Source organism: Onychomys torridus, chromosome 4, assembly GCF_903995425.1.
Source record: "Onychomys torridus chromosome 4, mOncTor1.1, whole genome shotgun sequence".
Taxonomy (NCBI): domain Eukaryota; kingdom Metazoa; phylum Chordata; class Mammalia; order Rodentia; family Cricetidae; genus Onychomys; species Onychomys torridus.
Window position 1 is genome coordinate 93,026,734 of NC_050446.1, and position 130,862 is coordinate 93,157,595.

A 130,862-nucleotide genomic window follows, 5' to 3' on the forward strand; every position below is an offset into this window, starting at 1 on the left:
ACCACCCGTTCACCATGAGCTGAGGATCAAAAAACAGAGACAAAACAGTGGGTCATTCGTCTCAGTAGAATGCTGTTTATTGAAGGAGGGAAGCCAACAGGGTCCCCCCTTGTTACTAAAAAATGAGCTTCTGACTTAGGTTGCATGGGACGTCAGCAGGTCACCTTACCCATCATAGGGAGTACCTGTCCAGGCCCTACAGGTCCCCTGCCTTAGGTTGGTGCATGCCCCCCCCAGGCATTACCTGTCACTAAATACTCACTATCATACAGGCTCAACCATGTGTGAGCTGCAGAGTTAACTGCTGCCAAAGATCTCAAAGTGGTGCTGGGCATGCAATCTGTGTGTTTGACACAGAAAAGACCAACAGAAGTCCTAACCCACCCATAGCTGGTAGGCTAAAGGCAACTGGGCCATTCTCTTCCTCAACGAGCCTTACTGCAAATTGGAGTCCTTGGAAGATGGTATCCCAAAAGCAAGTGGAACCTGAGTTTATAAATTTTATAACTTCAAAACCAATTGAAATGTATATAACTGCTGAATGAAATTTGTCATGCCCAATAGAATGAAAGATTAATTAACTTGTAGTAGGTACTTTTGCTGCCAGGGTCTCCACTGTGCTAGCTGTAGTACCATTTATGAAATGGCAATCCCAGAAACAGTAGTAGCAGTGGTCACCGCTGTTATAACAGCAACAATGGCAGCAGCGATGTCAAATTCTCTTCTAGAGCATGTGAGCACCATCTGTGTCTTACTGCCATGGTCCACTGGCATGGACACAACTCCAGGAATATGAACCACTGAGGCCCATTTTTCTTGATGCTAGAACAACTTAAGCTGGCAGCTCTGCAAACGAACAACTAAGAACCACAAAGAAAAACAGACAGGTCACAAGGAGCAGAACTAATGGTCTCATAATGGCTACATTCAGGCTCTCAAATTATAAGGTATCTTCAAAAGGGAGTTAGATGAATTTCAGGAGGCCATAAATGTTGCACAGGGCCACTACTGAAAAGGTAGGTATTACAGCAGCTTGAAGAGGATTGTGAAAATGAAAAGGCTTAGCTGGCATGGTGGTGTTAACAAATAAAGGTCAGTGACCTTCAGGGTTATCCTTAATCTCCAAGGTGCCTGGGTGACAAGTTCTCAAACATACTTGAAAAAGCAGTTACCATACATTACCTTCTGAAGAACCCAACCGCATGGCTACAGTTCCTAGGCTTATGTTAATGCTTGCTAAGGCTGGCCGTATTGGGCTCTCAATCCCCATTGGCATCAGAAGGGGAGAGTTTTCATGAAGGCCCAATAGGTCTCTGCCATGTTGGGATTTGGCAGCAGCTATAGGGTACACACAGCACTCAGGAACCCAAAGAGGAACCCCATTGTCCTATGGAAAGACACAAACAGAACCCTGAGCCCACACCAACACCAGATCGGGTCCCCTCCAAGTGCCAGTAGAAAGATCTTTCCCTTGCACCAGAGGATGATTTGCAACAGGAGCCCTCCACTGCTTATCTGCAGCGGAATCCACCGATAAAAATTTAAAATATATAAAACAAGGGAAAGAATAGAATGTGGAGAGGAAAGATGAGCCCTTAGCTCCCCCCTTTTTACTTTAGCAAAATATATTTTTAAGGTATGATGGCAGTGTTCTACTATAGCCTGTCCTTGAGGATTATAAGGAATACCAGTCTTATTAACAATAGAAAAATCTTGGCAGAATTTTGAAAATTCCATACTGCTGTAGGCGGGACCATTATCAGTCTTTATGCATTTTGGCACTCCCATATATGCAGAAGCATAAGGCACATGTGTGATGTCCATTTGCCACACATGATTAGGTTAAATTCCTCTGGGATAAACTCCCAAATGAGGAACAGTTGAAAATTCAACACAAATCACCGCTCAGCCCCTGGAGGGCTCAGGCCTGTGAGCCCCTGCCCCGGCTTGGGCTGAGGCTGCGGCCCCATCCTCCTTTGCTGCCTTGCGGCTCTGTCTCCTGCCAACGTACCTGCCACTCTGGCCATCTCTCGCCAAAGCATCAGGCATGCACCGGTGCATGCGCACGCCCACTCCTGCCATGCACTCCCACAATGCATCCAAGCACCACAAAGAGAAAGTAGCCAAGGGTATGGAATCAGGCAAGCATACCAGAAGTTGGACCCATTTAAACTTCCTCTTTCTCCCAGGAAGGGACCACTAATAATGAGTTATTCCCACCATAATGGAAAAACAGAAAACATTTCCCACAAAGGGATCGTAAATATTGAATTATTCCCACTCTGAGGGAAAAATAAAAAAAATTTAAACCAAAATTAAGCAAACAGACAACAAAACTTTAAGCTCTGGGCTTGTTTGCTTGTTCAGCCAGCAGCAGTGAGGCCCACCTGCTGACTCTGTATTTCAGATGCTGCTGCCCTACACAGGCAGCCAGTGTTGGTTAAAGGGAGCTGCTCCTGGCTGGTTGGCAGCCGCCCACGGTGGGCATGCCGATGGAGGAGAGTCACGAACCACAGTTACCTTTTAGAGCTGTATTGGGAGAGAGAGGGAGAGAGGGAGAAAGGGAGAGAGGGAAAGAGAGAAAGAAAGGGGGAGGGAGAGAGAGGACCAGAGAAACAGAGAGACCTCGTGGAGGGAAGAGAGCGGAAAGAAAAGGGAGACACACAGAAGGCCCACCCGCTTTTTGAGACAGAACCCTTACATCCCAGACTTTCACTTATTATAATAAAAGCAAGAAGATGGGAATAGGGGCATCATTCCTCTCAAAAACTGCTTCCAGCTGATTTTTGGGCGTCAGTTGGCTCTTGGGGGAATGGAGAAGGGGAGTCTTCCGAGGTAGACAGGCTTTGTGGGATGCTGTCTGTCATCCGTTTGTTCTGAAGACATGTATCCCTCTTGGCTGTGGCTGGGAACCTTCTGTCTGACAAGATGCTGGTAACATAGAAAAAAGCTTAGAGAGAAAAGAATCGTTATTATTTTATGTTGGTAGATCCTGCCTATCCAGATGGATTTTGAAACATGTTAAGCTTTATCAGAGACAGATTATTTTAAGGCACCTGTTTTCTTTACTAGTTAGGCATCCAGAAGACAGGTGATCAATTGTTAAAAGCATCTCATAGTAATAGATGTTTACATTAAAGTTTTTTGTAGCACCCAGACACTTTTGGGTCTGGGGGTGTAAATACCTTTTAGCTGTTACAGTTCCTTACTTGATGATCTCTGGACTCCGGTTCTGTGGTGGTCCTGTATCATTGGCTGAACAGTGAGTTAGAACAGGGAACTGGGAAGAGAAAAGCTTGTGGTACATGAGAATTTATTTTTTGGAATTAGGGCAAAGATCATGGCCCTGTCTGTATGCACATGAGAAACACAGGCAGTAACTTTGAAGTGAGACAATGAGCTCTTATCTTAGTTGTATTTTTTTTTTTTTATTAAGTAGCTCTGAAAGTGCAATTAAATCTGGTGAGGTAAGTAAGGCTGTCCTCTGTACCCGACAATAGAAAGAAAAAGTGACATCCTAAAACTCCCAGGACTGAGTCAGTGGCTCTGGTGTCCAGAAGGAAAGAAACAGATCACTTCCCTGCTGTATTCTGGGTTCCCTGCTGTGTCGGTAGCCAAGCCTAGGTTTGCTGGAGGTCTTAGCTTGATGTACCCATGCGTCTTGGTGCCTGGAGGGCAGTCAGCTGACTGGTTGTTTTTCTAGGTGGCACTTTTAACAAGGCTGTTGATGGCCTGTGGCCTTTTTCTCACTTAAAACAGGGACCCAATAGCTTTCAGGAGTCAGCGAGTGCCAGCACTTAGCAATTTTGTTTTAGGGCTTTTATCTCTTCCCTGGCACACCTTAAATGCCACTGATGACTCTTTTGCCCATGGGGTCAGGAGCCTTGCTCTCCAGATGCTTAAGTTTTAGTCGGAGAGGTCTGGGGAATAAGAGATGGATTTTACTCCATGTCCTGGATTTTTTTTTTCCCTGATGATTGGTGGCTTAAGGACAGCTTTTGGAAGATCTGCCAGTAGGCAGACTATAAACCGATCCTTTTGGAAGACTTGTCTAAGGCTATAAGCTGATTTTTTGGATTAGGAGCCATCCTAACTACTGTAAACTTATTTGTATGGATCTTAGCCTCTTTCAGACATGTCTGTGTTTTTTAAGGCAGTTGAAAATGAGTGGGTGGAGTTAAGGTGAGTTAGAGCAAGAGTCTTAGAAGCCGCCCAAGCCCGCTCATTTGAGCCCGCCCACTGCCAGGTGGAAGTCAGACAGAAAAGGTTGCACGTGGCAGGCACAGAAGTGGGGAATGAGAAGGGTTTAGAGCTGTAGCAGAAAGCTTGGGGATAAATAACTCTTATTTGCCCGTTTGCTGGCAGAAGTTCCCACGAACTGTTATGCAGCCAGGTTCACACCGTTATGTGGCCATGTTTACTGGTGCCTGCCCTTATCCGCCAATGTAGGTGGTAAGTGTATCCGCCCCTTTGTCCCATGGCTGTAGCCAAGAGAAAAATAAAAAATTAAAATAACAAACAGGGATCAGACTTCAATCTTGGGCATCCCCAAGAGAGGAGAGAGATCTAAGAATCAGCTCAAGTTCGCCAACCTCTTTGTCAAGGGATGGGAAGGGCTTTGGATGCACTGCAGCTGGTCTACCCAGTAGACCCAAGATGACATTTTTCTCCTCATCAGGAGCAAAAATGTGCCTGCTGTTGCCAGCACAGCCCGAGGACAACCCCCAGGGTGTCTGTCGCAAAGAACATAGCTCAGACTACAGCTTTGAGAACGGCAGACTCACTGTGAAGAATCATGGCGGTAGCAGTAGTGGCAGCTGTATAGGGGTCCAGCGGAGGCGAGGGACATGCATGTGCTCGAGGTCTTGCTGGACGTGGGAGGAGGCGGCAAGCGGCAGCAGTCAGCAGGTCCTCGGTTGGTGTATCTGAGTCTGAACGGCACCAAATGTTGGTTAAATTTGCTTGTGGCCGGCCGCAGCAGGCGGTGGCCATGCCGACAGAAGAGAGTGCTAGAAGAAGTCACGAGCCATAGTTACCTTTTTAAAGCTTTAATGGGAGGGAAATGGAGAGACAGAGAGACTGTGCAGTGGGAAGAGAGCAGAAAGAGAAAAGGGACGCACAGAGGGCCCGCCCGCTTTTTAAGCTGGGACACTGTCACAGGCTGATGATGCAATTAAGGACAGAACCCTTACAGGCAGAAAGAGCCCAGCCAGACTGAAATTTTTATATTGGAACAAGCCTTTTCTTCCCCTATTACTACTGGGAAGAGGCTTTTTTCTTTCCTTTATTTTTCTTTTACAGGGCCTTAAAATCTTTAGGCCTAGTATCAACATTTTCCCCCTTTTTACCAGGAAAATCCTCTTTTCTTGATTAAAATTTTCTCCCTTTTCTAACGGGAAATTTCCTTTCCTTCCCTCTTCTCTATTGGGAAGATTTCCTTTTTTTTTTTTTTTTTGTTTTGTTTTGTTTTGTTTTTTTGTTTTTTGCTTGTTTGTTTTTTTTGAGACAGGGTTTCTCTGTGTAGCTTTGGAGCCTGTCCTGGACTAGCTCTGTAGACCAACCTGGCCTGGAACTCACAGAGATCCACCTGCCTCTGCGTCCCGAGTGCTAGGATTACAGGCGTGCACCACTACCGCCTGGCAAGATTTCCTTTTTTATTTTCTTTCTTTCCCTTTAATCTGGTATATTAAATCTCCCAAAGACCAGGGACTAACATTTTGGAGGATCTGAATGAAATCTTTAGCTGTCCTGCTCTTAACTGCTGCTTCAGCAGTCCAATTAACTGTTCTTCCAGGAGCAACTGCAAACTAGCTGCACTCATGACAATTCATAACAATTCACCCGACCTTATCTGTTCTTTTTTTAATGCTGGCCAGCCTTACTTCTGGGTGTCCATCAGTGGTGTTCCTTCTTTCTCAGATCTCGGTGGAACCTCCACTTGTAGCAGTAACGCCTGCGCTACCACCACCGGTTCACCATGTCCAAGAGAGGGGCTGAGGATCAAAAAACACAGACAAGACAGCCAGTGCTTCATCTCAGTAGAATGTGGTTTGTTGAAGGAGGGAGGAAGCCTTAAATACAGGCTTACAGCACAGTGGGAGAACCCTGGAGGGCAGAAGTTTGCTACAAATGTTTTACATTCTTGCATTCTAGCTGTTTACACCAAATGCAGGATACACAAACAAAGAACCTCCCTGAGCGGTCAAGAGGAAGGAAACCAGCAGGGAATTAGCATCTGGAGGACATCTGGTCAAGGTCAGCAAGCAGGACAACAGCTACCCAAAAAAAAAATGGAGGGCCAGGGCCCAATTCTCTCCTCCTCCTCCCCTCCTCCTCCTCCTCCCCCTCCTCCTCCTCCTCCCCCCCTCCTCCTCCTGCCCTCCTCCTCCCCTCCTCCTCCTCCTCCTCCCCCTCCTCCTCCTCCCTCCTCCCCCTCCTCCTCCTCCCCCTCCTCCTCCTCCTCCCCCCCTCCTCCTCCTGCCCTCCTCCTCCCCCTCCTCCTCCTCTCCCTCCTCCCCTCCTCCTCCTTCCCATCCCCTTCCCATGCCTCCTGAAGTGTTTTTCTTTCCTTCTCATTAAGCCAGTTATGACAATGCTGTGGTCTGAGGAAGTGAGGCAGTGTTCCAAATCTTCAGAGGTTAGTCGTGAGGCAGACAGGGCAGGCCTCACTTGTGAAGCTGAAGGACATGATACACTGTGTCCTCCATGGTTTCCGGCTTGCAGCTAAATCAGGCCATGGCCGGATGTGGTCAATGAGTTGGCAATCAGCTTGGCAGTCTCAGAGTCCTCCTCAGCAGAGATTTCATGTAGCCCTGGCTGACTCCAAGCTCACTACAGAGTGATGCTCTTGAACTTCTGGTCCTCCTGCCTCTGCCTCCCAACTGCTGGGATTATAGGTCCCTGCCACCACATCCGGTTCTGTGATGCTGGGGATCATACACAGGACTTCAGGAATATACTCTACCTGCCGAGCTGTGGCCTCGGCTAACCCATCAGCCTTCAATACCTTCTTGAAATGACCTATTCTCTGCCTCAGCTTCCACAATACCACAGAGCTGTAGCTTTCTTCCTACCCACAGTCTGTGGTGGTGTTTCAGACAGAGGTCTCACTGTACAGTACAGGCTGGCCTCAAACTTTTTTCTTCCTGTTTCAACCTCCCAAGTGCTGAGATCACAGGTGTGCCTCACCTGTGTGGTTGAGCCATTTTTTTTTTTAACCTGGCCACTAAATGCTGTGCTCATCAATTATAGGCCTGCACTATAATGCTAGGTTTTCATTCACACTTATTAGTAATGCTTTGGGGAAAAGAAGAGTGGCAATGTTTGTGAGAACACAAAAATGGTATAATTCTGAGACCAGATGGAAATGGAATTCAGTCCTCCGAGCAGAACAAGTATCACCATCGTCATTAGAGCAGTTGTGACCATTAGCGCAATTGTGACCAGTTGCAAGATTCCCTTGAGACGGGGGCTGTTGATGTTCCCTCAATTTTTTATTTTATTTTATTGGTTTTTGTTTGTTTGTTTGTTTGTTTGTTTGTTTGTTTGTTTTTTGAGTCAAGGTTTCTCTGTGTAGCTTTGGAGCCTGTCCTGGAACTCACATTGTAGACCAGGCTGGCCTCGAACTCACAGAGATCCACCTGCCTCTGCCTCCCGAGTGCTGGGATTAAAGGTGTGAGCCACCACTGCCTGGCTTTTTTTTTTTTTTAATTTTTAATTTCTTTATTTATTACGTATGCAGTGTTCCACCTGATTATGCCTGCACTCCAGAAGAGCGCACCAGAACACATTATAGATGGTTGTGAACTGTAGTTGGAGAGCTTCTCTCCAGGTGCCACCAAGTCCCCACAGTCCCATAACCTACATATAAAATAATCATATGGACATATATTATTTAAACTGCTTGGCCATTAGCTCAGGCCTACCATTGTCTAGCTCTTACTCTTATATTTAGCCCATTTCTATTCATCTATACTTTGCCACGTGGCTCGTGGCTTACCTGTACCTTACATCTTGTCATGGCTGCGGCTGGCAGTCTCTCCCCTCAGCCTTCCTGTTCCCAGCCTTCTCCTCTTCTTTGTCCCGCCTACCTTATCCTTCCTGCCTGGCTACTGGCCAATCAGCACTTTATTTATTTTAACCAATCAGAGCAACACATTTGACATACAGAACATCCCACAGCACTTCCCCTTTTCTTTCTTTTTAAAAAGAAAGGTTTTAACTTTTATATAGTAAAATTTTAGATAATAAAACAACTATCAAGCAAGAATTACAGTTACAATATTAAAGAAGATATCCTATTTATCTTATATTTGTGAGTCTAAGGTTTTATATCTAACTTATCTTTTATCATAACTGAGGAAATTATAACTATCTAGTCTTCAACCACATCAAAGACCTCAGAAGGATATAATATTACCTGAGAACCGGGAGAAGGATGTAAACATTTTTCAGGAGTCTTGCAGGGTAGACAGAGATAGCTGGCAGCCTGGACAGTCACCTAATGTTCCTTTGTAAAGTTGGGGCATTTGTCTTTAGCCCACAGGGCTAGAGTCTCTCAGTCACTTCTCTCACTGTCCTGTAGAATGTCTGGCAGTTTCCTCTGCGAAGCAGGAACCTGAAGGACCATTTTGTCAAGCACAGTTTAGTGGTCACCTTTCTATGGGTCCTGCACATACAGTCGATCAAGCAGTCCAGGCAAGAACAGTTTCTTGCCCAAATGGCTATTTTTGTCAAGGTGAAGATAAACTCCATATGAAGTGTCTTTAATGCCCATCCTCCTCTCTGAAGTAAATTGGTGCTGCCAGGAGCAGACATGTCTCACTGTCCAGAAAGTCTAAATTTTAAAAATAGTTTAAATGCCATTTTCTGTAGACCTTTGAAGTGTTTGAAGATTACCTATCTATCTGAAATATCTCTGTGTATACCTAGAAGACTTAACTAACATGACTATGAGTATGATTATCATAGATGACCAGTTATTAATCTATTTTTAATTATCCATTACAATTTTAAATGAGCTGTACAAACATAATATCTTAAACAAGAGTAGAAATATACATACAGTATAACAAAATTAACTTTAAGTTTGTATCAATAGACTAAAATCTATACCAATGTAAAACATTTTAAATGAGTTGTTGCTCTTTAGAAGTAAGTTTATTAATCTACCCTTTCATCCTATCATATCTATATCATATCCCCTTTTTATCTTTAGAAAGAGATTGTATTTATAATCAACCTGTTTTAAATAAAATAGTGGTTTTTCTCTGTCCCACACCAGAGGACTCTTCTGATTTGGGACATAAGAAGCTCTTAACCTTTTCTTTTAACAATGTGCTTGGGTTTAGAGAAGGAGTGAGCCAGTTCCATCTCCAAAGCCAGCTTGATAATTTTGGGAATTTGGGCATAGTTTTTCTTACTACTTCCTGCTGGAGGGGGGCGCAGTATCTTATGGGGACACAAAGAAAATTTTAGGATTATGAAGTAGTCCGTGAGGGTAAACCTCTGAGCCAGCTGCCTTGAAACCATTCTGGACGTTGGATCATCTGGGCCATGGTGTCATTGGAGACCTTTCAGGTGGTCTTGGCTGATCAAACCTGATGTATCTTAATCTGGAACAAATCCACAGCCTCTGGCTTTCTGTGGAAACAAAAGCAGAGACTCTTTTCCAAAGCAACATATCATTATATTCAAATTTTGAAGTCAAGGTACCTTTTAAAATTTACATCTTTGTTTAACTCAACAGCTTTTACGATCAAATCTTTTTTTTGTAGTTAAAAATCCCAAAGACAACACAAACCAGATTTTCTGTGTAATATCCATCTTTATAAGACTGAAACGCCACTGTGGCTGCTGGCTCCGCCCACCTTAGCTTCCCAACATGGCAGTGGTACAGTTTATCACCAGCTCTGGGTCTGGAGCCATGTGTACCATCAACTATCAGAAGCAGTTCTATCAAAGCAGCACATAGCCCAGGAAACCCCCCCTCCCTTTTTTTTTTTTTTTTTTTTTTTAACTCGAAAAGGCTAAATCCACCAGGCAGCAGAGTAAAGTGCCGCTTGTAGACTCCTCATTCCTCATTCCCACCACACTGCAGGTCAGAGGCACACGCCAGGAACCCGCCATAGTAGCTCAAACGGGCAGGCTGTCGCTAACTTGAGAGAGACAACTAGGAAGCTGTTTTTAGCTCTGTTTTAGAATCTTTTTTGTCAGGTTTTAGGTAGAAACTCTTGCCAACATGTTGGGCACCATTTGTAGTTGGAGTTTTTCTGCCTGGCCCACAGTCAGGACAAATGCTGGGATTGAACCCAGGTCCTCTGGAAGAACAGCCAGTGCTCTTAACCTCTAAGCCATCTCTCCAGCCCTGAGATGGTCCCTATTACAAAAGGAAAAGGGTCAATGGACCCTCAGCTGAGGTTTCAGCCCCTCCCTTCTGTGCCTCCCTGACAAACTATGTGTAATTCTTCCCTGTGTGCACACAGTCTCGTGGTCCAGAAGTTGTTATAATATATAGGGTGTGGAAGGCTAGGGGGAAAATCATATCTATGTGTGGCTATGGGGTCATTTTCATCCATGCTGGAGTGAGACTTAAGTGATGGGCTGCTTTGGGGTCCCCCACACTCCTGTAAGTAACCCTCACCCACACTCTGCAAGCAAGCTTTGTAAACTCACTGGTTTGCCAGGCCGGGCTTTAGTACATTGTACTTTGGTGTGGTGTCGGTACGCTACCTGGGCAGAATAGATTTTGTTCACATCTCCCCAAGAAAGGTTTACACAACCCTTAGCCTAAAATAGGGACACGACAGAGCCAAGGACGAGTCTGGGAGGTACTGAGTATTGTTTCTGATGAGGATGTTGAAACATGCTTCTGAACAGGGAGAATCCCAAAGTGGGCATCTCTCCATGTGGCATGGAATGGCATGCTTCCTTGCTGTAGTAGCGTTGGCATCACCCCTGTTGTGGGTGTTAAGACATATGACGGTGGCTGAGTTGTCCACTCAGAGGAAGAATCAGGGCCAGAAGCTAGAGGGCAAAGTCCCAGTGGGGCTGTCTTCTTCTGTATCTAGTAATGAATGCCCCCTTGTTGAATGTGGTACACCAAGAGTATGGAGCCATCCAGAGAATGGATATTGGACCATGTTCAAGTCTCTGACATAATACATAGGGAGTAAGACTAAGGGAGCTGTGGCAGAAGCTGCATTATCTGTTGTGGTGAATAAGACATGCAACTGAGTCTGGGCTGTCTACCTGTTGCTGCCTCATGAAGCTGGGTCCTAGAAACCTGACAGGGAGCCATGGAGATTAAGAAAGACAGACAAGGCAATGTAAAGCTGGGACTGGTTTGACAGTGCACTCGGATGGAGATGTACCAACAGCCACAACACTCATCCTAGTTGCATGAATTAGGAGGCAGGTTCACGGATCTCACTAGGAGGTCTCTCTAGGGAAGCAGACTCAGGGGCTAGGATCATGTAGTCATCTAGGAGGATGGAGTTGCAATATATAGATTAATTTCTAAATGGTCTTATTAAATTAAAAAAAAAAAAACATGGAGCCAGATATAGAGGTGAAAACCTGAGAGACAGGGAAATAAGGAAAGCCACAGCTAACCTCACCTCACTAACTCTGAAGCTTCTAAAAGCAAGCTTCTTCCTGTCTACCCATGCCTATATGCCTTGCTGTTCTGTCATCTGATTTGCTCTCTCTGTACAGTTACATCTTCCTCTTCCTGCCCAGCTCTGTCACTTTCTGTCTGTCTGTACAGACCTCCATGGTTAACTAATGTTGGAATTTAAGGTGTGTGCCACCACACCTGGCTGTTTCCAGTGTGGCCTTGAACTCACAAAGATCCAGACAGATCCCAACCTGCCAAGTGATAGTATTAAAGGCATATGCTACCATTTCCTGACTTCTATATCTAATATAGTAGCTAGCTTTTTCCTTTGATCTCCAGACAAGCTTTATTTATTAGAGTACAAATAAAATATCAACACAGCAATAGGTACTTTTTGCTCATACTGTTTTTAGCAAAAGGTAAACCATTCCTCAACATCTGTACTCAGACCAAGGGAAGGCCTTGCCATTCCCATGAGTCTGAAGCATTGGTATCCTTGACTTGGCCATGTTCATGTCAACAATGGTCACTAATACAGGGGTACATTCACTCTTGTAGGCAGAGTTTTCTGTCCCACTAGTCAGTTCCCAAATAACCACACAGAGACTTAATATTAATTGTAAATGCTCAGCTGATAGCTCAGCTTGTTTACTAACTCACTCTTGCATTTTAAATTAACCCATATTTCTTATCTACCCTCTGCCATGTGTTGGTACCTTCTTTCAGCATGGCATGTTAATCTTCCTTGTTTCCTCACACCCCTTGACCCTCAGACTCCTCCCTTCTTATTCCCAGCACCCTCTTGGCCCAAAAATCCTGCCTAGCCCTTGAAAAATCAGCTTCTATTAGCCCAGTCACAGTGACTATATTCACACAGTGTAAAGGAATATTCCACACGTTTCCCACATCTGCCCAAAAAGAACTCACAAAAGGGAGACGAAATTACAATAAGAAAGACATGCAAGGGCTGGCCTCTGAATTAGTAGGGAGGGAAAAAGTGCTGAGTTGGAGATGTTGGCCTGTCATTTAAGGTTTAGGGGATGTAGAGAAGAGAATACAAATTAGATCTGTATTAAATAGCCACTCTGGAGTCCAAAACTTGAGGCCCATAAAAATGAGGAGGGAGAAAATGAGACAGAAATCAAGTGAAGGCACTGAGTGTGAAAGGTGTGTGTGGCACCCAGTTCACTGGGCAAGATGGGACTGTGCACAGAGAGAGAGTTAGCTGAGGAGGCTGGAGAGATGGCTTAATGGCTAAGAGCACTGCCTGCTCTCCTGGAGGACCCAGGTTCCACATACAGCACCCATATGGTGGCTCACAACAATCCAGTTCCAGAGGATCAATCACCTTCTTCCTGCCTCCTCAGACACCAGACACCCACATTCCTGCTGGATGACAACTGTCCAGCCACAGAGGCACCTTCTCCCCACTTCCCAAGCATGTTCTACCAGTCTCCAAGCAAGTGGGACAGCTGGTGATCACTGCTGAGTCATGGCTGCACTTGGAGGCCTCAGCATGGAACATCTCATCATGAACACAACCAGGAGCCAGTGAGATGCTGCACAAGGCAGGGGACCACTCTACCCTCAGGCAGAGCCACAATCCAAGACAGGCTGAGATCTACAACCCTCTGGGATCAGAGTCTCTCCAACCCAGGCAGACAACAGCAAGATAGGACATAGCTGATTTTTCTTTTTTTCTTTTTCTTTCTTTCTTTTTTTTTTTTTTTCTTTTTTTTTTTGTGTATGTGTGTGTGTGTGTGTGTGTGTGTGTGTGTTGTTGTTGTTGTTGTTTTGGTTTTTGGTTTTTTTGAGACAGGGTTTCTCTGTAGCTTTTTGGAGTCTGTCTTGGACTAGCTCTGTAGGCCAGGCTGGCCTCGAACTCACAGAGATCTGCCTGCCTCTGCCTCCCAAGTGCTGGGATTACAGGAGTGCACCCACCCGGCTGACATAGCTGATTTTTAAAAAAAGGTATATTTTGCCGGGCGGTGGTGGCACATGCCTTTAATCCGAGCACTCGAGAGGCAGAGACAGGCAGATCTCTGTGAGTTCGAGGCCAGCCTGGCCTACAGAGCTAGTCCAGGACAGACTCCAAAAAGCTACAGAGAAACCCTGTCTCGAAAAACCAAAAAACCAAAAAAAAAAAAAAAAAAAAAAAGGTATATTTTGCATGATCAGACACCTGTTCTATTTGTTCACTGTGTGCATGGAATATCTATTCTAGCTCGTCAACATTTTTGTACCCTCAGCTGAAATGTTCTACATTCAGCATCTGCTTGGGTTGTTTCAGATATAATCCCATTTGCCAGTTTTTGTGTTTTGATTAGGGTTGTCAATTTGTCTATAGTCAAAGAAATTATTGAAAGCTAGGTGTAGTGAAGCACTCAGGAAGCAGAGGCAGGTGGATCTCTGTGAGTTCAAGGCCAGCCTGGGCTACATATCAAGTTCTAGGCCAGCCAGAGTCACATGGCTAAATCTTGGCTCAAAACAAAAGTAATTGAAAAGGAAGAACAATTTTACATTTATTTATGGGTGTGCGTGCATGTGTGTCGTGGTGTGCATGTGGAGGTCAGAGGACGACTTGGAGGAGTCGGTCCTCTCCAGCCACGTGAGTTCCAGGGATCCCACTGAGATTGCCAGAGCTGGCAGCAAGTGCTCTTCCTTGGCAAGCTAGCCCGCTGGCCCACCATCACAACTTAAATTGTAGTTATATTCTTGTTTTTGAGACAGGTCTCTCTACCCAGTCCTGGCTGGAATGGAACTCACTCTGTAGACCAGGCTGGCCTCGAATTCAAAGATCTACCTGCCTCTGTCTCCTGAGTGTTGGGATTAAAGGTGTCGGCCATCATGCCTCACACAATTTAAAATTATTTTCTGGGGGGCTGGAAAGACAGCTCAGTGGTTAAGGACACTGGCTGCTCTTCCAGGGGACCTGGGTTCAGTTCCCAACAACCACATGGTGGCTCACAACCATCTATAGTGGGATCTGATGTTCTCTTCTGGCATAAGGTTGTACATGCAGATAGAGCATTCCTACACATAAAATAAATAAGTAAATCTTAATAAATAAATAAATAAATAATAAATTTATTTTCTGGTCAGGTGGTGGTGGCCCAGGCTTTTAATCCCAGCAGAAGTAGGCGGATCTCTGAATTCACAGCCAGCCTGGTCTACAGAGCGAGTTCCAGGACAGCCAGGACCACACAAAGAAACCCTTTAAAATATTTTTTTTCTGTATTTACTTTTTTTTTAACATTTTATTATTTTTATGTGTATGGGTGTTTTGTCTGCATGTGTGTCTGTGCACCGTGTGTGCAAGGCCCATAGAGGCCAAAATAGGGTGTTAGATCCCCTCTGGGAATGGAGATATGGACAGTTGTGAGCTGCCATGTGGATGCTGGGACCCAAGCCTAGGTCCTCCAGAAGAGCAGCCAGCTGCTCTTAAATGCTGAGCCATCTCTCCAGACTAACTTTTTTTTAAAGTCAGGGTCTCATGTAGCCCAGCTGGCCTTATATATGCCACACTGCTGGGGGCGACTTTGAACTCCTGATCTTCCTACTATGCCAGTGCTGGGGTTACAGCCATGTGTCATCAGTCGTTGATAATAATATATATGACTAAGCACATGTTCTTACCTAAAACATTAGAGTGATGACAGTGAGCACATTTAGGCTGTCTGTTTCCAAGTTCTTGGCTTCTTATTCAAGGGATTAAAATAAGGGGCCGCACAGATTGCAAAGTAATGAGGAAATGTTATTTAAAGCAAAGCAATACAAAAGAGAAGATATTCAAGGGCCTGTATTGTTCTTTGGAGCATCCTTTTATGGGGCTTAAAGGGTTCAGTAACTAAGGGACATAGTGAGTCTCTGTTTTGATTGACGCATTAGGTTATATAATCATTTCTTAGTCTGGGTTTGTATTGCTGTGAAGATGGCAACTCTTATAAAGAAAACATCTAATTGAGGTGGCTCACTTGCAGTTTCAGAGGTTCAGTTCATTATCATCATGATGGGGAGCATGGTGGTGTGCAGGCAGATGTGGTGCTGGACCTGAGAGAGCTACATTTTGCAGGCAACGGGAAATCAACTGTGACACTCTGGGTGGTATCCTGAGCATAAGAAATCTAAAAGCCTACCCCCACAGTGACACACTTCCTCCAACAAGCCCATGCTTACTCCAACAAAGTTACATTTCCTAATAGTGCCATTCCCTATGAGATTATGGGAGCCAATTACATTCAAACTACCATACCACTACACATGTGCCTTCCCATAATGCACCTAATTTTAGTCATATGGACATCAAATTACGCATAGGCATAAGGTAATAAGTAGGGGATTCTCCCTAACACAGTTTTAACTTACTGTGAAAATACCAAAAACCAGTCTAGTGCAGATATGACTTTCCATTCTTTAGTACTAGATTATTAGGGATGTATTTAATAAAAGCTGTCTTCAGTTTGATGATTGGCGAGGGAAGGAAAAAACACCCTAATGTTCATAGAGGGGTGCACTGTAGCCTGATGCCAATTGGGGTCCAAGGCTGCATCTCCAAGGTCCAAGGAGAAATTGTTTGCAATAGTGTGGAGGTGAAGGCGGAGAGTGGCCAAGTACACCATTAGAAGAAGGATGTGTGTGTATCCAAGCCAAAGTCTGTCCAGTTCCCACCTCCTGTTCTCATCAGGAGGGAATACACTCCATAATGTTGTCCTCTGACTTCCATGTGCACAGTATCACACGCCACCCAGGAGCTGCACTCACACATACGATGATGATGATGATGATGATGATGGTGATGATGATGATGATGATGATGATAACTTAAAGAAAACAATAAAGGGATTACTTGCAGAGAGAGAAAGAACAGGACAGAAATGGAATGTTAAAGAAACTTCTATATTTATTTATTGTTTATTTTAAAGATTTATTTATTATGTATAAAATGTTCTGTCTGCATGTGTGTCTGCAGGCCAGAAGAGGGCACCAGATCTCACTACAGATGATTGTGAGCCACCATGTGGTTGCTGGGAATTGAACTCAGAACCTCTGGAAGAGCAGTCAGTGCTCTTAACCTCGGAGCCATCTCTCCAGCCCCCCCTGTTTTTTCTCCCAAGACAGGGTTTCTCTGTGTAGCTTTGTGCCTTTCCTGGATCTCACTTTGTAGACCAGGCTGGCCTCTGCCTCCTGAGTGCTGGGATTACAGGCATGCACCACCACCGCCCGGCTCTTAATTTTTGAGCATGTGAGTGTAGTGTTGTTTTCAAATAAATTTTTCAACAGACGCATGGAAGTGGTTAAACTGGGGGTGTCTGGAGCCTCACCTGTCACAAGGATTTTCATTGCTGAGTTTCTGGCCCTTATTTCCTACAAAGCAGTGCTTCACAACCTATGTAGAGGTCGGTAGCAAAGACTCAAGGTCTCCTCATTTCTGTAGGTCAGGCTGAGGAAAGTACCACTCAGCTGTAATAGCCTTTATTATTCACTTTCCCTTGGCTCTCTAGAGATCGAGGACAGTCTCAAAATAGGTAAAGAATTCATTTTAACCAGAATAGGAACAAGAGAAATGGGATCTGTGTTTTCATTTTTTTGTGTGTTGAGGTTGGTCTCAGGATGGCCTCTAACTCTCATGCAGCTAAAAAATAACTTTAAACTCCTGACCCTCCTGCCTCAGTTTCCCAAGGGCCGAGATGATAGGTCTGTGCTACTGCAGCTGTGGTAGTGCTATGTGATTGGCTCTGGACTTCTCATCAGGGAGGTCCCAGAAGGCAGGACTTTGGAATTTCGAGGAGGGAGTTAGTTAGGATGTGGGGACAGGTAGAGGGAAGTCAGATATGGCAGAATAACTGAAAGTGAGGACATGGTGCTGAGTGCTGCCCTGCATAATTAAGTATGCAATCATTTTTATTTTCATTGTGGATGCTGGGTTGAACCAAAGCCTCATGGGTGCTTCACTTTGTGCTCTACCTTCTGCTCTAGCAAGTATGCCTTGTGATAGCGTTGAAGTATGGGGGATACTGTTTTCATTTTCATTAAAGAGACAGTAAAGAGCCAAGAAATGTGTTCAGAGTCCCTTGTGTGCAAAGCCCCTTCCTGGATTTGGGTGTGACTGACTTGGGATGAGCTGTCCAAGGGCATTATCACAGGAGTGGAAAATCTCATAAAGGGAGTTAAGAGCCTGATTCCTATCAACCTGTCTGTTTTCTTCTGGACACAAAAGACAGCTCTCACCCCAAAGGTACTAAGTTTATTCTAAGCTGACGTGAGGGACTCTGTCGTGGGAACCAAAATTCAGATCATCCTTAATGACACACTTGGCTGTGGAAATAGCTACTGGGTATCTGTATAGTCACAGAACCAAGGAGAGTCATAAATCAATGCATTTACCAAAGACGTTGGTGCCAACACTGGGTAGGTGAATTACTGCAAACCAGTTTCAGATGCTATCTGATGACATTAGTAGATTTTTGGTTTGGTACAAGTTAGCGATCTGCTAAATGAATAAATTGCAGACGGATGTAGTGGTGCTCGCTTTTAGTCAAAGCACCTGAGAGGCAGAGGCAGGGCAGATCTCTTTGGGTTCAAAGCCAGCAAGTTCTAGAACAGCAAAGACTACATAGAGAGATCCTGTCACGAATTAATTAATTAATTAAAAAACTAAATTTTCTTACTAGATGGTCAAGAATATTAGGTCAGATACAGAGGTTGGAGATAAGCTACTAAAAGAACTAAAAATACTCCAAGACAATTTTTAAAGATACATTTTTATTATTTTTATTTATGTATATGAGTGTAAATGTGTACAGGTGCTGTGTAGGCCAACAGCGTCAGATTCCCTTGGAGCTGGAGTTAGAGGTAGTGGCAAGCTACCTCTGTGAGGCCTGGGAATTGATCTCGGGTCTTCTGGCAAGAAACACATGCTCTAAACTACCGAGCCATCTCTCCAGCCCGTCTCCAAGATAACTTTGGCTGAGAATCTTGAAATAGCCGAGTCTCCATAGTCGGAAAGTTCTAAATCAGTCTGTAGAATCTTCACACGCGAGGCTTTTTCAGAGAACCTCAGACACCACTCTTCCCTTCCTGCCCTGAGGAGAAAACGTCTTTACATAATCTGGAGAACAGCAGGAACCAAACCTGTTACACAACAACCAAGCGAATCTTACTGTTTTAAACCAGTGCGGACTCTGCAGATCCCTTCTAGCCAAGATCTGTTTGGACAGTTTATTCCTCCGAACTAGGCGCTCGGACCGTCCTATGTTGGAGTGCTTGTTTTCCCACGAAGATAGTCCTCTGCAGTTAAAGGTTACAATCTCAACACGGGATACTGTATTATGGACTCTGGTGCCCCAGGAAAGACACTTAGAAAAGAAAGTACCGGAGGCGGCAATCACCGGAGCCTGAGGATACCGCCTCGCGGCTGATTGGCTGGCGTAGCTGCAAGAGCAGCACAGCCTTCGGCTGGCCTCCGAGTGTGATTGGTTGCTGGAGCCCCACCCCTTTTCCAATTGGACAGAGTTGTGAGACTAGGATTGGTGGAGCTAATGCTCCCCTAGCTCCTAGTGCAAGGCAGAGATGGCGACTGCGATCCGGCTGCTGGGGCGACGGGTGTCCAATTGGAAACTGCGACCATCGCCCCTCGCTGCCCCGCAGCGAGCTCACTCGATGTTGCCTGTGGATGATGCTATCAACGGGCTAAACGAGGAACAGAAGCAGGTAGGGAGGCCAGGCCCAAGGCCTCGGGTCTCCGTGTCCCACCCCACAAGTAACTTGTGCCTGCCGGGCCTTGGAAGCGTCACTCAGAAGCCAGGGAGAGGGACTGCTCGCTTCCTTCTCTTACCTAATGCCCTAGCCTCTGACTCATCGTTATCTCTAATGAGGGAAAATTTGAGACAGACAGCAAGACAGGGCTGCTAGAAGGAGACAGAAGAGTAAAGATCAAAGCTCCCGGGAGACTGGTGGTGTTTGGGTGGGAATGCTGGTTGGCCCTGCCTCTGGTGGCAATCGTGAGTCCACTCAGACTCCAATCCGTTGTTCTCTGTATGTACCGACCCCTTCCTTGGGGTCTGTGTATGTATAGCTTTGGGTAGCCCAGACCTTGCCTTGTAGACCAGGCTGGTTTTGAACTCTCATCATCGGCTTGCTTCTGCCTCCAGAGGGATAGGATTAAAGGTGTGGGCCAACCGCACTAGGCTTTAACTTGTGGTTCTCAATTTATGATTGAAATTATGGTTGATCCATAACCTAACAAGGCATTGTGTTTTGAGTGGAAGACTTAAGGAATTCTGAAATGCACCCTTAGTTTGCTTTCATCAAGGCCTAAAGCAGAAAACTGAACAAATCTTGAAAGTTCACATATTGGCTGTCCACTCTTTTTTTAAAAAATATATTTATTTATTAAATTTTTTTAAATTTTACATACCAACCCCAGTTCCCCCTCCCTCCCCTTCTCCTGCCTCCTCACCTCCCTCCCACTCTACCCCTATCCACTCCTCAGAGTGGGTAAGGCCTCCCATGGTAGTCAACAAAGTCTGGCTTACTAAGTTGAAGGAGAGCCTAGCCCCTCTCCATTGTATCAAGACTGAGCAAGGTATCCCACCATAGGGAATGGGCTCCAAAAAGCCAGTTCATGCACCTGGGATAAGTCCTGGTCCTGCTGCCAGGGACCCCACAAACAGATCAAGCCACACAGCTGTCACCCACATTCAGCGGGTCTAATTCAGTCCCATGCAGGTTCCCGAGCTGTCAGTCCAGAGTCAGTGAGCTCCAACTAGCACTGGTCAGCTGTCTCTGTGGGTTTCCTCATCGTGATCTTGACCCCCTCCTCCTCCTCCTCCTCCTCCTCCTCCTCCTCCTCCTCCTCCTCCTCCTCCTTCTTTTTGAATGCCAAATGCCATTTATTGAAGGAGGGAGGCTTACAGCACAATGGGAGAACCCCGGTGGGCATCTATCCACTCTTATTGCTGTGTTTAAGACTGTTTTCTCTAGATAAAGCTAGTGCATAATTTCCCGGGATGGCTCAGGTACTAGCAACGTATACATTGTATTAAGCAATTGCTATAGACTGCCTAATAAAAGTGCTAAGGAGTGGGTTGGGGATTTAGCTCAGTGGTAGAGCACTTGCCTAGCAAGCGCAAGGCCCTGGGTTTGATCCTCAGCTTTAAAAAAAAAGTGCTAAGGAGTGACTGCTTCTCACACAGTGTGAGTTGGGTGTGTACAAGGGCATTTCATGCTTTCATGACTTTCACATACTTTTAGGATGTGACTTTCTCACAGTCATGCTATGGTACATGTGGAGATTCATTTTTGTCCGAGTACATCCTATATCAATAAAGGAATCAGATGGTTGCTGGTTAAGTTGTTTACCTTTTAAACTTATTTTTATATTTACTTATTTTGTGTATACAAGTGTTTTGCCAGAATGTATGTATGTGCACCATGTGCCTGCCTGGTGCTAGCAGAGGTTGGAAGAGGGTGTCCTGTCCCCTGGAATCGGAGTGAGGGATAGTTGTGAGCCTCCAAGTGGGTTCTGGGAATCAAACCTAGGTTGTTTGCAAAACAGCAAGTCTTAGGTAGGATTATCACTGCTGTGGTGAAACACCACAACCAAAAGCCACTGGGAGGGAAGGGTTTATTCGGCTTACACTTCTACGTCTTAGTCCATCATTGAAGGACGTCGGGACAGGAACTACTGAGAGGCAGGAGCTGATGCAGAGGCCATGGAAGCATGCTGCTTACTGACTTGCTCCTCATGGCTTGCTCAGCCTGCTTTCTTTCTTTCTTTTTTTTTTTTTTTCCCCTTTTTCCAGAGCTGAGGACCGAACCCAGGGCCTTGCACTTGCTAGGCAAGCACTCTGCCACTGAGCTAAATCCCCAACCCCTCAGCCTGCTTTCTTATAGAACCCAGAACCAACTGTCAAGAGGTAGCCCCATCCACAATGGGCTGTGCCCTCCCCAATCAATGACTAATTAAGAAAATGCCCAGGCTGGAGAAATGGCTCATGGGCTGGAGAGATGGCTCAGTGCTTAAGAGCATGGACTGCTCTTCCAGGGGACCCTGGTTCAATTCCCAGCACCCACATGGCAGCTCACAACTGTCTGTAACTCCATGCCACTATAACTAATTTTATAATGTTCTTTTTTAAAATGATTTTTTTTGAGCTGATTATTATTGTGCGTGTATGTGGAGGTCATGGGACATCTCTGTAGAGTCTCTCCTTCCACCTTTCCATGGGTTCAGGGGGCACTAAACTCAGGTCTTCGGGCTTACAAGGCGTACATTTAACTGCTGAGCCATCCCACCCAGCCCTTCTGTGATATTCTTACATAGCAATTCGGCAAGACCTGGAGGACATGGCAAACTCTGGCTTCCAATGGGCAGAAGTTAAATATTAAGGAACCTAGTAAGTTGTGTTCTTGTAACCAAATGAAAGGGGGCGGGAGATGAAGAGTGTATGGAGAGTGTGATTATAAATGAGGCTGAACCAGAACTCTGGCTGGGGGAAGGAGGGCTTAGGACTGATTATCCCGGAGCTTTAGACTTGTTGCTAAACCTCCTAGAAACATTGAAGTAGACTAACAAGAAGGACCAGTGGTCAAAAGCACTTGACACTAGATCAGCTGACCTGAATTTGATTCTCAGGTCCCACATGATAGCAGGAGAGAACTGACCTAAAAAGCCCTCTCACCTCCATGCATGAGAAGTAATGCGAGCGCGCACACACACAAAATAAATAATAAATATGGTTTTATAAACAACAAAAGCCGGGCAGCGGTGGTGCACGCCTTTAATCCCAGCACTCGGGAGGCAGAGCCAGGCAGATCTCTGTGAGTTCGAGGCCAGCCTGGTCTACAGAGTGAGATTCCCCAGGAAAGGCGCAAAGCTACACAGAGAAACCCTGTCTTGAAAAAAAACCAAAAAAAAAAAAAAAAAAAAAAAAAAAAAGAAAAGAAAAGTCCCTGGCTGTATGATTGGCAGAGAGCTGCTTTGGAGACCTCAAACTTCACATCTGAGTCTGATGCTCAGTCCTAGATCTCTAGTTTTCCCACCAGGGCAATGTCTAATCTCATCAAGTAGTCTCTTTTAGCCAAAGTCTCAAGGCTGGTAAAGAGACTGACAAGTGTCAGAACTGGTAGGGGTGAGGGGTGGGGGTGTGGAGTGCAATGAATGGGTGGGTAATGGAAAGATACAGGGAAGGCTGGATGGCCAGTGGAGGACAGCCTATTCGGACTGGCTTAGGGGCTTGTGTGTTATTCTGAGTACAGCAGGAAGGTATGGGGTAATTTTATGTAAGGAAACAGCATTTTAAAGATCATCTTCAATACTTGAGACACTGGGGTACATAAGTTTAAGATCAGCTTGGACAAAATTCAGTCTTAATAAATTAATAAAATTTTAATTTTAATTAAATTAATACAATGATAATGTCTTAATCATTTCCAAGATGTCTAAACCAAGAATCTTTTTTGGTTTTTCGAGACAGGCATTCTCATGTAGTCCTGGCTGTCCTGAAACTCACTTTGTAGACCAGGGTGGCCTCAAACACACAGAGATCTACCTGTCTCTGCCTCCCAAGTACTGAGATTAAAGGCATAAGCCACCACCACCCAACTTCCAAGAATCTTAAGAAAGAGGGGAAGGTCACGGTCCTAGTTAAGGTTACCATTGCTATAGTCAACACCATGACCAAAAAGCAAGTTGGGGAGGAAAAGGTTATTTGGCTTACAATTCCTTGTTGAAAGAAATCAAGGCAGAAACTCAAACAAGGTAGGAACCAGGAGGCAGGAGCTGACAGAGAGATGGTGCTTACTGGCTTGCTCCTCGTGGCTTACTCAGCCTGCTTCCTCATATAACCCAGGACTACCCCATCCAGGGTGGCCCTACCCACAATAGACTGGGCTGTCCCCCGTTGATCACTAAATAAGAAAATGCCCTGCACCTTGTCTACAGCCAGATCTTAGGCATTTTCTCAGTTGACACTCCCTCCACGCTGATGCCTCTAAGGAAACATAATTCAGTGGGATCCCTAAGCATCAACCTGATGCTACATGGTGAGATTGCCTGTGGCCTAGCTCCCCAACTATGCCTTCAACCACGGGACATTGCTCTCAGTGGCAATCATGTCTTGGTTTCAGTAGCCTCTATCTACCTCTCTCCCTCTAGCTTCGACAAACTATATCTAAGTTCCTTCATGAGAACCTGACTCCCAAGGCCCAAGAGATTGATCAGAGCAACGAGTTCAAGAACCTGAGAGTGAGTTGCAAGGTTGAGGGTGGGAGTGGAGGCTTCTGGGGCAGTGCTGCTCTGCACAGCTACCTAGAAAGGTGCACACTGTCTCCTGGTGACAGGCCTCTCTAAGAGTATAGCTGCTTTCTCTGAACGGCTTGGTCTTGTTCTTCTGGCCACATGTGGCTAACTGCCTTCCTGAAACCTCCTCCATTCTGTTGACAGGAGTTCTGGAAGCAGTTGGGGAGCCTGGGAGTCCTGGGCATCACAGCCCCTGGTGAGTATGGCTTCTTAAGTGGACATGGTGGTACATTCCTGTAATCCCAACATTCAGGGGCCTGAAACAGGGGCGTTGGCTCTGAGTTCAAGGCCAGCCTGTGCTATACAGTAAGTTCCAGGCTAGCCTAGGCTACAGAGTGAGACCTTGTTTCAGAAAAACAAAGAGGCTGGAGAGAAGGCTCAGGCTGAGAGCATTCGCTGTGTAAACATGAGGACCAGAGCTCAGAGCTCAGCACTAAGAAAAGCTGAGCCTGTCCCACCCAATGCCTGTAATCCCAGAACTGACTGGAGGCCAGGGGCCTGAGTCCCACCCAATGCCTGTAATCCCAGAACTGACTGGGGGTCAGGGGCCTGAGACTGGAGGCTTGCTGGGGCTTGTTGGAGCACACAGGAAAAACATGAGTTCTAGGTTCAGTGAGAGACCCTACCTCAAAAGGAACAAGGTAAACCAGGCATGGTGGCACACACCTTTAATCCCAGCACTCGAGAAGCAGAGCCAGGCGGATCTCTGTGAGTTCGAAGCCAGCCTGGTCTACAGAGTGAGTTCCAGGACAGGCACCAAAACTACACAGAAAAATGTTGTCTTGAAAACCACCCCGAAAAAAGGACAACGTAGAGAGTGATAAAAGGGGATGCCTGATATCTTCCTCTGCCTCACACATGTACACAGGAGCGTGCACTCACATACACATGTACACATACATAATACACTCATACACTCACACAATCAACAATCAAATGGAAAGGGAAGATCATTCATTCCCCAAGAACTTTCTCATCCTTGAACCCGAGGCAGCACCCACTGACATGATCATTAGTGATGGCAAGAAGGCAGGCTCTCTCACTCTTGACTCTGCTTTTTTTTTAATTCCATGCTGGAGATTTAATGAAAGCCTTACTTCCTGTGCAATCTGCATGCTCCTCAGAGTCCTCCTTGCATCCTGTGCAATCTGCATGCTTTACAGACTCCTCCAGATGATTTGGGGCATGTAGAAAATTCTAAGTTGACTAACTGCCCTAGCAGCCCTCCCTCGGTGATTGCTGGGCTCTGTCTCACCAGTGACCTGTAAGTGGGAATCTTCAGGAAAACTATGTCCCTGAGGGACAACCTAAGTCCCCAAAGCTCATTTTGGGTTAGAAATGGGGCTAAGAGGGATGTCTGGGTTCTCAGTAAGGTAGTCACATGATGACCTTGAATTTTAGTAGGCTCTTGGGCCTGCCCAATATCCCCAGTGTATGCTACAACTTGTTTGTGGGGGAAAGACAGGGAGCTGGTGTATTCCGGTTCTGTGCTGCCTTCTAGAAAAAAGACCCTGCTGGGGTTGCCGTGTGAGCTGTTGGCCTCCCCATCCAGCCACACTCCTGAGGCATGAGAGCAGTACCAGTGGTTCTGTCCTTTCATCCTTTCCTAAACAGTAGAGAACAACTTTTCCTTCCTCCTTCCTCTTCCTTCCTTCCTTCCTCTTCCTTCCTTCCTTCCTTCCTTCCTCCTTCCTTCCTTCCTCTTCCTTCCTTCCTCTTCCTTCCTTCCTCCTTCCTTCCTTCTTTCCTCCTCCCTTCCTTCCTCTTCCTTCTTCCTTCCTCCTTCCTTCCTCCTCCCTCCTTTCCTTCCTCTTCCTTCTTTCCTCCCTCCTCCTCCCTCCTTCCTTCCTTCTTTCCTCCTTCCTTCATTCTTTCCTTTTTCCTTCCTTCCTCCTTCCTTCCTTCTTTCCTCCTTCCTTCCTCCCTTCATTCTTTCCTTTTTCCTTCCTTCCTTCCTCCTTCCTTCCTCCCTCCTTCCTTCCTTCTTTCTTTCTTCCTTCCTTCCTCCTTCCTTCCTTCTTTCCTCCTCCCTTCCTCTTCCTTCCTTCCTCCTTCCTTCATTCTTCCTTCCTTCTTCCATTCTGTCCTCCTTCCTCCTCCCTCCTTCCTTCCTTCCTCTTCCTCCCTTCCTTCCTCCCTTCCTTCCCTCCTTCCTTCCTTCCTTTCTTTCTGGTTTTTTTCAAGACAAGGTTTCTCTGTGTAGCCCCAGCTGCCCAGCCAAACAACTGTTTCTAATCTCATACTTGGAAAGCTAAGGCAGGAAGTCTCGAACCAACCTGGGGTTACAGAGCTAAGACCCTGGCTCAAAAAAGGGGTGTGGCTGGAGAGGTGGTTCATTGGTGAAGAGCATTTGTTGCTCTTACAAAAGACCCACCTTCAGTTCCCAGCATGCACATGGTGGCTCACAGCCATCCATTGACTCCAGTTGCAGGGGATCAACTGTCAACCAAGGGCACCAGGCATGCACATAGTACACATACATACATACATACATACATACATACATACATACATACATGCAGGCAAACACCATGTGCATGAAATAAAATAAATGTAAAAATGTTTAAGGGGAAAAAAGCTAATAACTATCTGTATAAAGCATGTACTATTTTCATAATGAATAATAGAGGATTTAGAGGATGTGGGCAGGTGTGCACAAATTATATTGCTGTTTTATTTATGTAAGGGATGTGACTGGATTTGGTATCAGAGATGGGTCTGGAAACCAAGGATACAGGTATTGGTTTGACAAGTGTCTGTGTATTTAATCTTATATCCTCCTGGAGTAGCATAGGTCCTGGGGTTTGAGATGACTCTGGAAAGATACATGAATGTGATACAATGAAACTGCTTAATGATTCATTTAAACCATGTTGATGTGAGGGAGTTTCCAGGGAGGACCTACTGGGAACCCCCAAACAAGACTCTCTCTGTGCTTTGAGAGTTTAGAATCCAGCCCAACATAATATGCTTCTGAATCAGAATATATTTAATGGAACAAAAAAGCAATGTAAAATCAATAGTCCAGGTTGGAGTAATAGCTCAGCAGTTAAGAGTACTGACTGATCTTCCAGAGGACCCGGGTTCAATTCCCAGCACCCCCATGGCAGCTCACAACTCTCTGTAACTCCAAGATCTGACACCTTCACATAGACATACATGTAGGCAAAATACCAATGCACATGAAATAAAAATAAATAAACCTAGAAATAAATAAATAAAATCAATGGGCTGAAGCCCGACTGTGTAATAAATACCTGTAATCCCAGCACTTGAGAGATAGAGGTAGGAAGGTTGGAGGTTCAAGGCCACCCTGAGGTATGTGAGACCCTGAGGATATAGCTCAGTTGCTAGAATGTATCTGTCTTCATTGTGGCAGAAACAGAGTGATGCCACCTATCATCTCAACACTCAGAGATAAGGGAAGAAGAGCAAAAGTTTGAGAAGAAAAGAGAGAGAGAAAGAGAGAGAAAAGGAAAAAAGAGAAGCAAAGAAAGAAACCTGGGGGCAGGAGAGCAGCTCACTGGCGAGGATATATACTTTGCATGAAGCCCTAGGTTTGATCTCCAGAACCACAGTTAAAAAATAAGAAACCGGAGAAAATCCTTTCCAGTGGGAACTTCAAAAAGAAAGCCAGATGGGTTGGGGATTTAGCTCAGTGGTAGAGCACTTGCCTAGCAAGCGCAAGGCTCTGGGTTCGATCCTCAGCTCCAAAAAAAAAAAAAAGCCAGGACTGGTGTTGTTTGTACTGAGGACTGACCCTAAAGCCTTGCACATGCCGGACAAGTATCCTACCATTGAGCTACATCCCCAGCCCCTTTCTTATTGATTTGTCTTGAGACTGGGTCTTGCCAAGTTGCCCTCACTGGCCCTGAACTCCCTCCATAGCCAGGTAAGACTTGAATGTGTTCTTTCTGGCGGTCAGGTGGCTGAGACATAGGCCTACACCAGCAGGCCCCAGCTGAAGGATGAGTTTTGAGAGCAGACAGGAGTTCTGTTCCTGCTGTCCTTCCTAGAGCCAGGGTTGACTACGCTTCGCTCACACCGGGCAGCCTGAGTGCTCAGACCAGCTTGTTTACGGAGCTTTACACAGTGGCTGTGTGAAGGAACCAGGGGACCCAGACACAAGGAAACGTGCTTTCTCTTTTTTCTTTTCTTTTCTTTACCTTGTCTTCTTAATTTTTTGAGATGGGGCCTCAGATAGCCCAGGCCAGCACTGAGTTTGCTATGTAGCCAAAGATAGCGTTGAATTCATGATCTTTCCATCTCCACCTTCCAAAGTCTGGGGTTACAGGTGTGGGCTACTATGCCTGTCCTGAAGACCTTTTTTTTTTTTTTTGAAATTTTTTTAAATTTCTGTATCTCTGTGTGTCCACACCTGTGTGTATATGCTACACGTATATGTATGTATCAGACCTACTTTGTTCCCAAAGCTATGCTATCAAATCTCACCTTTGGTGCCAGAGAGATGGCTCAGTGGTTAAGAGCATTTCCTAGTCTTCCAGAGGACCCAAGTTCAATCCTTGATGTCCGCATAACCACCTATAACTCTAGCTGTAGGGTAGTGGTTCTCAACCTTCCTAATGCTTCGACCCTTTAATACGGTTTCTCATGGTGTGGTGACCCCAACCATAAAATTATTTTCATTGCTACTTCATAACTGTAATTTTGCCACCGTTATGAATGGTAATGTAAATATTTTTGGAGGTAAGTTTCTCAAAGGGGTCGTGACCCACTGCTCTAGGGACTCCAAAACCCTCTTCTGGTCTCTGGGGGCACCCGTGCACATGTGGCATGGGGCAAGTAAAAAACACAAGTCTTTTAAAACCTCACCTTCTTGAGGCCTCTGCACACACTGTCTGTAGCTGATGTCCATGCTCTGAACATAGCCCCACCCACCCACCCACCCCTTTCATGTTTTTCCTTCCTATTTCCTTCATCTATCTGCTTCTGCCTTCTGTAACTTCTGGAAGAGGGGGTGCTCCAGGTTTCTGCTTGTCCTCACTGAAGATGTCTGAGATAAAGCCAGAGTTGGCAATAGTGGATTCTGAACTGCAGTTCCCCGGCAGGAGCAAGCAGGACCAGTATGACCCTAAAGCCTTGCACATGCCAGACAAGTATCCTACCATTGAGCTACATCCTCAGCCCCTTCCCTATTGATTTGTCTTGAGACTGGGTCCTGCCAGTCCTTCTAAGCAGAGTCCCTGGCAATAGCCTGCCAGCCTTGCTAGGGGAACTTGGAATAGCCACCAGGGTGTGCCTTTTCTGTGTTCTGTTAATAAAGATTCCTATCAGTGTTCCGGTGTAACCTGGATGCCTTTCTGCTTCCCATCATATCCCACTCCCAGTTCAGTATGGCGGCTCTGGCCTGGGCTACCTGGAACATGTGTTGGTGATGGAAGAGATATCGCGGTCTTCTGGAGCAGTGGGCCTCAGCTATGGTGCCCACTCCAACCTCTGCGTCAACCAGATTGTCCGCAATGGAAATGAGGCACAGAAAGAGAAATACCTTCCCAAGGTGAGGAGATGGGAAAAAAGAAACCCACATGGACTCAACATGGCCACCATATGATGTGCCCTCACCTGGTGGGGGCCAAGCAGATTTTCAGTCTTGTCTTGCTGCTGTGAACTAAATAGAATTAGGGAAGTGCCTGAGATTGTTTTGAAAAAAAAAAAATTTTTTTTTTTTGAGCTGGGGATCGAAACCCAGGGCCTTGCGCTTGCTAGGCAAGTGCTCTACCACTGAGCTAAATCCCCAACCCTGTTTTAAAATTCTTAAGTCAAAAAAAACTTGGCCAGGTGGTAGTGGTGTACACCTTCAATCTCAGCACTCAGGAGGCAGAGACAGGCAGATTTCTGTGAGTTTGAGGCCAGCCTGGTTTACAGAATGAGTTTCAAGACAGCCAGGGCTACTCAAAGAAACCCAGTCTCGAAGGAAAAAAAGGGCAGGGGGTTAGGGGAGGAGCCCTTCAGTCAGGGATGCGGTGACCTGTGACATATGCAGAGTTTCAGCTGCTGTTTGAGAGGCAGAAGCAGGAAGGTCACAGACCCTGTCTCAAAGAGCAAACAGGAGCCAGTGAGATGGCTTAGTGGGTAAAAGTGCCTGCCTGCCACCACGCTTGATAACCTGAGTTTGACACACATGGAGGAGAAAGAACCAACCCCTACAAATTGTCCTCTCTCTCTCTCTCTCTCTCTCTCTCTCTCTCTCTCTCTCTCTCACACACACACACACACACACACACACACACACACACACACACACGCCTATGTGCACAAACCCAGAGAACGGAATAAATAAAAATATAGAGACTGAGGGGTGAGAGGAGGGGCTCAATGGTAAACCCCTTGCTTAGCATGTTTGAGACCCTGGAGCCAGTCCCCAGTACTGCCAAAAAGTGCTGGATGCAGTAGAGGGAAGAGAGGCCCTACAGGTACTTTGCTCTGGGGGCAGTTTGGGGGCGGCATGTGGGCAGGAAGAGGCAGTCCAGGAGCCGCCCACCACAGGGTGCTTCCACAGTCCTAACCAGGCGGTCTCTGCTCCCCTTGTAGCTGATCAGCGGTGAGTTCATTGGAGCCCTAGCCATGAGTGAGCCCAATGCTGGCTCTGACGTGGTCTCCATGAGGCTTAAAGCAGAAAAGAAAGGTAAGGCCTCTTGCCACAAAGCCACTGGAAACTCCCAGGTGAGGGAGGAGCAGTTGGGGGTCGCCTCTGCTGGCTTCCCAGCAGGGCCGCAGCAGTTCTGTGGAAGTGGACGGACTGGGTTCTGGCTGAACCAGGACCGGAGACTTCCACTGACAGCCCTTCCCTTAGGAGACTACTACATTCTGAATGGCAACAAGTTCTGGATCACCAATGGCCCCGATGCCGATGTCCTCGTTGTCTATGCCAAGACAGATCTGAATGCCGTGCCAGCTTCTCGGGGCATTACAGCCTTCATTGTGGAGAAGGTGAGGATGGTGGGCATGGGATTAGAGAGACGCCAGCTCTGACAATTGTGACAGAGATAACTCCTTCCAGCTGGTCAGGATTAAGATCAGTGTTCCGTGCTCTGCTCCCAGGAGGTGGCAGGTAAATGAGAGACTGAAAAAGACAGCCCAGAAGTCAAGTCCGGTGCTGGTAGAGCTGCCCAGCATGTACAGACCCTGGGTTCAATTTTCAGCACTAGAGACAAAAAAAAGAAAAAAGAAAAATTAGAGAGACGCAGAGAGGCTGGGTCAAGTCTGAATGTAGACAGTAAAGCCGGCCACAGAATCAAAGAAGAAGATGGAAAAGAAGCCACAAGATAGTCTTACTGAGCTGAGCAGGAGCTGTCGGGGACACTGACGCATGGGTGAGAATATAAATGACAGTTTGGACACTGTACCTCCAATAGTATGGACAAGGACCACATACATCAGGAGTTGGATTAAAACCCAAGAGTTCCATTTTGATTTCGGTTTGGTTTTAAACAAACCAGGAGCCAGACAAGGCGTATTTGTAACCTGAGCAGCATTTGACAGGCAGAGGCAAGTTTGAGGCTAGCATGGTCCTTGGAGTGAGGTCCAGGTCTATGTAGAAACTGTCTCAAAACAGGAAACGGCGAACTTTTCAGTATAGAGAAAAGAAAACCAGGGGAGTTTTGTTGTTGTTGTTTTGCTTTAAGATGGGGTCTCGGGGTTGGGGATTTAGCTCAGTGGTAGAGTGCTTGTCTAGCAAGCCCAAGGCCCTGAGTTCGGTCCTCAGCTCCACACACACACACACACAAAAAAAAAAAGATGGGGTCTCATTGTGTAACCCTGGCTGGATTAGAACTTGCACTGTCTAGACCAGGTTTCCTTCGAACTCACAGAGATCTGTCTGCCCCAGCTTCCCCAGTGCTGGGATTAAAGGCATGTACCCCAGCCTGGAAAAAGTTTGAGATGTATAAGTTAAGGCAACAGGTGTTGGCTCCACACCAACTGTCTAATGATGGTGAAGAAAGAGGGTAGGTGCCACTGAGGCTTGGGGACCCAGCTCCAGGGGAATGCTAGAAAGTTTAAGTACATAGTACAAAGGTTGGCAGCACACTCCGTGAGGAGGAGGAGGAGGAGGAGGAGGAGGAGGAGGAGGAGGAGGAGGAGGAGGAGTGGGCTAAGATTGGAACCGGAAAGGCCTGGAGGTAATGGAGCAGCGTGTGCCATCACTCCCCTGGGCATTTGGCAACACACGTGCATCTGCATCATTCTGGTCAAAGCATGTAGGTAGTTGGTGTTGGGGCTCCTTCAGAGACAGCTGGCTAAAGAGAAGGGGGCAGAGGAATTGGTGTAGGCTCTGAGAGTGTCTTCATGTGTCCCTGGGACAGTGAGGAGAGCTGGGGACTGGATGTTCTGTTGAGGAAGAACTGCACCCCTGAGAACTGGGGAGAAGCAGGCTGACAGCAGAGGAGTTGGGAACAAAGTTGGTAGGGCGTGGAGACTGGAGTTTTGCGGAGGGAGAACTCGGGAGCAGATGTGGGCATGCTGGGCAGGTATCAGAATGGGTAGGTGAAGTGAGCTTTCCCCTTTAAAGGCCCCCTTGGGGGCAAGCCTAACCAGGACCTCCTTTGGTTTCCTGCAAAGGGTATGCCTGGTTTTAGCACCTCCAAGAAGCTTGATAAGCTGGGTATGAGAGGCTCCAACACCTGTGAGCTGATCTTTGAAGATTGCAAAGTGCCTGGTAAGTGTCCAGAGAATAAAGGGGTCCCTAACCTGACTCCTTTGTGAGCTGGAGAAGCCCATCTCCTCGTTACAGAGGTGCACTCCCATTGTGTGTTCCATGATATGCAGCTAGACTGTGGGCCTAGAACCACTGGACAGCAGTCTGTCCTGGCCACAGGCCCTGCAGCTGTTTGCTTGCCTGCCTAGATGAAGGATGGGGAACACACCTTGCCAGTAGTGGACAGTGAAAGGTAAGGCCAGCCACTGTCCACTGATGTCCTTCAGACTTCCTGTGCATTTGCCTGTATGTCCTATGTGCGCTAGCCCGACTTCTTGTCACCTTTATAAATACCCCGACAGGAAGGAGTTAAAGGAGGAAGAATTTATTTCCCTCGTGGTTTTAGGTGTCAAGCCTGTGGCCCATTGGCTGGCTCTGCTCCTATGGTGAGCCGGAGCAGGAAGGGCCTGGGAGAGTTGTTTTAAAATCTTATGGAGGATAAGTAGCAGAGACAGAAGAAGAGGCCAGAATCCTATTAATCTCTCAAAGACACACACCCTAGTGGCCAATTCTTCCTGGAGGCCCCTGTCTCCATTTCCACTGTCTCTCATTAATGCCATCAAATTATGAATCCATCATCAGGTTAATCCATTGATTAGGTCAGCCTTCACGATCCAGTCACGTCCCAAACTCCACCTCAGACACACTGCTGCAGTGAGAACCAAGTCCAGCACACCAGCCCGCAGGGGGCCATTTCGTGTCCAAACCACAACACTCTGAATTACACTCGGTAATGATGCTAAAAAGCCCTTCTGAATAAATTGACAGAAGCCAGACTCAATGAAGGAGAGGTAATTTGATTCTGCAGGAATATTTTCTCCCCTGTGCCGTAACTGTGAACGTGACACTATGTAGTGCTGGGAGAGGGCTGGGGGCACGGATCTGGTCATGAATTAGAACTGCTTCCTGCATCAGCCATAAACCATCCAGAAACAGTGTGCTGTGGTCAGAAAGAGTCTCCAGGAAAGAGAATCCATACAGCCTCACTTTTAGAAAGGAAAACAAAAAACAAAAAACAAACAAACAAACAAAATCATTCATCAGCCTTAAAGGCAGGTTAGGAAAAAAAAAAAAAAAGGCAAGTTAGGCTGTCAAGTTTCTACACAGAATGTTCTGCCCCGCCCCCCCCTCCCAAGTCCTTATCAGGGGGTAGGTGCTCATCGGCTTCTGTCACCCTAACTCACAGACAAAGCAGCTTTCATGGACATTGCTGAGAGGTGACCCTGAACCCGAGCACACAACCTCAGGGCAATAAGTTCTCACATTTCTGTATAAGTAGACATCAGGTGTAGAAAGAATCCAAGAGGGATGTGTGACTTCTAAACCAGTCAGCCTTTCTTCTTTCCCATCCTAGGGAGTCCAGAGTGAGAAAGGGGAGATCTAACAACTTGGGGCTCTGTAGTATTGTGTGTGGTGTGGGGTCCTGAAAACTCCACTTCTGACTGGAAATGGCAGAGCTCATCTTTGCCTCTCACTTGAAACCCTAGATGAAGGTTCAAGTAACGTGCTTTTGTGCCTTGTGGGACATGGCACCTTTCAGAAGCGTGACGCGGCTAAGAACAGCCCTGGCTGACTGGCATTTATCCCCGCAGCTGCTAATATCCTGAGCCAAGAGAGTAAGGGTGTCTACGTACTGATGAGCGGGCTGGACCTGGAACGCCTGGTGCTGGCAGGTGGACCCCTTGGGTAAGTGTGAGGGGGCCTGAAGTTTCACCAGCATGAGGAAGCTGGTGGACCCCTGGGTGAGTGTGAGGCTGGGACAACCTGAGCTCCCCAGCTTTGCTAGGTTAGCAGCCTCCCCCTGACAGTGGGGGTTGGGTGGGCGGGTGAACAAAAGAAGCTGTTTTGTGAGCTAGCCTCTGTCCTAGAGAATCTCCTTCTCTGTGTAATTTCTTTACACGGAGAGAAATGTCGTTATGTGACAGATGGCAGGTGAGGCCTGACTCTGCATAGTCAGTGTGGTTGTGAAACAAGCCTGCCAGACTCTGACCCCTCCCGCTGCCCCACCACACCCACCTGCTCGCAGAGGAAGGTGCCTGGGAGCTGGGCTGGCAAGGGAGTGCCAGCAGGGAGTTTCTCAGGCCCCTTTACCTTCTCTCAGTCTCCTTATCTTCTGTTACCCTCTCACCCCATTTGACAACATCACACCTCCACAGTGTCTTTCTTCTTCTGGCAGGATCATGCAGGCTGTCCTGGACCACACCATTCCCTATTTGCACGTAAGGGAAGCCTTTGGCCAGAAAATCGGCCAGTTCCAGGTAAGGGGAATACTTGCTGAAATGCCCTCTTTTGCTGGATTAAAGGAGATGAGGAGTTAGTCGTACGCTGCAGGTTCTTGTCCTCCTCTAGCAAAATGAGCTTCAGTTCTCAGACTGCAGCTACATTCACACGCAGCCTGGCTTTGGAGGTTCCTCACATGGTCCTACCCATCCCTGTTTGAGATAAATGAACCAGACGCTGCAAGACTGGATGGTAAAGCACGCAGAACATTGGAGGTTAGGGGAAGGGAGCTGCGTTTCTTCTAATCCCACCCTTCTGCCGGAAGAGGCTGCCAGAAACTGGCCACACAGGAGGCAGCTCACTAGCCTCATCTCGTGGAGTTGTTTCTGTCCCCATTGTCCTTGGCAAGTCCCATCTCTTCTCTGTGCCCCTGGCTCCTCATCCCTGGCTGTTAGCTTGTCCTTGCCACTGACCTGCTTTCAGTAATCAGAGTGTCCCAGCTTGGTGACCCATGGCCTCCCTTTGTGCCCAGCTGATGCAGGGAAAGATGGCTGACATGTACACCCGCCTCATGGCATGTCGACAGTATGTCTACAATGTTGCCAAAGCCTGTGATGAAGGCCACATCATTGCCAAGGTGAGGGCCAACTCTGGGGGAAGAAGAGGTGGGCTGGTGGGTCATCCACTGGGACCCTGCTGAGCAAAGCCTCGTCCCACAGGATTGTGCCGGCGTGATTCTGTATGCAGCCGAGTGTGCCACACAAGTGGCCCTGGACGGCATTCAGTGTTTAGGTGAGTAGCCCTCACTCTCCACTCCTGGGATCCCTCTCCACTACTCACTCTTCGCAGACAAGCTATGGCCATGTTGGCACCTCTAGGCTCTGTCTACCCCCACTGAAGAGGAAAGGGAAGTTTTTGTAATGACAGTAAATAAATGGATCTTTATTATTTTAAAGGGGGGTGAGGCCTGGAGACACAGCTCAGTGGTTAAGAGGACTGGCTTCTCTCTTCCAGAGGACCCAGGTTCTATTCCCAGCACCCACCTGACAGCTCACAGCCATCTGTAACTGCAGTTCTAGGGGAACCAACATCCTCACGTGGCCTCTGAGAGCAGCAGGCACAAATGTGGTACACAGACAAACATGCCAGCAAAACACCCATATACATAAAATCAATTTTTTTAAGAGGAAACAAATACCGGGTGGTAGTGACACATGCCTTTACTCCCAGCACTCCAGAGTCAGAAGCAGATGGATTTCGAGTTCAAGGCCAGCCTGGTCTACAGGGTGAGTTCCAGGACAGCCAAGGCTACACAGAGAAACTCTGTCTCAAAAAAAAAAAAAAGGAAAGAGAAAAATAAATGGGGTGGGGGAGAAAAAGAAGAATTAGAATTAGAAGAAGGAGGAGGAGGAGGAAGAGAAAAAGGAGGAGGAGGAGGAGGAGGAGGAGGAGGAAGAGAAGGAGGAAGAGGAGGAGGAGGAGGAGGAGGAGGAGGAGGAGGAGGAGGAGGAGATTGGAGGCTCCAAGCTTCCCTTATCTTCCCTGCCTGGTCTAAAGTCACCAGGAAACTGGGAGAGAGACACCTTGGGTAGAGCAGCCTCAGTCATGTCGGCTTAGGTTTGAACCCCATCCCTCTTGCCCGCGTCTGCCACTGATTTTGCATTTTTTAAAGCTGGGTCTCAGGTATGTGAGCATGTCATGTAGCTGAGGATGACCTGGAAGTTCCAATCCTCCTGCCTCTACCTCCTGAGTACCGGGATTACAGGCATGTGCCACCACACCTGGTTTGACTGTAGTGCTAGGGACTGAATCCAACCAAAACCTGGGGCATGCTAGGTGGACACTCCAGAGTCCCAGGCCCAGATTTTGCCCTTTCCTTGTCTGGGTCCTCAGCACTCTGGGAGACCTTCTAGAGCAGCTCTCCCATGTCTTCCCGACCCCAGCAAGGTTCCCTCGTTGTCCCTGCTGCTCTTCGATCAGTCCTTCCCCCAGAGCCTGTATATCCTGGGGTTCTTCCGGGTTCAACAGATAATCAAAGATATTCAGAAAAGACTGGGCATGGAGGTGCACTCCTGGACTCTCAGCACTTAGGAAACTGAAGGAGGAGACTGAGACAGCCAACCTGGGCTCTAGCTCAGTGTAGTATCCTTGCCAAGCATACACAAAGCCAATGCCCCAGCCCTGTGTTAACCAGATAGACTACAGGTGGCACACACCTGTAATCCCAGAACTCAGGAAATTAGAGGTAAGAGGATCATCAGTTCAAGGTCACCTTTAGCTATTTTGTGAGTTGGGGGCCAGCCTAGGATATGACAGACCCTGTCTCAAAAAGGAAATGGAAGGAAGGAAGGAAGGAAGGAAGGAAGGAAGGAAGGAAGGAAGGAAGGAAATGTTCAGAAAAGAAAATTATATCAGCGGCTTAGGATTTTGCCAGCACAAAAAAAGGACCAGCAACATGGCTCCGTGGATAAAGGTGCTTGCTGCAAAGCCTGGCAAGCTGAGTTCGGTTCCCAAGACCCACACGATTAAAGAAGAAAACTGACCCACGTTACCCTCTGTACGTGTTCCAATTGTACCTGAGCTGATCATCGACTTCTCTTATCATGATCCCTAAACATTCCTTTGTAACTATTTAAATGGCATTTATGTCACATTAGACAGATAGAGATATTTAAAATAAGAACTGGAATTATAACTCAGTGGTAGAGCATTTGCCTAGTGTGTATGAGGTCTATACTCAATGGGGGGGGGGGGTGTTGGGAGAATACAGGTTATATGCAAAGAAACCAATCCCTGAAGATACTGGGGAATGGCCCCCTGGCTATTTTCCTTGCTGCCTTCAATTCTGTCCTTTCTCTTCCCACATCTGCTTCACAGGTGGAAACGGCTACATCAATGACTTCCCCATGGGCCGCTTCCTTCGAGATGCCAAACTGTATGAGATTGGAGCTGGGACCAGTGAAGTGAGGCGGCTGATCATCGGCCGAGCGTTCAATGCAGACTTCCGCTAGCCCCATGGCCTGGCACCCCTGGTCCTAGCACCCAGGCCTTTCTTTGGAAGCAGAGGCAGGGCAGCCCTTTCCCCTGTCCAAGGGAGCTCTGCAGCTCAGCTGCCCTTCACACCAGCTCTCTGCCCACATGAGGTCTCGGATTCTCCGGCCATGGCAGCCTGTCAGTCGGGAAAGCTTAAGACGACTGCAAAAAGGACTTTGGTTTTTCTAGGGCTTGTAGGGGGGCTTCCGTGACGGTGCCCTTACTCTCCACTTCTGGATTTGATGTTCTCACCCTCTGGGATGGCACCTTTTAGTGGGTACCCAACTCCTTTTCTTGGGCAAGCCTCTGGCAGGGAACCCTTTCCACTCGAGTGGAAGCATCGCTGCTTTCAGGTTTTTTTAATGGTCTCTTTTCTTGAGGAAAAAGCAACAACCTCTGTCCTTGCTAGCTGTTATCCTAAGGTCTAAACAGCTCCACAACATGTGTGGCAGACCAAAGGAAGGACAGAGTCCTGGTCTAACCACAATGGCACGGAAGATTGGCTCTCGCTGGCCTCCCTGGTGCACCTGAATCTGACAGCATCGCTCTGTCACAGGCTGGCACTGGGCCTGCTCATGTGACCGTCTGCAGCTGACTGGGCAGCAGGCACAGGCCCTGTGGCCGGCCTGGGTTGCCTGGCTCAACTCCAGCCCCTCTGCCTGTGCACATTTCTCTAGACACCCTGTGGCTAATTTTGTTACCGCTGCACAGCGGCTGCTGCCATTTTGTATTAAACATACTGCGAATTGAACCCTTCTGCGCCCAAAGCATTGTTCTGAGGAGAAGCAAGCCACTTGCCATCGCCCTCTGTCTGCATCCTGAGTGTCCTTGAAGAGTTCTGCCCTTCTGTAATGGGACAGGAGGCTAGAATGGGAAGTCTCAGACCCGGATCTCCCAGGGACTTCTCTAACTGTACTGAGGCCAAACCTGGAGTGTGCCTAGGCAAGCCCTGTAGCACGAGTCTGTGTCTCCTCCTCCCTCCCCTTCCAACTTCTTCATGGTTTTATCTGGGGCTCCCTGTAGCCCTGACTGGCCTTGAACTGAGATCTGGAACTGTAGCTCTGCCCCTGCCTCAAGTGCTGGGATTACAGGCAGAAGTCCCACGCCCCTCCCTGTGATTTCTATTAAAGGAATTAGGGGAGGGGGCTCCAGTGGAGGAAGGGAGAAGGAGAACTTTAGTATGTTTCTGGAGACTGTCCTTGAGAGTCCTTTGGTTTTGAGACAGGATCTAGCCTGCCTCTGCTTCCTTAGTGCCAAGATTACAGGCATGGACACACACACACCCAGTACATCTGAGTTTTGCTTTGTCTCAGTATTTAGCCTTTGCTGGTCTTGAACTCAGAGATCCTTCTGCCTCTGCCTCCCAAGTTCTGGGCGTTAAACGTATGGGCCACCACCATGCCCAGCTCAATCTTTGAGGGTGGTTTTGTTTTTTAATATCCAGACAACTTGACGTTTTCGAGGTCAGAATTGGATCTAGGATCCAGATGGGCTCGTAGCAAAAACAGAGAGTCCTCAACATCCCAGTCTGGAGCCACTGCATATAGCTTCCTAGATGGAGCATCTGAATTGTCCCACTCCTTCTCAGTTCCAAAGGTAAACCTGGTTTTCTGGATCCCAGCCCAGCGGTGCTGAGGCTTGAGACAGGTGGAGCTAGTGCCTTTCCAACCCCAATCCAGACCCAGAGCTCATGGCTGCACCTTACCTTGGCTGTTCTGAGTCCTGCTCTCTTCATGAATGCAGTAGAGATGGTGGTCAGCTAAGGCAGGGATGACTGGAATGACCCACGGAATATGTTCAAAATGTGGCAGAGGACCAGCAAGCCTGCAAGATAAGGTAGCTTCCCTCCAAGACAGACAATCTAAGTTGGAATCCTGGAACCCAGTTCTAGATGGAGAGAACTGCCTTTCAAGCTGTCCTCTGACTTCCACAGGTCACCCAGTCATGTCAGGGAATGACTTGGGTAGTAGGATTCTACTGGCTTTATAAGAGATTTTTTTTTTAATACAGTGTTCTGTCTGCATGTATGTCTACTTGCCAGAAGAGGGCATCAGATGGTTCTGAGCCACCATGTGGTTTCTGGGAATTGAACTCGAGACCTCTGGAAGAGCAGCCAGCCCCTGTAAGAGAGTCTTAAACAAGTGTGCCTGCTCTGTCATATGAGGTCCCCTACCATGCAATGATGCAACGGAAGATACTGGAGATAGGAGTGTGCCAGTGCTTCTGGAACCTTGAGCTGAATCTCTCTAATTATCCAATCTGTGTACATCCAGCTACAGCAACAGAAAGGAAGAATGTGGTTGTTTTCCTGGGGTTTTTTTGTTTGTTTGTTTTTGTTATTTATGTAATATGCACAAGAAATGTTTTAAAATAAAAGACAAAACAAACTATGTAGCCTGAAAAGATGGATGCTGGGGGGGGGGGGGATTAATGAGATATGTTAAGTGTGACCTGGTCATGCTCCTTATCGGAATCTAGTGACATCTAAATGTAGACACCTGGGTCCCCTGGGGAGCAACACCGGGCTAGGGCAGCCGCAGAGTTTTACAGCCACCCAACTTGGGCCTGGAGGGAGTTTCTCCCCAGAGAGTTGAGTCAACCCTGTAACGAAGTGGTAGTCTTTTACGTTTATAATATTGCTTCACTTCGCACATCTACTCCTTCCCTGACCTTTGCAACCATCTGAGTGCTCCAGGCAAGATTGCTTAAGGCCCCCATGCAAAGCCCTGAAAGGTGAGTTTCTTAAACCTAGGAACCAAGGGTGAGCCAGCCACGCCCGGACGCCGGAGAGGCTGGGTGGAGCCAGAGGCCGAGTAAAGCAGCAGCTTGCGGGATTAAGGGGAGCGCCTGGCACATCGCGTGCCCTGGCGGTAGCTGGGACCCTCAGACCTGGTCACGATCCGCCTCCTACAGCAGATCCCGAGTGCTCTCTCTCCGCCTCCTGCCTTAAAGCTTTGCGAGCCGCTCAACTGTGACTCGCGGCGCCTGCTGTGGCGCTGCGTGGAGCTCGCCTGACCCCTGCCGACCATACGCGGGGTCGCAAGACGCGCGGGTCTGGCCACTCCACATTCTCACTCTGCCTGCGTGCTTTGGATGGATGGATGCACGGTTTCCAAGTCAGGAATTTCATAATGAATTGTATTTTACTAAACTAGGATATTAAAAGAGCATCGTCCTCTGTCACCACCATCTCATACAAGAAAGCCAAACAAAATAGGGACACCATAAACAGAGCAAAGGCGAGTGTTGTTTTTTTTTTTTAAATATGGTCACTGTTTCAAATTAATTTTATTTCAAAATTTATTTTATATGTATGGGTGTTTTGTCTACATGTATGTATGTGCCCTGCTTGTGTGCCTGGTGCCCGCAGAGAGCAGAGGAGGACGCTGGATTCCCTGGAACTGGACTTAGGGACGGACTGCCGTGGTGAGCTGCCATGTGGGTACATGGAAACCCAACCAAGGTCCTCTGAAAGAGCAAGAGCTCCTAACCACCGAGCTATCCCTCCGAGAGTTCAAAACAGTGTAAGTTTTGGGAAGTTTATAGAAACGAAAAGCCTGTTTCTTGTTTCTCCTGTACCATTCCCATGCCTCCAGGACAAAACCACTTTCCAGTCTGTAAGGAGTTTCTTTTTGGCTCTTCATGCCTCAGAGTGTTCTATTGATCGTAGGTTCTCCTAAGGGTAGTGCGCTAATGTCTATAACTGTGATTTATGACAATATTTTTTCACTTCCTCGGATGAGTCCTATCCACCAGCAGGCATTTAGAAAAACCCTAGATAAGATGAAGCAGGAGCCTCATCTACGTAGCAGCAGCCTCTGCTTCTGCCTGCCTTCAGCCCTAAGTGCAGGAACTCAGAGCCAGAGTTATGCAGGGTGGAGGCTCTCTGGTATGCTCCACTTACTTCCTCTAACCAGGAGCTTCTCCACAACAATCCGCCAATCTGCTTCCCTTCTTCGGGGGCAGGCTGCTCCGGAGGGAACAAGCCTTCCATGTGCCCTGGCATATTTGAGATCAAAGTTTACTCTAGGTATATCGGTGCATCTAATGTTCCTAGCGCTCACATGCTTGACGCAGGGGGATAGCTGTGAGTTTGGGGCCTGCCTGGGCTGGCTACATATCCAGTTCAAGGCAAGCCTGGGCTATATAAAAGTAAACTGTCTGGAAAATGCCCCAAAATAAATACCTACCATTTCAGCAGAATAACTTTGTTCCTCCCTCCAGGAGGATCACTTAGGTCCAGGAGTTTGAGGCTAGCCTGAACAACACACTAGACCCGGTGTTAAAAAGGAGGAAGGTCAGACATGGGGGTGCACACCTTTAATCCCAGCACTTGGGGAACAAGACAGGAGGGTCGCTGTGAGTTCAAGAGGCCAGCTTAATCTATAGAGAGAGTCCCAGGACATCCAGGGCTATTGAGACCTTGTCTTAAAGAAAGAAAAGCCAAGTGGTGGTGGCTCATGTATTTAATCCCAGCACTCAGGAAGTAAAGGGTGAGCCAGGTAGATCTCTGTGAGTTAAAGGCCAGCCTGGTCTACAGAGCGAGTTTCATGAGAGCCAAGGATACACAGAAAACCCTGTCTCAAAAAAAAAAAAAAAAAAAAAGGAAAGAAAGGCAGCAAGGAGGCAGAGATGACTTCAGGATCTGAAGGCAAACACAAACACTATTTTGATCTATCTCTCTCTCTGTAGCTCCCCTCTCCGCGCTGAGCATGCTCATGTGTTCTCCTCCTTGCTTATTTCCTAGTCTACACCTTTGCCCAGGCTGCTTCCTCCATCCAGGAAGTCCAGCCCTTCACAGTGTTCCTGCTTCATCCCTAAAGCCTCACTACAGGACTCCTCCAGAAGAACTCTCCAACCTTTCCCCAGTCCTCCATCTCCCTGTCTCCACCCCCCCACGCCCCATGACCTTCCTCTTGCCTTGGCATATGGCATACGCGCATTCATGGGCTTGCAAGTGTGCAAGGGCAAGGTGGGACTCTCTTCTTCACATGCCCCACCTCCTTCCCCCCCCCCAAGGGACACTTCTAGGATATGGCTTCTGCACGCCCCACCTGCCTCTCAGAGAGGCTAGTCTCATTTCTACTTAGTATTTCTTGGCTCTTCATTGCTGTTCGATTAACCAGAGTGTACAGCAGGAGGAAGCCTCCATTCTGCACAATGGGTTGTATTTATTTGATATATCTGTTTCTCTCCCATTAGACCATAAGCTTGAGGGCTAGATCTGCGATTTCACTGTCCATACAGCAGCATCACCAGCACAGTTTCTGGTGGGCAGTCATGTGATGTCTGGTTGGGGGTATGGTCCCCTCTAGTAAATACAACAGATCTTAGAGTTCAAAAATCATCGCTCACCTGGCATAATGGCAAGTGCCCATAGTCTCACCACTCAGGAGGTAGAGGCAGGAAGAGTTTGTGTTTGGGGCCAGCCTGGGCTTTGTGTTTGTGGAGTAAAGCAAAAAGAAGAAAGAGAGAGCGAGAGAGCGAGAGGGAAGGAAGGAAGGAAGGAAGGAAGGAAGGAAAAAAGAAAGAAAGAAAGAAAGAAAGAAAGAAAGAAAGAAAGAAAGAAAGAAAGAAAGAGAAAAAACTACAGTAACAACAATAAACCCTTTCACTTCTCTGGACCCTCAGCACCCAGTGCTTGCAGTAAGTGCTCAGTGGCTGTGCTGAGGGAGACAACAGGTGGGCCAGAGCCCTGGCCTAATCCAGAGTTGGCACAAACAGCAGGGCCAGCCGGCTTCGTCTGACCCTGCTCTCCCCGGTCCTTCCCACCCTGGAGTAGCCAGGGCCCAGCTGCAGAAGGGAGGCCCTCACCCCCCATATTCCTCTGACCCACTCAGAAATAAAGAAAGGAGCTGTTATAAGGAACCTTGGCCCCTCCTCTGCCGGGTGGGGACAGAATGGGGTCTAGATGGAAAGGGGGGGCAGATGGCAGAGGGGGACCACACACTGCTCTTTCTTTCCACAGCAAAGTGTGTAGGACGCCCGTACATGCAGGGTCAAGGATAAAAGGCAGAAGCAGACTCCGTGGCTTACACCTACAGACTCATCATTTGCAAGGCTGAAGCGGGAATGCCAGGGAGTTCCAGGCCAGCCTGGGCTACACAGCAAGATCATGTTTTTTGTTTTGTTTTGTTTAAGTAAGTTCAAATGACTTCGAAGCCCTCCTCCATTTTACTTCATTTTATTTTATGGTGCTGAGGCGGGATCCAGGGCCTAGTTCGTATTAGGCAAGGGATCTGCCTCCAAACTACACCACCAGCACCCAATTATTATATTTTTGTTTATTTGTTGCGTTTGAGACAGTCTCACTATTTGCTCAGGGTAGCCTTGAACTCCAGGCTCGGGCTGGACTCTTGCTTTACCATCCCACAGGTGTGCTAGTGTACTTGTTTATTTTAGGTCGGTTCTTACCTGTCTTATATCTCCACACAACAATCTTTAGGATGCTAGTTTTTCCAGGGTTTTTTGTTTTGTTTTGGGGCGATGTTGTTGTTGTTTAGTTTTTTTGAGACAGGGTTCCTCTGTGTAGCCCTGGTTGTCCTGGAACTCCCTCTGTAGACCAGGCTGGCCTCAAACTCGCAGAGATCCATCCGCCTCTGCCTCCTCAGTGCTGGGATTAAAGGCGTGCGCCACCACTGCCTGGTTGGATGCTAGTTTGTTTTTTTGTTTTGTTTGTTTTGTTGTTTTGGGGGTTTTGTTTTTTTGAGACGGGGTTTCTCTGTGTGGCTTTGGAACCTTTCTTGGAACTCCCTCTGTAGATCAGGCTGGCCTCGAACTCACAGAGATCCGCCTGCCTCTGTCTGTCGAGTGCTGGGATTAATAGCGTGTGCCACCACCACCTGGCTGTTTCTTTCTTTCTTTCTTTCTTTTTTTACCTTTTTATAGTTGGACTCATACCGTGTGTGTGTGTGTGTGTGTGTGTGTGTGTGTGTGTGTGTGTGTGTGTTTTGCTGTCTGGTTCATCATTGTATAGTGTTACTGTTTTCCTTCCAGGCTAATGAGCAGAACTACCATCTGTTGAACTTTTTCTTATCTAGTGCTCCCTCAGGTGGAAATTCTGCAATTGAATGTTCCATCTACTCTGATGGGCATTTGGGCGTTTCTAGTCTGAGATTGCTGTAGGATATTCCTATAGACGTCTTTTGGAGCAAATGTGCCTCTACGTACATCCTCAGGGATGGAATTTCTCTATTGTAGGCTATACACATGACCAACCTGAAAAGGAAATTCAAAGCCATTTTCCACAGTGGTGGTATGGGGTTGGGTGAGCTGGCTCAACTGTGCCCTTCCTGGCAATCTAAGTAGAGGACACCAACACCCGCAAGTTGTCCATGACCTCCACATGCACACAGAACATGCACACCCACAAACATACAACACAAATACAGAATAATTATGTGATAAGAACAATTTCAAATAACAGTGATGATATATCTATATATTTTTAGACCAGTGCCTCAAGAGGTGACTCAGAACAGAGGTGGCCAACTCCGAGTGTTTATGAATGTTCATTGCTACTTCCCTGGTCAAGCCCATAATCCACACACTCAGCAAAGCTTTCTAGACAAACTACTAAGGGTCATCCACTGAGCCAGGAGTGTGGAGACAAGGACAACTCAGCCCAGACCAAACTGGGAAGGACAATTATGTGTCTGTGAACTCTGCCAGGTAGCCCAGAACTTCAGCTTGCCCTGGGGACGAGAATCGCTTGATGAGTAGGTGGGGATCGTCTAGAAAGAAGAAAGCTATTCCAGACCCAGGAAGGAGCAAGCTCCCTGCTCAGAGACAGCAAGTAGATGAGTGAGTCAAGGGGCTGTAGAAGAAGGCTAGGTCTCCTGACAGAGAAAGGCACAACACCAGATCATCCAAGCACACTTTGTGCCTTGTGCCTGTCTGGAGCAGACATGGGTGAGCACACACATGGACATGCATACCGCTACACACACCGGGAGTCTGTCAGACGCGCGGTAGGAGCAGAAGCATCGAGCGTGAACACGCAGCTGCCAGAGGGAGATAAGCCCCGGACTGGGGGGCCGCCTGCCTGGCCTGCCTGGAAAGACACCTCATGCATCTGTCTGAGCTCCCCAGGAGCAGCCTCTGCAGAGTGCTGCATTTCAGAACAGCCTGGGCACCTTGCCCCACCCTCAAGGGCTTGTTCTATTTACAGGAATGGAGGAGCAAATTCTCTCGTCCTTCTTGGGTTGTGGCTAGTGCTGGCAGGCTCAACAGGATCAGGTATTCTGTGAGTTCCTTTAGTTGTTAAAGAAAAGTTTAATGAAATTTGCTATGAGGAACTGGGCTGGGAGTGTAATTTGGTGATAAAATGCCTGCCTAGCATGCTTGAGGCCCTGGATTCAGCTGATCCCTGGCTCTGCAAAAAATAAAATAAAATGCGTGATGAAGAGAAGCTAAAGGGAAGGAAGAGAAGAGAAGTGAAATGAATTTTTAAATGGAAGAATCTGAACAGGCAAGAAGCCAGTGCGAAGAGGCTACTGTGCTTCCGGGTCAGCCTGCAACTTCCTGGCCAAGAGTGGAAGGGTAGAGATTGGGGTCATTGCAAGGCTGCTCACTAAGACTGGACATAAGACAGTTTTATATGGCTGTAGTTTCTAGAGGAACTGAGGTCTGCTCCCCAATCCTGACTGTTTCCAAGGCCCTGAGCTGGCTAGTTCAGGCTAAAGAATTGCCACTTAGTTAAACTCAGCAAATCCTAGCCCTTCTCAGCCCCTCTTTCCCTTCCCCCATCTGCCTCTTCCCCTACTCCCACCCCCTTCCCCGCCTCTGGACAGAATACATACTGTGATCTATTGAGGCTGCAGAAGGATGGGAAACAGTCTGGCATTCAGGGGCTCCATATCCCCTGGATACTCTCCTTCCCTAGGGTTTGCCTGGCCCCAGAAAAGAAAAAGGCCTGCAACTGGGGCCTGTCCTGTGGCCAGGATGCCCAAGGCACACACATCTCTGTGTCCCATTCGCTGACCTACACATAGTTGTGTCTTTCTGCTCTTGCCATCTGGTCATTCACAGAGGCCGCAACCCCTCTCTTCCGGACTCCCGAGTCTGGGGAGAGGTCATGGGCGTGTGGCAAGAGTTCTAGGTGTTCTGGAGAGTGTGGAGCCTGTCATCAAGAAGCGACAAGACTGTCCTCTGCAGGAGAGGCTGTTAGGTCTCCCCAGAGAACACAGCCCCAGTCCCGCCAGGGACATCTGCCTGAGACGTCAGAGCTATTACTATATGGATCCCTGTAGCAGTTCCCTGACCAGGGTGTGGCCCTTCCTTGTCCATGATCTTCTACCACATTATCCCTCCCCTAAGGTGAGAAACCCCACTGGCCATGCTAGGCTTCCTCTTCAGGGTCCTCTGAGAAGCTCATTCCCACCAGGACTAGCCACTCAGCTCATCACCCTACTGTCCATAGGGACACCATTGCTCCATACCTCAGAGGACCTGCCAAGGCCTCCTGTGCCCACCGCAACTTCCCACCACTCTGCCTTTTTTTTTTTTTTTTTTTTTTTTTTTTTGTTTTTCGAGACAGGGTTTCACTGTGTCGCTTTGCACCTTTCCTGGAACTCACTTGGTAGCCCAGGCTAGCCTCAAACTCACAGAGATCCGACTGGCTCTGCCTCCCGTGTGCTGGGATTAAAGGCATGCGCCACCACTGCCCAGCTCCCACCACTCTGCTTATGGAGGTGTTTTTTGGCCAGCCTCTTCTCCCAGCACCCTGCCCTCAGGCCACTTAAATGATCCACCCAACCTGCACCAATCCCCGGTTTAAGAACAATTGCCATTTACTGAGTTGCCACTGGGTGCAGTGGTTGCCAGGGGCAATGACAAGTATTAATTATGAAGCAGGCAGAGTTTAAAAGTTAGGACAAGAGGCCGGGTGGTGGCGCATGCCTTTAATCCCAGCACATGGGAAGCAGAGCCAGGTGGATCTCTGTGAGTTCGAGGCCAGTCTGGTCTACAGAGCGAGATCCAGGACAGGTGCCCAAAAAGTTATTTCTTATTTCAATCACCTTATCAGTTTTGTCTTGTTGTTGTCGAAACAAGATCTTGCTATGTAACTGTAGCTGACCTGGTACTCATTATATAGCCCAACCTAACCTGGAACTCATAGCAATCCTCCTGCCTCAGCCTCCCAAGTGCTGGTATTGCAAGCACATGCCCCTATGCTCAGCTTTAGGATTGCTGAGCTGAGACCTGAACCCATACTCTTGCACATACTCTAACTGAGCTATATCAGCAACCCTTCAGCCAATTTTAATGGTATTCTTTATGATCTAGCATGAGCACTACCCCAACCCTCTACCTGTGAGGCTTGATATTCCTCTCCAGCACCCTATCCCTGGCTCAGTGGAGTTGCCCATGCAATCTATTTTTTTTAATTGAAGTTATTGGGTTGAGATGAAGCATGATATAAAGAGTGGTCCATGCCTTTAATCCCAGCACTCAGGAGCAGAAGCAGACAGATCTCTGAGTCTACAGAGTGGGTTCCAGGACAGCCAGGGCTACACAGAGAAACCCTGTCTCAGGAGGAGGTTGGGGGGATTGCTTAGCATACATCAGGCAGTAGTTCAACTCCAAGTACTACATTTTAAAAATTATTTCATTTTGGGTCTTGAGAACAACTTAGTATGTTTGATTCTCAGCACCCAGGTCAGGTAGCTCACAACTGCCTGTAACTCCAACTACAAGGAATCTGGCATCTTTGGTCCCACAGGCACATTCACTCATGTGCAGGATACATATGCTCACATGTAATTAAAAATAAAATATTTTTAAAAGGTAGTTAATTTTGAGTCATTATCTCACTATACAGCCTGGAATGCCCTAGAACTCTTGACCCTCCTGCCTCAGAATACTAGAATTGCAGGCAAAGACCACCGTTACAATAAATACTTGCATAATAAATGTGGTGGTAGGTTGCTGCAGACCTGATCAGAAGCATCTCTCTTCCCAAGGCCCTCCAGCAAGCTTATCTAAATGAAATCACACTGAACTGGACATCAAGGGCAGCCTTGGAGAAGGGAGGAAATGGTAGGCAAGGGACGCTCAAGGCTTTGCCTTGAACTAAATTCTCCCTTTTTAGTCTTTTAGTGCAGCTGAAAAAGTAGGGTTCTGTTCACAGCACCCACCTTCTGGAGAAAGGCAGAGTCAGAATAACTTTTTTGTTGTTGTTCCAATGATGGAATCCAGGGCTTTGAACACCTGAACATATGCTTTATCATTGAACTATACCCCAAATCCTAACCTGTAACTTGAGGGTTCAGGTTCATTAAGATTGCTGTTACTGTGTCAGACCACAGCCTTTCTAAGTTGTTGAGTGAGTGAAGTCAGTTGATTTTATAGCAAAAACTATGCATCGATCTTAAAATAAATAATACGAACTACAAAATACAATTCAGAGGCCATGGTAACATTGTTATTACTCTAGACCACAGCTAAAGTTACCAAGCAAGTCAGGAGGAGCCCAGGACAGTGGGTAGAGCCTGGCACACAGTGTGGCTATACAAGCTAGCTTCCATGTTGATAAGGATAGTGCTGCATGCACCTGGCCAAGCAGAGTCAATACCACAGCGTGCCAGCCAGGCTCTGTTAGCCACTGAGTAAGTAACTGCCTACCGAGAGCCATCATGCACAGGTATCTTGTAACCCAGGACACTGGGCATGAGTGCCTGGCAGAAGACAGGGGCTACTGAGGAGTCACAGCAAGGCTGATGTTCAGAGAGAGTATCATAAATTTAGGAGTGAGACTGAGCCCAGGGATAAGATAAGAGAGCCCCTGACTGGGGGGGGGGGGGGGAGCTGAAGGCAACTCCAGATTTGGATCTTAGGGAGGGACATGAAGAGCTTAGGCAGGCCATGGAGATGAAAGTGGTGTGCTCTCTGGAATGATCCCACTGAGATCCTTCTGGCTTGGGGAGAGCAATCAGAAGTCAGGGCTTTGGGTCTCTGGGGCTGGAGAGGATGTGAAGTTGATTCACGCAGGTGGATGGTGAGCTATGGTAGTGAGACAGACGGGGCAATGTCTGGTGAGGAAGAGGGACATGCAAGAGATGACTCGGAAGTTCTTGGTTTTCAGAACTGGAGGGGAGGAGGTGCCTTTGTAGCAGCAGGGGAGAGAGCAACAGTTCTCTTGCAGTTAGAAGTTGGGCTAGTGTATGGGAGGCTCCTCAAAGCCCCATTGTTGTTTCAGTGTGGAGCGGGTGCAGGGGGTGGGAAAGAGTACTTTTGATCAGGCTTTGCCAAGGGAATATTCTTTTGATAAAGAAATAGGGCAACCCACTTGCAACATTTTGCCCCAATCTCATAGTGAAAGGAAGGTTGCTCCCAGCAACTTCATGTGTAAAATTCAAATGAGTTGCTAACAGACCTTTGGAAAATAGAATAGGGGAACTGTTGGGTAAGCTCATTTAGGAATACATGATGGGAGAATGGTTAAAAGAGGTGAGGCTGGGAGCTGAGAGGCCAAACAGTGCTGAGTACAAGTGGCCCATTGGGTAGCACAATATTTGTGGCCTAGACTAGTCTCTACTGGCAAGAGCTGGTCCTGGCTCTTACTGAGAGTTCACTGAAGGTGAGGGAAGAGGGCAATAGAAACTCTGGTGATTCTCCTTCTGCTCTGGGTTTTGGAGACTCGAGAGATTGGTGGGAAAGCCTAGAGGTAGAGTCACCGTCTCTGAGAAATGAAATTAGGGTTGCCACTGAGAATACTTCCAAAATCAAAGGAGGGTGTCTGGGGCCATGAAATCAGTCTTGGTGTTGGATGGTAGAGTAGGGAAGCCATAGAAAAGCCAGTCAGACCCAGCAAAAGAAGCCACTTAGCCTGACTAAAGCCAGAAGGGAACATACTGCTGTAAGATGGACAGAAGACAGCCACAAGCATCAAGTGGCTGGGAATCCAGACGGGAGCTGACAGGGCAAAGACCGAGGATTTCGGTCTGGATGCAAGGCAGGCTGTAGGCATGACCTGAGGAAGACAGGATAAATAGGGTCACAATTGCTAATGCTTTGGAGGGCACTTGGCTAGGCTCAGGCACTGTTCAAAAACACTTAAAATGTTTTAAGAAGACAAAGAGTTAGGACATCTACAAAGGCACCCAGTCTTCAGAGCTTGTATTCTTAACAACTATATGATGTGAAATACAGAAAGTAAACAAATAAAATAAGGATCTATAAAGGATTCTACTTCTACTTGACCTTTACGTTAAATGTCATATCAAAAACAAACAACAACAGCAAAATCAAAGGTTTTGAAACCACTCCAAGCCTTTGTGATCTTAGCAGTCACTCAGATTTCTTGTTTTCTTGGTCATTTGTAAACTTGATACCCACCAGGATTGCTGAGGGTTAAATAAAGAAGCCTATTGAATGCTTATCCGTGTCTTCTGCAACATCACTGATTTTGGAGGCTCTCAGGATAATACCCATTCCAGATCTGATGTCCTCATCTTTCCAGGAGCTCCAGGTCTGTACTCATGGAACCACAGGCTATGCACCCTGGTTCTTAATTCCCCAGCCTCCATCACAGTACTTCAGGAATGAATTCTTGTTCAACATACTCCACTGTGATATCTAAGTAGACAAGTGTCTGCTGAGGATGAAGATGTGGACCCTGGGAAGCCAGGTTGCAAGCAACCTGTATCTAGTCCATTGCAGACATTTCACACTTCTTGGAATGGTCCTCACCTCTCCCTCATGATGCTCCTTACCAATCACTTGCTGATCCTTCCACAAAATATAACGTGGCACCTACAGTTCTCCTAAGATAGTATGCCCTGTTCATAGGGGTGATCGCCTGGAAGAGCCCACAAATTCTGTTTAATTTCCCCTGCAGCAGTATGGTCTGTGGGTATTAGAAAACGTATGTTCAGTAAACTTCCGTTCCTGGGGGAGTAATGAAGGTGTTTTAGAGATGGCCACGAGACTATGGTAAGGATCTCCAAGACAGTCCAAAATAGGTAGCTAGTCCATGGCTATGAGTAATAAACTTGAAACCTTCAGAATTAAGACATCTCAAAAGTACCCCAAGTGGGAAAGGAGGGACTGTGAGCAAACCAGAGTATGCCCACGCCGTAAGATGGCATTTGCTACTTCCCATTTGCCTATCACTGCAATAGAATGTGAGCCAACAGTAGCAAATCTTTGGATTTTTTTTTTTTTTTCCAAGAGAAATTTGGAACTTTAAATCTCAAAAAAAAAAAAAAAAAAAAAATCAGTATTGGCTTCTAATTTTAGTCTTTTTTTGAGAGTCCTGTGAAAACTAATAATACTTGCTAGATTGTTCCTGGAGACTAATTTACCTCCAAGTGGATTTGAGGGAGGATACAGATGAAGGGCTGTGTCCAGGGGCAAAAGCTGAAGGACTGGCCATGTTTCCTTGGGGCCAGGACCGTGCTAGACCTATAGGAAAGCACAAAAGAGGATGTGGAGGCTGTAGACCGGCTTTTCAGGTGTTTGTAGAGTCATTATAGAGGCCCAGATAAATCAATAGATGGCCCAGAGGGCAGAGGCGAGGAGCTATGTAGACTTCCTAGAACTCTGAGTTTTAGAAGATCTTTCCAGAAAGTCAGAGTTGACTTGGAGAACAGCAATTCCAGAGGCAGGAAATTGGAGAGAGCTCCAGAATGGGAGCTAAAGAAACCAGGTAAAGTGGCATAATCATGTAACCTCAACATTCTGGAGGCTGGGGCAGAGAAAGGCAATTGGAGGCTAGCCCGGACTACAAAGAAAGTTTGAAGCCTGCCGGACTATGCAGTGAGACCCTGCCTCAACCAATGAATAGATAAATAGGCATGACCTGTGCCCAGAGAATTTGCTTGCCGGTTAAATACTGTTTGGAAATAGGCAGTGCTAGAGCATGGACTTTCCTTGATACCAACATATTGTCATGTGAGATACAGCAATCCCCAGAATGAGGTGGGAACCAGCTGGGGGTGGCTAGGAGATAACAAGGCCCTGTCATGCCCTTCGAGGCTGGAAAAAGGCAGTGCTGTGGGGCTGGGGGCAACCGTGACGCTCCAGGTAGATGCTGAGCACTGACTTAAGAGACAAGAGGAGGTCTCCTAAGTCCCTTTCTGTAACTAGGGATAGGCACTTGCTGTTTTAATCGTGGGTCTCCTCATCTGTGAATCATCCTCAGTAACAGTACCCCAAATGGGATTGGGGTAAGAATAAGGAACCAACTCACTTTTCTCCATTTACATACTTTTTTTTTCTTTTCTTAGAGAGGGTCCCACTAAGTAGCCCTGGCTGGTCTGGAAACTCACTGTGTAAACCAGGCTGACCTGCCACTTTCCTACCGAAGGATGGGATTAGAGAGGAGTATGGTGGCCACCATACTGGTCTCTCTCTGATTGTTATGGCTTGAGAGTTCTAATCTCAAAGGGGGGTCGGGGGGAGCACTGGTCTCCACGTCAGGCATCTGACAAACAGTAGGTGCTCCAGTAAACAATAGTTTGGGGCTAGCAAGGCTGACTGCCTCTGTGGGGAGAATGAAATCGCTTTTGCCTTCCTCAATCTTTCCCGGGTATGGTGAGCAGTTAGGGTTGCGGCGTCATTGAGGGGTCTGTGTCCCAGGAGGGACCCTTTCCACCTACTTCCCACCTGGGGAAGAAGGAGAGACCCAAAACTTAAGCTAGGAGGAAACCGAGGGGCAACCCGATTGTCCCTGAGCGAACGCATCTTCTAAGTTTGCATCAGTTTGCATTTCGGATTTCAGGCCCAGAGTTTCTTTTCCTCGGATGATCTAGAGTGTCCCCAACGCCTTCGGGGCAGGGCGTGGCGGAAAGAAAACTTGAGTGGCCCCAGAGGCTCTCCAGCTTCGTGTCCTACTCTGAGTGGGTCTCTCAGATTCCTACCTATGCTAAGAGACCTTTGCTGCCGGTGTCCTCATCTTTCCTGCTCCCGAAGGTCTGCCCCCCCCCAAAAAAAAAACAATGTCGGCTCCTCTGCAAAATCAGCTCGCGTTGTGGTTGTGGACTCAAGTCAGCACTCCCGCACCTTTCCCCAGCCCCACACCCGGGAACAGACCCTGGCACCTGCCCCTCCCCAGCAGCCATTACACGATGTTCACAGAAAGTTAGTTTTCAGTCTCCTCCTCCCTCTACCCACAACCCATCCGGGTGCCGGACTGGAAGCATCTTGAAAGTAGGAAGTCACTCTCCGACTGGCCTCTGCCTTGGGACGTTCTGATCACTTCCTAAGGGATGGAGCGCAGCCGGGGGGGAGGGGGACGCGGACCGGTGCAGAACCCAAGCCGCCGACCTGGCTGCCCAGCCCGAACCTTGGGATGGGGGCGGGGGTAGGTTAGTACTTCGCCCTCTAGGGCAGGCTCCAGCCTAACCCAGCCCACCCAGCTCAGCTCCGACTCCCAGAGGCGTGCCCACCCAGCCAGGTGATCTCGAACCTTCTCTATCACACACCCCAACAACAAACAACCCTCGGCTCTCTCCATCCGGAGAAAGGAGGAGGAGCCTGACCTCAGCCGGAGGCTGCCGCAGCTACGGGGGGGGGGGGGGAGACTACTCCAGCCCTTGGGGGGAGTCTTTCCTCCTGGGGGGGGCAAGGGTGGGGGCCTTGGAGGGCTCCCAAGGGTCAGGAAAGCCCTCCCCCAGCAGTGTCGACCCTCCATCGGCAAAGGGAGAATGCAAAAGAGGTGGCTTTAGTGAATGTGACTTGTGACTGTCCCTCTCCGGCTGAAGTGCCCTCGGGCCCCTCTCCGCCATGTATGCCCTCCCCCCCCCCCCTTCTAGCCTTAAGGGCTGGATGAACCTAAGCAGGCGGTAGAAAGAAGATGCGGCTTTGCGACGCTCTAGGGAGCCGAAGGTGTGCCCATCCCCCCCACATCCCTTGACGGGTGGGGGTGCAGGCGGACCCCAGGGACGCCGACTAGGGAGGAAGGAGCCTGAAATAGGTGTAAGCAGCAGTTGTTGGCATTGCAGGGAGGCAGCTCGGATGATAGGTGAGAGGTAGAGAATGCCGCTTAAAGGAAGGCCAGGGGACCCAACGAGGGTAGAAATCCAGTGTCAAAGGGAAGGAGAACGCAGAAACAGCTTTCGCTGAGAGGGGCAGCTGCAAAGACCTCCCTGGCTAGCAATCTGGAGGCTAGCGCTGGACAGATGGGGGTTTGGGACACAGCACCATGGCATGCGGCCCCCAAAGTCTGAGCTCATGCGGCTTGTGTTAAGACTGGTCCCACGCAGACCCCCCACTTCACCCTGATCCCCCGGACCCAGCCTGTGGCAATAGGTGTCCTTAGGGAAGAGAAACGATCCTCTTCTTTGATGGGCGCTCAACAACTGGATTCTTGGTGGCAGGAGGGGCCATCCCCTCCGGCTTAGTTAGAAAGGGAGTACTGGACTCTCCCATCCCTAGGGAAAAGAGGCCACAGCAGGTAATAACCAGAGTTCTACACTTGGCTTTGCCTGGGGGGCAAATAATTTCCGGAGGTCCCTTTAAGGAAGGGTGTTCTGATCCCTTTAAGAGGGAGCGGGGTCCCAGCAAAAGGACTATAAAAGACCAGCTTTATTTCCCCACCTCTGGGGGCTTCATTTGGCGGGGGGAGGGGGCAAGTGTTGGCATCGAATTTAATCCATGCCAAGGTGTCCCTCCACAGGAGAGCCAGTCCTTCATCTTGTCCAGTGGAGATTAGGGGGCAGGTTGCTCAGTGTTCTGGGACCTGGAATTTGGACGCTCTGAGGAGAGGCAGGGGAGGGCTGCCTGCCCACACCGGGAAAGGAGAGAGCTGGACGTAACATTGAGGCAGGTGAAAGTGGCCAGTGCCACCTTCACAGAAACTGCGCTGCGGGCTTGGGTGCCCTGCCCGAGCCAGGTGGCTGGATCTCAGGGCAGGCGGTCGGTCTGCTGGGACTGCAGCGGCGGTTGGGGGGGAGGTGCCTCGCGGCTGAACTGGGGATGACAGAGCAGCCAGTCTGTCCCTGCTGTCAGTCTGGTTGTACTTGGTGGGGGAGGGGTGTGCAGCATGTTCTCTGTGGCCCTGGATGTCCTCCTCCAGGTATCCATCTCCGAAGCTCTCCTGCTCCGAGGCAGCTAACCCTTACAGAAGGGTCTGGGGGTGTGCCTAGGTAGAGAGCAAGCCTCTGCTGGGGGAGGGGACGGGGGCGGGGGCGGAGGGATAGTTCTGGAGACCTGGTGGATCCATTCCTCTTCCCAGACCAAGTGACAAACCCTTCTTTGGCCAGAGAGGGGAAAGGTGACAGCCCCCAGGCACTGGCACAGCTGTTCTGGTGGAGGAGCAGCATGCTCTAAAGAAAGGCTGGAGAAACTACAGGAGCTGGGGCCTCTTCCTGAAGTGTAGAGAAAGGCTCTGGATTGGGAAGGAAGATGGTCCAGATGTAGAGGTTCCTGCAAATGGAGTCCAGGAGGACAGAAAGTACCCTTTGGGGTACAAGCAACCTGTCTAATAACCCCGGCCTCCTCTTAGCTGGCTTGTTGACCAGCTTTAAAAAGCAAGAGAGAAGGGGACCCAGGAAGTCAATGGGCTGCTAAAGGAGGAACACCAAGTGCTCTTAGCAAGCTTGAGCTACAATTCCCCCACAGCCCCAGCCATAAGCCCACTGAGCCCGAGCCTCCTCGGGCCAAGGAGCCAGCCACCCACAGGGAAAGCTCTGAGGACAGTTCCTTTGGCTGTGGAGCAGGCTGGGCAGTCTAAGTAGTTCCCGGGGGCTTTGCCTCCTCCAAAGTCAGGATTCTCTCTTCCTTCCTATTTGGGTCCCAAATATGTCAACTCTTCCCTCTCGTACCACGATCACAAGGGTTTCGCCTGAAGGTGTCAGGAAGAAGTCCACTCCAGCAATGCTCTGTCAGTTCCCAGACTGAAAGTGGCCCTGTTACTTGAGGCCTCCTCCCTGTGACCAGTGACATTCCTTTCCTGATTCACAGTCCCAAGCCCCCCATTATCAGAGACAAAGCAGCTGTGTCAGAGGCTGCCTTATCCCCCCTCCCGCTTTGGTGGCCATAGGTGCGTGCCCTCTACTCCCCATCTGATGGGGACTGAGGTCTACCATGAGACATGATAATGGACTTGGCTGAGGAGAGGGACTAATTTTGAGACACACAGTAGAGCTGGCCTGTGTGTGTGTTGGGAAGGACTGCTGGGAATCTTTGCCTTGGGAGGCTCAGAGAAGGGAGAAGTCCTTCAGTGTCCTACTTTCCAAGGTTTGGGATTTTGCCTTCTTTAAGGATGGGAAGCAGAAGTAAGGGTAGTGGTCCTAAGAGAATTTGGCCCTTTGAGAAGTTTGTGCACCACGGTTTAGCGCGGCCTTGGTAAACCATGTCCTGTAGACCAGCTGGGCAGTCTGGGGGCCCGGGAGGAGTTTTGGAGGCAAAGGAACTGTCTTTTTTTCCTCCTTTGCGAGGGAGGCTACTGCCCAGCCACAGGGGCTGGCAGCCCTAGTTACCTTCAAAGCTGCCTGGGTCGGTGCTTCAGTAGCACGGTCTGGGAAAGGTGGGGCATCGTATAGAGTGCAGGAGGAGCCCCTAAGCCACTCTTTAAGGCTCGTTTTTTCCTGCTTATTAACCAGGCTTCCTCAGCACTCAGGGCGCTTCTCTGCCCTAGGCGATCCAGGGCCCAGCCCCTCCCCGGCTGCTCCCAGGCTCGGGTGACACTACCCTTTCTGCTCCTGCTCCTTTACCTCCCAAAGCGCCCCTCCCCCGCTTGAATTGGGAATGAGGCTTTGTTCAGGGGTGGACTCAGCATTTCTCAAGAACCTACTGTGTGCACGTTACAGCTGCTTGAAGTGAAGTCTGGGGCTGGCTCTGGAGCTACAAGGTGTCCAGGACACAGTTCCTTCCCGTACCTCACAGGGACCTCCCACCCCTTCGTATGACCTCAGCCTGCTGTGCCCACCCACCCAGCTGACCCCGAGAGCGTGCTCAGGCTTGGAAAAGCACGTCTGTGGGTGTGAGAGACGGAGCCACAGCATAAGGTGACTATGGGGAAGCTAGGTAAGTGTCTGCCTCGGTTCTACGCTGGCTTGGGGACGCGAAGGAGGGTGTCCAGCCGCGCCTGTTGGGCTGCCCGCCCCTTTCCCCCCTCCCCCGAAGAGCTCTATGTTCCCCGCGGTGGTGGAAGAGGGTGTGTGGGTGTCAAGGACTCACAGACCAGGCTCTGCTGTCAGCTGGAAATGGATGAGGGTTCCACACTCGGCTTCTGAAAGAGGGCGAATTGGGAGCCGGGGTGGGGGGCGGTAGGTGAAGGGCAGAAAGAGGAAAAAGAGATGCGGGTGAGGGGTTACCGAGCCAGGACCGACCTTGCTAGGAAGGAAAGGAGACGTGGCAAGCAGGGAAGTCGGAAAGATGAGGCAAGGGCGGGAGGGGCTTCTCAGCAGTCGGGGCCCTTTCGCGCGAGTCTGGGGCCCTTTCAGCAGGAAAGGGGGTGTTGTTCTTGCTTGATTTTTCTGCTGGTCTTCCCGAAGCTTTGCCCCGGGGGCAGCAGCCTGGGGAGGGTGGGGTGTCCCTCGGCCCGCAGTTTACTGTAGCGGGTGCTAGAGAGGTTACCGGGGAAGAGAGATGTAGAAGGGTGACGGTCAGGGCGGGGGCGAGCTAAGATTTCTCAGGGTGGGGGTCTGCAGCTGAGGGGCTGGGGCTTCAGGGTCAGGTCACCATGGGATACGGACTCAGGCTCCGAAGACGCGGAGAAAACCCAAGAAGCCGGCGAAGAAAATCATCCCCCGCCACCACCCTTGGCACCGTACCCCTCCCCCCCAATCCCCACCACTCCCCGCACCGCCTCCCCCGGCCGCCTCGTGCTGCCCCCTGCGTCGGGACGACCGACCCGTGATTCTGATTGGTTGGATACCGGGAGGGGGAGCCGAGGGCCGGATTGGCTGGCGGGGCCAGCGCAGGGCGGGGCGGCTGATTGGAGGAGCTTGCCGAGGGGCGCGCCGCTGATTGGCTGAGTACGAGGAAGCAGGAAGGAGGGCGGCGGAGGCTCCGCTCTCGGGGAGTTTGTGGGGGAACCGCGAGCGGCGTAGCGGATCCCGGAGCCCGGCCCCCGCTGCCTGCCCGTCCGGCCGCCTGCCCCGCCCGTCCGGCCCTTGCCGTCCGCCCGCCTCGGCCAGGCGCGCCCGCCCCCCCCGACGGCCCCGCCCGACCGCGGCCCCCGCTCCGCCCGCCCGGCCCCGGCCCCCAGGAGGAGGCGCTGACGCAGCAGCGTGGAGCCCGGGAATTGAGCGCCCCCGGGGGGTTCCAGCCGCCAGATTCCAGCCCGGCCGGGGCCTGCGGGCGCCCAAAGCCGCGCCGTCCGCGTCGCTCGTCCCGGTGAGCGAGGGGCCGGGATCCAGGAGGGGGAAGGGGCGGGCGGGCGGGCGAGCTAGGTAGGCGGACTAGCAAAAGGGAGAGGACCGGCCGCCCGTCAGCGCGCCCCGCCGAGCGCGCCGCGCCGCCGCCCCCGCCAGCCCCGAGAAGGGACGGACGGACGACAAGAAGCAGGTGCGGCCGCCTGCCCGCCCGCCCGCGCGCGCCGCCTCCCTCCCCCGGGTCCGGCGCCGCGGTCCCGCCATCGGGGAGCGCGGCGCGCCTCGAGGTGACAGCCCCCGGGGGGCGCCCGCCTCATAGGCCGGGGGCGGGGTGGGTGGCGGCCGCAGGGTGGCAGCTTGGCCGGGCGGCGGTGGCGCGGGCGTCCCGGGCTACGGAGGGCGGGAGGACGCGGGGTGCTTCCTCGCCGCGGCGGAGCCGGCTCGCCTCCGAGTGCGCGGGCGGCAAGGCCCCCGCCGCGCCCCCTCCCCCATCGCGGTCCCCGAGGCAAGGGGCCGCGGCCGGGGGCGTCGCCGCGGGATCGCCCTCTCGGGGTGGGGGGCGCCCTCCCGGGTTGGGAGCTGACCGGCTATTGCCGGAGGGGGGGGTTGAGGATGGGGGCCGCGCCAGGGCGAGGGGTAGTGTGGACCCGATCGGGTCGGGCTGGAGGAAGGGAGGCGCCGAAGACGGAAGGGGACCGGTTCGAACAGCGAGTGTGGGCCGCGGGAGGCCCTGTGGGGACCGTGCGGGGCGGCGGCCGAGTCCGAGGTGGGGCGGGGGCAATCGAAGTTGTCAGACCGCCTCCAAGTGACAGCAGGACCTGGTGCTCCAGGCCCGGCCTGGTTGTACCCTGCCAGCCCAGGCGCCTCTCCTCCGGGGCCGGGGGCCGGGTCAGGTCGGGCCCGAGGGGCCCGCTCGGCGGTGAAGGGCCGGACAAAGGCGGCGCCCAAGCGGGCGCAGGTAATGGTATCGGGGAGGGGAGCGAGTCCGGGGCACCCACCCCAAGGGGCGGGCGACGGGGCCGGACTCTGCCCTGGGGACTGCGGGGGCCGGGGCGTCCACCGGGAGGAGCTGCGGCACTGGCTCTGGGCTCTAGCCGCAGATCGCCTCGCGGCTCCGGGAAGAGTGGGGTCGACTTAGCCAAGGCGGAGGGGCAGGGGTGGGGGGTGTGCGCACCGAGTGCCCTGGCCGGTGGCGGACCGGCTGGTGGACTCATGGAGGCGAGCAGAGCCTGCTAGCCGTGAGAGGCTTTCATCAAGTCTGCCTACCGGTAGAGGTTTCACCCCACCTGGGATGTCTCCTAGTGGCCCATTGTCGGTAGTCTTAAGAGCACCGACGAGACCGACTACTTGGATTGGGACTGAGGGACCCCACCCCCCTGCACACACCCTCACTGTGCCTGGTGCTGCCTTCACTACTGCTGTACCAGTTTTCCTTAGCCAAGAAGGTACCCACATGAGGACATGATAAGCTGAGTCCATAAATCCAGGGAGAAATTTGATGAGATAAAATAAGGTCTCCAGTTCTCTTCTTTTGTGCCACCTGACACTTTCTTCCCATCTTCTGCACCTGCATATCTTCCACCAAAAGACAGAAAAGAGCTTCTGAGGGACCTCATTTCTCAGGGACAGCCCTGTCCAAGGACACTTTGGAATCCCTGGCTTAAGCTGTGAGTGATGCTAAGCCCAGCAGTGACCAGCTCTAGGCTGTATGCTGCCTACCAGTTTGTAAAAAGAAAAACCCACTCAGCTCCTGTGCCCCCTCCCCATCCATGTGGTCCTTTGGGAACCGGAAGAGAGGAGGCTCCTGCTGATGACAGCTGAGAAAAATCTGGGTTGGAGTGGCCCACCAGTGGGACCGGTCAGGAGCTCCATTGGTCTGTGGTTGGCTGTAAGCCCACCTTGAGAAAGCTGCCTGTCTGCCATAGGGGTGGGGGCAGTAGAGTATGGAGTCCATTCATAGCACCCCATGGCTCTCCTCAGGGGAGTCTGGACCCCAGCTTGGGTGGAGTTGAGGCTTGTGGGGAAAGCGGGTATTACTTCACACAAGAGACTGAAGTTTGTTTGAGAGAATTTAATTGTATGTCTAAAATCCAGAGAAGGCTGGAGAATCTTGCTTTTGCTGGGGTTGCACTGTACGTGACTCCTTTTGGTGGCAGTCAGAAAGGGTGACCTGGTTTGGCTGCTGGAAGGTTAAAAGAAGTTGTCAAAATAACATTGCCCTCTGTGGTAGGGGTTTTACCTGGCAGGAGACGCCTGCCTGTCAGATCTGTGTTTAGGAAGGCTGGCTCTGGGGAGCTGAGCCATTAGTGAGGTATGATTTAGCCGTCTGTTCCTTTCTGCCTCTCCCGTTCTTCTTTCTCCTCTTCCCTCCTAGATCTCACTCCACAGCCGAGGCTGGCCTGGAGCTTGCAGCAATCCTTCTGTTGCTATGTTCCGTGTTGTTTTCCTCCTGGTTCCTCTGCCTCTTCTGATCCAGTCTGTACACAGCTTCCAGGTCTTTCTCCCCAAAGGACCCCCTTGCACAAGTCGGTTTCTTACCCACTATACTGTGGCCGCTCTTTTTTTCCTGCATTCTGACCCTAGACACTGTCCCTGAGGCTATCCACTAGTCACCCGGTGCACATTGTCTCTCTGCCCTTTGCTCCTTGCTCCCACCCTTACCTCCTCTCACACTTGTCCATTGTCTTGGTGCTCAGGCCAGTGAGCTTGTGAACATGGATTTTCTAACATGGGATCTTCTCAGATGTTTTACAAGTTGGAAGTTTCTTAAGGATGAGGTAATGAAGTGTGTGTGTGTGTGTGTGTGTGTGTGTGTGTGTGTGTAGTCTAATCTTCAGTGTTGTGTATGCTGCTATTGAATAAATAAATGTAGTTGGAATTCAGTGAGGATGGAGAGGAACCTTTGGCATGTCCAGAAATGTTCTGTATGGATTCAGTCCTTGGAGGTCTCTGACCTTTCCTGTCAAAGGTGTATAAATAGGGCATGTTTGTGAGGCTCTAGCATGGGCGTTTTAACTGCTGTCTCTCATCTGTCTGCTGGTAAAGAGTCAGTCTTGCAGGTTGTTCATGTGACACCACACAGACGTGGATTGGAAAGGGGCTGTAATCCTGTGTTCCTCCTGTCCTCACTAAACCATTCTCTCTCCACCCAGCTATGCTGTTCGTTTGCAATTTACTTGTTGTCCATGCTAAATGAAGCCATATGTTTTACCTCTTCTCATCTGGGTGTAAATGAGGGAGAAAACACTATTCGGAGAACAGAGAAGAAAAATAAACCTGGGCCAGTCCCATGGATGGACTTTGTAGGGTTCATTTCAGAGGAAGTGTTTTTACTGACTTTGGGAGCTAGGTCTGTCCCGTACTGGACCTTTGAGGAAGGAATGCCGCCATTCCAGCTCTCAGAAGTTGGTTTGTGTTGGCGATCAAGCCTGGACCATGGAGGACATGAGAGAAGACTGATGGCTGGTTTGAAGCTTGGTGATGAAGAAACATATATCGTGCATCCATCCTCTTTCCCCCAAACCTCTCTTTGTGCCCCAGTTTGATGATTAATGGACCAGCATTTCCCTTCCAATCATGAAGGCCACCCCGCACAGTTGCCATGGTAATGCAGACCTCTCCCCCGTCAATTAAGAAAAAAAATCCTACTACTTCTCTTCCTTCACTGTAACGGAAAAGCCACCTCAGAACGCCTCTCCTGGGTGTGCTCCTCATCAGCTTGCTCTTGTGTGCATCCTGGAACATAGTCTTGTCCCTGATCAGGGGCATTGCCTGAGTACCTTGAGCAGATTCTGCCCCAGTTAGATGGACCCAGCAGGTCTAGAAACGTCAGGAGAGGAAACAACCTTTTAAATGTATTCATCCATGATGCAAATTACAATCTAGAAAGAGCCCTTCTTTAGGGATAGAGGAAGTGCCCTCTGTTTGCTCTCCAGTGTTTAGAGGTATGAACTGGGTAGCATTTGACACCTGAGAAGGAAATTTCAGTAGACCTGAAAGAAAGTCAATCTAGCATATCTACTTGAAATTGGAGTTCAATGAAAATTTGCTAATTATTTTCATTTCTCCCCACCTTTCCATCTAAGAGGACTTAGAATGTTTTCATTTTATCTACTGTTGTTCCTCTTGACCTTGCTCAGGCAACATCTGGCCTCAGTGCCCCGTCTCAAGGTGAGTCATTAAGGAGGAGAAAAAAAACTTAAGGGGGGAAAAAAATCCCCAGAGCTCAAAAGTAGTCTGTGTTGAACTAAAGCTGCCAGCCAAAGCTGGCGAGTTTATGGAGCATTATATGAACAGTCCCGACATTAAAGGGCCTCCTTTTTATGAATGGGTCGTGAAGAATGTAAATAAAGCAGCATCTCTCAATGGGGAAGCATTTTACATAAGCAGCACTACCCCAGCCCTAGTATTTATGGGAACTTGCTAGCACAATCTGGCAAGGCTTATTTCCTTTGTGCCTTCAGACTTTGGAGGGGCAGCGGGAGTGTGAGGAGAGTGTGCTTTGGCTCTGTGGGCCTGGCCTTGTCTTGATGGGCCAACACAGTGTCCATTAGTCCTAAAAAGATGGAAAAATATCATATGTGGTCCAGAGCTTGTGAAAATTAGCAGCAGAGGCTCCTGACACCTAGTGATCTGAGGTTCTGAAGCTTCCGACCCCTCAGGCTGCTTAGATCTTCCTAGGTCAGGCCCAGGAGGTCTTGGATGATGAGATCCTCCCTGGTTTTATGGGAGGCATGTAGCTGGAATAAAATGGACTGGTTTGAATCTCAGCTTCTTTATGTTTCTCCAGCCCCTCTCCTGGTTTTGCTACTAATGAGCTGTGAGATGGCTAATAGGTGGAAGAAAGCAGTGGGTGCCGCACATTCTTGCTCAGGGCCACCAAGCCCTGGGGTCCCAGTGAGGGTGTGGGTGTTCTGTCCCAGGCATCTTGGTGTGGAAGCTGGGAATCAGAGGCTGCTGGATTTGGAGGACAAGACCCAGAGTGCAGCCAGTTCTCAGACTTGGTGTCCTGGAGTAGTGATCATTCATTACATTTCTCTGCACAGTGGGAGATCCCTGCAAGGGTGGTTATTCATCTGACTCAGTGAGGTTGTTGTCCTTGGGCTCCTCCACAGGTCTGCCAGGAAGGAACCAGGGTTTGTCTCTCAGTCTGGCTTTATGAACTGGTAACTTCCAAGGTACCAGAACCAAGCTACTTGAATGAAAAGACGGGTGGCCTTTCATAGTTACTGACATCAGTATTAGCTAAGGACTTATTGAGTATGATTATTTTCTCTGGCCTCTGCTTCTTTGCTGTGGGATTTGGGAAAGACAGATATGTTGATTTCTCTGGCCTGGAGTGAGGTATCTATCAAGTTTCTACCTCCACCAATATAACCTTTCCAGTTTCCTTCTGCAGAAAAGAGGAATGAACCCTTCTTTCAGAGAGGAACGGACTTGGTCGGCATGTTTGGGGATAACGCTATTTGTTTATCAGGTTTCTGTGCGGCCAGGTGGTTTAGAAGTGTGTTCTTAGAATAGTCATTACCAGGGTGCCACTTGATGCCAGGGGATCCTAACAGGTTCTCCAGAAGAGTTAGAGCCCCATCACCACCGCAGCAGGGTCAGTGGTGGCTGCCCAGCCCTGAGTTGATGTCCCTTGCTGTAGGGCTCACACAGTTCCCACTGGATGTAGAAGAGATTATACAGAGAGGAAATGATCTTTAAAGAAAACTGGAAGTGCTAGGCATGATGGCTCTGAGGAGAGGAGAGCAGTTGCTGTGTCTCTGTAAATTAAGGGGGCTGTCTCCACTGATAGGCCACTTTCCATCTCTTTTGCAGTCTAAGTCAGGGGCAGGGGGTTTCCCTCAGGCCTGTAGACTAGAGTAGAGGTTTGGGAAAAGTTCTTTCTCTGGATTACTGTAAAATACCGTTTCTCTGGAGCACTTACCACTTTCTAAGTAATAAAATGGTTTTGTTTTTAAAAATGTATGTAAGAGTTTATTCTGATCAGGCAGTGATGGTGCATGTCTGTAATCCCAGCAGGCAGATCTCTGCAAGTTCAAGACCAGCCGGGTCTACAAATCTCCCAGGACAGACAGGATTGTTAAACAGAGAAACCCTGTCTCAAAAAGAAAAAAAAGTTTACTCAGAACTTTGAGCCAACTTTTCTATAGATGATGATGCTGCTGATTTTTGAGACAGATCCTATATACTTCCTATATAGCCCAGTTGCCCAAAGCTCTCGATCCTCTGCCTCACCTTGAGTGCTAGGATTACAGGTGTGTGAACACAATCTGTCTGTGGGAGCAGTTCTTTAAGCTGAGAATTCAAGAAAAACCACTATCATGTTGGGCTGTGACCCAGCAGCCGTCCTGTGAAGCCCTAGAAAGTGGCAGTATGCTAACATGTAGAGTGGGCTCTGAGACACACCTGGATGCCCTGACTCTGCCTCTGCTTTTCGCAGCACTAGGCGCAGGGTTCTCTTAGGAGGTGGGGTAGGAGGGTGGAGGGTGTGTGTGCACGTGCGCATGTGTAGGTCAGAGGACACCTTGCGGGTGTCTTTCCTTCCACCACGTGGAATCTGGAGAACTGAGCTTGGGTCATCAAGCTTGGCAGTGTATGCCTTCACCTGCAGAGCTCCCCGTGGACATGCACACACCTTTCTGTCTTTCATGAACTCTTTGTACCTGTTTCCATGTCCTGAACATGGGATGGTAACAGCTGCTTTCCTGGACTATTGTGAAGGTAGATGCAGTGATCATCATGTACTAGTTGGTGCTGGGTACCCAGAATACAAAGTAGCATTCTTGGTATAGTAGGAGCCCCTGGTGAATCAAGTTCCTTGGGGACTAATCTTTACCCTGGGTCTTTGCCGCTGATTTCACCTCCCTGCCTTTTCTAGATTGGCTGCTTACTGTTTTGGTTTTTGTTTTGTTTTGTTTTTAAGATGGAGTCCCATGGAACCCAGGCAGACCTCAAATTTACTGTGTAGCTAAGGATGACCTTGAACTTGTGATCCGGCCTCCAACTCGCTGGGATTACAGCTGTGCGTCCCCAGCCTGTCCTGTCTCTAGCATTCTCTGTCATACTCGTGTATGCTAACTCATTGTGGTTGGGTGGGGGAGACAAGTAGACTCTTTCCTTGAGGTAACTAGGGCAAATTGGGAGAGAAAATGGGGTGATCATGAGAGAGTTGAGCAAATGCAAATTTAATTAATGAATGTGGTTTAAGTTGAATAGGCACGGTGGACTTCTGGGAATGAGGGGAAAGTTGAAGGCCAGAGGGCTCCCTATTCCAGACATTTGAAGTTCTTGGATTGCTTCAAAAGCTGTTTATTTGGGAGCATATTCTGCTTTTTATTTTTTGATTTCAGATGTGCAACTGGTAAAGTATATGTACATTTTCCAAAATGGACTAGGGGAAAAAACAAACCCAGAAATCTAAAATACTTAGAGATCCAAGCATTTTGAATAAGGGATTTTCAACCCTTGTGAGGCAGGCCAATGAGCTGGCGGCCAGGTAAGCCAGTGGATGGAATTTAGTAGTGGGAAAGTCAGCCTACCTGACCTCCCCAGACTTGCAACCTGTTGAGGTAGCATTAGAGCCTGCCTTGTGACTCCCTCCCTTAGTGGAATGTTTGGAAGGCTTGGCCTTGGGACTTGTTTTTCATGGCTGCCTCAATCAGGAGGTTCTTTGTTGGGAAGGTCTGGGGCGGAGCTTTCCTCATGACCCAGTGGTCTACTTCTGTTCAGGACTGGGAGGTAGCCGACAAGCTATTGGGGTCTCCCTGTGTTACCCAGGCTGACCTGAAACTCCTAAGTGGCTGAGCCTGGCTTAAAATTTTCTCCCACCAATTTTTTTTTACTAATGTTGGGAATTTGCAAATGTTAGGCAAGAGAGTGCTCTCCCTCTGAGCTCCGTCCAGAACACTGTCCTGGTGGCTGAACCAGCAGACATTCTGTGTTCCTCTTAGAAGAATAGTGCCTCGTTAGCACAAGGCTTTTTCCTGGGTTGATAAAAACCAATCACTGCGATATGGGATGCTCTGTCCCCATTCCTGTCTCCAAAACTGTTAGCTGCCCCAGGCATAAGTTTGCTTCTGGTAGCCTGGCCTGCTCAGCGTGGCATATGGGTAGTAGGGTCTGAGGGAGCCTGGCCTGGAGATCCTGCCCTACCTTGGAGTGGTTTGTGGAACTCATCTGGCCGAGTCTAGGGAGTTCCCTCTGGCTGCCATCTTAAGACCTGCCTTTCTTTGCCTTCCTGCCTCCTGGTACTTAGGGGTTTCTAGTACTGACCTCCCTGCCGGGCTTTTGTTTCTACAGTACACCTGGTGTGCAGTACAGGTGCCCTCTGCAAGCCCTGGCTCCCCGTCACAGCCCCCCCCCCATGCTGCTGTACCCCAGCCCCACACTCCTGTTTCTGTATTTTGATTTCATACCTTAGCCTGGTACGTGTAGGGGAAGGGGAGAGGAAGGATGGGCTCAGGCTGGAGAGGTGGCTCAGCAGTTAAGAGCACTCATTGCTCTTTTAAAGGACTCGGGTTCGATTCCCAGGACCCACGTGATGGCTCATAGCTGTTTGTAACTCGAGTCTCAGAGGATCTGCAGTTCTGTTCTGAATTGGGGAGGGGGGGGGGGGGGGGCACCAGACACACAAACAGTGCATATACTTGCAGTCAAAACACTGATTTACATACAGTAATTTTTAGATAAAAGAAAAAAATGGGCTTGTATTAATTGCCTGGTGTATACTGGGCACTCTGCTAGGCACTCTATACATGTTCTTACTTAATCCTTAAAACAAATAGTCTTGCTTTGAAAAGTAAACCAAGCCAGGCATGGAGTTCAGGCTCTTTTCCAGTCCTGATGGAGTCTCAGCTCTGTGGTGTGGGCTGGCAGTAGGGACAGATCTCAAGCAGTGCTGTGTGCCTGGGAATGAGCAGTGGGTGCTCTGTGTGCACCGGGAGGAGCTAGGGGAGAGTAAATTGGCCTTTATACAAATCCTCTAGGACCAACAATATGACTCCAAGGGTGAAGGCATTTGCTACCAAGCCCGACATTATCTTGAGTGCCATCTTCAGAACCCTCTTAGTAGAAGGAGAGAAACCAACTCCCCAGAGGCTGGCCTCTGACCAGCACACGCACTACTGATGTATGCACTGTACGTACACATGCCCCCAACCCCTAAAGACTAGTTGGTATTGCATGTGATTACCTTCTACTCTGCCTGTTCTGTGGAGCAGAACATGGATACTACTAATGAACTACCAAAGCACAGTGCTCCCTGCCCACCGTCCTTGCTTAGGGACCTATAGATGGCAGGCGAGGTGCTATCTTTACTCAGGAAGGACATCAGCTCCACACTGAGGCACTGGAAGTTTCTGACTATCTCAGAAGAACTTAGTATTTCTGTTGTGACTACCCTACACTTTGATCGCTGACAGACATGGGATTCTGTAGCCTGAGTTAGAAGTCCCCCCTCCCAGTGGATCCATGTGCCTCCTTTATGGTTACTGGAAGAGGCCTGGCTGGCTGGCTTTGGCTTTCATGCTGGGGTGGTCAGAACTGATTTAAAAAAAAAAAAAAAAAAGTCAGACCTAGCCATGGGGCTGAGCTGACCTGACATAACCAGCCCTGCCTACGTGGGATGGGCATGACTTTCCAGCTACTCACTATGGGTCTCTGGTGCCCTAGAGGCCTCAGTGTAACCCGGGAAGAGCAGGTTGGTCGTACAGGCTCTAGACGGTATTGGTACCTCTGGATGGCAAGTGTGGCTCCTCAGATGGGTAGGACCAGTTCCCTCTGGTTGTGCACTGTGCTGCCTTTCCTGCCCAGGTGGCGGGATGGGATGGAAGGCTTCTGCTCTCCACCAGGCTTCCCCACAGTGTCTTGCCATCCTTGTTAGTGCCGAGAGGTAAGGTTTATTTTGGTATGTCAGTTTCAGACAAGGAACCTCAAGTTCAGAGAAGTTTAAGTAAGTTGTTCATTTGGGTCAGAGCCAGCTTTGGTTTTGCAGTTCTGCTAAGCTGAAAGTCAAGCCCAGGACCCTGTACTTGGTAGACAAGCCTTCTACCACTGAGCTGCAGCCCGGCCCCAGAGCTTGCCTGCCTGCCTGCCTCAGACTCTAGGTTCTGTCTGCTTCTCACTAAAGAGATGGGAAGACCTGGCAGTGCCTTTGCCTGGCGGTACCATAAGCCATGCAGCAGAAGCTGCTCTGTCTCTGCCTGCCTGTTGCTTTTCTTCGATAAGATTCAGGAGAGCCTGTTCCTGACAAGGGTTACTCCTTTCAGGGTCAGGACAGCCCCAGTCCTGAGTCCGAGGACCCTGACTCCTGAGGAAGCACTGAGTGCAGAGGCAGGAGGCAGTTCCAAGGATCTCTTCTGTCCTGGGCTGGATTGAGTTTATGGGAGTGATGGGTACTGTGACCTGGAGCCCAGGCCTCTGACCTCCCCTGCTGAAGCCTTCAGCTGGACACGCAGCACCCAGCATGTGCACTGCCTCTATTGAACAGGGTGGTGTGTGGTGACCGAATACCTTGCCTTTTCTGCTTCCAGGGATGGCTTCTGCTAGCCCTAGGCAGACTGAGTCACACTGACACCTCAGATCCCCCTCAGTTTTGAGCCTTTGATGTACCTAGAGTGGAGATCGCTTGCTTGCCAACTTTGGCATATACTTAAGGGGATTTTGGAATCAATTTGTGGGGTCTTTGACCTAGAAGCCCTCTGACCAGCCACTGTCTTTTCAGGACAGCTGTTCAGGGCCGCTGACCGTCAGACTGGTTTTTCCCAATGAGAGCTCACTTGATACCAGCTAGGTAAAAGGTACTTGCCCTGGGGGTGTCCTTCCCAGGAACCTTCTCTCTAGGGGCCAGGATTGTTTGTGTAGGGACAGGGCTTCCAGAGAGCAGAAGAGCAGTGCTAAATTACCCTAGCCTCATCACTTGACAGTGGTAGAAAGTTCCTGGTTGAACTAATGTAAATAGAGGGCCAGCAGGACCATCTGTCCTCCTGGAATGGGGGGCCAGGGCTACTGTGTGCCTGGGATCCCACCCCCAACTGGCCCTGCTGGGCTGCCTCCTGCAGTTCAGAGGGGCCCTGGCAAACTGCAAGCCCCTCCACCCAGCTCCACCCCAGGGAAAAGCTGCTGACGAGGTTCTCACAGGTGCTTCAAAGCATGACTCACACCAGCTCTCCTCATATCCAAGTACAGCAGAAGCTGGCAGCAGAGACCCCAGCCTCTCCTCAAGACCGCCGCCACCTGAGGCACCACATGAAAGCTGGGGGTTATTTTGCAATGTGCTTTGATGGCTCTGGTAGCCTTCAGCCAGTGACAGGAGGTTTGGCAGATGCAGAGGAGGCAAGCAGGAGGCTCCTGTGCTTGGCTTGGAAACCAGACCTGCACCCTGTGATGTAGAGGTTTACCGGATGTCCAGCCCTCAGGGCCAATGGCTCCCTGAGAGACTGGAGTACTGAATGGGAGGTTAAAGTGAAACCATCTATCTCTACAGGAAACACAACACTACAGGAACAGGCTCCTGAAAGTGGCCACTGCTGCTTCCCACCTCTCTGCTCGGGACCTTTCTGGAGCGGAGAGGGAAAGATTGAGTACAGACAGACAGGTATCCCAGGACAGTCAACCCCCCATGTAAGCAGCCTGCAGCAGGCAGCCATCCTCCCTGCTCAGAGTCCTGTTCGCATGTTTCTGCTCTTTCCTGCCCCCACCCCCTTTGCTCTGTGCTTGGTATCCATGTCCTCAAAGGCCACAGGCCCAGGTGACCTCACCCTTGGCCCCCAGCCATTCCCAGGCCCAGATGCTGGCGACTTGGGGCCTGTTGAGGGGCTTCAGCCCGTGTATTAGCTGCATTGTCTATTCACCCATCCTGCATCTCCAGGCTCCTTGGGAACGGGGAAGCAGGACTTGGCTTTGCCCAGAAGTGCAGATACAGTTGTGGTGCTGCTTGTTCTTGTTTACTCCGCCGCTGGCACAGGGCGCCTCCTGGTTAGAGAAAGGGGTCTGGGGGTCGTCTGCACTTGGGATACTTTTGAATGTGAAAGGGGCATGCTGGAGAGTATGCTGAGCAGCCAGGACATCGGTCACTGATTGAAAGCAGAAAAGAGACTTAAGGCCTCACAGATGCCTGGGATTGTTATGAGCTCTGCCGCTTAGGAATGAATGGATTTGCCTCCTGTGACTCTCATGCCTGGGGCCTGATCTCTGGACAGTGGCAGGTCCCCACACATGGCCCGTTGCGTCTTCCCTTTTGCAGTGTCACAGTCCTTTAAACATGAGGGGTGTCTGCACTGCCCCATCAGCTGAGTTTTCTCCACATCCTTCCTAGGCTAGTGCAGCCTGTCTGTGATCCCCACTAATGGCCGAAGACCACAAAACTAACTGGGAAGAACTGGGCAAAGCTTGGAAATCCTCAGGCTTGGGATCTTGGGGTTAAGTCCCCGCCCACCAGGGCCCTCTCCCGGCATGAATAACAATAGTGGGGAAGCTAAGCTGAGAACCCTCGCCTGCTGGGTGGGGAGGGGTCCCGGAGGTGCCTGGTGAGGAGAAGTGTGGACTGTCTGGCACCTCGCTTGGCAGCCCTGGTGCTTTGGAGTAGATAGGAAGTGAACAGCTCTGTAGTCTGGCCACCCTCCCTCACCCCTGCAGTTCTGCATTTGCCTTCATAGTACAAGTATGCGGTGCATAGCTCAGCCAACTCTGGCCTTTATTACTTAGAACTTGGGATCAGGCTGCCCCTGAGTGTATATAGTAGGGACAGCTGCAAAGCCAGAGTTAGGGATTATGCCTGGTCATGGGCATCCTCAGGCTTCCTGAGACCTCCCCCACCCCGTTCCTGCCCATACCTGGCATCTTTGCTATCAAGGAAAACTGAGGGACAGCGCAAGGACCACTGGTTTTTCTCCTGTGCCAGCTTTGATCATAGCCTAATGTCCTTTACCAGCGCTGGCACTCCGAGCTGCCTTCCCCTGGAATCTGACCAAATTATGTGGGGGCTGCCTCCTAGGGCAGGCTCAGGCCTCACCTTTCTTAGGGTTTTCTAGAAAGAGACATTATGGCTCTCTTGCTGGGTGGAGAGACCCCCCCTCCCCTTCCCAGCAGGCAGGTTCTTCACCTCTCAACACCTCTCTCAGCCCATCTCTTCATCCTCCTTTGGCTAGTCTTGGAAGCCCAGAGTTGAGGGAGGAGTTGGTAGTACTTTGGTCCTGTTTCTTCTTCTTCTTCTTCTTCTTCTTCTTCTTCTTCTTCTTCTTCTTCTTCTTCTTCTTCCTTCCTTTTCCTTCCTTCTCCTTCCTTCTCCTTTCTTCTGTTTTTTTTGAGACGGTTTCTCTGTGTAGCTTTGCTCCTTTCCTGGAACTCACTTGGTAGCCCAAGCTGGCCTCAAACTCACAGAGATCCTCCTGGCTCTGCCTCCCAAGTGCTGGGATTAAAGGTGTGCGCAACCACCACCCAGCTGGTCCTGTTTCTTTTTCTTTCTTTTTTAAGATTTATTTATTATGTATGACTGCAGGCCAGAAGAGGGAACTAGGTCTCATTGCAGATGGTTGTGAGCCACCATGTGGTTGCTGGGAATTGAACTCAGGGCCTCTGGAGGAGCAGTCAGTGCTCTTAACCTCTGAGCCATCTCACCAGCCCCTGGTCCTGTTTCTTAAAAGGACCCTATCACCTAAGTCCCATTCTGGCTATGCTTTCAGACCTCCTCTTCTTGAGCGTCCAGCGGGAGCAGAAGAGCGGGTCTGATCGTTGCTTTTAGCTCCTTCTGTGCCTTGGCACTGGAGACTCACTTACCAGGCTTTCTGGGGCTTACTTCAGGGGGACTGGGTGCTAGAAGGAGAGGGGAGCCAGTTCTTGCACACCTAGTGGTAGTCTGACTGCATCTGGAAGACAGGTCCTAGGGACTGCCAAGGGAGACGGAGTATTACAGGTGAGGGTGGGTGGGCTGCAGTGGAGGACGAAGGAGGCAATGATCACGTCTTCTCATTGCCTGCCTTCTTTCCACAGGTTGGAGGGATTCCATGACACACACTCGGAGGAAGTCCCTTCTTATGCTTAGTTCCGGCCCCACTGGCCGAGGGGAGCCCCTGCAAATGGAAGACAGCAATATGGAGCAGGGGGCTGAAGATGTGGAGCCAGGCATGCCTGAGAGCCCTGGGCACCTCACAGGGCGCCGCAAGAACTACCCATTGCGCAAACGTTCACTGGTTCCAGAAAAGCCCAAAGCCTGCAAAGTGCTGCTGACTCGCCTGGAAAATGTGGCTGGTCCACGAAGCGCAGATGAGGCCGATGAGCTGCCCCCTGACCTGCCCAAGCCCCCTAGTCCAGCCCCATCCAGTGAGGACACTGGTCTTGTGCAGCCCCGCAAGCGGCGCCTCGCCTCCCTTAATGCAGAGGCCCTTAATAATCTGCTACTGGAGCGAGAGGACACGAGCAGCCTGGCAGGTGCCCGCCGAAGCCGAGGGGGGGACACTCACCGGAGCCGGGACCGGGCCACAGCGGCCTGGTCTTTCTCTAAGAAGCGACCTCGGCTGGGAGATCTTGGAGAAGGAAGTCGGGACCTGTCCCCAGAGCCAGCCCCAGATGAAGCTGCCCGTCGAGATGGAGACCCAGCTCCCAAGAGACTGGCTAGCTTAAACGCAGCTGCCTTCTTGAAACTCAGCCAGGAGCGGGAACTGCCTCTTCGACCTTCTCGAGCCCAGGCAGAGGCAGATGGGCGCTCCACTGAGCCCCTAGCACCCAAGATCCTTCGGCCAAAGTGGGCCAAGGTCAACAGCAAGAACTGTCCTAAGGCTCGGCAGGGGGCCGGCTCTGGGGAGACCAGCTCAGGGCCGCCCCCGAGCTGGCAAGAACAGCCTGATGAGCCTCGTCCATCTGCCACTCCTCGCGGGCCACCCATCCAGCCATCTCACCAGGCCCCAGGCAAGGCTCTGGAGGACCCCTTGCGCCCCCACTTGCCTCTGCTGATGGGTGGGCAGGCATCCCTGAAGCCAGAGCCTGGGCGTCCAGGTGAAGAGTCACCTGCCCCCAAGCAGGAACTGCACCAGCCCTCTTTCCCAGCACCTCAGCTGTCTCCACTGCCGCTGCCTGGCAATCCAGCCGACTATAGTGGTCTGTGTGGAGGACCTGAGCTCACTGCACTAGGCAGCTTCTACCTGTACTGTGGCCAGGACGGGCTGCAGTGTGGGGGCTACTCCCCTTGCCCCATGCTCCCAGAAGGCAAGCTGTCTCCCGTAGCAGCCCCCAGGGAGGGGCTCCTCATGTCCCCGAGCTCAGTGCCCTCCGGCATCCCTTTCCAGCACCCCCCTTGGGGCTCATCTAGCTACTGCTCCAGTGAGGACACTGCAGTGAATGGCTACAGCATTTGTGGCGTGTTACCCTTGCCTCTCGCCCACATTGGCACTACCTGCGGCGGCTGCCCCTACAAAATGCCTTTTACAGCAGGTGAGCCTTGGAGGGGGCACAGGGAATGCTGGGTGTTTTTAAGGCATGGCATCCCAGGAGGCTGGGATATAGCTCTGGACAGGGGGCTCTGCTAAGTCTAGCTACTGCCTGGGAGGCAGGGAGCTTTGCGGAGGGAGGTCTCTACTCATTTATGCAATGTTCTAGGCCTAGTAACAATCCCAGGAAAGGGCCCTGGTTAGCGCTTACGCCCTGCTTTCCCCAAGCTGTCAGTGGGGTTTCTCAGCTTGGAAGTTAACATTGCTGTGTAACGGGACAAGGTCTCTCCTCCCACATTGGGATTCCCTTTCTTAGACTCTTAGATACAGAAATTAGGGCCTTAGGTAGGCCCTGTGGTACAAGTCTGTAAGCTCAGCTACACAGAAGGGGGATCAGGAGTTCCAGACCAGGCGGGATTACAAGAAAGAGACCCTTCTCAAACAAAAGCAGAAGAAAAAGGGCCAGAGCTCAGTGATGGTAAGAGTGTTGGTTTACGTAGCATACGTGAGGTCCTAGGTTCAATCGCCAATCGTGGGGGGAGGGGGGGACACGACTAAGACTTTTACCAAGTCATTCCTGGGCTCTCCCTCATCCTTGGAAAGCTGACATTCTTCGTGTCCAGGAGTTCAGACCGTCTGTCTCTGTGCTGGCTGAGTTTAGTTAGCATCCATAGGAAGGTTGGTGGTTCTGGGCTGAGGAAGCGTACCCGGTTTGGTGGGACAGTTTTGCCCTGGCTCTGCAGGCTTTGAAAAAGACAAGGAGAACAGATACAGCATTGTGTGGGTGTAGACAGGGTGGGTGGGCACACTCAGAAGAGCTCTCGGCATGCTTGCAGTGGGTTCCGCACCCTCAGCTCTGCCATCCCTAAGACCCATCCTGGGTTTGTGCTCAGCTGGCAAAACAACCCTGGACTGGACAGGTTGTCTCCACCTTCTTCCCAGGCTGCTCCCTCCAGCTTCTGGGTAGAAATGAGGTGACTAAAGCCATCCTGACCAGCAGGTCTGCCCTGTGCAAGAGAGGTGAGGGCTGGGCCTTCCCTGGGCTCTTCCCTCCTCCCCCCACGCCCCTTCATGCAGGGGTCTATAAAACAGCTTTATAGACCACTTGGCTCTGGCCAGACTGGTTATATCAGCTTCTAGCATGGATTGGAGTCCTGAGAAACAAGAGCAGGCTACTTCCTGGCTTTTCCTCTTAGACCCTTACCCTTTACCCTTATAAGCAAGACCACCCATAAGCACTGTGTGCCAAGCACCATTCCCAGTCCTTGACACACAGTCACAAGGCATGTAATTAGGCAGACTCCACCAAACTACCTGGATTGAAATGTTCTCCCCAGCTCCCTTTCCTCATGACCATTGGCTAAGCGAGTAACTGCTGTGTCTGTTTCCTCCATTGTAAAGCCGCAGTAATAGTACCTACCTCGGGGATGTTGTAAGGGTGAAGTGAGTTAATATGTAAATAAGAAAAACAGTCGGGAAATTCTGTGTCATGCTCATAAGCATTACTTAACATTGCACAGAGGGGCCAGAGTGACTTGCCTGCGGTCACATGGCTGGTAAGTGGTAGGTGTGGGGCCCATATCCCAAGCTGTCTGACTCCAGAACCCCTGTTCCCGAGCACTCTGGAAACCCTGGAGCTTAAGTCAGAGCCAGCGAAGATATTTTTGCCATCACTTCTTCCAATTAGAATGGGACACACAAATGTCTGCTGGCCAGTTTCCAAGGGGAAGAAAGGCCCTTGTACCACCACCACCACCACCGCACCCCACCCCACCCCCGCCTCACTGGCCTTTGAGTGCACCTTGGCACTAAGCCATGCTTGGGACCTGAAAGCAGATGGCTAGAAGGATCGCAGGGTGTCTACCTACCTTGACCCACTCTCTTCTTTCCTAGAAGGCTGCAGGTCCCTCGGCCAGCTGGAATTTCCTCTCCCAGAAGCTGGCCATCCAGCCTCACCTGCTCACCCCCTCCTGGGATGCCCTGTGCCCAGTGTGCCACCTGCAGCAGAGCCCATCCCCCATCTTCAGACACCCACCTCGGAGCCCCAGACGGTAGCCCGGGCATGCCCTCAGAGTGCCAAGCCTCCTAGCGGTTCCAAGTCTGGTCTGCGCACAGGCTCCAGCTGTAGGTACACTGTGAGGAGCAAGGCTGCCCGCAGGCCCAGCCACCCCAAGCAGCCGCGTGCCCAGCGCCCACGTCCCCGCCGCCGCCGTCGCCGCCGCACTAATGGCTGGGTGCCTGTAGGCGCTGCCTGTGAGAAGGCAGTGTATGTCCTGGTGAGTGTTAGCACTTAGCTGATGGGGGGGGCGGGGAGGGGACACAGGACACTTCAGCCTCTCATCCCTGCCCATCCGCCTTCTGTCCCACACTGTACAGGGGAGTTGGGGTGGACCAGAAAGTTAAGTGATGGAACACTACCAGGACAGAGAAGACAGTGTCAACTAAAGTGTGTGAGCACTTCTGAAATTTGATGTTAGAACTAAGATAAGCACTCTGCACACTTTATCCTCCTTAATCCTTACCACTACCATATATAGTATGTACCCAATGGTCCCTTTGATAGATAAGGAAACTGAGGCTTAGATAACTTTCCCAAGGCTCTGCCACCTAAAATGGTGATTTAAGGGTTCAAACTCAGACCACTCCATTGGTACCCAAATGGTTAGAGAGCCAGCCACATCCCTACCACATTCACATTACTGTTTTCCAAGCATAGGATCCTGTTCGCCACCCCAATCCTGTCCTCAAAAGCCAGACTTGGAGAGGAGGACCCACCCTGCAGCTATGCTTAGGGGATTGACTGCCTTGAAGTTGAGGGGATATTATTCTCTGCTTCCCTCCATCCTCACTCTGGAGTGTGGCTCTCCAAACTTATTTGCGCCATTGGTTCATTGCCCAGGATGAGCCGGAACCTGCCATCCGAAAGAGCTACCAGGCAGTTGAGCGCCATGGGGAGACGATCCGAGTCCGAGACACTGTCCTCCTCAAGTCAGGCCCAAGAAAGACATCCACGCCTTATGTGGCCAAGATCTCCGCCCTCTGGGAGAACCCTGAGTCAGGTACCTGTCCCTCAGACTGGGAACCCAAGGGACAGCTGCCTTCAGTTGGCCCCTGCCTAGAATTTGGCCTGGCACAGGATCACCATTCTTGGCAGAGTCTGCCTACCCTTCTACTGGGGTCTGTCTGCCGCAAAGACTCTAGCAACCTGTGACTTAACTAGAGCCATTTGCCCCATGCCTTACCCGTCAGTGCCTTCCTGTCCATCTCTCCATGTCTGACAGCATTCCAGGCTGCTGAATGCTTGGCCTTGGCCAGGGGACACAGGTGGCCAGAGCCTGCAGGATTGGGCCAGGAGCTGGGCTTGGACAAACCTCTAGGCAGGTGGCCAGCCTGTCTTAAATAAGCAGGGTTGCCAGCTCAGCCGTGACCTCTTCTGTTGTCCCCTCTAGGAGAGCTGATGATGAGTCTCCTGTGGTACTACAGGCCTGAGCACTTGCAGGGAGGCCGCAGCCCCAGCATGCATGAGGTGAGCTGCCTAGCAAGGGGGTACACCAGGGTGGCACAAACATGAGGCTGTGGGATTAAGACATGGCATACAGAAAGGACAGCTAGGAAATGACCAAGTCCCCCTCCATGTCCTCTGGGGTTTAGCCTCTCCCAGACACTGTCCCAACTTATGTTCCAAATAGGAGTAATGACCCTTGAACCCCAGGACCCTGAAGATGGAAGTGAGCAGTTACATCCTAACAACAGGATGAGGTGGCCCTGTGCACCTAACCCCTGTGGTGCTCAGCACCTCTGAGCTGAGGGCCTGTAGGCTGAGAGGGGTCTGAGCTTACCTTTTATTTCCTTTCTTTTGGAAGGGACTTTTCTCCCCTCCCCTCCCCTCCCCCCTCTCTTTGTGGTCAAGACAGCATCTCACCATCCAGCTCTAGCTAACCTGGAACTTGGTATGGGTAGACCAGGCTGGCCTTTAACTTACAGAGATGCATCTGCTAGGGCTAAAGGCACGTGCCCCCCCCCCCCTTAAGTGGGACTTTCTATCTCAAGGGGGAGAAAGGGACCAATTTCTTTTCCTCTTAGGGCTGGTGTGGGCAGCCAGGGGTCAAGACTTAGATAAAGCAGACTCTGTTGCTTGCTGGTGTTGGCTCAGGCCAGCATTCCCTGCAGAGGAGTCATGCCTGCCTTGTTCTTGGGGTGAGGTGCCTCTTTCCAGCTCCCATAACCGACTTGTTCCTGTGTCCCCTTGAGCCTTTGCAGAATGAAGTTTTCGCATCGAGACATCAGGACCAGAACAGTGTGGCCTGCATCGAGGAAAAGTGCTACGTCCTAACCTTCGCCGAGTACTGCAGGTGGGTGGTGCCCGGGCCCGCCCGCGGCTGCCCTCTCTCCCCTGGGGCTCAGTGAGGGTAATTTGGGGGAACTGTATGGAGTTCTCAAGGAAATCACTGTATGCTCTGGGCCCAGTCTTACTGGTTTAAAGTGTTCTTCCCTAAAACCTTCCTCTAACCAAGAGTTTCTTGAGAAACTTTGGGAGCCTAGCAACCCTTTCACAGAGGTCACCTCAGGCCCTCAGAAAACAGACACTTACACTGTGATTCATAACTAGCAACATTGTTTTCCGGTTGGGGGGGTCACCACAACATGAGGAACTGTTTTAAAGGGTTGCGGCCTTAGGAAGGTTGAGAACCACTGCTCTAACACCTTTTTTTAGTTTTGGGTGAGACACTCTCTAAGGTAGTTCGGGCTGTCTGGAACTCACTCTGTAGACCAGGCTGGCCTTGAACTTAGAGAGATCTGCCTGCCTTTGCCTCCCAAGTGCTGGGATTAAAGGTGTGCACTACCACACTTGGCTGGCATTTTATTTTTCGATTATCCGATAGCACTGTCCCCTCCTGAGATAGAGTAATTAGAGACTACAGGCTAACCCAACTCTCCTGATGATGTTGTGGCCCGCTAGTGTTCTGAGAGAAGTCTAGGAAAAGGGAGGTATTTGGGGAGGAAGCCCTGGAAGGTCTGTGTGTCAGGAGCTGAAGTCAGCTGGAAGTTGTCCGAGTGCACACAGCCTTGGGGTAGGAAGAGAGGCAGTGTCACCTCTCCGTTCCCACTCAGTGGGTAGGGTGGGGAAGGAATTGGTTTTCCTGGAGAAGCAACGGTGCTGAAGACTGAAATGGTGTGTTACTGCAGATTCTGTGCCATGGCCAAGCGACGGGGCGAGGGCCTTCCCAGCCGAAAGACAGCACTGGTGCCCCCATCTTCCGACTACTCCACCCCACCACACCGCACAGTGCCAGAGGACACGGATCCTGAGCTGGTGTTCCTTTGCCGCCATGTCTATGACTTCCGCCATGGCCGCATCCTCAAGAACCCCCAGTAGCCTCTTCCTGCTCGCACTGGGGCTGCCTTCGGGAGAGTGGGGCCTGGGGTGGGGGCACTGCTTGAAGCACAGCACTTGGTTAAGGAGCCATAGGTCGCTGGCCTGTGTGTGGTTCTCTTGGGGGGGGGGGGGGGCAGGGGTCCTATAGATTCAGGGCCACATGGGAGAAAGGGAGACCAGGATATGAGAAAGGCAGGTGAGCCCTCAGTTTGGCCTGGGGTGCCCATCTGTGCATCCCAGGGTGGAGACTCCCGAAGATTCTGTCTTCCCTGAATTGGGCCAAACCTGAGGGACATGGGCCAAGGAAGGGTAGGGGTATGTAGAAGGGGTAAGGTCCTTCCAGAAACAGGCCCACCAGGCCCTTTTCTACCCTCCCCCCCAGGCCTTCCAAGGGTAGCAGGAGCCAGCTTTACCTCACCCACTGTGACCCGCTGCTTCCCTGTCAGCCTGGGACCAGGCTCTGCAGATTCTAGCACAGCTCTGGCTTGTACCAGTGAGTGGAGAGAGCCAAGCTTTGACTTCCTCTTCCTGGACTCGAGGCTTTCCCCTGGCTTTACCCCTGCAGTAACCACTGGTGCTGGCACAGGTTGACCCGGCCCACCCATGGGTGTCCGCCTCCTGTCAGCTTCCCATTAACGGCCACCCAGCAGGTCTGGCTTCCCAGAATACTGGTCAACATGGAGTTTGTCGTGTCTGGAAGAGCTGATGAGTGCTGGGAGAGAAAGAGGGTCGGGGGCAGGGGACAAGGAAAATTGCTACCTGATTTGTTGATGATTTTTCCTCTTGCCTTATACTTGGAGGTTCTGGGAAACCTCTTGCAGAACTTCACACGTGACTCTTCAAGCCACACCCACCTGAAATCAAACCAAAGGAGTGCTGTGGCCCCCCTTGCCCTGCCACCCCTTACCTTAGTCCTTTGTAGATTGCACTAATTGACATCCCAGTGAGAATCAACACTGTATCAGTCCACAGACCAGAGCTGCAGCCACTTACCTAGGAGCTAAGACCTGTATTCTCAGTTCTTCCTGTTGCCCAGAGATTTGTTCTCACCTCATGCTCCCTACCAGAGGTCCCCTGTTGTCCAGGCCTGGGCTCTCTGAGGGGCTGGAAGCCTGGTTATTTGTACCTTGTTTGTACCAAAGAGGAGCATGGGGGTTAGGGTGGGTGCACTGTGGTTGGGTATGGGCCCCGCACTGGGAACCTGCCAACCAGTACTTCTACAAAGGCGTGCTCCAGGGCGTATGCTGTGGAAGATAGCGCTGGGTCTTCCCCTAGGGGGAGACACAGGTTCAGCAGTCTGAGGAGATGGTACTGGGGTGGGTACAGTCTGGCACAGGCTACAGTGGGAGGTGGGAGTAACCCCTGAAGGCAAAGCCCTGGCACCTCCAGGTCCAGGTCCTGATTCTTAGAAGATAAATGGCTCCTGATGGGTAACTAGGCTGGGTGAGGGCCTCAAGGCTTCAAAGGTTGAATTTTTTGCTTTGGAAGCCCTGTCCCAAACCCAAAGGGAAGACTTTGTATCGAATATGCTCTTTGGAGGAAGGCATCAGTCTGGAAGAGCGAGGCATAAGTAAGAGGTTGGCAGAGTGGCAGTGGACCCCTTTGGAGCCTGCTTGTTCTAGGGTGCTGCCAAGGAGCCCAGCCTCACCCACAGGGAAGGAGATAAGACTCCTAGCAGGCAGGGGCTGCTGCCCAAATGTTAAATGCTTTTGGAATCTCTTAGATGTGGAAATATTTTTTCGAACATGAAAATGCAGCTGGTAGAATTTCAATGGAAGTATAATCCATGTAAAATATATTTTAGTTGATATTTTGTAAAATGCACTTTTTGTGTGTGTCGATCCTGGTTTCCCAGATCTGTATTTCAGTGTTTACAAGGGAGGAGGTACCTTTCCTAACCTCCCTTTTGACAGAGATTAGAAGTACTTCTTTAAGAAAAATAAATAAATTTGAGAAATTGTATTGATTTAGAAAAGAATCATTTCCTGTGTGTCTTGTCATTTTTGGGGTATTTGTGTGAGAGAGTTGATTTTGTTTGGGGCATGTAAATACGAAGGGGCTCGCCGTTCTTGTCTCAGGTCCTAGTTAGTTACCCCTGGCAGCATGAGTGCTCGCTAAGGCTAGTAAGGGCACAAAGCTAGAAAAGAGAGTGGGGAAAGACAAGCTTGAAGTTAACATCGAGGGAGCCACAGCTTCTGGGTTTGTGGAATTCTTGGGTTGCCAGCCCTGGCCTGGTCACTGACCTGAGCGGGAGTTGAGTTATCTAGGTGCTTGAAGATAGCATTATCATAACCCTGGGGTCTGGCTAGAAACCTGGCATTCCTTTTGTGCGGTAGGAGCAGGAGCACATACTGGGTCTGAGGGTTTATGGCTGGTGGGGTGGCTGTGGATCCTGGCCCCACCTGCTAGCCCCGTCCAAATCCATGTTGGTGAGAGGCAGAGCATAAGCTTTCCTTGGCAATGCTCTCAACGGAGTTTGTTCATGATAGGAGCAGCCATCAGTGCGCTGCCCACAAGAGTTGTAAGGGGTCATTTTGCAGACAGACGTGGTACCGAATAATTCCATCACCAGAATCTATGTGTACATGTGACTGGAAGCCAACCACAGTGTGGTAAAGGGTCAGAGGTAGCCTGAGAAGGTACCTCAGCATTCAGCTGGGCCGTAGGGAGCCAGCTCCAGGGAGTTGCAAGGCCACTGAACCTCCCAGTTCTGACCCTTACCCTGTGTTCTTTGTGGCTGGGTTTGGAGAGCTATTCATGAACACAAACACACTTAATTTTATACTTTAGAAGCCCTCGTCTGCCTGATGAACAAGCTTCATCTTCTCACAGTCATTGGGTAGTTCTTCCTGGTCCTTCCCTCACCCTCTGGGTATATAACCTGTCCTGGGGTTAACATTTCCTCCTCCCATCTAGTGTTGGGCTCTGTCGGGGCCGGAAATCATTTTAGAGTAAGATCAGCAGAGATGGACATGGTGGAACATGCCTGTAATCTCAGCATTAGGGAGTCTGAGGCAAAAAGATCCAGAGGTCAGCCTTGGCTCCTCGGCAAAACCCTTAAAATAATCTATAATGACAACCCCCCCCAAAAAAAAATCTTGTCATAGCTATCCCCAGAATCTACCTGTCAAGTGACTACCAACTAAAGGAAATAATTCAAAACTTTTTGCACCTTATTTGACGCCCCTAATCCTGTTACCTCTGTTTCACAACCTTTCTGGGGCCGCACATGTAGAGTCAAACGTGAGTGTTTAGCTATGTTTTCTATTCAGACAGGGACTGGTTGAATACTGCCTTTCAAAGCACTCTGGGATCTGACTGTATCCTACATGGCCACCCTGGTGCCACTGGGCACATCTTAGCTCCAAACGAGCCTCTTTTCTGTCCACTTGCAGGTTATCTTGAAGTGTGTATTGGCCACATGTGGTCTCGAGGTACTTGTCCTTAGCCTCTGCCCAGACATAGATCAGCATTGCCAAGTGGATAAGCATTGTGGTCCCCAGGATTAGTAAACCAAAATGTCACTATGAAGACATTAGCCGGGGCTTGACAGAGTGGCCCTGTCCTGGACTGAGGGAGGTAAGGGCTGCTAAGGACTGGGCTTCCAGTCAGGATAGATCTTTATGTCTGGACCCGCACTGATGGGTCGCCCTGCCTTCAGATCATCGTTGGAGGGACGGCTCTGCCAGGGCAGTTTAAGACAGGATGGTGGGTGCAAGTCATGTTCAGCTCCCAGAGGGCACATGTTGTGAGACGCGGGACCTCAGCCCAGCTCTTTTCCGCTTTCCAGATCTCATTGAGCTTTTGTCCCCAGGCCCTGTGGTCTGGAGTGGCCCTGATTCAAGCGTCCTCTCCTGGGCAAGGGTCTGCCTTCCGCCTGCCTCCCCAGACAGCTCTTGCGACTTGGGCACCCGCCCCTCTTCCCGCCCCCCCACCCCAACGTGGGCCCGCCCTCAAGCCTGTAATGCGGCGGGGCGGGGGGCGGGGTGGAGAGCGGCCGGGCGGGACATCCGGCCCTGGTCCCTCGCTGCACCCGAGAGCTGGCCACCCACTAACCCTCCCCTCCCAAGCTCTCCAGCCCCAGCTGCTGTCGCCTCTTCAGCAGCCCCGAGGTCGGCGAGGTCTGTCCGGATCACCATGTTCCCTCGCCCTCTAACCCCGCTGGCGGCCCCAAAAGGCGCCGAGCCCCTGGGCCGCACGCCTAGGCGGGCCCCATTGAGTAGGGCCCGTGCTGGGCTCGGGGGACCACCCCTGTTGCTGCCGTCCATGCTGATGTTTGCAGTGATCGTGGCCTCCAGCGGGCTACTGCTCATGATCGAGCGGGGCATCCTATCGGAGATGAAACCCCTTCCCCTGCACCCTCCCAGCCACAAAGACTCGGCCTGGCGTGGGACAGCTCCCAAGCCTGGAGGCCTATCCTTGGATGCTGGGGACTCGGACTTACAAGTGCGGCAGGACGTCCGAAACCGGACCTTGAGGGCGGTGTGCGGACAACCGGGCATGCCCCGGGACCCCTGGGACTTGCCGGTGGGACAGCGGCGCACCCTGCTGCGCCACATCCTCGTAAGTGACCGCTACCGCTTCCTCTACTGCTACGTCCCCAAAGTGGCCTGCTCTAACTGGAAGCGCGTGCTGAAGGTGCTGGCGGGTGTCCTGGACAACGTGGATGTCCGCCTCAAGATGGACCACCGCAGTGACCTAGTGTTTCTGGCAGACCTGCGGCCTGAGGAGATTCGCTACCGTCTGCAGCATTACTTCAAGTTCCTATTTGTGCGAGACCCCTTGGAACGCCTCCTGTCTGCTTACCGCAACAAGTTTGGGGAAATCCGAGAGTACCAGCAGCGCTATGGAGCTGAAATTGTCAGGCGCTACAGGGCTGGAGCTGGCCCCAGTCCTGCAGGGGACGACGTCACCTTCCCAGAGTTCCTGAGATACCTGGTGGATGAGGACCCTGAGCACATGAATGAGCATTGGATGCCGGTTTACCACCTTTGCCAACCATGTGCTGTGCACTACGACTTTGTGGGTTCGTATGAGAGGCTGGAAGCTGATGCCAACCAGGTGCTGGAGTGGGTGCGGGCCCCACCCCATGTCCGGTTCCCAGCCCGCCAGGCCTGGTACCGGCCGGCCAGCCCAGAAAGTCTGCATTACCACTTGTGCAATGCCCCACGGGCCCTGCTTCAAGATGTGCTGCCTAAGTATATCCTGGACTTCTCCCTCTTTGCTTACCCACTGCCCAATGTCACCAAGGAAGCCTGTCACCAGTGACGGTGGGCCAGCGGCTTTTGGAGTTTGGTTTTAATGACACCAGCTTTGGAGTGCCTTTTAGAGAAACCCATGGCTCTGGGGCTTGCTAGTTTCTCTAGATGGCTCCATATTTCAGTGGCTGGGACTGTCCTCGGGCTGTCCTTGTCCGCAGTGAGCGCCCACAGTGGCTCAGAGGGTAGATCCAGACAGGAGGCCTACTGCTCTCACTGGTGGACTCCCTTAGGGCTTGCGGCATCCTTGTCTGGCAGGGCCGGACACCAATGTGTTGCTAAAGTCATATGTTTGATCTAAAGACTGACTCCAGGCCCCTGGCTGCGGAGTTTGTGCAGTCCACCTGGTCCGTTGTAACTTACTTAACCTGTGGCCAAATCCCAAAGGTGGTACCAGCCAAGCACACGACTGTGCCTAGGACCAATGACTCTGACCCCATTTGCCCACCCCATGAACCTCAAGACTGGAGTGAGCTGTGGTGCCTTAGGAATGAATTTTGAGCCTTTCGACTCCAGCCTTTAAATTTTCCTGCACTTTCCTACACATTTCCATCTTTCCAAGGAAAGAAAAACTGAAGTAGGGCCCTTACCTCACAGCTCTAAGACCCGGCCCCTCAAGCATCCAAAGACCCCTGTGCCTGACCCCTTCCTAGGACTCTTGAAGTATCTTCAATAAGCTTCCCTTCCCTACAAAGCCTTTTCAATTGTGTCTGTGGCCGGTGTATCTGGCTGTTACTTGTCTAACGCATTTATTTAAAATGTGTATAAATATATGTGTGTGTTTTGTTTTAGTTTTTTGAGATAGGGTTTCTCTGTATAGCCCTGGCTGTCCTGGAACTCACTCTGTAGACCCAGAGATCCGCCTGCCTCTGCCTCCTGAGTACTGGGATTAAGGCGTGCACTGCTACCATGTTCAGTTTAATGTGTATATTTTGATAGTATCCTTGTAAGGGCTGACTTTTAATAAAGCTGTTTTGTATACAAAATGGGTGTTTCTGGGTTGCCCCGAATTCCCATGGGTGTTGGGGGACCCCTAGATGCTTGCATCCCCAGATCAAAAGAGTAAGCTTGCTGGTGGAAACAGTAAGACTTAACCAAACCTGCTTAAACAGGTCCAGTGGCCCCTGTCACACCATGGAGCCTTTGGGACTTCTAATAGGCTCACAGACTCAGTTTCTAAGATGCCATTTAAAAGGTAAGGCCTGTCAAAATGACATCAGCCGAAAAAGGGGAGTGTGCACACTTTTTAATCCATGAATCCTGGGGCCAGAGGCAGATGGTCTCTGTGAGTTTGGGGTCAGCTTGGTATATATAGGGAGTTCCAGACCAGCCAGAGCTATATGGTGTGCCATCAGGTATGAAGAACATGTGACTGGAGTAAGGCCTGGAGAGGTGGCTCAGAGGTTAAGTCTAGAAGGACGGTTCAATTCCCAACACCCACCTCTAGTGGCTCACAGCTGCCTGTAATTCTAGCTCCAGGGGATTCAACAGCTCTGACCTCTGTGGGTCCCCATACACACATGGCATATCCTCACATATACACATGATTAAAGGTAAAGTAAATAAAATTAAAAAAAAAAAAAAAGACGGGAATGAATGTGAGGCATGGACTCTGCATTATCTTTGGTTAGGCAGGGACATGTCAATAATTTTTTTTTTTCTTTTTTGGTTTTGGTGTTTGTTTTTACTTTTGGTTTGGTTTTGGTTTTGGGTTTTGTGTGTGTGTTTGTGTGTGTGTGTGTGTGTGTGTGTGTGTGTGTGTGTGTGTGTGTGTTTTCTTTTTTAATTTTGGTTTAGTTTTGGCTTTTAGGTTTTTGCTTTTTTGAGATAGAGTTCCATCTCTTGGCTGCCCTAGATCAGGCTGGCCTCCAACTCAGAGATCCACCTGCCTCATGACTTCCAGTGTTAGAATTAAAGGCATGAACCACCACGCCTGGCTAATTCTCTTTTTATAAGGTAAGGTGGCCCCACTATATATATATATTTTATTTTGAGTTGGTGGGGACAGGTCTTACAATACCTAGGCTGGACTTACACATACAGTCCTAATGCCTCAGCCTCCGGAGTAGCCAGAATTATAGGGGTCTACCATCATGCCAGCTAGGAATACCTATTAACCGAGGAGCTCCCACCCCACCCCAGCATTTTCAAACAAAAGGAAGGCATTGCTGTGTGAACAAGGGGAGACCTGAGGACTACAAAGGGACTGTCAAAAGTCCTGTGGGCCTCAAGGACCTCAGCAGTCCCCCTTCCCCTCTTACCCACTGTCTCTCTCACCTGGGCCTCGCCGAAACTCCGAGGCTGTGTCACCCACTGGTCACCTGCCTAGCACCACTAGAGCGCGGCACCCTAGGGAGCCCAGAGGGTGTGAGGCCCAGCTGTTTGTCCTTCCCTTTAATACTGGAGCTCAGCTCTCTACAGTGTTGTCCTGCTTTACAGATGTGGCAATTGGCACAGAGAGAGTGAGTGGCCCACCCAAAGGGTCCACCCCAGGTGTACATGCCCCCAGTTAGGAGGGAAAAAGAAAAGGACAGACACACAGACAGACAGATGGGCCAACTGACCACACTGGGAGATCTAGAAAGTTTGTGGAGTGTGGGAACAGAGAGAAGAAAGCATAGAAAGGCAGGATTACATGATGGACTTGTGGGTGGGGCGGATTTCTCCCGGAACCCCACTCTGAAGGGGAAGGGCGCAAGCGAGGTCTTTGATAGGATTGAGTATTGGCTCTTGTCTGCCTGGAGGAAAGGGATGCTGGGTCCCAGGGCATCCTGGTGGCCAGAGGTGGACAGCTGTGACACAGAAGGAGAAGCGAAGTAGTAAGGACGGAGAGAGCAACAAGACAAACAGCATCTGCTTAGACAAACAGCCATTCTTGCTCAGAGTCAGCCAAGGAATCTGTCACTAAATTTCCTTCCCGGGAAATGGACTTCTTTAAAAGAAAGGTCCCCAAGGAAATGTCAAAGAGCTGTGGGTCCTGCTGGTTCTAGTGGGACCTGGCTTACCCTGAGTGCCAGGCCAGAATTGAAGGGTGCCGTGGGCTCTGGATCACCAGGGCAAGGGAGTTTTCAGGACAGGGCTCTAAAACTGAATCTTCTGAGGATTCCTGCCTTTCCCTGGGTCGGCTGTGACCCTACACAGACCCCAACCCTATGCTGTAAGCTGGCCCCTAGGAGAACAAGACCCCTTAAAGTAACTCCACCCACAAGAACTCAGGTTCCCTGGACACAGAAGGATGAAACCAGCACTAACTTCTGTCGGGTCTCCTGAGTCTGGACCCTGACTCCACTTCCAAGCACCAGTGCTTGCCCATTCTCTGCCTTTCTGCAGCTGCTGCATAGAAATCACCTTAAATTCTCAAGTCTTTTCCTCTCCCTTCAGGAGGACACAGCATACTGGACCCTGCAGGAAGCCATAAAGGCACGCACCTCCCTTGGAAAACGTAGAACCCTCGCTTCTCCTAGGGGATCCAGTCACCAGAGAAGCCAGGCTCCTAGGATGGACCCAGTGCCTTTCTTTTACAAGCCCTCTTCTGCTTTTCAGAGTTCTAAAAACACCAGTAACTAAAGCAGCTGCTCTAAATTGCCAGAGCCCGGGCCCTCTGTTAGATGTATTCCTCCCTATCCTCAGGCCTCAGCCCCAGTCCCTCAGTGAGATCTGTCCCTATCCTACAGGAGAGGAAATCAAGCCCAAGCAGGAGAACCTGGGATAGAAACCCAGCTGGCTGGTGAGTGAGCATGTGCTTGCTGTGTTGTAGGTGACCGAGTCCTCCATTGTGTGTGCTGTGCGGATGTTCATTTTTTCTTCTGAGTTTTTTGTACCCTTTGCCAGACTTCTTCCCTAACACTGGAGAATTGGTTCTGTCCGTGGGCTTCTCCAAATCTGACAACATTCCCCAGGCTAGTCCACCCCAAAAGTCAACTTTCTGGTGCTGCTGACCCCAGACCTTGAATGCAATTGATTCAGATTTTCCAAGTGGTTGTGAATACAGAATTCCATGTGCAAGAAATTTACTGAAAGAACTCAGGCATTGTGGGTAAACTGTACTCCTAGTACTTGGGAGACTAAGAAGATTTCTAAAGTCTTGGCTTAAAGAGAAAGGAAGGAAGGAAAGGAGGGAGGGAAGGAGGGAGGGAGGGAGGGAGGGAGGAAACAAGACCTTTATTGGGCATGTAGCTATGCCTGTACCCTCAGCTCTCCGCTGTGAGTTTGAAACAAGGCTGATGCATACAGTGAGTTTCCGGGCTGGCCAGCAGGGAGTCAGGAAGAGCCTGTGTCTGTGAGGTGCAAAGCCAGGGAGAGTCCTGGATCCACCAAGTCTGGTTATCACAGGACTGTCAGAGAAATCCCATCAGAAGGCTGTCTCTATGGATGAACTGTAGCCCAGTGTTTGGTATGATCACCATGCTGGAAGCCACCTGGGAAACATGGGCACTGAGGAGAAAGAAAGGTGCCAAGGTCCTTGTCAGCCGACAGCATTTTCCCAGAAGGTCAGCTAAAGAAAGATGTTAAGATTCTAGTAGTGTGAGCCCGTGGCTGCCGCACAGAATCAGTATGCCATTTTGACTTATGTACCTATTATCCCCCTTGGGGTTCTGTTGATGTCATTTTCTTGAGTTGTGCTGGGTGTTGGCTCAAGGTCTTGCTCATGCTAGGCAGGCGTTCTACCAGTGAGCTGCATCCCCAGCCTTTGTGGCTTATGTTTCTTAAATATTTAATTAAGCTGAGAGGAGAGAGAGAGAGAGAGTTTTGTATGTGAGTATGGGCACATGCATGCCATAGCAGAGGTGGGAGAGAGGACAACCTTGAGCGTGTCCTTGCCTTTCACCTTGTTGAGTCAGGGTTCCTCCATGCTTTGTCGTTGTGGATGCCAGGCACCTAGGCTTTCAGCTTCTAGAGAATCTCCTGTCCCCATCTCCCATCTCATCAGAGGAGCACATGCATTACTATGCTTCGCTGTGCATGGGTAGTGGGGATTCAAACGCAGAGCCTGGAGCTTTGACTCCCTGACCCAGCTCCCAAGCTCTTGATTGTTTGTTTGTTTCTAAAATTTTTGTGGGGGGCAGTGAGGGGGGTTATTGAGACAGAGTTTCTCTATGTAGTCCTGGCTGTCCTGGAACTCACTCTGTAGCCCAGGCTGGCCTCGAACTCGCAGAGATTCACCTGTCTCTGCCTCTTGAGTGCTATGATCAAAGGCGTGCACCACCCCTACCCAGCTTCAATTTTTATTTTTAAAATATTTTATTTTGTATTTATATGTATGTCAACGTATGTATGTGCATATGTGTTCTGGCCCCTAAGGAGTCCAGAGGAGGGTATTGGATCCACTTGAAGCTGGAGTTATAAGCAATTGTAAACCACCTGAGGTGAGATCTGGGAATGGAACTTAGGTCCTCTGCAAGAGCAGCACATGTTCTAAACCACTTAGCCATCTCTCCAGGCCCCTATCCCCTGTCTTATAGCTGGCCTCTGTCACTGCCCTTCAAGCGGGCATTGGAGGGTATGTACAGTCACCATTCACAAAAGCCCAGTTGTGTTTTCGGGGTGTTCTCTCTGCAGTTTCCCCAACTTCAGGGAGAGTTCGTGCTTTAGAGTGTGTCTTTGCCATTGGTTGTTTAATATCTGTGGTGACTTCCACACCCAGCTTCCCCATTACAGGCTCACACTCTTCCAGCCAGGCGAGGAGGGCAGAATCAGTCAGCAAAGATTACAGAGGGTGAGTCCAGAAGCTGGGGCTGTAGACCAGGCTCCCTCCAAATATGATCTTCCAGCTAGACTTCAACTCCAAGGCAGCCTGAAAAGAAGGAGTTTTCCAAAGGCAGCATCCAGGGATGCACACGTGCATGAAAGCCTCTTCTTTTTCTTTCTTCCTTTCTTTCTCTCTTTCTTTCTTTCTTTCTTTCTTTCTCTCTTTCTTCTCCTCTTCCTCCTCCTCCTCCTCCTTCTCCTCCTCCTTCTTCTGCTTCTTTTGTTGTTTGTTTGTTTGTTTTTCGAGACAGGGTTTCTCTGTACAGCCCTGGCTGTCCTAGAACTCACTCTGTAGACCAGGTTGGCCTTGAACTCACAGAGATCTGCCTGCCTCTGCCTCCCAAATGCTTGGGCTAAAGGTGTGTGCCACTGCCATCCGGCAGAAAGCCTATTCTTTAGTAGCACCTCTCCCCAGCTCTTCAGCCCACTTCTGCCTGATCCAGCAGAAAAGTCCCCAAGGCAAAGAACATTGTGGAATCAGCCCTGATTCTGCCACTGTAGGTGTCATGAGGAGGACCAAGGCCAAGCCAGGTTACCCAGTGTCCTGTAGCCTTATAGAAGGAAGGCTGTGGTGGCCTTGACTTTGAGATGTGGGGCTCTGGGGAGCAGAAAAAAAGTGGCTCTTCTGTGATGCATTTCCTGTCAGTAGCCAGGTAATGTCCCCAGACCTGTTAGGCCACTGCCTCACCACCATCTTGCAAATGGATGGAACCACACACTATACAATAGCCTCGATACAGGAGCATGTGTGTGTGCGCGTATGTGCGTGCGTGCGTGCGTGCGTGCGTGCGTGCGTGCGTAAGACACTCCCCTAACTGCTGCTCTTCTCAACCCTTGAGATTAGCTGACCCTGTAACCTCTGCCAGAGTATTAGAAGCAAAAGGTATTATTATCATTGCTTTTCATTTGGTTTGGCTTTGTTTCTGTTTTCTGTTTTTGTTTTGCTTTTTGAGGTAAGCCCAGGTTGTCCTGGAACTTACTATGTAGTCCAGGCTAGGTTCCACCTCACAGAAGGCCTCCTGCCTTAGCTGTCCATGTGCTGGGATATAGATGTGAGTCATCACACTCAATGAAGAGGTAATAGAGCCTTCAAAATCCCGTGTATTAGCCAGGTGATGGTGGCGCCGCACACCTTTAATCCCAGCACATGGGAGGCAGAGGCGGGCAGACGCTATGAGTTCAAAGCCAGTACCCACCCATGTCAGGTGACTCTCCACCTACCTGGCACTCCAGCTCCAGGGGCATCTGAGGCCTCTGGCTGCTTTAGGCACATGAACTCATGTGTACATACATGCAGACACATACGTATATACATAATTCAAAACAATAAAAATATTCAAGGCCAGCCTGGTCTACAGAGTGAGATTCAGGAAAGGCGAAAAGCTACACAGAGAAACCCTGTCTTGAAAAAACAAAACAAAACAAAAACAAAAACAAACAAACAAACAAAAAACCAATAAAAATAAATCTTTAAACCGGGCATAATCAGGAGACAGGCAAGCGAGTTCAAGGCCAGCCTAGTCTACATAGTGAGTTCCAAGACAGCTAGGGCTATGGAGAGAGATCCTGTCTCAACAAACAAAACAAACCAACAAAACTTTAAAATAGTTTTTAAAAAGTCCAAGCACTGGCAAGGTACTGTGTAATTTCGGTAGTTGGGCAGCTGAAGCAGGAGGATCATAGTTTGGGGTCAACCCCTCCAGCTGAGCAGAAGTTCCAATAGTGACAAGAAAGGAAATTTCTGACAAGAAGGGTAGGAGGAAGGAAGAGGGAGCAGGGAAGAGTGGGGGGTGGGGAGACACACCCTGGTGCAATGGCGTCGGAAGCCAGGGAAGCCAGCCCCATCAACTTTTGGGAAGGGACCTTTGATTGTTGTTCACAGAAACTACCTTCAACCCAGGCATCTACAGGTGGTTTTTAAGTGACTAAATGCGGAGTGTGGGGAGTGACTGCCACAGAGCAGAAGCAAAGAAGGATGAGGAATCAGCTCAGATTCCAGCCTTCCCTGAAGCCTTCTGACCACCCAGCCCCTTTCTCCTCTGATGTCCTATGGTCCTAGCATGCAGTTTGAGGAGAACTTTTTCCCAGCTTGTAATTTGGCAGATCCTGCCCAAGGCAAGAGCTGGGCCTTGTGTCCCTCAAGGCAAGAGCTGGGCCTTGTGTCCCTGTGCATTCGGTAAGTACTAAGTGCTCAATAAAGATTGAGTTGTTAGAAGACTAGATTGGCTAGACGGCAGATAGATAGATGGTGGATAATAGAGCACATAGGTATGAGAGTGTGTGTATTTGTGTGTGTGTGTACACGTGTGGGTGGGAGAGCAGATGGACAGCAGCACAGGGAATACAGGAAGAGGAACCTGTGCACAACAAGAAATCAGGAATCCCCAATTTCTGGCATTTGGCACTTGGATTTGAAAGGAGATGACAGCTGGAAGAAAAGTGTTCCACCAAGAAAGCAGGAGCAGAGGTTCGGGGCCCCAGTGGGGAGAAGTGGCCTAGGCATGATGTAGTCCTGAGTTTCCAGAGACTCAGGAGGGAAGTGGTGATACCAGAGGTCTAGTCTAGCAGGAACATGGCCAGGTGAGGCACAGTGGTCATGAGGGTGAGACAGGGGTCAAAGGGCAGTAGCCACAGGAATTCCCCAAAGGGAATTAGAAATCAAATGGTGTCCCTAAAAGAGAAGTTAAAGAGGGCTATGCTCACCCATTTGTAACCCACCACCGTCTCCCACGGTGGTTCTGGAGGGGTCCCAAGCAGAGGTCACAGAATGAGCAAATTTCCATGTTCCCACCCAGGACCGGCCACAAGCCTCCTCTCGGATCTCAATCTCCTCACTTGTCACTTTCACTAACTTCAGAGGGCTTGCTGAGAACATCGGGGGTGGAGTTTTACATAGTACAAGCTACACACACACACACACACACACACACACACACACACACACACACATATACACACACACACCATACACATACAACACAACACACACACACCACACACACACAAACACACACCACACACACCACACCACACACATACCACACACACACACATGCACACGAACACCACACACACACACCACACACACAAACACACACATTACACACACCACACACACAACACAACACACACACACACAAACACACACACATACCACACAAACACACACACAAACACACACCACACACACCACACCACACACATACCACACATGCACACACACCACACACCAACACACACACACACACACACAACACACCACACACACACAAATATACACACACCACACACACACACACCACGCACACACCACACACACCACACACACACACCACGCACACACACATATACACACACACACACACACCACACACCACACACACACACACACACACACACACACACACACACACACACACACACACACACACGCAGGATTGAGAGAAGCATTGCACTGAGAGCCAGGAGTCAGGAAGTCCTAGGTCCAGATCTTGCACTGTGGCTCACGAAGACTCAACCTTTTCTGAGCCTGTTTTCTACAAGTGAAAGAAACAATGTAACCGCTGTCATGAAGAGTGGCTGGGACTAAGGAGACAGCAGTTAAGAAGGCTTCCAGCTCTTCCAGCCAACTCAAGTTCAGTTCCCAGTACCCACACTGGCGAGCTCACAATAACCTGTAGCTCTAACTCTATGGGACCCAACACTGCAGGCACCTGTAAGCACCTCTCTGTCTCTCTCTCTGTATCTCTCTGTGTCTCTGTCTGTCTGTCTGTCTCTCTCTGTCTCATACACAGAGAGAAAGAGAGAGAGAGAGAGAGGAAGAAAGAATAAAAATATTTTCTTTTAAACTTATTTTTTCTCGTGCATTAGTGTGCACCTATGTCTGTGGTGAAGATGTTGGATCCACTGGAACTAGAGTTACAGAGAGTTGTGAGTTGTCATGTGGATGCTGGGAACTGAACCCGGGTTCTCTGGAAGAGCACCCAGTGTACTTAACCACAAAGACATCTCTCCAGCTCTAAAAAATATTTTCTTTAAAAAGAGTCATAAGAGCTGAGCGGTGGTGGCGCACGCCTTTAATCTCAGCGTGTGGGAGGCAGAGCCAAGGCGGATCTCTTTGAGTTCAAGGCCAGCCTGGTCTACAGAGCAAGATCCAGGAAAGGCTTCAAAGCTACACAAAGAAACAAACAAACAAAAAGAGTTGTAAGATATCAAAATAAGTGGTGGACGACTTCGGAGAAGGGATTAATCAGTGCTTCAGTGAGCAGCTGCCTCCCCAATACACGTGGGTCTCCCAGAGGGCAGAGCTCCTCACCCATTCTCACCCAGGGTGCTGTCTCCAGCAAGTCTGAGGACCGAGAGTATCCTTTCCACCCCAGGGCTTTTACTTTCCACAGAGGTAGTGTCTGAAAGCCAGGCTGTGAACTGGGGAGACGACCCGGCTGCATGGGCCCAGACATTCTCCTCCCACAGTGTGGAGAGCATGATGCCCGTGCCCACCGTGAGAGGAGGTCTCTGTATGTCTGGGGACACTGTTTAGACCCTTTGGAAGGCTGGGCAGAGGAAAGGAGATCCCAGCTCCTCACGTCCACACCAGGAACGTCTCCTTCCACTGCTCTCTGGCATCCTTTCTTTGTTCAGCTCATCCTCATGTAGGTATAAAAATCAACTCACACAACAGGGAACCGATTTATACTGACTGGGTCTTTGTGCCCAGCCTCGAGCTTTCTTTTTTTTCTTTTTCTTTTCTTTTTTTTTTTGAAAATGTTCAAACCTACATAAAAGTTATAAAAATAGTACAGTGAGCACCAGTGACCTAGATCCTTCTGTTAACATTGGACACTTTTGTTTTCTCTCTTTGAATATGTATGTTTTGTTAAACCATTACTCTGGTGCTAAAGCCCCCAAAACTCTAGCATGTCCCCCAACCAGAAAAAGGACATTCTGCTGTGTAACTCACTACTGTCACTAAAGTTAAGACACTGTACCCAGTACACCAAGACTGTATAAGCTCACGTTCAAGTTTTCCAATTGTCTGAAAAATGACCATCACAACCTCAAAAAAAATCACACACACACACACACACACAAATAAAATCAAACAAAATGTACCAGGACAGACACCAGAAATACACAGAGAAACCGTATCTCGAAAACCACCCTCCCCCCCAAAAAAATAAATAAATAAAAAAAATCAGCAACAAATCAAGAATCCTCTACCATTTTTTATTGGTGTGTCTTCTTAGTATTCTTTAATTTAATTTTTACTGTTATTATTATGTTGTTGTTGTTTTTCAAGACAGAGTTTCTCTGTGTACCCCCGATTGTCCTAGAACTAGCTTTGTAGACCAGGCTGGCCTCGAACTCACAGAGATAATGCCTCTGTCTCCAGAATGCTGGGATTAAAGGCGTGCGCCACCACCGACCAGATATTTGTTTTACTTTTATTTTATTTTATTTTATTTTATTTTATTTTATTTTATTTTATTTTATTTTATTTTATGGCCATAAGTGTTTTGCTCACTTGTGGGTCTGTGTATCATGTGCATGCCTGATGCCCTTAGAGGTCAGAAGAGGGTGTTAGATTCCTGCAACTAGAATGTGAGATGCCATCTAAGTTCAGTGAGCTTGAGGGGGAGACCTCTCCAACCTACTTTGTACAGTAAGCCTGGCCTCCATGGTCAGCTTGTTTTGACCCCCTTAGGCCACTTTAGAAATCTGATCTCTCTTTCCACCCCTTTCCAGACCTCCAAGGGAAGTGCTGCATTATATTACATACTGCATGATACTGAGGGTGTAGCAATTCTCTGGGTACAGTCATCATTGAATTCTGTCCTGTTGCTTAGCAACTCCAGGACATTTCAGCCCTTTCCAGCCAGAGGGTGGTAGAGGGGGTAACAGAATGAGTGGTTGGGTCCTTCTTGCTCTGGGAGTCTCCACAGGGCCAGTAATCTAGCAAACAGGGAGGTTCTTGCACCAAAGGGAGTTCCCCTCCTCCTCTCAACGGGCAAGCAGTGTCTCCAGAGTCCTTCCAGTGTGGCCTGGAAGCCACACAATGCCATGGAATGTGGGGCTCCTGCTGCAGAGGAGGGTCTAAGGACATAGAGGAGGATGCGCAGCATCCCTGCAGTGAAGCTGAGAGGAGGGGACCCGGGTGTCAACTGTATCCTGCCTGGAGAGGACTCTCCGTTAGGCATCCTCAGAGGTTGCCTAGGCACTTGGTTTGAGTCTCAGCCATGCTCCTCTGCTCCTCTCAGGGAGACATGGGCACCTCCTTAATCACCCAGCCTGCTGCACCAATTATCCAAACTCACAGAACAGGTCCTACCCTGGTCTAGGGACAAAAGCAAAGAATCAACCAATCTTGAGAGTATATCTAGAACTTTACTCATTTTATTTGATTAAGGTTTAGGGACAGTGGTTTATAGCTGCTGTTTTCAGGACCCCTTAGGGAATCCGGAAATAATCAAAGGGGTACATTTTGGAGAAAGTTACATCATTTTTATACACATCTGAAAAGTTAGTAAATTCATGTCTTGTGAATATTGGCAAAATCCATAGCTGTCATTGGTGGATGTCACCAACATTTCTATGCCACTTTACATTGCCAAAGTATCACATTTCGAGATCCTACTGTGTTCAGGATGGAATTCATCCCAGTATCTGTGCTGCCTAGTTCATTGGTTGTTTGTTTGAGAGAGCGTCCTACATAGCTCAGGCTGGCTTCAAGGGTTACCTTGAACTCCTGATTCTGCTGCCTCTGAGTCCCTGGTGCTGGGATAACAGGCATGTGCTACCCTGTGCATAAGTATTCTTAGCTTTACATTTATCACTACTCAAAAACCAAGTCTACAGCTGGAATTGTTTGAACTGAGGGAGAAAAGCCAGGCTGGGGTATTTACCCATAACTCTTGGTGGGTTTTTTTTTTTTTTTTCATGTCTCTTCCTGTATTTCACTCCCTTTTTAATTTCTGTTTCTGCTTTTGTTTTGTTTTTTTGTTTGTTTGCTTTGGTGTGTATGTGTGTGTGTCACAGATTCCTACCCTGTAGTATGGGCCACTTCAGATTTGTGCTGATCTCTCTCCCTCTGGTTCTACCTCCAAATACAGGAGTTACTTTATCTTCCTCTCCAAAAGGAGACTGGGTCTTGCTATGAACCTCTGAACTGGGGCAATCCTCCGGCTGGCTCAGTCTCCCAAATAAATAGAGCTACAAGCTTGGGCCCATTGTGCCTGGTCCCCACCCCCATGTGGGAGTGTTGAGACAAGACCTTATTCTAGCTCAGGCTGGCTCAAACTCATGACAATCCTCAGCCTCCCAAGTATTGAAATTATAGGATGGAATCACTACACCTAGCTTCCTTTTTAAAAAAAAAAAAATTTTTTTTTTCTTATTTATTTATTTATTTGGAGCTGAGGATCAAACCAAGGGCCTTGCGCTTGCTAGGCAAGCGCTCTACCACTGAGCTAAATCCCCAGCCCCACCTAGCTTCCTTTTTAAAATATTTATTTTTATTTTTTAGAGTGTGTGTGTGTGTGTGTGTGTGTGTGTGTTTATGTATGAGTGTGTGTATCTATGTGTACACATATGTACCTGCAGAGACCAAAGTCATCCAATCCCTGAAACTGTAGTTATAGGCAGTTGTGAGCTGCTTCTTCTTCTTCTTCTTCTTCTTCTTCTTCTTCTTCTTCTTCTTTTTTTTTTGTTGTTGTTGTTTTGTTTTGTTTTGTTTTTTGGTTTTTTTTTCTGTGTGTGTGTGAGTGTGTGTGTGTGTGTGTGTGTGTGTGTGTGTGTGTGTTTGTGTTTTGTTTTGTTTTTGTTTTTGTTTTTGTTTTCCAAGACAGGGTTTCTTTGGAGCCTTTCCTGGAACTCACTTTGTAGACCAGACTGGCCTTCAGCTCACCAAGATCCGCCTGGCTCTGCCTCCCGAGTGCTGGGATTAAAGGTGTGCGCCACCACCGCCCGGCAGCACCCTAAAATGGGTGCTGGGAACTGAACTCAGGTCTTCTGCAAGAACAGTATGTGCTCTTAACTGCTGAGCCATCTCTCCACCTCATCCTCTTTCCCTTTTGAAGAATGAAATGAGCTAGGGTTCAAGCATTTCAAAGACTTCTCAGATGCAAGGTTAGATCATTTCTGGAAATGTCAAGTGTATGGGTCCTTGGTTTACCAAAAACAGAATTTTCATACATCAAGGACTGAAACATCAAGGTAGTTTAATGCTGGTGAGGGTTCCTAGACCATTTGATTTCCTCAAGATGCAGATTCTTTGTAGAACTAGCCATGAGGTAAGGCACATACTGCCATGGCATGGAGAGAACAATCTGGACCGTATAAGGTGTTCATGAATTATTCTCTCTCCCTCTCTATTTCTGGGAAATATTTAAATCATGTTCTCTATGGTTACATGGTCACATATATATTTTTCTTTTCTTTTCTTTTTCTTTTTTTAAGCTGAGGATTGAACCTAGGGCCTTGTGCTTGCCAAGTAAGCGCTCTACCACTGAGCTAAATCCCCAACCCTCACATATATATTTTAATTTGTAATGGTGTTTGCAGATGTTACAATGAAAATCAAAGCTGGGTGGTGGTAGTACACACCTTTAATCTGCCACTTGGACAACAGAGGCAGACAGATCTCCAAGTTCAAGGCCAGCAGGATCTACCGAGTAAGTTCCAGGAAATGCTGTCTTGAAAAACCAGAAAAAGAAAGGAAGTGGGGGTGGGGGTGGCTAGAAAGGGAAAAAACCCACAATGTATCAGAGATCTCAATCAATCAGTCTCTCTCTCTCTCTCTCTCTCTCTCTCTCTCTCTCTCTCTCTCTCTCTAAGACTGGGTTTTTTGTTTTGTTTTTGTTTTACAATGCAGCCTTGGCTCACCTGGAACTCTCTATGTAGGCCTGGCAGGTCCTAAACTCATAGAGATCCACCTGCCTTTGCTTCCTGAATGCTGGGATTAAAGAGGTGCAATATCACACCCAGCCCAAAGGGCACTACGCCTACGTGGTACACAGACATGCAGGCAGGCAGGACATTCACACACCTAAAAATAAAGATAAAGCTGGCCATGGTGGAGCACTGGAAATCAGGTGCTGGGGAGGAGGAAAACAGGAGGAGCCCTGGAGCTCACACACTGGCTGTGTAACCTAATTGATGAGCTCCTGCCAGTGAGAAACCGGGTCTCAAGCAGGTGGATGAAGCAGGTGGATGGCATCCCGAGAGTGACACCCAATGTTATGCTTTGGCCTTCACACACACACACACAGGCACACACATAAGGCACAATCAAATTGTTGGATATGAAAGTTCTATGAGGCATCGCTGTGTAGCCCTAGCTGGCCTGGAACTCACAAAGATCCTTCTGCCTCTCTGCCCTCCTGAGTGCTGGAGTTAAAGGCATGCACCACAATGCCCAGCTGAAAGTTCTGTGACTTATCTGCTTGTTTAGGAATTGGTTAATGGCTCAATGAATCGAAACATTTTCTAAACACTCATTTGAACATTTATGGATGCTGCAAAAGAAAATGTATGCCGCTTGAACCCCGGACTATAACACCATATTTGAAATTAGGTGCAAGCAAAGCTCCTAAAGATGAATTTTAAGTTACTAACAAACTTTTCCCCCTTCCCAGTCCAATACTTTTGATAGGAAATTCAGATGACTGGATTAACCACACAATATGGCAATGGGAAAAACATCAGTTTGAAAATGTGTCCTGTTTCTGGATTGGCGTTCCTTTCGCTGGTGAAATTCCAGAGACTTTTAATGAATTAAAGCCACATTTGCCCACAGAAGTCAGCAAAGTTCCTGACTAGCTTGAAACTGATGTTGCACACAGTAGGAAAAGAAAACACTTAGAAAGTGGCGTCACTCCTCCAGCACCGGCGTTGTTACGCCAAATATGTGGTCTGCATAAGAGTGTATGAGGAACAAATTTCGCCACCCCACAACACAGCAGCCTAGTCCAGAAGAAGGGAGAGTTTAACAGAGAATGCTCATGTCCCAGTGTATCAAACCAGAAGAATGTCTCAAGGAGAGCGCCATGTGGAAAACGAATGTAAATGTACTTTCCAAAGAGAGCCCTGCCCTAACAGGAAAAAGCAGATCTTCCACTCTGATGTGGGACTTCGAAATACAGTTAATTACTGACTGAAAGCTGCATTCATGGGTCGCCTCCAGGTGACTGATGACAATCTTTCCTTATACTTTCTCATGGGCTGGATTTTTTTAAAAGTTTTGTTTGTCTCCCCCACTTTTATTTTATGTTCTTTTTATTTATGTATTTTTATGTACTCGGAGGGTTTACCTGCATGGTGCACCACATATACACAGATTTCACAGACTCTAGGAGAGGGCATTGTACCTCCTGGGACTGGAATTCCAGATGTCTGTGAGCTGCCATGTGGGTGCTGGGAATGGAACCCAGGTCTGGACGAGCAGCTTGTGCTCTTAACCACTGTGCCACCTCTCCCATCCTATTTTCTATTCTTTTAAGATGGGATTTCAGTGTATTGCCCAGACTGGTCTTGAACTCCTGGTCTCAGATAATTCTCCTGCCTGAATCACATGATAGTTCGTGCTGCAGTTAGACACCTGGCTGATGCCAACTTATTTTATAGGTCACCATGCTATATATTTTCATGGGTGTTTGTGTTTGTTTGTTTGTTTGTTTTGGTTTTTCAAGACAGGTTTTTCAAGATTTTTCTGGGTAGCCCCGGCTGTTCCAGAACAGAACTGACTTTGTAGACCAGGCTGGCCTTGAACTCACAGAGATCCCTGCCTCTGCCTCCCAAGTGCTGGGAGGTGTGAACCACCACCACCACCCAGCTATATTTCATCTTCCATTCTAATATTGGAGGAATAACTCCTATATGATTTATTTTAATGTAACATATGCTTTTTAAAAAATTTGTCTGCCAAGGTGCATTGTAACAACATTGATCTTATGAAATTTCCCCAATAAAGAGATGTCCTTTTTGCATGTCTGCATTTGTGAAAGAAGTTTTTGAGATTCTTGCTCGTTGGGTGACCCATTGTGGTTTTACTGATTTCATCAAAAGACTGAAGTTGTCCATAATGGTGTTTCAGATGAGCACAGTTAAAACTGGGTGCCAGGGCAGGCATGGCGGCACACACCTTTAAAGTCTGCACTAAGGAGGCAGAGGCCGCTGGATCTCTGAGTTTGAGGCCAGCCTGGGCTACACAGTGAGACCCTGTCTCAAGAAAAAAACAGCCCGGTGACGGTGGTGGCGGCGACGGCGGCGGCGGCGGCAGCGCACACCTTTAATCCCAACACTCGGTCTCGAAAAACCAAAAACATAAAGCTGGTGCACATGATTACCAGCCATAGTGATACATACTAGTCTGTACATTTTGCTTCTCAAAATTTCTTAGTGAATGGAGTTTATGTGCTCATGGCTAGTGCCCTTGTAACCATCCCAGTGTTTATGGTCCATGTTATTATTGCCTGTTTTACTGTACAAAATGCCCTGGAAACTGTTTTTGTTTTGTTGGTTTTGTTTTGTTTTTAGTTTTGCTGTTTTCCTTTTTGTAATCTTATGTTTCTTAAGCAAACACTCTTTCCAAATGTCAATAGATCTCTTTTTAAAAATGACAGGGGTGGGGGACACTGGGCAGGTGGCTCAGTCAGTGAGGGCTTGCTGTGCAAATGAGGACCTGAGTTCAGATCTCTAGCACCCACGTTAAAGAAAAAAAAAAAAAAAAAAAGCATCTTCCACCGGTTGGGGCCCATACCTGACAACCATCATCAGGGCCACGAACCTGTGATTATGAACCAGCTCCTAGGCCCCAGGGGAGAGCCTAGTCTCCTAAATGGACAGTTTTAAACTCCTGATGACTTCTTGCTATACCCACATGCTAATGCATTTCTCAGCCCTCATCAGAAGGTTCCTTCTTGGCATTAGATGGCAATTCACACGGACCTACAACTGGCCAAAGTATAGAGAAGGGATTGCAGAGAGCTCAGTTCTAAATAGGACATCACTTCATCCTTCCTCCCAGGGCTCAGGATCAGCTAGGGAGATGCACATGAACTCACAGTAGCTGTGACTGCGTGCACAAGAGCTGCTGACGCCAGATGTCTCGGTTAGGGTTACTGCTGCTGTGATCAAACACCACGGGCAAAAGCAAGCTGGGGAGGAAGGGTTTATTTGGCTTGCCCTTTCACATCTCAGTCCATCATTGAAAGAATTAGGGACAAGAACTCAAACAGGGCAGGAACCTGGAAACAGGAGCTGATGCAGAGGCCACAGAGGGGTGCTCTTCTTACTGGCTTTTTATACATGACTTGCTCACTTGGCTTTCTTATAGAACCAAGACCACCAGCCCAGGGATGGTATCACCCACCGTGGGCTGGGCCCTCTCCCCCCCTCCCCCATTAATCACTAATTAAGAAAATGCTCTACAGCCAGATCTTATAGAGGCATTTTCTCAATGGAGGATCCCTCCCCTCGGATGATTCTAGCTTGTTTCCAGTTGACATAAAACTAGCCAGCACACCAAACAAATCCCAGCATGGTGAGGGGGAGGTGGACACAAAGTTCCCCAGGTGAAGAGAAAGCTGCTGCGAGAGGAAGACTCAGGGAGTGTGATCCCTGATAAATCTACCATGCTCCAGGGCGGGCTCCACACCCATGATCATCTGGGCAACACAAATTGGATTCTACTGGGGAGAGAGCAAGAGAGAACCCAGCTGGATGGGTGGGGAGATGGAAGTGGATTAGGGAAGAGTTGGAGAATGTGTGTGGGTGTGTGAATATGATCAAAACACATTGTATGAAATTCTCAAAACCTTAAGAGTATTTAAAAGGAAAATTGTAAAGAAAAAAAATACTACTGGATACATTGTCAGAATCTGTAACACCAGTGGAGACAGGAAGCTCACCAGGTCTTGATGGCCAACCAGTCTCATGGAATTAGTCCACTACAGGTTCAGTGAGAAACCCTGTCTCAAAGTGTATAGAAGAGATTGGTGAAGGACACCTGACCTTGACCTTTAGCCGCTGTACACACTTCTACAAATGAACATGTATACACATGCACATGTGACTTTGTTTTGTTTTGTTTTTGAGACAGGGTTTCATTTTGTAGCCTTGGCTGGCCTAGAAGTCATTATGTAGACCAGACTAGCCTTGAACTCCCAGATATTTTTGCCCTTGCCTCCTGAATGCTGGGATTAAAAGCCTGTGCTGCCACTCCCGGTTACTTTTTGGGTTTTGATCTCTTGGGACTTCAACCCTGGACATTACGGTGCTGAGGACTGTCTTTGGGCACTGACTGGTACCCCTCCAGGGTTACTTTCTCCCCATCTGCTTGAGTGTGTTCTCTCCTTTAGCATCCCCCCTGGAACTGTTAGATCCTTCCGCCTCCCTCCTCCCCCTTCCTTCTCTCTCCTCCTCCTTCCTCCTTCTCTCTCCTCCTCCTTCCTCCTTCTCCTCCTCCTGCCTCTTCTTCTTTTCTTCTTGTTCCAAAACCGTTGGAAAGGTGAAAAAGGAGAATTAATTCCCCAAGTGGAGTCCTTACATGCGCACTGTAGAGGGGCATTCCCCCCACATGCATTGTGCATACACAGATACACACACACACACACACACACACACACACACACACACACACACACGGTAATAATAAAAAGAAAATAAGATTTTAGAAGTTGTCTTCCCAGGTTTTTAAAGCCATTCTAGAAGGAATGACTTGACTGTCAGACTCACATTGTGAGGGCACAGTCCTTCAAGGCAAGGAAGACATGGTTGAGAAGGAGGAACAGCTAGCTCTCAGCTGTGACTTCTTACATCTTAAAATCTTAAAGGAACAGGAAACAGAGAGCAGAGAACACCAGCCCCTAGAGGACAGTTTCACAATCTGTTGACAATCTCTCTCTCTCTCCCTCTCCCTCTCCCTCTCCCTCTCCCTCTCTCTCTCTCCCTCTCCCTCTCCCTCCCTCTCTTCCTCTCAAAGAGGATCTTCCCTCTCTTCCTCTCAAAGAGGATCTTACTACAGAACCCAGGCTGGCCTCTAACTCACAATGTAGCCTCAAACACAAACCAATCCTGCTTTAGCCTTCCAAGTGCTGGAACTACAGACAGGCACTAATAGACACACACACACACACACACACACACACACACACACACACACACGCACACACAGCCTAGTCACAAATTACCCCAGCATCTTTGATTCTTTGACAGCTAATGAGAAAACAGATACATAAAAAATAATTGTTAACATAACTGTCATTGATGAGATTCTACCTATTAAAATAGGAGTCAAGAGCTAGAGAGATGGCTCATTGGTAAAGAATACATATTGCAGCTGGGGTGGTGGTGGTACACAGCTTTAATCCCAGCACTTGGGAGGCAGAGGCAAGTGGATCTCTGAGTTTGAGACTAACCTGGTCTACAGAGTAAGTACTGGGAGAGCCAGGGCTATACAAAGGAACTCTGTCTCTGAGAGAGAGAGAGAGAGAGAGAGAGAAAAGGAAGAAAGGAAGAAAGAAAAACACATATTGCTCCAGAAGAAGACCTGAGTTTGATTCCCAGCATCCAAATCAGGCAGTTCACAATTGCCTGTAATTCCAACTCCAGGGGGTCATCTGCCAGCACCAGCATTCATGTATCGGACACATACACATAAATTAAAAAAAAAAAAAAAAAAAGAGCATGCTGATGTGGTTCACACCTTTAATCCAAGCATTTGAGAGGCAGAAGCAGGTAGATTTCTATGAGTTTGGAGCCAGCTTAGTCTGAATAGTGGGTTCTAGGACAGCCAGGGCTACGTAGAGATCCTGTCTCAAAATAAATAAGATGAATCAAATCTTTTTTTTTTTTTTTTTAATGTGTCAAGTGACAAAAATCTTAGGTTCTAATTTTCCTAATCCATGAGTGTGATCCTTGCCTTCTGGAAACCTTCACCTGAGTTGCAAACATGAAGTTAATGTTTCCTTGGACCAACAAAGCAAATTTGTTCATCAAGTGTCCACTCTGCTCTGTGCCCTCACTTTGGTTAGAATGTCTCTGGCTTTGTCCCTAACCCCCTCCCTTTCCCCTGAGTCACACTTCACTCAGGTGGCTGGAGATACTTTTTATCATCAGACTAGATTGTCTGGGTCATGACTGCTGCTATAATACGGGATCCAGAAGGAGCCCACCTGATTTCTCCAGTGAAGCGAGCTTCATTCTAGTGTCCTGCTTAGTGATAAACTCCAGGAGTCAGGGGCAGTGAACAAACTCACTGAATTTAGAAGATGACACCATGAAGTTTTTTCAGGTATACGAACTATGTCTTACGCATTTAGGTAAAACATATCCCACTTTGGGGTGTGGAAGGGCACACGTGGAAGAAAAGGAGAGGAGGTGATTAACAAAAATAAATTATTGAGAACTGGGGACATGGCTCAGTGCTTGCAACACAAACATGAAGGCCTGAATTCAATCTCCAACACATATGGAAAAAAAATGGGCATGGACTGGGTATAGTGGTGCATGCCTTTAAGACCAACACTGCAAAGACAGAGGCAAGTGAATCTCTAGAGGCCAGCCTGGTCTACAGAGTGAATTCCAGTACAGCCGGAGCTACACAGTGACACTCTGTCTCAAACAAAGCAAAACAAAACAAACAAAAAAAAGCTGGGCATAGTGACTTGTGCTTGAAATCCCAGTGTGCTGGGGGCACAGCAGGGAGGGGGTAAGCGCCAGAGGCAGAAAGATCTTTGGGGCTCACTGGCCAGCCAGCCTGGTGTAATTGGTGAACTAGTGAGAGACTCTGTCTTAAAAACCAAGATGGACAGGACAGGCATAATGGCATATAACTTTAATCCCAGCCCTCGGGGAGGCAGAGGCAGTTGAAGCTCTATGAGTTCGAGACCAGCCAGGGCTATATAGTGAGACCCTGTTCCAAAAACAAACCAATAAGATGGGCAGGTCCTGACAAACAGTGTTCAAGGTGGTCTTCTGGTCTCCACACACACATATGCGCAGACATGTACACCTCACACATCTTATCACACACACACACACACACACACACACACACACACACACACACGAAATAGTAATAAACAAATTTTGTATGATAATGACGTAATGAAACCTATTACTTTGTATACTAACTAAATGTTTTAGTAAAATAGAAGATAAAGGAAGGGAAAAACAGAACATTCACAACTTGGCTCTAGAATCCCTTCTTCATGGGTTCTTCTGAAGCTGATTTAGGAAAGACAGCCTCTGGGAGGCTTACTCATTCTTTGTTTTGTTTTTGAGACAGGGTCTTTCTATGTAGCCCTGGCTGTCCTGGAACTCACTCTGTAGACCAGGCTGGCCTTGAACTCACTGAGATCTGTGCCTCTGCCTCCCAAGTGCTGGGATTAAAGGCCTGTGCCATTATGCTTGGCTGTTTTGTATTTTTTTTTTTTTAATTTAAAGTTTAAACTAATACATGAAAAGATTAAAATGACACATATTGATGGAATAATGTGGTCGTGTTTGTTTGTTTGTTTTTAGATAAGTTCTCACAGCCCAGCCTGGCCTGGAGTTAATTGTTCTTCCTCAACTGGCTCAAACTCATAATTCTTGTGCCTCAGCCTCCCAAGTGTAAGGTAACCCGTGTGTTTTTGGTTTTGTTGTTGTTGTTGTTTGGTTTTTCGAGACAGGGTTTCTCTGTGTAGCTTTGCGCCTTTCCTGGGACTCACTTGGTAGCCCAGGCTGGCCTCGAACTCACAGAGATTCACCTGGCTCTGCCTCCCGAGTGCTGGGATTAAAGGCGTGTGCCACCACCGCCCGGCCAACACCTGTGTTTTAATGAACACACACACACACACACACACACACACACACACACACACACACATCCACCTATATACATATATACCAGGTTTAAAAAATATTTCCTCAAACATTTATCATTTATTTTCTTTCTTGCTTATTTATTTATTTATTTATTTGTTTATTTATTTATTTATTTATATCTTGTTGGGGTTTAAGTTTGGCTTTCTCTCTCTCTCTAACTCTCTCTGGTGTTTTGTTTGTTTGTTCGGAGACAAGGTTTCATTCTGCCCCCAAGTCTGCTTGTCACTCACTATTAGCCCAGGCTGGCCTCACAGCAATCCTCCTGCCTTAGTGAATCCTGCGGTAATTACATGAGCCAGTGCACCTGCCTTCTTTCCTTTCCTTTGCAAACCCCCCCCCCCCCCCAGACCTTTCACAGGTCCACAGATAGTTTCTCCGGGAGTGGTGGCAAACACCTACAATCTCACTACTTGGTGGCAGACACAGGTAGATTTCTGTGAGTTCAAAGCCAGCCTGCTGATGGTCGTTGTCGTCGTGAGTTCCAGACCAGCCAGAGCTACCCAGTAAGACCACAAAAAGGAAGAAAAAGGAAGTGGCGTTTGCTGTTGGGGGAGGGGTATGCAAAGTCCGGGCTCAAGGGCTCGTCCTACCTCAGCCACCCAAACAGCCGGAGCGTCGGCTTGTGCCCCTGTCCTCAGCTTTGCCTGTCATATATCCTCGTTTGTTTGCACAACTTTTCCTATTACGTTTTCCTCTTGCTTTGATGATATGTACCATAGCATTGATAACCCCATAGCATCACTTGTTGGCTCAAGAAATAGAAAAACTAGTGTCCTGAAGTTCTAAATCATAGTAAACCAGTCTGGAAATTGCTTTATTCTTCTCTCCCTTACCTGCCATCCTAAATCTGAGGATTTACCCTACCAAAGCATTCACGGAGAGATTGTGGGGCTTGGAATGTTTGTACAAATCAATCCATGAATCATGGACCAGAGCAGAAAACGTCCTTCTCTTGGTGTGAACCTTGTCCTCCCAGGATTTCCAGCGGAGCCGGGGGCAGGGGGGGGGGCTGAGTCAGCAGATCCACGGTCACCCTGGTCCCTCTGCACCTGTGTGGCCCTGGTCAGGTTCTGTCGCTCCCTGCAGCCTCCCTTCTGTCTCTGTAGAACGGAGTTTGATGGCAAGTTTCAGCAGCCACTGACTGCAGTGGCTGAGGAACGGTGAGAGAAGGCTGTGAGCCCTGAGGAGCGGAGCCTGTCCGGGTGCCTATCAGCTCCACTGCAAGCCTTCTGAACCGGCAGGTGGAACCAACGACTGCTTGATTTGGGTGACATCAACGTCCTCTTCCTTCTACTTTTGTGATTTTTTTTAAGGGGCAAGTGCTTGAGATTGAACCCAGGGGTTCAGGCTTGCCAGTCAAACATGCTTACCTCTAAATTACAAGCTCAATTCTGCCTAATTTTCTGTCAGCCTCTCTTGAGTAGTCAGATGTTATTCTGAGTAGGTCCTCAGGATGTCTTGGGAGGACTTTAGCATTTGAATAGGTAGCCTGAGTAGCAGGTGGCCTTTCCTGGAGAGGGCAGGCCTCTGATCTAATCAGTGGACAGCACAAATAAGACACTGCAATCTCACCCTGAAGAAGTGGCTTCTACTTCTGTTTTCCCGCTGCCCCCGGGCCGCTGCCGGCTCCTCTTCTACCTGCCAAGACTCTGGACTTGAACAGGAGCTGCAGCTTTGGCTGTCTGGGTTCTCCAGCTCCTCCAGATCTCGAGGCTTCTTGGCTCTGTAGCCACATGTGCTGATTCGCTGTGATAAGTCTTCCTATACTATACCTACATCAGACTGGGCTGGTTTCTCTGAAGAACACTGATTAATCTAACTTTGATAGACAGTCTTAAAAACTCACTTAAGACTGTCAAAATGATTAGAGAACCATCAAGCTGAGGACTGGCGGGAAGAATTAAATATACACGGACAGAGCTAAAAATGAGGCTCACAAGAGAAAATTGGTCTTGTACAGACCAAAGGCTCATAAAACAGCTATGGAAACGGAGAAAATGGCTCAGCAGAGAACGGCCCCTCCTGTGCAAGCCTGATGATCTGTGTTTGAGCCCCAGATCCCTCGTTAAAAGAGGAAGGAGGAGAGAACCGTCTTCCCAAAGTTCTGTGACCTCCGTATGCGTGCTGTGTCATGTGAGCCCACACGTAAGCACATGCAAAATACATAAATAAATGTAAAAAGTTTTAAAGGAAAAAGTGTGCTATTGAAGCTGGCTGTAGTAATATGGCTGTAATCCCAGGACATGGGAGAGATGGAGGTATAAAGGATGAGGAGTTCAAGGCCATCCTCAGTTCAAAGCTAGCTGGGCTGCATGAGACTCTGCCTCACATAACTAACAGACAAAAACTCTCCTTTAGTTTTGGATTTGTATTAGAAGTATCAGATTACTATTTTGAACCTATCAATGCATCAAATAACGTATGCATCTGTCTCAATTGGAGAGATCAGAGGCAGCGTCCAAGTGAGGAAGCAGACTGTGGTCCTGAGATTCCATTTCCTGCCCTAGAAATCAAAACTTCTAGAAGTAGCCGACAATGTTACAGCCACTAAGGTCCACAAAGCCAGCATTGGAAAGAAAAACTGGTAAAGGAAAGTGGATTATTTACCATTTGGATAAACAGGGGGGAGAGGCCGGAAGACATCTAATTTCCTCCCTACTGTGCCCATGCTCATCTTTCTGTTTATAGAAAGCCTCCTGACAAAGGCTTGTACGAATTCAAATGCAGCTGAGAGAGACCAATCAACCCCTTCCTGGGGGGAAGGGAGCCTGGGCCAGGTTGCTCTGCTCCATTACATAATCCATGCACAAAATAATCCTGGACGCTATTTCACTGGTCCAAATCACAAAAACAATTCAGGAGCCACTAGAAAAGGCTCCCATCAGAGGACGTTGGGACAGCTTTAACAACAACAACAAAATGACTGATTGGGACTATTAGTTGTGTTCACACCTTCATTCATATTTCTATTTAAAAAATTGGTGGAGGACCATTGTTGTGGAGCACATCTTTAATCCCAGGAGGCACTCAGGAGGCAGAGGCGGGTGGATCTCTGAGTTTTAGGTCAGCCTTGTCTTCATAGCCAATTCTAGGACAGCCAGAGAGGTCCTGTCTCAAAAACAAAACAAAGTTGGGCAAAATGGTAGTGCACACCTTTAGTCCCAGCCCTTGGGAGGCAGGTGGATTTCTGTGAGTTAAAGGCCAGCCTGGTCTATAGAGCAAGAGCTAGTTCTAGGACAGCCAGGGCTGTTAAACAGAGAAACCCTGTCCCAAAGAACCAAACCAAATTAAGACCAAAAAACAAAAAACAAACAAACAAAAAAAAACAAAAACAAAAACCAACAACCAACAAAACCAAAAATTAAGTAAATAAGTAAGTTAACTAAACCAGTAAAAGCTTGAGAAAATGGTAGACATTATCTTGAAAATAAGCAAATTAAAAGTCAAGCCTTTGCTGGTTGTAGTGGCACACGCCGGTAGGATTTGCTGCAGGAGGCGGAGGCAGGAGGATCACAAGTTCAAGGCCAGCCGGGGTACACTAAAATTTTAAAAAAATTAAAAAAAAGAAAAAGAAAAGAAAAAGAAAAGGAAAAAGGAAAAAAAAGCCAAGCCTTCTTTCCGATTTTCTATTGAGTTTTATCTTTGTGTAGCCAAATAGAAGACAAACTAATAAATAAAATAGAAATGATGGAGCTGAGGGTGCAGCCCAGTGGTAGAGCACACATCAGGCCCAGAGTTCAAGCTCATCGAAAAGAAAAGCTAAGGAGAGAAAAGAATGGGGTGGTGGGTGGGCGGGAATGGACAGAATGGATGGGATTGGACGCTGGAGTCCTTCCTAGCAGCTGCTGATCTCATCCAGACGGAAGCAGGTCCCAGGTCGGCCTTCACCTCCCCACCTGTGGACTGAGCAGCTACCAATTTTCGGGAAAGACTCAGGACAGACCATCCAAGGGAGCTGGGAAGACATGAAAAGTCACACCCTCAAACCCCTCAAGAAATGGCTAACATTTATTAGGTGTTGCTACATGCCTATGGTTGGCCCAGCCTTTTGTGTGTGTGATCTCAGTTCGTGCAATTATCACAACAAGGAACGAGAAGCACCAAGGGGCCCAGGAACTGCCCAAGGTCACAGAGCTGTTGAACAGATATGCTGGAGTTTAAACAGGTCATCTGGCTCTAGGACCTTCTCTCTTAAACACTGCATTGTTTTGTCTGTCATTTTAAAAGAGCCGTTGGAGGCCGTCAAGATGGCCTGTGGGGTAAAGGCATTTGCCGTCAAGCCCGAGGGTCTCAGTTCCAGCCCCGCAACCCACATGGTGGGAGAACTGACCTGGAAGGAATAAATGTTCTAAGATAATGTAAACGTGTACATGGTCTTAAGATGCTAACACACCGTTTTCAGGACCGATGGGACCAAAGAAAAGACGCTGGAGGCTGAGGGCTCAAACCAGAGCCCAGGCTAGCAGCAAGGAGAGCCAAGGGCTATCAAGGGCTCCGGAGACTCTCCTTAACAACAAAGCAGCTAAGGCCGCTTGGCTACATAGAAAAACCCTGTCTCAAAACAGTAGCAAAACCTCTCGCATGCTCTACCCTACTTCTCAGACCCATCCAGGAAGCAAAGCCACACTGTGGGCTCGGCCTCTGCTGTGTGCTCCCTTTTTGTGTAGCACCTCTTGCCTCCGCCCCACCCCCTACTGTCTTTCACCCCATCCCCTTAGGCCCAGTCAGGTTTCTGGAAACATCCTCTATACCTGGGAATAAACACCTCAGAAAGGATAATAGCCTTTTATTACCATCTTCTCTCGAGTTCCTTAGCTAGGGGATTCTTGGCGGGAAGCCTCTGTCGGGGAGTGTTGTGATTGTAATTTGTATTGTTCCACTCTCGTCAGGGGGGCCAGACTCCGCCCATTCTCTAGTCGGTGTGGCCATCCTGCTTTGTGGATCTGTACTCATGGTTCTCCTCCAGAGATATCCAAACCCAGGAACCTCCCCACCCCAGTTATATTGCCACATAAGTGCCAAATAGAAACTGTTTCTGCAGCAGGGGTGGTGGTGCACACCTGTAATCCCAGCAGTTTGGAGGCAGAGGCAGGAGGAACAGGACTTGGATCTACATATCCAGATTCTGCCTCAAAAAGGCATGTGCTCACATGTATGTGTGTATAGTATGACACTATGTTTATACATACACACACACATACACACACACACACACACACACACACACATATATATATATATATCCCCGAACTACCAAAATCAAGCTAATTACTGTATTTACCACCTCATATACCTTTGTGTGTGGTAAGGACACTTAAGATTACTTTTAGCAAATTTCAAATGTACAATATATTGTCATTATCCTTGTTTTTTGTTTGTTTGTTTGTTTTGTTTTGTTTTGTTTTTGAGACAGGGTTTCTCTGTGTGTAGCCCTGGCTGTCCTGGAGCTCATTCTGTAGAGCAGGCTGGCTTTGAACTCACAGAGATCTGCATGCCTCTGCCTCCTGAGTGCTAAAACTAAAGGCGTGAGCCACTACACTTGCTGTCATTAATAACTTGGTGCTATTAATGGCAGTTATCATGCCATATGCCAGAGCCTGGGGTCTTTCATAACCTGAATGAGAAGCAGGATGATGTAAGCACCAGATGCCTGTTCATAGATACCAACCACCAACCAGTACCAAGACCTGAATTCTGACAGCCACATGTTCTGGGAAGCAGAACATTTTAAGTATGTTGAAAGTAAGGCCTTCCTGGTTTTGTTTTGTTTTGGGACAAGGTCTCACTATGTAGCCTTGGCTGCCCTAAACTTGATATGTAGACCAGGCTGGCCTCAAAGGCACAGAGATCCATCTGCCTCTGCCTTGTGCTGTGATTAAAAAGTGTTTGCTGTTACTTGGGAGTCAGAGGCAGGCTGATCTCTGAGTTTGAGGCCAGCCTGGTCTACCAAGAGAAACCCTGTGTCAAAACAAAACAAAACAAGAAGTGTGCACTGTTTTTAAGGAAGCACCCATGCTCTTGCTCTTGTTGATCTTGTTGAGGTGTCTCTGTTGGTTGTGATGTACTTACCTTATGAACAGCTTGAAAGTTTCAGACACTGAAACATAGTGGCACACACCTTTAATCCCAGCACCTGGCAGACAGAGGTAGAAGATCTCTGTGAGATCGAGGCCAGCCTGGTCTCCATAGCAAATGCTAGGACAGCCAGGGCTACACAGAGAAACCCTGTCTTGAAAAAAAAATAACAAAAAACGAAAGTTTCAGACATTCTCTATTCTTCCACCCAACATGTTTATCAGCTTCCCAGGATCTGCTTCTTCCCAGGAGTAACGGATAAATTAGAAGGCAGAGAACTGCCATTGAAATGGGCATAGGCGTGTGTATGCACACCCCCCTCTCCCCCTCTACCCCCACCCCCCTCACATATTTGAGGCAGATATCATGTAGTTCAGACTGACCTCCCGCTTTCATGTAGCTGAGGATGAGCTTGAATTTCTTAGCTTCCTGCCTCCATTAACACGAATACTGTTCTGGTTTTTATATGGTGCTAGGTAGGGATCAAGCTCAGGATGTCACAAATGGAGCCCCAGGGCTTCATGCACGCCAGGCAAGCACTCTACAGCCCAGGCCCCCAGAATGAAGGTTTTAGATGTCAACAGTTAGGGTTAGCTTGGGCATATGTGTTGGTTTCTGTTGAGTGCCAAGTGAATGACATTGGTGTCTCCAAATGGGTCGGAATGTCTGAGGTTTGTGATCTATAAAGACTAACGTAATAGCCTGCTCTGGAAAAGGATGTCAGTTGTGACATTAGTATGTGTCCCAGTTCCCCAAGTCACCTCCCTTCCCTTGTGGGTCTTAGACTGAGTATCACGTGCCTCTGCCTCAGGAGCAGACACTGCCTCTTGGCTTTAGGTGGCCTCAGCACAGTTTGAAGTGTCACAGGCAGTGTGGGGGGGCCCCGGGTGCTGATGCATGCTGTGAGTCACAAATTCTGATGCAAGCATCCATCACGGTGATTAGTCTCTTTTCCTACCACTTCCTCCTAGTAGATCAGCAGGCTAAAAAAGGCCGCATATCAGTAATTGTCTCCCAAACCATCTGCACACACAGATCATGCTGTTTAGGTTTATAGGTACATACCTAAAATGAAGCACATTCGTCTTGTTGCCTCCATGATATACGCGGCAAGCTCCCAGAATCAGAGCTCCACAGCTTTGCAGGGAGGGGTGGGCACCAATTTCGCTGTAGTATGTGGGTTTTCATTGACAAACGATGGCTTGCCTTCTATTAAATAGGACACTGGCTTCTGTGAATTCTAATGCGAAGGCTTTAACATCTTAGTTGCATGTTCTAATAGAACAACCAAGCTTCTAAAAGTTGCTTATACTCATTGTCCCCATTTCTTAACTTCCTATTCATTCTTTGGCTCCACTTCACAGCAGAACATCTTTTCCCATGGACATCGATGACCTCTGACTTTCTGGATCCACACTGGGCATCTTCAGGCTTCAGGCTCTCTGTTGATCTCTCTGTTGGCCACACTCTGTGGAAACGCACTCTGCTGAAATCCCTGTGCTTAGGGAAGGGAATATAGCTAGACTGGGCTAGAACCATACCCTCCTCCTCTCTCTACACACACACACACACACACACACACACACACACACACACACACATATGCACACACACACATATACACACACACACATACACATACATACACACACATACACACACACAAACACACATACATACACACACACACACGCTAATAATAAACAAAATTTTAAAAAAATTTATTGTTTTTTTTGAGACAAGGTAGACCAAGTTGACCTCGAACTCACAAAGATCCCCCTGCCTCTGCCTCCTGAGTACTGAGATTAAAGGCGTGCACCATCACTGCCCAGCCAGAACAAAATAAATTTTTAAAAAGAGACTTCCAGTTCAGCCTGTCTCAAACTCATAGGAAAGGGAGGAGAAGTGGGAAAGACAGTGGAAAAGAGGAGGGGAGGGAAGAGAGGAGTCAAGGAAGGACAAGCAGAGGGCTGGAGAGACAGTTCATTAAAATCTTTTCTTGGGACAGAGTCTCTTTGTAGCCCTGGCTGCCCTTGAACTCCCTATGTAGAGCAGGATGGCACCAAACTCACAGATTCCCCTGCCTTTGTCTTCTAAGTGCTGGGTCTAAAGGCATGAGCCACCACAGCCTGGTGGAAATTAAAATCCAGAAGGAGAAGGAGGAGACGCAGCACTAGTTTTAGTCATTGCTTGCCCTGGAGAGACAGTTCAGGGGTCACAGTACAGGCTGTTGTTGCAGAGGAGACAGGCTTCCTTCCCAGCACCCACACGGCGGTTCACAGCCATTGGTAACTCCAGTTCCACACAGGTGGAATACTGGAGAACAAAAAATAAAACCATCTTTTATTTATTAAAACGATGTATTTATTTTCTGTGTATATGTGTGACTGGGTGTATATGTGCACCACATGCATGCAGGCGCCCACAAAGGCAGAAGATGGTGTCAGATGCCGTGGAACAGGAGTTATAGATAGTTGTGAGCAGCCTGACATGGGTACTCTGCCAGAACAGTAAGTGTTCTTACCTCCTGAGCATTCTCTCTCTCTCTCTCTCTCTCTCTCTCTCTCTCAGATGTTGTCATTAAGCCAGGAATGGTAGCATACAATTTTCGTCCCAGCACTCAGGAGGTGGAGGTAGGTAGATCTCTCTGAGTTCCAGGACAGCCAGAGCTTCATAGGGAATCCTTGTCTTGGGTGGTGGGGTGGTGGTGGGGGGGGAGTGGAGGTGTGGATGGGGTGTTGTCATCTGGTTGTAGGTCTCTCAGAACAGCCTTCTTTCTCTCTCTCTGGCAGGCCAGATCAGATCTCTGCACCCTGCTCCCCGTCACTCCTCTGTAGCTCTAACTACAGTTTGTAACTCTATATCTGATTGCTAACTACAGTCCCCTCCAGAAGGGACAGTCCTGTCCTTTTTCTTTGTTCCAGCACTCTCCCTAAACCCTGGCTGTGGTAAGGGCTCCTCAGACGTGTGTTGAATGTGTGACTGAAACTATAATTAATTCATTATGCGTCCATCCTTCGTGGACCAGTCTTTAGTAACCTATTTCTCTGTGAAGGCACATATGATAAAATACTTTGAGGGACAGGACAGTCACTACCAGGAGAGAGTGCTCAGACAAACCCAATAGTTCTACTTGAGGCTTTGATACTCCAGCCACATATTTTATTAAAGTATTTCTTTCAGGGTGGTAAAAACACACTCTGTTGCTGGCTTGTGGGCATTGAGCCTGGCACTGGGGGAAGGGGTCATGTTACCCACACGACAGATAAATGAGGATACTGGTGGCAGGCAGAGAGGAGGCTGCAGGAACACCCCGCTCCTGCTTGGGGACATTCTGCATCCTCTGCTTCAGAAGGTTTCAGAGGGGACAAATGGGTAAACGGTTCCAGAACCAAGGGACAGGATTCCCATGAGCCTCGGGGCATGGGTGGCTCTTGAGGGGTCTCACAATGGGACTGTGTAGTCTGACTTCAAAACCGTTTCCAAGTTTGTTTTGAGGCTTCTCATGCCATCACACTCTGGCGTGGGAAGATAATATTAATGTGTTGGGGGACAAGATTGGACTTGGGATCAGAACAACCAGCCAGGTCACCGGTTCTCGGTAAAAAGTCACACATCAAGAATCAACCTGGTCGCAGTAGAAGAGCTCCTGGCAAGCTGTGTGAAGATGGAGGGAGCATGGGCTGGTTGTCAAGGTAATAACCATCCTGTTCTGAGGAGCACTTGCCGTGATGGGTACTTGCTGCACTTTGCATGCATTATCTCACTTAATTCTGCAATAATCTCTCAGGGCACTTATTATCACCATCTTTCACGAAATGGCACCAAGTGTCAGTGTGACAATATATGCTTGAGGTAAGCCAGCTAGTAAATGTCATAAACAGGATTCCAAAGCCATTCCGTTTGACTCTGTAGCTACATACTTGCCTGTGGGGTGGGATACACTGGCCAATAGGGAAGTTGGGTTTCAGCCTGACTCTTCCATTAAAGCTTTTTGTCTTAGGGTTATTTCTGGAAAAAAAAAATTTTTTTTTTAACCTGTCAAATACAAATGATAACCCAAGGCAGGGTGTAAATGAAGATTTAGTGAGAAACATGGCTGAAGTCTTTCAGGCCATTCTAATGTGGCCACTGAGCATGTGCAGCGTAGCTGCTGAGCTTGGACTATGACCATCTGAACTGAATGAGAGGTGCTAAAAGTGTAAGATATGAAAATAGGATGCAAAAAGGATGTAAAACACCCCAGTTTTTTTCCACACTAGATATATAGTCTTTTTGCTAGATTTAAGTAAAATACATTCGAGCCAGGTGGTGGTGGCACATGCCTTTAATGCCAGCACTGGCAGAGTCTGAATTCGATGACAGCCTGGCCTACACAGAGAAACCCTGTCTCAGAAAACCAAAATAAATAAAGAAGTAAATAAATTCCATTGCTGAAATTAATTTCATCCGTTTCTTTTCTTTTTATTTTTGGTGGGGGTGGTTTTCAAGACAAGGTTTCTCTGTGTAGCTTTGGTGCCTGTCCTGGATCTTGCTCTGTAGACCAGGCTGGCCTTGAACTCACAGAGATCCTCCTGCCTCTGCCTTCCAAGTGCTGGATTAAAGGTGTGCACCACTGCTGCTCGGATCATCTGTTTCTTTTTAAAAATAATTTATTTGTTTTATTTTATGTGCATTGGTTTTGAGGATGTCAGATCTTGGAGTTATAGACAGTTGTGAGCTGCCATGTGGGTGATGGAATTGAACCTGGGTCCTCTGGATGAGCATCCAGAGCTCTTGACCACTGAGCCATCTCTCCAGTCCTCTTATAATATTTCTACTATGATGCAGGATGCTGTCCTCCTGAGGCCTATAAAGATAATTTATTATTGTTGTGATGATTTCACTCAGAACATATTCCATTTTACCACTGAGGCCTAGACAGAGTCGGACCTAGAGTGAGGTCCTATTTGTTTATCAATATGAGTTTTTTTGTTTCTGAGACAAGGTTTCTCTATATAACAGTCCTGGCTGTCCTGGAACTAGCTCTGTAGACTAGGCTGGCCTCAGACTCACAGAGATCTGTCTGCCTCTGCCTCTGCCTCCCAAATGCTAGGATTAAAGGCATGTACTACCACCACCACCTAGCTCATAGTGCTTTTTTTTTTTTTTTTAAAGATTTATTTATTGGGGTTGGAGAGATGGCTCAGTGGTTAAGAGCACTGGGTGTTCTTCCAGAGGTCCTGAGTTCAATTCCCAGCAACCACATGGTGGCGCATACCCATCCACAATGAGATCTGGCGCCCTCTTCTGGTCTGCAGGTGTACATGCAGACAGAATGCTGTCTACACAATAGATAAATAAATGTTCTTTAGAAAAGATTTATTTATTTATTATGTATATAATGTTCTGCCATTGTGTATGCCTGCAGGCCAGAAGAGGGCACCAGATCTCATTACAGATGGTTGTGAGCCACCATGTGGTTACTGGGAATTGAACTCAGGACCTATGGAAGAACAGCCAGTGCTCTTAACCTCTGACCATCTCTCCAGCCCCATAGTGCTGTTTTTAATGCTGGTTTCCGAATACATAAAATCTTCCAAACAAAGGGAAGTATCTGTGTCTGGAGGAAATCACTAGACTCAGAGAATGTTGCAGAATATTCCTTTACATTGTATGAAGATGTGTCACTGTGATTGGTTTAATAAAGAGCTAAATGGCTGATAGCTAGGCAGGAAGAGGTTAGGCAGGACTTCTGGGAACAGAGAGGATTCTGAGAGGAAGAAAGCTGGGATCATCAGCTGGATGCAGAGGGAGCAGGACATGCAGGAGGAGAAGTAGAAGCCATGAGCCATGCCGCAGCATGTAGATGAAGGAAATAAAATAATCTAAGTTATAGGAGCTCGTGGGACAAGCCAAGGCCAAGCTTTCATAATTAATAAGAAGTCTCTGTGTTGTTATTTGGGAGCTGGTAGTATAGAGAAAGACTCGTCCCAAGAGCACACACAGGAACACACAGGACAGTCTAAAACACTGGGCCCCTCATGCTGTGCTTTCTTTTTCCGGTTGACACAGGGACTCATTACTTTGCCTAAACTGGTCTCAAACTCAAGGGATCTTCCTGCCTCAGCTTCCCGAGGCGTGAACCACCAAACCCAGAGCCTCACATACACCAGGCAAGTGTTCTACCACTGAGCTCCTCGTAGTTCTGGAAGCTGTAGTCATCCAGCCCAGGAGTGATCTGCATCTCATGAAAAATCACAGTCCCTTCTTACATGTAGCAGAAATAGACCCCTCTCTTCCATTACTTATTAACTGTCACATATCTCAACCAATAACAGCTACATCTGTTACAGTAGTCTCAAACCAATATTCAGGAAACATTTTTTTTTTTTTTTTAGACAGGATCTGGCCACTCTATGCATAACAGGTTGGCCCTGAACTCACAGAGATCCACTTGCTTCTGCCTACATAGTGTTGGGATTAAAAGTGTGTGCCGTCACACCTAGAGAGCCATATCATTTTAATGCCTGCCTAAATTTCATCTTGTTGCTCGTGTGCCACCAAATTAGCTAGATAATTTGGACCTTGATTTTCTCATTGAGTCCCAAGTTATTCCTTCCCGCTTTGTGTTTTCCTGCGAGTTGCACTGTGGACTCTATTGTTCACTCAGGTTACAGAATACTGAAATAAGAATTGGCTAAAAATGTTACAGTCAACTAAATTATAATTTCTGTAAGGAGAGAGGATCAAATTTACAGAGCTGACCTTGAAGAGTGATCTGTGTTCCCGATTTTCAGTAAAGTGTAAGGCGGGAGAGTGTTTTCCTTTGGGATGACCCTAGCAACTATAACACAGAAGCTCCAACATTTCAGAGGTTTTATGCACGGAAGGCTCTTTCTTACGGAACAGTTTGGAGCTAACGTTCCTAGGCAGTGGAGCTGTCCTCTTTCAGGTAGTTGAGGCTCAGGCAATTCTTCTATCATGTGACTCTGCCTAAAGTCAGGCCATCCTCTGCAGCCAATTAGCGCAGATGAACACTTGGAAAAGGCACGCCTGTTTCTAACTGGGCCTGAAAGTGGGGCATGATTGCTTTCACTCCATGCCATTAATACAAACTTACCACATGGGTTCGCTGAAATGAAGGGAGCTGGAAATACACTTCCCAGGCAGGGAAGTCTCTCCCAGTTATGCAAGAGGAGCTTGCAGGCCGGTGAACAGCTCTCCAAGTCTGCTTCAATTTATAAATGGAAATTATTCCCATAAGGATGAATGCAAAATATTGAGATGTGTTTCCACGCTGTATCATCAATAGTATCCATTATCACAGCTCCCCGAGTCATTAAAAAGCACTAACACAGTAAAGGGTATGGCTTAGGTAGAGTGTGCCTAGCTCCCAAGAGGCTTTGGTTCAATGCCCAGCACCAAAAAACCAAGGACACACACAAATTATTATGTTATTATTTTATCATATATAATATAACAAAAGACAAGGACTGGGTAGATAGTTCAGCCAGTAAATCACTTGCCTTTAAAGGGTGGGGACCTGATCTGGATCCCCAGAACTCATGTGAAAAGATGTGCAATGGTGAGACGTGCTTGTAATCCCAAAATTCACAAGATTGGAGAAGACAGGAGACTCTAAGGTGAGTGTTGACCGGCTAGCCCAGTCTACCTTGGCAAAGCTCCAGGCCAATGAGAGATCCTGTCTCAAACAAAAGGTGGAAGGTACCTGCAGAGTTGAGTGTGGTGTCCCCCAAAGTCTGGCATTTGAATGCTTGGTCCCCAGCTGGTGGCACAATTTGGGGATTAGGACCCGAGGCTTTGTTAGAGGGGGTGTCACTGGAGGCCAGCCTTGAGAGTTTAAATACTCATGCGTGTCTTGCTTGCTCTCTCTGTTTCCTACTTGCCTTTCAAGATGTGAATCCTCAGTTTTCTGCTCTTGCTGCCTGACCTGTCCCTCACTGCCAGGGCTCCCTGACATGATGGGCTGTCCCTCTGGCTTGCTCTCTCTCTCTCTCTCTCTCTCTCTCTCTCTCTCTGTCACACACACACACACACACACACACACACACACACACACACACACACGAGCGCGCGCACACACATGACTATGTAATCATTGTTTTGCTTGTTTTATTTATTTATTTATTTATTTATTTATTTATTTATTTATTTATTGGGGGGGGACATAGTTTCATATATCACAGGTTGGACCTGAACATTTTTTCTTATTTATTTATTATTTATTTATTTAGAGACAAGGTCTTACTGTGTAGTCCTGGCTGTCCTGAAACTTGCAATGTAGACAAGTCTGACCTGGAACTCAGAGAGAAGAGAGATGAACTTGAACTCTTCTTTTTTGTTTTTGTTATTGTTTGTTTTGGGGTTTTCAAGGTGGGGTTTCTCTGTATAGTGCTGGCTCCCTCGAACCTGAAGCTCTGCCTACCTCTGCCTCCCAGGTCCTGGGACTAAAGGTGCTAGCTACTACCACTCAGACTTCGTTTGTTACTTGAACTCTTTATGTAGCCAAGGATAACCTTTAATTCCTGGTCTTTGTGTCTCCTGGATTACAGGCGCGTTTGCAGTGTTGGGGAGCAAACCCAGAGCTTCCCGAGCACAAGGCAAACACTCTACCAAGCACTCATACCAATGAGGGCACCGCCAGCCTGTTTGTTCATGGTTTTTAGAGATTATATAACCTAGATTGGCCTTGAACTCATAATCCTCTTGCTTCAGACTCCCTGATTCTGGGATTACAGGCCTGTATCTCCTCTGTGGCTTATCACACTACAGGCAGTGACAAGAAAACCCCATCATCACTGGGGGTGGGGGGTGGGGTGGGGGCGGTGCTCACATCTTTAATCCCAGCATTTGGGAGGCAGAGGCAGTTGGATCTCTGTGAGTTCGAGGTCAGCCTGGTCTACAGAGTGAGTTCCAGACAGCCAGGGCTGTTACGCAGAGAAACTCTGTCTTGAAAAACAAAAAACAACAACAAAAAGCACACACTAATGTGAGTACTCTCCCTCCCTCTAACACCCCTACACACATACACACAGAAAACAAAGAACAAGCCTACAAGGCAAGAATAGCAATAAATAAGCCAAATCAAAAGGCAATACAGTTGGGTGTCACGCCTGTAATCCCAGCACTTGGGAGATAGAGGCAGGAGAATGAGGAGTTCAAGGCCACCCTCAGCTACATAAGACCCTGTAGCAAAAAAAAAAAAAAAAAAAAAAAAAAAAAGTAATGCAAAATTTGGCAAAATATTTGAAACGGGTCACAAAAAACTAACCCACTTATGAAACTTCCTAGAAATAAGCAAAACTGTACTTCAAATCTGATAACACAATAAAAAAATAAGCGAAGGTTATAAAAGACCATACAAAGAAATGCAGCGGACTTTAAATACAGAGAGAAGTGTCTAACCTCTTTTTTTTCAAGATAAAAGTAGCTGGAAATGCTTTCATTAAGAGTTTGTTAAAAAAAAAAAAAAAAGCTAACCCTTTGATAACAGTCCTTAGGTGAGGACTAACCCTAGGACAGCCTCTACAGGAGAAGTTTGACAGTGTCACTCAAAACTGTAAGTGCATGGCTTGCTCCTCTGCAAACTGCAATCCTAGGAACTTACCCAAAATGTCAGTGCAAAATGACTTGCCTAATAGCTGTTAGAATATGTTTGTGAGAGCAAAATTACTGTGAAAAACCTGAGTGCCCATAGATAAGAGGGCTAGATGATTTCTACATGGTTTATTTATGCAATAGGATACTATCACGTTATGAAAAAAAGAAAGTGACCCGAGGTGGCTGTCTGTGAAGTGAGACCTTCAAGTTATCAAGGTGGGGTAAGGCGGTGTCCTGCACCTTCAATCCTAGCCCTAGAGACACAGAGACTAAGTGGATCTTTGTGAGTTCCAGGACCGCCTACATAGCAAGTTGCAGTCAAGCAAGGACTGTATGTGAGATCCTGTCTCAAAGTAACTAAATAAATATTAAGAGGAAAAGCAAGATGAGGAACAGTGTAGAGAGTGCTACATTTTATGTGACCAAAACAAACAACAACAACAAGACAAAAAAAAGAAAAAACCACAAAAAAACAAAACGAAACAAAACTTCACACATGAGGAAACTCTAGGCTTGGACTATTTACTAGCAATGAAGCAGAGCCTGTGGGAACCTAATTCTGGGAGAAACCTTAGAAGGGACACTTTGTTGAAAATAACAGGGAGGTGGTGGCCTACACCTTTAGTACCAGCACTGGGGAGGCAGAGGGAGATCGATCTCTGAGTTCTGAGTTCGAGGTCAGTTTGATCTAGAGTGAATTCAGCCAGGGCTACACAGAGAAACCCTGTCTCCACCCCATCCCAACCCCCTTCTCCCAAAAAAGAAATAAGATGTTGCAGATATTTTCTGCTGTTGCAACCTTGTCTATTTGAAAAGTAAAATTTTGAGCAGAAGATGTAGCTCTGTGGCAGGGGACAAGCACAAATCCCTAGATTTGATCTACAGCATAGTTTTAAAAAAATTTGAAAAATCCAGCCAGTCGATCAGGACTGTGGAGATGACTCGGTGGTTAAAAACACTTGCTGCTCTTGTGGAGGCTAGGGTTTGGTTCTCACCTGCATCAGGCAGCTCACAACTGTCTGTAACTCAAGTTCCAGGGCACCCAGTACCCTCTACTGCCCTAGTTTAATGAAAAGCTGAATGGCCAATAGCTAGGCAGGGTTTCTAAGCACAGAGGATGCTGGGGAGAAGAAGGGCAGAGAGTCAGAGAACAAGCAAGATATGCAGGAAGAGAGGTATCAGCCAGGAACATGTGGCAGCACATAGATGAATAGAAATAGGTTAATTTAAATTATAAGAACTAGTTAGAAGCAAACGTAAGCTATCAACTGAGCTTTCATAATTAATAATAAGTCTCCATGTCATTATTGGGGAGCCAACGGTCTGGCTGGAAAAGTCCAGCTACCCTAGAACTAGATTTGTAGATCAGGCTAGCCTTGAACTCTCAGAGATCTATCTGCCCGCCTCTACCTCCTGAGTGCTGGGATTAAAGGTGTGTACCACCTTGCCCAGCTAATAAATGTTTGAAAAATCCAGCCAGTCTGTGTAGTACACACCTATCTATCATCCCAGTCCTCGGGCAGTGAATACAGGAAGGTCAGAGCCTGTCTCAGCTAAGTTTGAGGTCAACCTGAACTGAAAATCCTCCTGCCTCAGCCTCGTGAGTGCTGGGATTACAGGTATTTACCGCCGTGTCCAGCTTTGGTAGGGTGGTGACAGTCTTAGGAACATGTGAGTTTTCACCACTAGTGACGTTTTGTACTTTGTGGCATTGCATTTTGTGGGGCTCACTAATCTGCTTCTGGTCCCTCAGTCTGCCCCAGTGAAACCAGCAGCTCTTGCTTCTGGAGTGTTTAGCCAGGAACCCAAGGGACACCTGAGGACAGCCGCGGAGTGATGAGGCCTCGTGGGCTTCCGCTTCCTGTCATCAGGGCCACTTAAGATTTCCACTTCTTCCTTTCAAGTAAACTAAAATATCGGAGCAAAAGGACAAGTGAAAGTAAATTGGACCTCCTAAGAGTGAATCTTTAGACTTGAGAAAAAAAGGAGAAAAAAAAAAAGGCAGTTTCCATTTTATTGATAACAATGTGTTTGCTTTCTACTCAATTACCCATTGTATGTTAGATGGCATTTTCTGGTTCGAATGGCTGTCTGCGTAAAATAGCAACATTTAAAACTTTCTCCTCCACTTGTGTTTAGGTGTCGATAACTCTATGAGACTCTTTTGAGTCAGTGCTTTGCGAGCCGAAGGTAGTTCAGCCGAGATGTTTGATTTGCTCCTCTGCAGGAGCAGCGTTCTTTAAGAGAGAGAGAAAAAAATCGCTCAGAGGACAAAAGAGAGAAAGGATAGTTGAACGCGTGCTGGGCTGACTGCTGGGGTGGGAGGCTGGGCGCCAGCTTCTGAAATACTCCCGCCAAAAGCCAGAGTGGGCTCCGGGCCGCCCTCTGAGATGCAGCCGCCTGCGGCCGGCCTCCGGCGGGCGCCGTGGCTCCCCCTGCAGGACCGACGGAGAACTGCTCTGGGAAACCATGCGGCCTCTTGCTGCCCGGTGTCCGGCTTTAGAGGGCGGCTGGCTGGGGCGCGCCTGCTCGCCGCTTCCGGGCTGACGGTCTTGGGCAGCAGGCACTGGCGGGCCCGGGAGCCTGAGAAGGTGACGAGCAGTGGCTGAACTCCAGGGCTGGGTAGCCAGGGCTGGATGCCGACCACAGACTGCACGGGAGACACCCTCGCTCAGGACACAGAGTTCAGAGGTGGCTTCCCTCGGTTTTTGTCTCTTCCTACCACCCCACGGCCATTTCTTCTCCCGACCTCGGCTTCCTTTTAAAATATATCCCCAATTAGAGAAACTCCAGAACGCTATGTTTGTGCAAGCTATTCTGAGATAAGTAATTTAGACTGTTAGGACTCAGGTTTTCCAGTATGTGTTTACTCGTGTTCAGAATAACTCCCGAGTATTTATTCAGAAGAAATTAAAAATCTATGTCCGTGTTCAGAGCGCTGTGGTAAGAGCCAAACACATGAGAGCCAAATGTCCATCCACACATAAAGACACAACAAACTGTGACGCATCCATGTAGTGGACGACCACTTAGCAGTAATTAATATGTGTCCGTTTGACTATTGTGGACAGAAAGGAACCTTCTGGAGCAATGGAAATGTTCTGTGTCTTGACTTGATCGTGGTGATGGTTATGTGAGTTCATATACTTGTTCAAAGCTAGAAGATTTGTGCATTCCAATACATGTACATTAAACTTCAATTTCAGATATCTTTGTTTTAGGACAGGGTCTTGTCGTGTAGCCTAGGCTACCTGTGAACTATTCCTGTGTCTACTCCCCAGTGCTGAGAATTCAGTAGCACACTACAAATATTTTTGAAAAATGGTAGTACCCAGCTCACAGGTCGTTGTAATTATTGTGTTTTATGCTTATGTAATATGTTTCGAAAACTGGGGAGGTGGCTCAGTCAGAAAAAACGCTTGCCTTGCTAGCATCAATTCAGTCCCCAGAACCCCAGTGTAAAAATGAGTGCTAATATTTTCCATGCCGGGGAGACAGAGACAGGGGACCCCTGGGGCTCACTGGCTGTCCAGCCTAGACTGTTTATCAACCCAGTGAGAGACCTTGTCTTACAACAATAAGGTGGATAGCTCCCGAGGAACAATGCTGAGGTAGATCTCTGGTCTCCACATGTGCACACACATGCACACACACAACATTTTAAGAAAAGATGTATGTGTGGAACTTAGGGGCCGCCATACAAGTTTGTGCCTCGTGCTTATAGGCGTGTACTCTTTACAGAGCTCTGATATATAACACGTACAGTTAGTCCAAAATATGAGAGACTGTGAGTAAGACTTACAACTCAAAGTACTACTTGTCAAAAGTTTCCGCGAGGGAAATCTCCAGTGGGAAAGCAGGGCTCATCTTGCCCTCAAATGGGGCCACATACTTACATTTGTATTTGAACAATATAAGGGTCACAAATGGGTATAATTAAGTTATCCAATTTAACTTTCTGACATAATTTCTTTTTATGCTGTTGGTGATTTTAATTTTTAGACAGGCTAGCCTCAAGTTCACAATTTTCCTGTTTCAGATTCTGATGTGCAATGTTGTGCCTGACCTGATATAATTTCTGTGTCTGAGAAGCATTGCTTCAAGTCCAAACGCCAAAGAGTCACAGAATTCAGCAAGGGGCAGCACAGGCTCCTCTGATGTGGAACCCACATCTGCAGTGATCGGTGCTCACAGATGCACCGAGGATGTTGCGAGGATGTGGCCTTTCAGTCTGACCCTGTCTGCGGTGCCTTGTGGAAGGGAAGGAGATGGACTGCCCGAGTGGGCACGCTGCTTCTCTCCCTTACTCCTTGTGAAATCGAGTAAGGTACTTAGCCTCGCTAAGCCTTAGCTGCCTTATCTGCAAAGCAGGAATAATTCCTACCTCATGGGGCTTTCTAGGCTAGTTGGATGGGAGAAGGTGTGTGTTGGGGGTGCATTAGAGTGTGTGTGTGGGGAAATCTTAGTGGGTAAAGTGTTTGCTGTGTCAGCATGAGGACCAGAGTTCAGATCCCCAGCACTCGCTGATGGTACTTGTAATCCCAGCCCTGGGCGGATCTCCAGGACTTACTGGCCAACCAGTCTAGTTACAATAATGAGTTCCAGGTTCAGTAAGAGACCCTGTCTCAAAAAATAAGGTGAGGGTTGGTGGGATGGCTCAGTGGGTACAGGCTATTGCCACCAAGACTGAGTCCCTGAGTTTGATCCCCAGGACCTATGTGTTAGAAGGAGAGAATCCATTCCTACAAGTTGTCCTCTGACATCTACAAGTGTGAGTTTGTGCACACATACACACACACACACACAAACATATAAAAGCAATAAAAATTAAGGTGGAAAGCAGTAAAGGAAGACACCTACATTGGTTTCTGGCCTGCACATGCACATGAATGGGTATGTACATCTGTGAACACATACAGAAAGAAAGAGAAGGAAGGAGAAGGGGGTTGTTTGTGACTATCTGTAATGCTGGTGATGAGAGACTGCTGAGCAGGCTGCCTGGTGTAGGCAAGTGTGCATTCCCATGAGCAATTTAAGAGATGCAATACCTAGCCACTCCTGCCTGCATGAAACACGGGGAAGATGTAGCAATGCCTGGTGGAGGGTCTTGGGGGGGGTGCAGCTAAAAGTAGGCAAAATTCAGAGGCTGCTCAAATAAAGGGTCCATAAGAAACAGCCCAAAAGGCAAAAAGTGAAGAACTTCCTGGAAGAATGAGGTTACACCCTCTGCCCTATGGTGTAAATCTCCTTTCTTTGCTCTCCTCTAGAAGCCTTCAATAAAAAAACCCACGTGATCTACTAAAGCGCTGTGTAAGTGGATTTCTGGGGAGGAGTGAGTGGGAGAATTACCAAGCCCTGCCTTGAGGGGCACAGTCAGGAAAGTCAGGTTGCAAACACTCATATCGGCCTTACCCTGAATGTGTCTGGCACAGTCCTAGGTTCGGGGTATGTGTTTAATGAGTGACAGACATTTTAGGTGGCGCTTCGTGTGTACGCGTCTTTCCAAAGGAACCTGCTTGGTTCCGGCTGTGGGCTCACGTTAGTGTCCTGGCACAAGTGTTTGTATAATAACAAAGGGGTCCTTGCGCCTTCTGGTGGGCGCTTGTGTGGTGGGGGATGCGGTTATAGCGGGCTCCCCGGCACAAGTGTTTGTATAATGACAAAGGGGTTTCTGCGCCTTCTGGTGGGCGCTTGTGTGGTGGGGATGCGGTTATAGTGGGCTCCAGTTCTATCTGCCTGTAAACCGGAAAACCTCCCTCTTTTGGACGCAAATGATTCTCTGCCACTCTCTGCTCTGCTTCATGCCGGTGGAAGGCGCCGGGCGAGCAGCGAGTAGCTGTCCCGCCCCGCGGGGACCTAGTCACTCCCTCCTGTGGCTCCTCGCCCACGCCGCGCCTCGAGGGATCTACCACAGTGACCCATGGCCCGGCGGGTGGCAGGACCTGTGCTTTCCGCCCCACCCGGCCCTGACCGGGGCATCCCGCGAGCGCCCCCTGCTCGTGATTCTGGGACTGCGGTTCTCCGCCCCGGCGAGCCCCGGAGCGCCCAGCAGAGCGTTCCGGGCCGGGTCAGGGTCAAGGTCTCGCTCCCGTTGCCGTGGGCGGAGATTGATCGCCGGGTGGACCCGGTGCGGGTACCGTGCAGGCCGCGACTGTGCGGCCCCGGGTCTGCTCCACGCCAGCCCTGTGCGGCTGAGCTCAGCCTCATGAGAACAGCGTTTTAGATTTTTAGGATGGCTCTTCCGAGGCCGCCTGCTTCGGAAGGAGTGTGGGAAAGCAGGCTCATTCTGGTATAAGCCAGCGGTGCAGCGGTGGAGGAAATTCTGACCTCTACGCTAACAATCTCTCCTGCTCCCCAAACTTAAAATTTGAGGACAAGCTGTGACCTCCCCAAATGCGTTGTATTTATCTATACAGGGCTGAGATTGCCACACCTATACTTGTTCTGACCCGCGCTTCCGCGGCTTCTGGCGGTTTCTGTTTATTTTGAGATAGGGTCTCAAACTCTGGATCCTTCAATTTCCACCTAAGAGCTGGGATTACAGGCACGTACCACCACACCAAGCTCCCTAATTCTAGCTGCTTCCTCCTTCTCTCCCCTTGCCCCTCTTCCTGTCACCGCTGTCTTCCTCCAGTGGCCCACTCTCCCCCAGACCCTCCATCAGCCCCTCTATTGACCCCTGGCTCGAGTTACAGATTAGGCTAGCATTGCTCTATCAGCTCTGACCCAAGTATTCAACTCTCATCTCTATTCCCATTTGGTTCCCACATTCTAGGTTCTTCACATTCTAGGCTATTTCTGGCTGCCTATTGCACCACCCTCTCTCATTAATTCCTGTTCTTAACGTGCCCCAAATGCTGCCCTCCCCCACTGTCATCACTGTGTCTGACTCAGGCCCAACCTTTCCTGGGATCTAGATTCACCATCTCAGTCTAGAGCAGAACAGTCTCCAGATGAGGCTTGATGGAGTCTATGCGACAGGCTGGTACTCCCAGTACCGTCCCTGGAGTCTTGAGGCTTGGTAGGATCCTCTCCTACTGCCCAACAGGCCAGTTACGGTGGACAGGACCACAGGACCAATTCAGGTTTCTCCTTCTTCTGTCCAAGGGATTTGAGCTGTGTTTCTCACTCCCTCCTGCCTTGGGAGTTCCCGTACGTTCCTGGGACAGGCCACACTAACCTTCTCCTGGAAGGAAGAGGACTCTTGCCTTATTCTTCCTGCTGGCGTATCCAGAGATTCTGCGGGGTCATTCACACCAAGAACTGGTAAAGGAATCTGGACCAACCTGACTGTCTGTGCAGGCTGCATCTGTTTCCTTTAGTTGAGAGTGAGCATCTGCACCGAGTACCTGCTGAGTGG

At 48.8% G+C, this 130,862-nt stretch overlaps 3 protein-coding genes across 8 annotated transcripts; all 3 read left to right on the top strand.

Moving 5' to 3' along the window:
* The first annotated feature begins 19,144 nt into the window (after positions 1 to 19,144).
* On the top strand, positions 19,145 to 38,638 carry Ivd (isovaleryl-CoA dehydrogenase). The gene is made up of 12 exons (XM_036185312.1): positions 19,145 to 19,327; positions 23,775 to 23,864; positions 24,063 to 24,114; positions 29,267 to 29,436; positions 30,471 to 30,564; positions 30,733 to 30,869; positions 32,499 to 32,595; positions 34,227 to 34,320; positions 34,811 to 34,892; positions 35,387 to 35,491; positions 35,574 to 35,646; positions 37,732 to 38,638. The coding sequence occupies exons 1-12, from the start codon at positions 19,187 to 19,189 to the stop codon at positions 37,863 to 37,865; spliced, it is 1,269 nt and encodes a 422-aa protein (XP_036041205.1). The 5' UTR covers positions 19,145 to 19,186; the 3' UTR covers positions 37,866 to 38,638.
* A 19,159-nt stretch (positions 38,639 to 57,797) lies between these two features.
* Positions 57,798 to 81,914, top strand: Bahd1 (bromo adjacent homology domain containing 1). Of its 6 annotated transcripts, none has more exons than XM_036185416.1 (7): positions 57,798 to 57,858; positions 73,143 to 74,579; positions 76,469 to 76,851; positions 77,475 to 77,634; positions 78,025 to 78,101; positions 78,827 to 78,927; positions 79,763 to 81,914. In XM_036185416.1, exons 1-7 carry the CDS (start codon positions 57,846 to 57,848, stop codon positions 79,950 to 79,952), a joined length of 2,361 nt encoding a protein of 786 aa, XP_036041309.1. In that variant the 5' UTR covers positions 57,798 to 57,845; the 3' UTR covers positions 79,953 to 81,914. The 6 variants fall into 6 exon arrangements, with proteins under 6 accessions (XP_036041309.1, XP_036041311.1, XP_036041310.1 ...); XM_036185418.1 differs by having other exon boundaries at positions 78,836 to 78,927; XM_036185417.1 differs by having other exon boundaries at positions 76,472 to 76,851.
* Positions 81,915 to 83,965: 2,051 nt separating this feature from the next.
* On the top strand, positions 83,966 to 86,004 carry Chst14 (carbohydrate sulfotransferase 14). Its single transcript, XM_036185238.1, has one exon. It carries the CDS (start codon positions 84,090 to 84,092, stop codon positions 85,218 to 85,220), a length of 1,131 nt encoding a protein of 376 aa, XP_036041131.1. The 5' UTR covers positions 83,966 to 84,089; the 3' UTR covers positions 85,221 to 86,004.
* The last annotated feature ends 44,858 nt before the right edge of the window (positions 86,005 to 130,862 follow it).

What these genes read in the sequence shown, in the direction of transcription:
- Ivd (XM_036185312.1), top strand. Translation starts at nt 19,187, where the DNA reads ATGGCGACTGCGATCCGGCTGCTGGGGCGACGGGTGTCCAATTGGAAA. An exon ending in TAAACGAGGAACAGAAGCAG is followed by an intron (nt 19,328 to 23,774) that starts GTAGGGAGGCCA and finishes CTCTCCCTCTAG; the next exon opens with CTTCGACAAACTATATCTAA. An exon ending in GCTTAAAGCAGAAAAGAAAG is followed by an intron (nt 30,565 to 30,732) that starts GTAAGGCCTCTT and finishes CCCTTCCCTTAG; the next exon opens with GAGACTACTACATTCTGAAT.
- Bahd1 (XM_036185416.1), top strand. An exon ending in AGAAGGCAGTGTATGTCCTG is followed by an intron (nt 76,852 to 77,474) that starts GTGAGTGTTAGC and finishes TTCATTGCCCAG; the next exon opens with GATGAGCCGGAACCTGCCAT. An exon ending in GCAGCCCCAGCATGCATGAG is followed by an intron (nt 78,102 to 78,826) that starts GTGAGCTGCCTA and finishes TGTCCCCTTGAG; the next exon opens with CCTTTGCAGAATGAAGTTTT.
- Chst14 (XM_036185238.1), top strand. Translation starts at nt 84,090, where the DNA reads ATGTTCCCTCGCCCTCTAACCCCGCTGGCGGCCCCAAAAGGCGCCGAG.